This window comes from Solea solea, chromosome 6 (assembly GCF_958295425.1).
Source record: "Solea solea chromosome 6, fSolSol10.1, whole genome shotgun sequence".
NCBI lineage: Eukaryota > Metazoa > Chordata > Actinopteri > Pleuronectiformes > Soleidae > Solea > Solea solea.
The window spans coordinates 13,361,962-13,477,187 of NC_081139.1; the positions used below are offsets into that span (position 1 = coordinate 13,361,962).

Below are 115,226 nucleotides of genomic sequence, written 5' to 3' on the forward strand. Positions count from 1 at the left end.
AACAAAACATTAGGAAGTAATGAGCTATGTAAATCCCCTGACTCTGTAATCATCTGTTTTTCACATCAAGGTTCATCAGTTTCAAACACGCCCTGATCTAAAACCTTAACCCTGTCTTAAAACTACTTAAAACTAACTTCTCTATCCAAGGCCATAGAAAAAGTGGGACCTAAGGTACAGAGTAGGTATGCCACTGATCTCAAAACTATTGCTTTGGATTGTATTATGATTTTGAGTCATGCATCAGATTTTTTCCCGCCCACAGCACTATTTGACTGGTCACATTTGACAAGTACAAGCCTTAAACACTGAATACTGACGTGGGAGCAGCAGATGTTCATGAAGTCGTATTGCAAGTTCAAAATCACATTATGAATTTTAATCTTCAGCCAACTTTAAGTTTAATTACTCACATATTCCTATAACCGTGCCTGGTGTTCAATATTAATGGCCATAACTAATGATAAGACACTAACAAGGAGCCTTCCATGGTTCCTTCCCAAGATACCCTGGCACCTTGGTATCTTGGGAGGGAACCTTTCGGATCTGAGCTGTCTTCAATAAAGGTTTTCAACTTAACTCATCACTGACTCCAGACGTTACATCAATGGTCATCTCACCCGATAATCAAAAACCTCGGTAACACATTATATATTTATATATCAAAAACATTTCCAGTCATCTAGTTAGATGACAATATTTTATTTATTTATTCTTTTAAATGTAGTTGTATGAGATACTGACACAGATATAGATACTGACACTGGGACTGCTTAATTTGGTACTATTCCTCATGGAAATGCAAAACGCCACAGGATGGAAACATGGCTAAAGTCAGCACTGACTGTGCTGTGTCTATGGCGCGAATGCACACTCTGCATGCCAAAGGGGGATACATGACAAAACTAACCTTTTCTATTTCCCAGGCAGTCAAATAGAACAGTCTGACCCTGGGAACAATAAACCTGTCGCTGATGAACTGAGGGGTTGGGATGTTTCATAACTAGTAACTCTGGGATGTTAGGCCCAAGACCATGCAGTGCCTTGGAGACCAATATAATCTAGTCGTTTACACACTCTAAGCCAGTGCAGTGATTTAAGGACAGGCGTGATATGGTCAGGACTTTGGTTGTGCCCTACTTTGATAGAAATCCTTTAAATCTTGGCATAGTCACAGGATTGTGATAAATCTATAGCAAAATAAGACATGTGACAAAGGACGTGCGTCAGAGAGTAAAGGTTGACTCCCTAGGGTTTGACACACCTGTTAAGAACATACAAACCTGTCACTCTTCCACCAACAGTCAAGGTTATACTTATAGCGTGTTTCCACCGGCTCGACTCGACTCACCTCCACACGCCTATAGGATAGTACCTGGTACCAGGTACTTTTTTAAGTACCTGCTCTGGCGAGGTTCCAAGCGAGCTGAGGCGATACTATGCGCGACGTTGCCAGACTGCCGATCATTGATTGGTAAGAATGCCGTCACAGGAAGAAACGTCCGACACAAGAATCAAACCAAACAATGCCGAACTGTACGTCAGATAAAAAGACTTAACAATCCTAAAAAGACTTAACAAGCAGTAGCCATGGCGAGGTGAGTCGAGCTGGTGGAAACACTCCAAAAGTATCACCTTAAATGTTGGTGGAAGAGTGACAGGTTTGTATGTACTTAACAGGTGTGTCAAACCCTAGGGAGTCAACATTTACTCTCTTTGTCACATGTCTTATTTTGTTATAGATTAAAATAAGACATGTGATTATGCCAACAAACCCACACCTCAGTGAACCAAACTAGGAATAACATGTTGGAAATGGAGTGACACGGTGCTCTGGGCGAATATAATCCAGTATAAGGCCTAAGGGAATCAGACTTTTAACCGGAAGTAAGGTCCTCGAATCCCCAATGGACACTCTATACTGACCCCAGCAACAGGGTCTCACATCCAGTGCTGGGTCTCATGGCCAGATAAATGGGAGGGTTGTATCACGAAATGCATCCAGCATAAAAATCTCTGACAAATACAGATCATCTGCTGTGGCAACCCTTAGAGAGGGAGAAAAAATTAAATAAAGCGTATATGGCTGGTCTGGCATGTTATATTATTGTTATTATTATTATTATTATTATTTATTTTTAACAGTCAACCTGCCCTCCTCTCGCAACGTAACAAAGCAAGTACCACACATACCACTACAGATGCCAGTGTTTAAAGTTTAAAGTTGGGTGTTGTCTAGCCCTGCCCCATGGTCCAGCCATTCTTCCTTTTAACGTCATCATGTCAGTCATGATGATTGTTAGGTGGGGTGCCGTTGTGTTGTCTGTGTTGTCTGTGTTGTCTGTGTTGTCTGTCAATACGTTTCTTGGGGTAATAATAGATGACACAATCAGCATGAAAATAACACATGTACAAACCAAACTGTGAAGACATATCTCAGTATTCAACAAAGCAAAGTAGGTCCTGGAAGTGGACTAACCAGTACCAGCTAATGCGTGGCCACGAGCTACAGTATGTGCATCTTGTTCCCCAAAATATTAATAAAGACACATGGTGCAATATCTTAGTTGTTCCTAGGACCAAGCTCTCATGGAGAGAGATCTACAAAGTTGTATCTGGAATCTGCGGGTGACATTCTCCAGACATTCTCCCGATGTGTGGATCGCACCCTGTTGAGCCGCATTTTGTAATAACGGTGCATTTTGTAATAAACGTCCAAAATGTAATAACTTTTTCATTTCATTTTGTAATAAAGCCGCATTTTGTAATAAACTGTCCCAACGCATTTTGTAATACATTTTGCCGCATTATGTAATAAGTTATTACATTTTGAGAAGATTATTACAAAATGCACCGTTATTACAAAATGCGGCTCAACACACCCCCCAGTGCTCGAATCATCACTGGCATCTCAGCTGCCTTTGATTCCCAAATATTTTCTAGATCCTCTCTCAAGCTTTCTTGTTAAATTTAATGTCACATGGGATTGCTACATCAATCACCACTCGCTCTTTCTACCAGCGTGGATCCACTGGATCTGAAAGTCCCACAGAATCTTTTTCACCCAGCCTAGCATGTATCTTCCAGTCTGACCTTGGGACTTCCAGGCTTCCTCTTTTGCAGGGGCACCTATGCCTGTACCTGTCTGCCTCTATTGATGATGTACTGAGTGCATACTCTTGTGCAACCATGGATCAGTGTCTCTGTTCTGTCTTTCAGGCCAGCTGTTTCTGGCCTCTGGCAGGATTTCTTGGATGCCATGATGTAGGGGCTTGTCCTTTCATAAAAGTGCATCCTCTTCCTCTGTATTAACACAGGTATTCACTGAGCTGTTAATCTTTGGGGAATCTTTGCGGCCCCTTCCCGGTGTACACTTGGATCTTGGGGAGTTTCATTTTGGACAGTGATTCTGACACTCACTAGTCCTCAGCCTCCTTCATTATTTCATTAAAAATACAAAGCAAAACACACATTTAAGTCTGAATAAAATGAAGCACTTGTCAAGGTCAAGGTCCAGGGTCATGAGATAATGCTGTGAATGTTTTTTTTTGTGTGTGCTCACTTCATCTAAACCACACACCTGTTATCACTGAATGCAATGCTGCAGTTTCATTTTGGTGGTAGTGCACCAAGAATAGAAACTGAAAAATAAACTGATGTAAATTCTTCAGGTGCTAGCTGTTAACCCAACAATGTAAAACCTGCATTGTAATTATCCTGCTATTTCAGTAATGTAGTACATTAACTAATGAAGAACACACCATGTTCTTTCGGGTTTCAGGGCTGTGGCTCACACATTGTTTCTTCCATTTACATCATTATAAATCCGGTTTGACCTGTTTCCACATGATAACATTTGCAACATTTGAGCATGATGCAACATTTAGCTTGAAATAAAAAATACTTTGGAAGTCCCTGAACAGGGAAATGCACATGATTATAGAGGGGCAGGGGCTTAAAGTCAGAAAAGGGCAGTATGTGCGTGTGCCGGTAGATTAATGTAGATTAATTAATGTAAAATTATTAAACAAAATACTTAAAAAGCAAACTACCAGTTGTGTATCCTGTGTAGCTGTGAGTGTTATGTCATTGCCATTTCTTTTTTGTCAACAAATAAGTTTATTCACATTATCATAATACTGAGGTTTGGAAGACGTGCAATTCAGCTGCAATACTAAAAGGCAATAAAACACTGGTTTATTATTATTGTTGAATATAAAGACTTTAACATTGAACATTGAAAAAAATACAAAAATAAATAATGGAAAAAATGTGAAAATCATTGTCCCTGCTTCCTCCCTTACAGTAGCAACCTTCTGGGGACCATGTCCCTGTAGATGTGTATTCATCCTCTGTTGTGATATATGGGGATGTCTGTTTCAATAGCGAGCAGGAGATCAGAGAGCCTCTCTTTATTACTACTGTGACTACTGTGACTGTTAGTAGGAACAGCAAAGTCACAATAAACTCAATATCTGGAAGAAGCTGAAGTTTTGTTGGCGAGATAAACAGCCGACATAGACAGCTGTCATATTAGATTAACTCTCATTAACAAGCAGTTATCGCTCCACTGTCACGTCTCATCTACGGGGTGGAGTTCTCGAGGAGGCAGCGGCTTCTCTCTCTCTCTCTCTCTACAAGGAAATGCGTGCGCTAGATAACCACAGCATTTTTTGACATCCCTACGCACAACAGGAATTTATTTATTCATTAAAAAAAAACACAAAAGGGCACTTTTTTAATACAAGGCAAAAAGGGCAGGGGCTCATGCACCACTTGGGCCTTATGTGTGCACGTGCCTGCCCCTGAAGTTAGTAAAAATCTATATTAAAATCTAAAATACTAATCTGTAATAAGAAATACATAATTGAACATAGACCAGGATTATTAAATAAAAAAATTAAAAAATACATAAATAAATAAAACAAATATGTAAATACTGTCACAGTCAAAAAACTTATCTGATTTGGTTTGATAAAAATTGATTGACAGTGACTGGAGGATGACAGTGTCAGTGTATTCAGTAGATACTGTATGTTTTCTAAGCTTTTCAAACCAGTGAGAGGAGCAGAGAGAGAAAGGAAAAACAGAAAACATTTGAAGGTTAAAATGACTAAAACCTTGAGTGTGTTTTGGAACATTCCCTCACTCTGGCGCTGAAGAAAGCTATACCTTTATATGCTTCTGCACATCTTTCTCCTATTATGTGAGTGATGTACGCTCATGTTAAACACCCGATGCCATGACATTATCACAAGTTAGTTGATATGAAGAGAGAATAAGTCATTTGCCCGAGTCTGTTTACAGTTTAAAATGCAGTCCCACAAGGCTTGACATGCAGTCATGGTCCCAGTGGGTGTTACCATGACAATGTCGCCAGGATAACATCATGATAGCACACAGCTCCTGCCATAAGTACAAATACAGAGGAGTAATTATTTTCTCCTTTCATGAAATACTCCTCCACAAAGGAATGAAACGACTTTGCTATGTCACTGCCATGCCACACATATCACTGTGGACCAGTATGAAGGTTTGACTGGTTATGACCTGTGATCTATGAACATGTAATGTTTGTAGTGATCCAAGCTGTATGTTTTGATATCAAATCATGCCCTCTGCTGTTCAGGCAAGAAGGTGACTGTTTACCGTATATGGAAATGGAAATGTCTTGTGTCTCCGGGTGAGAGAGATGTAAAACTATTGAGAGTCCACCAAGTTGTCTTTGTGTTTTTTGTTCTGCAGGCGGAACAGGTTCCACAGAGTACAGAGAGTCTGCAAAAGAGTTTAATGAGGTGGAGCACATCATGAGGTTCTATAGTTGAACATAGCCATGAAGAATGGCTGTCAGGCTACATTCGGGACGGATGGGATAAGTTCACATTCACATTCATGATGATCGGAATGCTCTCCCTGGGATGGGGAATGTACCTGCAACACCGGGATCTGAGAAAGACCAACAGTGAGAGGACCAGGGAATGGAGCGATATGAAGGTGGAAAGCAATAACAAAGAAAGTCATGGTTGGGCTGCGCTCCGACGTCTCCACAATCCTCGAGCACATGAAAAGAATGGAGAAGAAAAGCGAGGCCAATCCTACGGATGAAATAGATGACTAAAGTGAAAAAAAAAAAAAAAAAATATGATGCATTGCCCTCTATTGATTGGATTATTTGTGACTTTTGGGAAGTTGAATATGCCAGGCAACAGTCGAGAATGTCACGCACGACGGAACATCATGTACACATGAATAAACACACATGGAGTCTGAGTTGACTGTCTAGAGCTAGACTATATCTCTGAGTGCTATCGGATGCTGAAACATGTTTTCTTTGTCAAAATGTCATAAAAAAAAAAAGAGGAAACGAAATGTATGATGATAATGGGGGCGGGACTAGTTAAGCTTTGCTTCTCCCGCATTCCCTTTCGGTAATGTATATTGTGTGAACTGCACTGTTATGTGATGAGTGATCTAAATGTCATGACCGAAATAAATAAATAAAATAATAAATAAAGAAAAGAAAAGGGCATTTCTGTGAAAAGTACAGACACTTTCGCGAAAAGGGCAGGGTGCAGCTGTGTTTCTTGTCAGTTACAGAAAAAGTCATACATGTTCATGAATTATATTTGCGCAAACACAACCTATTTGTACTTTACTTTGTTATTTGTATTTCTAGCAACTTGTACTTTTACTCCACTACATTTTCTCTATCTTTGTTACTTGTTACTGGGAGAGAAATGTATTATTTGGCCTTCTTTCAAATAGCAACTCACATTCCTAAAAGCACAAACGGGCAGAGCCAGGAATTGAACCCACAGCCCTCCTGTTGAAAGACATTTTGCCCTACATTTTATAACAGAAAATTACTTTTGATACTTAAGTACAGTCAGTGTCAAGACTTTTACTTTATAAAAAGTGACTTCAGCTTCTACCAAAATCATTTTCTGGAACAATACTTGTACCTTTAATCAAGTATCCCTTTTAGATACTTTACACAAGACTGCAAGCACATGTGCTGTAACATACATTTTCCATTACAATAGTCTTACTGAACCACATTGAGTATAACAGCGTTGGTGGCACCATAGCTCCTTCACTCCATTGCCATTCCTCTCTGGTGGTACATACAGTTTTAGCTTTTTTTCTTACTTAGCAACCTGTCTGGTTGAGACACTTACTGATTGGATGTTTTCATGGGCATTGATGTCTTCCATACATAATGGCCCCAGGGGTCCATAACCTGCAGCTCCTCAGACCCTCTGTAGGGGCTCCCTGTAGCTTTGAGAAAGAAATTATTTTTTTTTATATTTCAAATGAAACTCATTAAGGTGATGAATTCAATTGTTTGAATAAATAATCAAGTAAAATATGCAAGGGTAGAATACGTTTTTGCGGCTCCAGATAAACTTGATCTGATGAGCTTAACCACAAATATCATCTGATTTTGTATGAAAATGAGCCCTCTGCAGCATTGCAATGTTTGGCAGTAATGACACCCCTGATACACTTTTATGTACAGTGCATGGAGGATATTTTAAAACAAATCTTTAATTACTGATTAAGGGGCATTATTGTCTTATTGAGGCATTCACTCAGGCTCCTTCTCTTACATTTTCTAAATATTTCCACTATATATCACATTTAATGTCAGACTCACCTGAGCTATACGGGCTACATGGAAACGTTCACCATGTATTGTGTTCTTACCTGTCAGTATCTCATCCGTGAGATTCAGCGCTGCATCTGTGTTCTTGACGATGTGACCAGTGGTTTATCTAATGTAGTTTACCTTGACTTTTGCTTCACTATTGCTGCTGTACACAGTATTTAAGAGCAACCATTTCCTCCTAATTGAAGGGCAAGGGTTTGTTTGCTATAAAGCCACATTGAGTAAATGCTTTATTTATTTTTTTTTACAGAGATTTACATCTTCAGTGGGAACCGATGGGCTGGGAGCTGAAAGCCACAGATAAGGTTGAAGTTAAAGCAACCTGTCAAAAAGATACAGACTTAATTGATTTCAATACAATATAATACAGAAAATATAGAATAGTCCTTTAACCAGTCAGGGCTCTATGATGCCCGTGTCCCCATGTGAAGCAGAACACTGTTAAAAAAAACAAAAAGTTTATTTGCACAGTATCTGCAATACCTTTATTAGTTTTTTTTTTTGTTTTTTTTAAATGCAGGTTTAAGTTAATTTGATACCGAGAACAGAGAACTACCCTCTTCAAAATGAAAACAAGTGTAAAAGACAGACAGCGGCTCAGAGCACATCAGAATTTAGCTCGATGATAAAAATACTGCCACGTTCTGTCCATAACAAACTCCTGCAGAAGATCACAGTCACAGCAGACAGCAGAGTTTACATGGAATGTCCTCGGGAAGGAAAAACTTCAGGTCACACTATGGAAAAGATGACTTCTTATGTGATGTCCTTCTGTCGGGGAGGCCTGTGAATGTTCCTGATCACACATTTCACCATCCACTCAATACCTTCGTTCACTCCGTCCCTGCACGACACGAAAGGATGAGTTAGTCATGTTGTAGAATTTCAAAAGCCTTCTTTCTGAACAGTTTTCATGAAAAAAAGAACAACCTAGAGACAGATGTGACAGAGCACATGAAACAGTGAGGCCTCTAGTTCTCCCGTGGTGTGTTGATGATTCAAGGACATTTGTGTTTCCTTTTTAATAAATAATGGCAGTGTACAGCAGTGTTTTCTGTGTTGTTTGTTTCCTCTTCCTTGAACTGTATTGGTCTGTACACATGGCATAGTAATTTTCCATTACAGAGCTTAACTGCAATTATGTCAGTGCATAACACTAAGCTATATAGTTTACACAGTAATTTGGCACAATTTATCACTTATCACAAATAACACCAGCATTATCTTGAACAATACGATATGACACAGCCTTACTGAGGAGGCAGTGTGTAGTGTGCCTCAGATATGTAAACGTATGTGTCCACAATGTGTCTCAGTGTGGTCGGAGCTTTTAGATCTGAAGATGTATTCAGGACACATTTGCATCCGTCCACACTTGATCACAGGTTTAACAGATTATTTTCCTTTGACTACATAAACAATACTGTACAAACATTGTTGTTTTGTAACAGTGTCCAGGTCTCCAAAAGCTCAACTCTATAGTATTTGCATCATGTTCAGAAGAGTCATAGGCAGTGTGCAGAGACAATAATACAGTTGTGTTCATGCTGAAAACCGGTGCAGGTTGCTCCCACAGTGAGAATTAACACAGACAAATCCTAACCACAACCATAATGAATAATAAAGCATTGGTCTGATTAAAGGCTAAGTAAATCACATCTCTGTCACGTGCACTTTATCATCTCACGGAGCAGCAGTCTTACCCTGTGAGGGCAGTACAAGGCTGCACTAAACAGTCCCTCTTGCCAATCTTTGGGGCACAGTCGCTGAAGGCTGTTTTAATGTCCGGCACTGACATACAGTCCTGAGAAGAGAAGAGACACTCGACTTAACTGAAGGCTACAACAGTAAAAATACAGTCACACACAACCACAGCCAAATAAAAAACAGTTTCTCAAATCAGACTAATGGTTTTCTTTGCCTAATAAATGGAGTAGCCTGTGTTTTGGACAGCTGGATAGATACAACTATGAATCTGACCACTAACCTTGATTTTTGATATAAAGACAAGCAGCTGGACCAACAGTCCAATATAACGAGCTGTCCAGACTCATAATAGACATCGTGAAAGTGTTAGTTTTATTTAATATATGGATATACTGTTTATAAAGTCAACTGATGCTGTATAGCCACTGTATCAGTGTGCAAGTTTATCAAGAGAAACAAACACTTGCGGAGACAAAACACTGTGGCATAATAAAATGTAAGATAAGGGTAAATAAAGACTGAGTTGTCTGGTTAAAGATGGCGAGGAATTGAAAATGATTGTCTTAGTAATCAAAAAAGATCTTAAGAGTACCGGAACATCCTGCTTGTTGGCCAGCACCAGGAGAGGAACACCTTCTAATGCATCATTGCTGATCATTTTCTCTGTAAGGGAAGAGAGTTCATTCATCAACTAGCAAAAGCCTTCTATTGTCACATTTGTCTACTTGTTATTGTTTTATTTATGTATTACAAAGCATTTTATGTTATTAGTTTCACTGAACGCCTGCTCTACAGCACTGGTCTGTTGAAGTTTTAAAGGTAAAAGCTGACTTACGGTAAAACTGTCAAATAAAGTGTAAGTAAGGTCCATAACTAATCCTATATACACAAAAGTTGCAGGGATAATGTATAAAACTGTGGAAAAACAAAGCATTAAAAAAAAAAACATAATATCCAGAGATCGACAAAATTTAGTAAAGCCCATAATGAATATCTTAACACATTCTAAGTGGTTATTGTACACACAGGATTACAGAGTGTTACTCACCAAAGGCCTCCTTTGATTCCGACAGGCGTTTTTCATCAGTTGAATCGATAACATAGATGACTCCATGGGACTCTGCATAGTACTATAAATACAAATGCGGAAGACAAACGGGACGTGAGAGGAGAATGTACAGCTGAATGTTGGATACATTTTTCTAAACATGCTTGTTAAAATATGTGTTGACAGATGAGAACTTTAATAGATGTGTTTTGTTCACCAGTCATCAGATTCGAATAGAATAAGAGTAGAATAGAATAAAAGTAGAGTATTTAAAATGCTTTCTAAATGCAACAGCTTCTCAAAGCAAAAACATGGTAAAAAGTGAAGTATATCCTCAGCCTCAGAAAGTGCCTTACAGCTTATTAAATTCTTAACCTTCAATCAATCAAACTTTATTTACATATATAGCACATTTCATACAAGGCAATGCAACTCAAAGTGCTTCTGAGGATAAAAACATATATGATATATAGTAATACGATATGTGAGCCATTAGGTAAATTGGACACACTAAATTGACCATAAGTGTGAGAGTGAGAGTGAATGGTTGTTCGTCTCCATATGTGGTGGTCTGGCGAACTGTCCAGGGTGTACCCCGCCTATCGCCCTATGGATATATGGATATAGATGGATATATGAGCCGCAAGAGTTGCACACTATGCAGTTGCAGCAGGCGCAACCACAAGGTGTGGAAGCTGTACAGCTGAAATGTTTTAATGCTCTAAACGCTTTTCCCATGACACCACCCAACAACTATTTCAGCTGACAAATGACTGGTATTATGTGAAAAACAGCAATGGAGAAGTGAAGAAGTGGGGAAAAGAAGAGAGGAAAGGAAGTGAGGAAAGGCTATCATGGAACTCAAACAGCAGCAGGGGAAAACACTGGAGACTGAAATACTAGGGTGATCTAAACAAAAAGCAAAAGAAGTTAAAAGAGAAATTAAGTAACATTATATTTTATAATGTAATGAAATGGATAAGTAAACCCAGTAGTGAAAATAGGCAAGTAAATATGAGGTAAGAACGTTAAAGGACACTAAAGGGTAAAATAACATTGTGTCAAACCCTAAAATTAAATAAAAGAGTACAAATAAATAATAAACCTCATGTAAAATCCAGGTTTAGAAGGTGGGTCCTAAGTCTATGAACATTCTCTGCTGCCCTCATGTCTTCAGGGAGGCTGTTCCAGAGACGAGGACCATAATAACAGAAAGAGGCCTTACTGAAAGTTTTGGTTCTAACTTTGGTTATAATTAAAAGACTGCTACCTGAATACTTGAGGGTTCTCTGTGTTTTCAAACAAGATATTTTAAAGCATGAATTTATGTATAAAAGTATAAAATATTTTGTCAGATTTCCCTTGAGAAAAGTGGTACTCACTTTGTCCCACAGAGACTGGAGCTCCTCCTGACCTCCCAGATCCCAGAACATTAGACGAGCCTTACCCACATCGATTGTGCCAACTGCGGAATAAAAAATGCAGGTCAATCAATTACCTGCTGTAAATTGTGAGATACAAAGCATCAGGTGATCACAGTGCAAGAGTGAGTTGGACTTAAAAAAAGAGCTGGCTACAAGAGTAACAGTTGCGGTTGCATCTGTATCTGGATCACCATTAAAATCTAATAATTTCTTTATTGGGCCATAACCCACATCCCCAGAAAATTTCAATATATGATAGATAAAAGATAATTACAGAATTATGCTGTTCAAAGGTAGAAAAACAGACAAATACGACCAGAAATGTTATCTTCATGGTGTAGGTTTTAGGCATTGAAAGCAAAGCATCATGTAAGACAAAGAGAAAATGAATAATAATGAATAACTTATGAATAATGGGGGGAAAAAAGTAACTCTTCTGCTCTCATTTCAGAAGAGAGCAGCATATTTCAGTTTTGCTTGTTTATAAAAACAGTGATGCACCCAGGGTTGTCACACTAATCCATCACACTCACTGTCACTTACTGTTCAGGCCAACTGTAGTCGTGATCTTTGATAAACTCATTCCCTTGTAGTTCTTACTGAACTTCGTTTTGGTTTGTTCCAAAAAGGTCTGCAGTGAGAGAAAGATGACAGTCAGCTTTATGCAGACTTGGCATTATGAATTACAGTACTCACTAGGGGTGGGGAATCACATCAATACGATATACATGATACCAACAATATCACAATTACAACGATTCTATGATTATCAGTACATTGCAAGACAATCATATATCCATGCATCATGATGTCTGTCTAACTGGAAAAAAACAAAACATCCATGAAAATTTGAAAAAGGCAGGATTTCTCCATTTATTCAAAACATAGAGAACAAAGTGCATAAAGTCTATGTATTGAACGTAGGGTATCTCTTAACGTAGCTTTCTTCACCATTATCCCGCTGTAAACGCCCTCTTCAACCAGGAAACTTTCGCACAATTTTCCCTCATTCATTTGAGTAGCGCTGCCATAGCTTAAAGCTGTAGTGTGCAACTTTCAATATGAATGCATTGTCAAACATTGTCAAATTAGTTCACACAATGCTGATTAAGACTATCAGCTTCACATGTCCACATCTGTGTGCCTCGATGAAGCCGTCTTTAGAGGGATGTTTTTCATCATGACTGATAGAGGGAAGGGGACATGACAGTTAAGGAGTAAACCCCAGTTCTCTAAACCATCAGTAAGGTAATGACATACTCAAACAGATGATAAGAGAGAACTGATGGAATATGGATCAGGAGGCTCTGCAGGCTCACCTGAGGTATGAGATAACTTTAGGGGTTAGTTGGAGTATTGTGGAGGTGCAGGGAGACAAAGGGGACATGTCAGACTTGTGTCAGGACCACAGGTTTGGAAACTTTTCACAGACCCCCCTGGCAGCCACGGACCACTATAATAAACAGAGAATGACTGATAACAAAAAAAACAAAAAACAGTGCAACTCACCGTTTTACCGGCATTGTCCAGTCCCAGGATTAAAATGCAGTATTCGTCCTTTTGGAACATGTATTTATACAATCCAGATAACAATGTATACATGATTGAACAATTGTAAACAACACCGGTTAGTCTTGTCTATGTTAGCTCGATCAACTAGCCTAGCCTGCAAAAGAGGCTAAACATAGCAGGTTACGTCGGTGTGGCTTCATTATACTGGAGCTAAACGAATACGTCTCACATAAAAAGAGATTAACGGACACAGATACAGAAAATAATCCAGTAAAGTCGACGTTTGAAGCTTTCTCCGTACAAACGCCACACCGATGCTACGTGTTGTCTTTAACCAGGAAGTGAAACAGCAGGAATTGTGGGTAATAGAGTATAAAGCAGGTTCAATAAACCGGTTATGTGAACAGAGCCACGCGAGATGAAAACTACATTTCCCAAAAAACATCTTGATGTTATCTTTAAAAGTACTTATCCCAAAGTTTGTGGTTCTCAGGTGTAATGAGGTTAGACGACCATCACTGTACAATCACACCTTGTGTATTGTACATCCCACGGCGTTATTATGGTTTTTGACGCAATACTCATTTCTATTTATTAGATTTTTACTTTATTTGATAAAGCTTGCTGTACAACACTCATTGCCACCACCACCATCATTATGATTATGTCATTACCTCATCATAGCGACGATCATTAGTGATCACATTAATTGGCAATGTGAACATCTTTGAACAATACATCAAATCAATAGCACATTATGAATATATTAACGTAAACACTATAACAATATTTGACATTCAACTTCAAAATACAATTTTCCCGAAATTAGAAATAATCTGGTTTCGTCAGCAATTTGCCAGGTTGCTGATAGTACAACCAGCTAACATTGAGAACAATATTATTGCTGACATATTGAGTCACTGTTAATGATACATGTCATTTATGTATATAAAATTCAGTTCATTGCTAACTACCCTCTTACAGTGAATCCAATGTATCAGTGTGCTATACCCTACTGCTCCAACTTATTTGGCTTACGACATAGCATTCCATACATAAAACACCCATTTCAATAATTTTTAAACACAACATTGTCTCCTGGACACATTTCTACTCCAGCCCCCAAAGCTAAGTGGAATTGTGAAATATTTTATTTTTAAATGTAATAACCCATGTTTTGATTGATTGATTGATTGACATTGTTTGTCCACATGGAGGACCAGTAATGAGACAGACAGGAACAGTAGAGTTGGGGCTGTTCCCAATGGGATTTCTCCTTGTACTAGCAAAGGCAATTCCAATGATCACTCACATCAGTCATTGTCTCCAATGGGTCTTTCACTTTGGGGCTTTGTGACTTGGTTTACAACACAAAGAACCTGCGTCATTGAATATGTAAACAGATAGGAATAGTTTTCCCATGGTATCTACACAAAGGGATGCATAGAAAAAGCACCTGCGTCCTTATTAACATCTAGATACTGCTGCATCTTTTATGACAGAGATCATACAGAACCACTAACCACATACCACTAGACACACAAAAGTTTGGTTTTCTCAATTGTAGCTTTGAAATGCCCCATGTTCAAACATGTTGCCCTATCCCATATGAGTATTTGACTGAGTTTGTGTATAAAACCCCCCACTCATGGAAAGTGGAATGGGCCACATCACGCTGGTGGTGGATATGGATCCAATGACCACAGGCCTAGTGTTTGAACATATAGAGTGGTAATATCACTTAATTTAAGCTTTGTTTCAGTATGTGTAAGCCATAGTATATGTTCATAGTTACGATTTAATCAACCTTGTTGTTTTAATTTCATTTAAGATGACTAAATGCCACATGATTAGCCAGTAGAGGTCAGTAAAAGACAGTAAACAGTATGTTGATGTAGGTGGCCTGAATCCGACATGCTTGTGCCTTGTTAGACTCAGAAGTTGCTTTTCCTTCAGGTAATTATACATATTGCTTTATATTCCTTATTGCTATATGTTGTTTCAGATTGCCACACATGTTCATTGTGGCACCTGGATATAGTTCAAAATAGTGGACTTCAGCCTTGTAATGCCACCATTTGTACACATGAGGCCCGGTGTACTTGCAATGTAAAAATAGATTCAAATTTATTTATACATCCTTGTCTCCTACAGATTCTAACCAAGGACAGGGAAATCTAGCTGCAGCACACCGGTTCGCACATACAGTGGTTCCTTAACGGTTTGATTCAAGTTGTTTGTCACAGTTACACAAGTCTACAGTAATAGAGGTGATGTATGAAAAAGCAGACTGAAAACACTGTGAACATTCACCTGTCACTCCACAAACATAAGAGGTAGAACTGAGTGGCTGTTACAACGCTGACTACAACTAAAGTCTTTGATGGCATCATTTGCTCTTTGCTGTTGTGATCTGTCTCCATGTGGCACCTTGTGATGTATGTCATCCTCTGCACACATGTGTACAATGTCTTTGGTTCATGTGAGGTTTCATATAATCCATCAGCTTTGCGTGTGCAAAAGTCACTGTCAGGATACGCGACAGTGATGTAATGGAAGCAACTGTCCTGTTTCGCTGTGGTAGTGCCGCTGGTGCTGGTGATATGCTCCTGTGTGTGTTGAGTACTTTGAGAAGGAGAAGGCGAGGCTGTGGGGGGAGTTCCTGCAGAAGTTGTCCCCTGATTTGTCCAGTCTAGAAAAGAAAAACCAAATTCACTCTGAGCATTTTTGAATTGACAGTCCACCATTTGTAAACATGTGGTCCAGTATACTTGCAACGTGAGAATAGATTCAAATTTAAGGTCATAAACAAATCCACTTACTCACAAAAAATAAAATAGGATGTTTTTGTGTGAGACCAAGCATAATATTCTCCTTCAGTACAGGGCATGTTGGGCGATCACAGTCAGTACGTGACAGCCACTGCTTTGAAATATATTTCAGGAATTACTTAGTAAATAGTTTTAGAGGAAGAATTATCGATCATCTGGTCAGAGGATCTAACCTTCACTTAGTTGATGTTTTAGATACGATATCAGTGGATATTTGCCCTGTTTACAGAACTGTCCAGAGAAGTCGTCCATGTCCAGTGTCCACACAGCAGCTCCACCCAGCTGCCTGCTCTTCAGATACTCCACCTGTAAGACAAACTCGACTGTTCATGATATTTGTGGTAGTAGTTTAATTCATCCAGTATTACTTTGCACCTGTATAATCTAGATTAAAAAACATTTGAATTGAAAGTATGCATTTGCTCCTTAAAACCAAAGGGTTTCAAACCACTAGATTCATTATAAAGCTCCAGCAGTTTTACTATTATTTTTCCATCTGTGGTATATTTAATTTTTTTCCCTAACTCTATGAAGTGGTCTTCAGTACCTACTATATTATTCAGAAATGTTAGGATTAATGCCTTCGTCAAGAAAGTGGGGTTTTCAACTGTGTCCATTTGTTGAATTGTTTGCTACAAGGTTTAAAGAAAAACTATGGAACAGATTTTCATGAAACTCCACAGAGGTATGGGTTCAGGCTAGTGAAAAATCTATTCAATTTTGGTGTGAATCCAGATAAATAATGAGCATATCCAGAATAGGCTTGAATGAATTTAAGGAGATTATTGGTGAGAGGCATGAACTCTTAGTGCCAATCTAGTTTGGTAATTGTATTCCTGTGTGCATGTGTTTGCAAGAAGGATGTATTAAGAAGGACTTTACCCAAACCTAATATAGTTTAACAACAGATATATACTGTATATATACTGTACCTTAGCATCATAGCTGGTCTGGTTGTCAAAGCCCACCCACTGACTGCCTTTGACAGCGTACAGAACTTTCTGAGTGTCGATCCACTGAACTGAGGCACCTTTCAGGAAAGAGCAGGTCTGAAAAGGAAAAAGAGTAGCGATAGGTGTCAGGGGGGTCAAAGTCAAATGACCTGGAGGCCATTGAGTGTCTAGTTTGGTCAAGAAGGGGCCAGTTCAAAAAGTTCAAAAAAATCAGTAGCGGGTGGGCAATATGATCTTAAAGTTATAATATTTCATGATGATATCACAAGTAAGACATTCATGTTGACATCTAAAATAATTTCAAAGTAAAAGTGTTCTGATATGGATGTATACTTCACAATGAAAACATATTAATGATTCAAAACAAATTTAGTAATTTTAAAAAACAGAGAAAAAAATATAACATGGACAACTATAATTAAAACACCAAACAAGCTCATGTGTATTTAATTTAATTTAATTTAATGTTAAATGCAATACATTTAATATTGTGATAATTATAATCTAATGTCTTGTTATATATATTATTATATTTTTTTTTAAAACAAGAACTGAATTTGATGTCTCTCCTAAAGTTAGTATGCAGCCATGGAAATGTTCTTTTGTTACCTCGTAGTAAGACCAGATGCCCCTCCACTGGGTGTAGGGCCCCGGGTCACCAGGGCCACTGTACGGAGCACCCAGGTCTGTTGCACTGGTGGAGAGTTTGAAAGAACGGGAGCGGGTGGAAAAACCCAGCAACAGCTTCCCTGCTGGGGCTCCTCGCTCCAACCAGTACTGTATCACATAATCCTGACAGCAAAGTCAGAAGAGAAATTTCAAAAACCCCCAAAGCGGCCTAACTGTCACCAACAACCACACCACTGAGTTCACATCGTTTACCTCCATTTTATTGTAGAAGAAGAACAATATCTATTTGAAGTGAAATTGTTCACTAATGTTTAGTTATATTCACTGACTTCTTGCCACAGCATAATAACTGGACACCAAGTAAATGTTGCCTGAAGTTTAAACAATTTTTGGAAAGGTTAAGGGTGATTTAAATACATAGGTTGGCAAAATACGTAGAAAAATCATAAATTCCAGTTTTTATTTATTTTAATATAGACTAAACATTTAAATAAAAATACATTTTGTCTTTTCTTTTTTTCTTTTGGTATCTTTTATTTCATTGACATTGACTATACTGATGTGATCATTGTGGCGATCAGGAGATGAGGAGGATTTCAACAAATTAGATAAGAAGTATTTTATAAACAAATCACTGGCTCAAGCTTTAATATTTGAGAGTAATAAATGTAAATGTTCATTTTGTTTTATAACATTTTCAGCAGTACAGACAAAGGCTCTAGTATATTTTTAAATTTTCATTTCACTGAAACAGAGTTCTGACTAGAAGATGATATGTAGCTTTAAATAAAAATCAAAAATCAAACAGTTGAGTGTGTTTTGTAAACGTTTGCCCTCTAGAGGAGGGTAAACCAATGTCTTTGGATATTCTATCCATATTAGTAATCTATAATGATATTTAGGTAACAGTTGTGGTTACTGTCTTCATTATCACTATATATGCTAAATAATTAAGTTATTTTAAGCTGACACAGTTAAAAAAAACCATCCTATGCATAAAGAGCAAAAAAGCAAAAAACAAAACAAAAATGCATTTACTATGTTAGCATTGTTGTTAGAGTAGAGTGGACAGTGGTGGGCTGTTGTTCCCTCTTGATCATCATGCAGGTCAAGCATTTTTACACTGATGAAATCCAAATACCTGCATGCACACACACACACACACACACACAAATAGAAGACAGAGAGGACAAGTATAAGACAACACAATTCTAACAAAAAAATAAAGTGAATGAAAAAAACAACAACATTCATCTTACTTTGCCATTTCAGTGATTTCATATGCTGCATCAATAACATCTGGAAGTGCTGCTGCAGCCACAGAGAGAGTGAGCCGTGGGTGACTGCCTCCATTGCTCTCAGCTTCATAGGCCTCTGAAAGTTCCTAGAAATCAGTGGAAGCTCATTTCAGTCAGTGATCTGAAATGTGCCTTATCTTTTTATTTCACAGTACTGCAGATCTATTTCAGGTTTGTCATCGTTTCGTTCAATAACTTACAGAGAGAGCGATAGAAATAATTTGACTCAAATGTTGTATTATCTCTGTCTGCAAAAAAATGGAATTAAAAATCAGATTATGGATGAGGTGATGAGTTTTTCTTCTGAGACTGAGGAGAACATGATTAAGATCAGCCGTGCTGGAAGATGTTAAGTTAATGAAAAAAGAGAAATGTAAAGATTAAAAGAGGGAGTAATGGAATATTACAGATTCCAGCTGTCATAAAACAAGAAGATCCGACAGGTGAGGCACTTGACCCTTTAACAGTTATGAATGGTAAATGATCTGTATTTATATAACACTTTTCTAGTCTTGCTGACCACTCAAAGCTGCTCTACACTACAGTTTTGCCATGCACCCATTCACTCACACTTTCATACAGCACATCTATGTGTTTCTTGCCTAAGGACACATTGGCATGTAGACGAGCGGAGCCGGGAATCGAACCCACAACCTTCGAGTTGAAAGACGACTAAAATTACGCCCATTATAACCTAAATATAGCTTCTCATCAATTTGTCACTGATCATTTCCACTGTGCATCTCTTATTATTGGATATCAGTTGTTTACACTTGTTGCACGCTATAGTGGTGAACTATCTTTTTTCTTTTTTTTGGACCTGCTGTTACTTGAAGAGCCCAAAAAACTAATGAACTGGAGGACATGGCTTCTCAGTGGGAAAGATGACGAGACTTTCATAGCAGATTATGAACAGGTTTTACAATGGCTGGCAGTGTAAGTTGGTAATACAGTATGTCACATTTCGAAACATACAAACACTGAACAAAATACTATGATCCTTGAAAACATGCCCTTTGGTGGTAATGGGGGAATTTTAACCAGTATGTTGAAAAGGTGTCTTATTCTTCCATCCGAACACTGACGTCAGCTTGATCGGCTGTCGTCTTTGCTCTGAGACAGTATTCTATTCCACAGTGAAAGACTTGAAAAGAAACTGACCAGGGGCATGGATTTAAACTGACGACACATTCCCAGATTCATAGAATTTAACTTCTCTTCCATTTATTTACTTTAAATCACCAGTGTGTAACCTCTGTCGTGATGAAAAAAGACACCACTCTGTGTCTCCACAGACAAAACACTAAACATCAAGGTTTCTGAGACTTGCATGACATAACCAGTGCAGTGATGTGACTGTCTTAACTTTAATCTATGAGAAGTAGAACTGGTGAACATTATGGATACATTAAAATGTTGAATGACAGACAAATAGTATTCAAGGTTATGGGGTATTAGTTTTGGCTCACACTAAAGATGTCAAATTTTACTCAAGTGACAACAGCAAAACAAAATCAAGGGTCAATATGGTACATAGACTTTTTGATTATGGGATCATAATCAAGGTCACATAAATCCTGTGTTTCGTGATAAATGTGTCAAATTGAAAGAGGTAAAAGGGTCGAAAATAGAAAACATTATCCCAGAGCTATGAGTCATAGTAGGGGAAAAAAATACAGGGAGATTTTCGTCCCACCTTGCAGAGCAGGGTGAACCTGTGCTTGTCCTCTGCAGGACTTCCAGGAGCACCGAGATACACCCAGGCCAGGTCCAAGCCGTCAAATCCATGAGTCCTCAGAAATGTGATGGTAGATTGGATGAAGGTCTGACGGTTGGCAGATTTGGACACCATGGTAGAGAATCTGCAGCAGGTAATAACAACAGTGAGTGTGGATAGTGTGTGCCATGGTAAACTGAGGTTAGGCTGTTGTGTGAAGTATCATGTTCATTTGTGGTCCAACCAAATGGAAATCTTCAAATCTACTTTTTTTTATTCTTTATTTATTTTTTGGGGAATCATTTATTGACTAGTGAAGTGTTGCCTAGGAACACTACCTCACATCAAAAGTGATGGGACACATGTCATATGTCATATATTCCTGTAACAAAGGAAATTAAAACAAGCAATGTTTGGATAAATATGTTTGGGCAAATGTTTGGGCAAATAACCAGTTTCTACAACCACAATTTACTTGAGACAATAAATGAATAAGTGCTTTTCTACAGAGGTCAACTCACTGTGATCTGTCGTCCTCAAACTCGGTGACTGACAACAAGGTCTTCAGTCTTGGGTTTCTGTTCAGATGCACACAGAAAATGGCTGGCCTTTGAACATCTGAGTTCATGTGAGTTGACATCACTTCCATGCACCACTTGTTACCTGTTCTTAAGCTCATTGAATGATTCGTAGAGGTTATCGTTCCACTCATATTCGGTGATCTCGTTGGTATGGTCGAGGGTCGCAGAGGCATAAACCAGGTGGGTGCACAGGAAAGGATCCACATTTTCAGGCAGGAATCTTCCCACGTCAGGTCTGTACCGTGACCAGTTGGTGAAATAACACACCAGTTTGGTTGTGGTTGCTGCAATATTAACAGAGAATAAATAAATAAATAAATGAATAGTACACTACTTGAGTCTAGTTAAACATTAAATCATTTTAAATGTGCTGCATACCAGTCTGAATGAAGAGTTGCAGAGCCACTGTAAGATGTACAATGTACACGTGATTACAGGAGAAAGCGCTGCACATGATGATAAGAGAATGATCAGGACAGCATATAGAAGGTCTTACCAAGTGCGCTTGCTATTCCAGCATTCATCTCAGCTATGTGTGCTCTTCACAGAGTCTCCCATGATGTGACAGAGGTTACAAGCAGAATGCTTCCACACTGTAATGCCACTATAGTCTTACATCTCATGTTACTAGGAGTCACGTGGTATAGTATTTAAATGCAAAATGCCTTCACCTAACTTTCCCCTTCCCTCTGGGATTCATGGTAGGTATTTTGTATAAGCAGGGTTTGATGGTAGACCATTACAGGACAACCATCGGCACTGATTTAAAAAGAAAAAAAAAGATCAAAGTTATTCTCACAGAAAGGACAGGATCTAGACACTGATAGTCTTTAGTGTGACCCACTTGCACATCATTGCCTCAGGCATTTTTGACATTAAAACCCATTTTTGAAACTCATCAGTGTAATGGTGATATGTTGTTGTTGACTGCACTTGACAGATTCAGACTGCAGGACAAAAGACATGTTATACTGGAGTGTCTGCCTTTTACCTCCATATCAATGTCTGAGGATAATTCATGTTAACAGCTGCAGTCAAGCTTTAACACTTAATGGAAAATGGAAAACACTTGACATTACAAAAAGTAAGTAACAACAAGGTAATAGTAAAGTAATAATTTGTAACGTCATCTTATTTCGATAGTAATCTCCTAATAACTTGGTAATAACAATAGAAAGTATATGTGGGATTTAACTTTTCAACAATTTTGTGTGACTTTATTTTATTACTTTGAAATAATATGTTATAGCTGTAATATTATCTCCTTATTGTCACACTGTTACCATTATTATTACCATAATATCACCTCAATTTTACACAATTATTAACATACTTTTACAATGTTGATTTGAAGATACAGGCTGATGGTCTTACTGCTGGGCATTGCTGCCTGACGCACCTCCACCGGTGTCCTAGTGCAAGTGTGCACCCCCTCCCCCAGTGCCAGTTTACACTACTCCTATACAACCCAAACAGCACTGCCATGTTCAACTTACCCAGGCTCCGTTCATGCCAGCTCCAGGTAGTGACTAGTGCCGATGGTTCCATGCAGCGCTGCCACCTTCCACTGACCCAGGCTCCGTTCATGCAAGCTCCGGGTAGTGGCCAGTGCTGATACAACATAATAGGGTAATCAGCTGGGGCCCTATAAGGGTTATGTCACCCCCAACTCCTATCCTTCCTCCTTAGCCACAGCCAAAAGCTGCCCTTCTCTGCCAGTTCTTTGATGGCTTTCCTACGCCCTGCCCCTGTGCCTCCCATGTCACGGAGCAGGCGAACAGCCGAGCACCCGACAAAGCCCCTGCATCCTACTTCGACGGGGCATGTGAGGGCTTTCCAGCCAGCCTCTCTGCAATCTTCTGCCAGGTCTGCATACCTGGACCGCTTCCACTCGTTGGCAGCCTCCATCCATGGAAATGCACCTTGGGACCTGATGTGAGACCTAAGCAACAGTAGCTTAGTTTGGCCTGTGGTCTGTACAGTTGAACAATGAGGTGTGACAGGCCTGTGATAAATGGAGGCAATCAATAGAATGATTGTTAGAAGTTGTTCTGATAAGAACCTGCAAAGATTGAAACATGTTTGGGTAATTATTTACTCAGTGCAGTGGTATAGCACTCTGCTCACTAAAGGCGAGGTTGTAATTTTGGGTAAATTTGGGTTAGTGGACATTAATGAATAAATTCATTCAATTTATCATATAATTGAAAATGAAAATGGCAGGGGATGCTGTGTTTATATGGTATGTGTCACTTTAAAGCCCCATAATGTCCAGAACTATATGTATATGAATTGGCAGCTAATGTAGTTTCTTAATTTTTCCAAATAAATTACAAAATAAAAGTGGAGTCAAGACTACACAACATTAACCAAGACAAAACTACTGTTATGTGAATGTTATGAAACAACTGAGGGTGGCACTGCTCTACTTTGTACAGTAGATAACTACTTTGATAATTTATTTGCTATTATTGGACAGCTGCCCTGACTGTGGACTATCAAGATGTTCCATTGCTGCCCATCCATTTTTATGCTGACATGGTTGTGGTGCGGTGTAGTTGGTGCCGTTGCTGTAGTTGATGTAGTCACAAAAAAGGGGGAAAACACATTTAAGATTACCCAGTGGAACATCTATGACAATTTGAAAACAGGGTAAATTGCAATCAATAGTGAGTTTGTGACATTACAGCATTCTCGAGAGATAACCTAACAGTTCACACAATGAACATACACTGAAGAGAAGAGAAGAGAAGAGAAGATGTACTGTTGGAGATTTAACAATAATATAATTACAATAATAAAAGCAGCTAGAGGTAAACTCATTCAAATGATACAGGAAATTATTCAAACAATAAAATATTCAGCAATGAGTGGTGACTTCATTAAGCTTTGACTGGTTATACTAAAAAATACAAAATCAATGCAAACATGGAGCTTACAGTTGGCTGTGCTAAGACATCTTAACAATTTTCAATTACTAAATGATGTAGCATTTCTATGAAGAAGAGCTCATCAGTATGGGCTACATAAACACATACAAAACCTCATATACCTCACTACATTGCATTACTTACATTAGTCCACAATGAACAATTTGCAAGAACCCCCTTTAGATCAAGATCATTAATTACATATATAACACCATAAATACACAAACCTGTTTATCTAGTCCCCGTGCTTCTTACTTGCTATGGTTTCAAGGAAACTGAAAATGAACAACTCGAGTATTGTGTGAAAGCAGTTGGTGGTCCACTGAGGCAAAACTTCTGCACAGCAAAGGTTTGAAGATCATTTTACCGCTCTCAATTTTAGGACAAGGTTATAAATATGATATTAGGATGGGTAGTTTTGATGATAGGGAAAGTATGCACTTGCTTTGTCTGAAACATCAGGAGCCACACTGAGGTGTTGGTCCTGACACACCCCTATCACTTCCTGAAACATAGATACAAATTACTATATGAGGCACAAATGAAAGCCTGAGTGAGAACAGGCACAAAAGCTCCCATTGTTACTGATATTGCTGTATTATATAAGGTGGAAGGCTTCATAGTAAATCCATTTACACCATACATTTCTGCACAGCCTATACAATGGTGCATTTATTTCCACTTTCAAGGCCTAATCTATGCCATTTCCACTATGCAGTGGTTCTTAAAATACATTGTTCTGCTGTGATGGTGCAAAAATTCACTTCCATTTTGAACTGTGCTTAATATTATTTAGAAAAAAGTGACAAATAAATAAATAATTGATCAAATCACATCAAATTATATTTATAAATAAATATATATTTTATAAAGCACCAACCACATTATCTCAAGGCACTTTAGAAAGTAAGGCAGAAACCTTACAATATTACAGAGAGAAAAGCAAAACCCAACAGTTTTTGCTGACAGGACCAGACTCAAAGATCTGCCTCTACCAACTGGGGTGGAAGGAAACATTGGGGCCAGAAAAGAGGGCAGAGAAACAGCTGTATCATGTATTTTTTTACGTCATTTATACCAGCAGTAGCATGAACTGTTGAAATAAAATTATACGGTAGATGCAATGACCACTATTGAATGACTCATAATGTTATCTTTGTATCTTGTTTTATTGTTTTATTACTTTTTATCCTTTGCAGTTTGTCTTCCAATTCTTTCATGTGCACTTCATTTCTTTCACATGGCGTGGTCTCTCTTCCTACTTGTATTTTATTCCGTATTTGTTTTAGTTTTGACATTTCATGACTTTGGCTTTTACCTTCACTTATTTTGAGTGGTCATGTCAGATCATGTCACTGAATGAACAACATTTGTTCACAAAAGAAGTGTAATAATCAGATCTGACATCTTTGACCACATGATGACCACAGACTGTTTTAGGTAGAGGATCCTTTTGGGTGCAATGCAAAAAGTAGAAAGAGCTCAGTTTGGGAAGAGGCCAATGGCAGTGATTGCGGTTGTTTGGGATGGAGACAGTTTCACTACAAAAAAAGGAACATTTTGGAGCAGTGCTTTAAACAAAATATAAGAAATGTATGTTAAGTAGTTAATTTTTTGGACCGCAAACTTAAAAACTGTGAACATAAACCAGCTGAATTGTATGAACTCAGCAAACTTGCACAACACTGCATCCTATTAGTAAAAGTGTCTTTATACAAAATATAGACACACAGAATAACAACAAAGCATTTTGACTTGCTATATTACTTTTATTTTGGTGGAACACAGAGTATTTTGAATTCAATTTCAATTTTGAATGGAATTTGTCCACTTAAGGCCACACGCAGCACTTGCAGTTGATATCGAAGACAGTGCCACCTCCACAGCTCTTCTTATAGGTTTTGCCACCTACACATTCGTAGAAGCTGGCCCGATCATCTGGGTTGGCATAAATGCCATCAGCCTTGTTTTCGCAGAACTCTTGTCCAGGTACGGGGGGTTTGGTTGTGGTATTAACACCAGGTTTCTTGGTTGTGGTATTAACACCAGGTTTCTTGGTTGTGGTATTAATGCCAGGTTTCTTGGTTGTGGTTATGGGAGGTGGAGGCATATCTGTGTAAGGTGAAAAAAACAGAGGAGATCAGAAAGTTTACCACTGTGTTTCACAACCCCTGGCTGTTAAACCTTGAGAATCAGGGATCACTTTTGCGCCGTAAATGTTAAGAGGCAAAAATTACCACTGTTGACGAGTTTGCGTAGATGGTACAAGAGAGGATAGCTTCCTTGTCCACAGAACTCTCCGGTAAAGTCATCCAGATCCAATGCCCACACAAATGCACCACCAAACTGCATGCTCTTCATGTACTGGACCTGAGAATAGTGAGCATTTTAATTAGTTAATTGTTATTCTATTTTAAATATCGCGATACAGTATACGCGATAAAGTTTGCCCCTCTTTATGGTTGTAACTACCTTGATCTCAAAGCTCTCCTTGTTGTCAAATCCCACCCAGTCATTGTTCTTGCTGGCAAAGGGAACCTTCTGGTCATCAATCCACTGAACTGTAGTGCCCTTCAGGAAGCTGCAGATCTGCAGTTACAGATGATGATAATGACATTGGATTGCTCCACGTACCATCTCTTCTATTTGCATTGCTCTGTGTTTCTTGTTGTTCACACTTTACCTCATAGTAGGACCAGAATCCAGCTTCACGTGTGAATGGACCAGCTGCTGCACCACCACTAGCTGGGGCTCCAATGCCAGTGCTTGATGAGGTCAGGCGGAAGGTACGACCATAAGTAGCAAATCCCATTCTCAGTTTATCCACTGGGGTGCCATTGTCTCTCCAGTACTTCATGGCAAAGTCCTGAAATAGAAATGAAGGGATGAAGGATTTAGACAAAAGGGCTTATTTTCAGTGTATGTGTTACTACAGACACTGTCTTGCCTCCAAGTCCATTAACATCATCAGTCATAGAAGATTTGTTACCGATGTGTGGACTGGCTTTGACATCACCCGGAACCATGTGCAACAGACATTTTGCTCAATTTAGAGACTCAGAAATCAAGTGTTATTTATAAGCACTTATTAGAAGTACTGATTCAAATCTTCAGCGCTATTGCAACCATCTGCAATTATATTAGTTTTGTTTGTGACTAAGTCATTTGTGGAATGCCAAGCATATATGACTGCACAGGTCTCTTACCGTGTTGAAGTAAATGAGGTCACCATTGTCTTGTGAGCCACGGTACAGGGGGCTGTTGTGCCCAGTGGTTCGCTCCCAAGTTCCATGGAAGTCATATGTCATCACATTAATGAAGTCCAAGTGCCTTAAATGTAAATTAAATCCCGATTAAGACTATCCAAAACAAAGACCAGTTTAAATATATCAATAAAAAAAAAAAACAGCAACAGTACTTGGCAATCTCAGCAATCTCATATCCAGCATCGATGGTTCCCTTTCCAGCAGACACTGCAGCAGTCAGCATGAGAGGAGCTCTACCGGTGGCCTTGCCCTCAGCTGCATAGGCTTCAACAAGTTCCTGGAAATCAAGACAAATTGTAAGACACTTTCTATATATATGTATATATGCCTGTTCCGTTTAGCTAAAGAGCTACCTTGCAGAGCAGACTGAATCTATTCTTGTCCTGTGGGGGACTCCCTCGAGAACCAGGATACTCCCAGTCCAGATCCAGACCATCAAATCCATGTCTCCTCAGGAATTTGATAGAAGACTGGATAAAGGTCTGACGATTGGCTGGAGTAGAGACCATGATGGAGAACCTAGGAAAATTTGTTGAATGTAAACAAAAATTTTAACTTAATTGTACTCCAAAAGTTTGATTTACGTATATGTCAGAATAAGGAGTTTATTTTTGGTCCCGTAGATCATGCAAACTCAAAAATGCCTCCATTCTGATGAAAGATAAGCTACAAGTTCAAATATTCAGTAAACAAAAGTACACACCTAGATGAGCCAAAGTTCCATCCACCAACAGCCAGCAATGTCTTCAGGGCAGGATTTCTGTAAAGACAGATGTTGATCGATGACAATATTTAAGCAATGTAAACATGGCTAAACCACGAAAAATAATTCACATTTCATTATTTTATAAATTGGACAAAGATCTAAACTGTGTTAAGGTAAGTTCTTACTTGCTCTTGAGGCCATTGAAGGCCTTGTACAGGGTTTCATCGTTCCATTCATAGGTGACCAACTCGTTGTTGTTGTTGATTATCGAGAAAGCATAAATCAAATGGGTGCAAAGGAAGGGATCTACGTTCTGGGGTGTGTATTTCCCAGTCCCTGGTCTATATTGGGACCAGTTGGTAAAGTAGCACGCCATCTGAGAGGCAGTTGCTGGAGATCGGTAAAAGAAATGTGTGGTCAGTTATTCATAAACATGTAAAGACACTTGGTCAGTATCAGTACAACCTTCTTGTATGTTTTTTGTAAGTCTAACTTACCCAGCTGGCACATCACCAGGCACAAGCCTTAAAAATAAAGACAAACATTTGATATTTATGTCATTGAATGTACAAAAATATATTATCATTAAGAATATTTATGAACTGCTTGATGTTTCAGGTCTCTGGGGCATTATGGTGATGTTTACCTGCTAGGATAGTAAGCTTGGTCATCTTGTTTTCGAAGTTCACCACTGTACGACCTCTTTTCTAAGACACTAACAAACAAACACAAGGACAAAAAAAAAAAAGAAGTAAATTAACATACAGTGAAGAGTGCAAACCTTTGGCATGGCTATATCACAATTATTGTTAATGCAATATTATGATGGAATATCACATGAAGGTAACACCTAACACCCAACACTTCTGAACAGAACAAGGCATGAAGCACTGGCTGTATATTTATCTAACTTAAAGCAGGTTAAAAATGTCACATAAATGCTAAACAGTGCTTTACAGTCTTCATTAATTAATTCTCTACTGCTTTATCCTTCATATGCAGGCTTACCTTGGGCTTCGAGAAGACACAGGTGTCGAAGATTTCCAACTTCTTATATACATCATGGTATCACCAACTGTTAAGGGGGAGGTGGAGTCCTCAAAGGGCTTTGAAGGGTACGATAAGATAAGTACCGTCATACATCAAATGATAAGTGGTAAAAATATTGCAGGCTATAGCAACAGTAGAACAAACTCAAAGATATGGACGTCATAATGGGTTAATGACATGACTCATACTACTCTGTGCATCACCAACTCTTTATAAATCAGTCTTTGTTTTCACGATTTAATCACCTGTCAGTCAGTGTTATTGATGATTACCAATGCAACACAGCTCAACAACGTCAACAATTCAGACCCCAGTCAAACTTCAAACATTCAAAGGGATCTGATCAGTATAGGTCTGACTGGTCCTACTGCATCCTGAATGCGTCCTCAGATCCAATCACAGAAATCCCATTCAATGGTGGTTTAAGGACACATTTGTTCACATTCTGGAGCTGTATGAACATAATCTGTCCTCAAAGGAATGGTAAAAACACAATTTTGTACTGGCAAATAGTCACAATGTTGTGTTTGAATAAAGTGTGTAGAAACCCAGATCAATGCCATGTGTAAACAGCTGTGGCCATGATCAGATCACTGAGAATATATGTTAATCTGAACGTATATCTGAACGGGGGCATTGAGGAGCGACATGAGGTGATATCTATGTATTGAAGCTTATAGAACTACTTCTGCACTTCACAATACACAAAACTTGTCAGTGCATAACTGTGGTGATTTTTGTTGTTGATGTCATTTGAGCTTTTGCTTTCTTTGTTTGGTCTTTGGTCGCTCAAATAGCAATACTATCAGACCTGACAGGGGGAGTGTTTGAGTGTATAAAGTGTCACCACAGGGGCAAGAAGCACTGATTTTGCCAAACTGCTGAATGACTAGGTTTTTGACAAGTAGTATTCACTTCTGAAATTTGACATGGGCACTTCTTTGTGCTTTTAGTCATTCTCCAACCAGGTTTGTAGCTGTCTGGCTTTACTAGCGCAATGTTGCAGTTTCCTGCTCTCATCTTGACATAAAATTAAGAACTTTCTCTGTGCAGTGCAGACGGGTGACATGAGATCTTAACACTATTATACAGGTAAACCCGGAAAAAAAGGAAATAACACCATTCCCATTGACAGTGGCTACCAGAGTATGTGACTGAAGTGGAAGTGAGGAATTTTGACCGCAGTGCATGGAAAATGATACAAATAACCCCCAAATTGTCTTCTTGGGAATAAATCTGTCTCCTGTGAAAAGTGGTAAACAGGTTTTCGGCGAGTGGGTTTAACAAACATGTTTATATTTAGATGTCATGCACCACGGTTTAAAATTTGGAATAATATTTCTGACTTTCTATTTTGTTGTGTTAAGTACAGAACCGGAGACAAATGGTCAGTGGGCAGAGTGAGAGAAGGGGAAACAGCTGACTTGCCTCACTGTCCAGTTTTATCTCCAATTGAATTTCGTAAATATAATACAAACAATTATGATGTGCATGCTATATGATGGAACAGTTGATGAATAGCATTGCTATTGCTATTCTCGCATAGTGGTGCCATGGCTACCATTCACGCTTTTATTAGTGAAATAATTGATTATTGCAGTGCACTGTAAGGCAGTCTTCCCTTTCAAATGCGTGCAATGCAGCTTTTCTTGATTTTTTTTTTTTAGCAATAAATGGCCCTGCTCCAACTTATTTGACAAAGATTTTCATACTCGAAGAGCATAACAGGGCGTTGTGGTCATTGAGTCAAAACGGTTGAGGTAAAACTCTGGGGTGATCGTTCCTTTGCTGTTGCTGCTCCCAAAAACTGGAATAAGTTACCTGTTTTAATGCACCATCACTGGCACTTTTCAGATCTAAACTCAAAACTTATTTAGTTAGAATGGCTTCTAATACAATGTAATGCTGTGTGACATCATTATTTTGCTCTTAATGTATACATTCTGTTATTTCATGTTATATTCCTGCTATTTCATTAGTTGTATTATTTATTATGTTATGTAAAACACTTTGGGTATCTTGTGGGTGTTGCATATGGCCATATAAATAAATATTGAGTGATTGATTATCATATTTCTGTTGCTATGGACACAATGATAAGGATTTGAAACTATCACAGATCATTTACAATTAGCTTCAAATAATGAGATCATAAAACACAAAACACTGACTCTCAGTGGAAACAAACAGTGGTCTGTGTGAAGTCCTGTGTTTTACTGAGTCATCTGTCTCTTCACTGCTGTCATAAATGCTTGTTATTTGAGGTCATTAACACTAAAACTAGGTTATCATAAGCTGTGGTACAGATGACCTATGGTTCCATGTTGCAAGGTTTTTTTTTCATCTGCATTGATGGCATCAAACCTAGAAATGTCACTGTCACAATACCCTCTGTCCAGCAAATTAAAAAATGCATATTTAATTGCCCTAAACTCTAAGATATTTTGGAGTTAAAAGAGAATAGGAAACTCATGGTTGATGTACATCAGTGTTTGAAGTGGACACTGCTGGTTCTGTGCTTTTGGTGGAGAAAGACTCAAGCTTGTGTTGCAAAGGAAGGAAAGGATCTTTATTGTCATTATACAACCACAATTGCAAAATGACTAAGCGCGCTGCAACAAGGGGACAACCAATGTGCCTAACATTCTTACATTCATATACGCTTTTGATGGCGGGAGGAAATCAGAGAGAAACCCACACAGACCCAGACCGGAAATCAAACCTCAAGAGTTGACTGGCACCATGTTGACATTATAGAAATAAGGCGTCACCTGCCATCAGGCTGTGATGTCCACTCATATGTGCCATGCTTCATCATCTATTTTCCTCTAAACGGGTAGATCATTTACAAAATTGACAACATATTTGATTGAAGAAGACCTTAAACTAGCTAACGAGACCACTACTACTAGCCACTACTAGTAACTACTAGGGAAGATGTACTGAAAATGTTTTGAGTTGCCCCTGGTGGTTATTATATATATTCTTACTTCCTGGATAACTTCATCTGGCAAATTGGAGGACTATGTCCAAAGCTTCATTCTGTGATAGGAAGGTTGACGGAACTGGCCCTGCTGGATACGAAGTTCTGATCCACAGGGACCAGAACCCAGTCTGTGTCTGATGGCATGACGAGCGGTGCAGCTAGCAACTAATGATACATGCCTAACAACAAAGTAGTTAGTCATAATATTAGTGCCGATTAGATAACAAGCTATATTTCATAGTGATTACAGTGATATGAAGTTGACTCCATGTAATAAATAAAACCCCACACAAAAGGTTTCTTATGCTTCAGCTCAGAGCACCCTAGTGTTTTGTGAAGCTGATACTTGATGTGACTGGGAGTAAGAAACATATTTTATTAAATTAAAGTGTGTTGTTCTTGCTGTTGGTCACTTTGTTGAGAGGTGTGCAATTTGAAGAATTATACATGACATTGTAAAGGTTCGACCCTAGTGTGCAGTGAAGTTGCAGACCAACCATGGAAAACATCATGTCTGATAACACAGGGTAATGTTAATAAATTATTAATCTAGTTATTGATAAAATTGTTATATAACTCACTTTCTCATGTTGGGTGTGACAGTGCATCATTAGTTTGTATTTTTCAGACGTGTTTCATAACGAGCACCTAAAAGTACTCGAAGTCCAATTGCTGAAAACACCCCGTCTTATCGCTGAGTGCTGTAAAAGCAGTTCCACCCTAAGACATATTTTAACACCAGCATTATTGACAAACTGCTGACTCAATGTCCAACACAGATTTTCTATCCATGAACTCCAAATGCTGCTTTTAATTTTACTCTACTCAACAATCATGATACTTAGTATAGCCACACAACTAAACTGCATTCTCAATCACAATTTGGAAGGAAGGAAACAAAATGACATTGTTTACATATTGGATTGAATTTTCTGAAACAAAATCATGGTAGATGTCTATCTAGATGTGCATGCCGGCATGTTTTAACACTTTGAGGTGCATTTGGCAGAAATGAGGATGATGATAACAATGTCCTGGTTATTAATGTGGTTAGGTTAGGCACTAATCTGTAGTTATCTGTCATTTAATTGGTGGCTTAAGTGACTCACCACACAGTTTCCATAGTAACGGGTGAACAAGTCTGCTCTAGACCAGGCTAACTGTCGAGCTTTGGGTAGCTTTGTTTCAAATAATGTCTAAAAGGTGGAAACAGAAAGATTGTACCATCAGATGAATTATGTGCTCACACTTCTCAGTCAAAGTCAAACATTAAATGCAACAAGTGGCAACAGAAATTTAAAAGAATTAATTAAAAAGTACATTGTTATATATGTAGCCTACTCTCTCTGTCTCTGATTGGCTGGTAAAAAAACAAAAACAAAAAAACCAACCGCTTAAATATGTCAGGCCAATTTAAGTTGTACAGAGTGAGACCAAAACCTGCATGAAGAGTCAGACAGAGGGAGACAAAGAGTGTGTGAGGGACACACAGTCATAATCAACCCATAATATCACTGAAATAATAATTACATGTCTCTCACAAAGAATCATGCTCAGGTTTATCTGCATCAATGTTATCTGTACTGTAACAGAACAGTGATGTTTGCTGAAAAATATTCATATAAAGGTTTCTTTTTCCTGCAGTTTCATAATGTACCATAGGGGGAGCAGTTTTGCACTTAAAATTGATGGTTGTTTTTACTTATTAAAAACTATTTTCAGAAGCTGTCAGCGTGGGACAATACATGCTACAGAGGATATAGGTCTAAAACGAAGACTTTATTGGTCAGCATCACAGCACCTCGAATGGCCTTGTGTATGAATTGTGCTATATAAATAAAATTGCCTTGCCTTTTATTTAGCAAAATCCTAATTCTGTAATGTTCCCTGTTTGTTTAATTGTATCTGCTGAACCACATACTCCTTTTTGCTGAGCTGTGAGAAGCAGGGGATTATGAAAAAAGAAACTTGGAGTACACACTAACCGACTGGTTTCAGCAGATGTTTTTATGGCGACTGAAAGACCGTGGATCACACATTTAAGGAATGTGACTGATGAGGGATCACAGACTTCATGATTTGTCAGACCAGCTGAAGCCAATTGAATGCATCAGACTCTCGCAAGGGTGACCATGGCTACGAGAGCGACAGTTTAAAGGGTGTACAAACATCACCGTTGTTGTTTTGCTATTTCCGCTACTTTCTGTTGTCTTCATCTTCTGACGCTATTTCCTGTGTCCCACCTTCTCTTTTTCATTGGCTGATTGACTTTGAGTGGGGTCGGGTCGGGTCTGTTACCCTCACATACTTGCCAATTTGAGTCTTTACCCCTCACAGAGACAGATTTCTGTGCCAACTAAACAATGCTGACTGGTGTAGACCCTGCCAACTGTGAATTGTGGGTAAGATTGGAAAATCTTGTAGTGTGTCTCCAGCTCTAGTGGAAGACTTGAGGCTTATTGGGAGATGGTGCTAGTTAGAGTCTGACTTTCTTGGTTGTGTTTGTCGTTCTTTAGCGACTTTGATGGAGTACAATCTGGACGTCTCTATAATGAAAACAGTTGCATTGATTATTTAACTCATGAGATTATCCAGGTTTATGTATGGTAAATACCTACTTAAATAACTAACTTGCCACAAATAAGCACTTAACCTGTTGATTCTTATTATTCTATGGTTTATTTATGCGTTGAAATATGAGTGTGATTTAATTTTTGTTCATAAGATAATTTGGAATAAATAACAAGTGCAATAATAAGAGAAAACCATGGACAACAGACATGTGTGTCATCATGTTGTTACTGAAAGCATTGAAGGTGCTACAACACATGTACAACAGCAACATTCAGTGTTTCAAAGTGTTACTGCATTCCTAATTCAGAACATTGGAGAGTGTGGGCTGCCACTCACAGAAAGGTGTTCAAACATGGAAACACGGACCTGCACCAGCTGTTTCTTTTGTTTTCAAAATCAGAAAACTTTGTCTGTTGTGACAGCACATTTTCTTTGACGTGTCCCACATATAAACATTGTAAATAAAGCCAATAATTGACTGCAGTTCTTAAACACACAGTGTGTATGTTTAAGTGTAAAACCACCATAAAAAAGACGTAGTCTAAGTGTTATTTAACCCCTTAATGCCTGAATATATTCCCAATTCTAACTGCTGCCTAGAAGATGCTAAAATAAGTGGAGAGTGTTCATTTTGATATAGCACATACAAGAGATCGACAATTCAGTATGATGCAAATTCGCAACGAGCAAGGCACTCCACCCATATTCTTAAACAGCCATTATTGCCGGATGTCGACAAAACAACAACAAACACAATTTCAGTCACATGTAGTTTATTCTAATATACCACCCGTAGAAGCAACCAATAAATTGGTACATATTATTTTACCTATTTAAATGTGGATCATTTCCAAACATTGGCACCCAAAATCTATGTGTTCTGTGAGCCAATACTTCCCTTTTACATCAACCAGATTAATTTACACCCTGACTGCTACATGGCAGCAAAGTGCTTCCATATACGATCCTATAAACCACCACGGCTGAATTCATACTGGAAACTGTTTGAGGCAATTCGCAACAATCATCCAAAAGGGGTCAAAGTCAGTTATCGCTGAATGTACGCATTTCCTGAAGCAGGCAGTTGGTGCATGCCCGTTGCTGCCTCTCTTTAAATATACATGTTTGATTATGTACTACACATACTGACGTTCCACAGTCTGTCTGATATATTTAATGAACGTGTGGCCGTAAATGTGCAGTTAAAATGCACAGGGTGAGGCAGAAAGTACCGTGCCACACTGATAGGGGGCAGTGCTGAGCCCCATAGGCACAATGGGTAACAGGTGCACTTCACTGAGCGCTCTTCTTCTATGCAAAGGGCGTTTTTTACAGAGTGACAGAGATATTCTTGGTGAGCGATTGACTTTCAATATATATATATATATATATATATATATACATATATACATATATATATATATATATACATATATACATATATACATATATATATATACATATACATATATATACATATATACATATATATACATACATATATATATATATATATACATATATATATATATATATATATACATATAAAGGTAAGACCATACACATTTTTCAATTTTAAATAAAAAGAGAAAGCATTGAAAAGCATAATTAAAAAAAAGTTTTGATTTATTTTTGACAGAAATTGATTTTTAATGTGTCATATTAAAAATGAGAATAGAAATATAATTAATAATTTATCTATTAAGATGTAACGTATTTGGTTAGGTTTTACATGCCAGCATTTTATGACTCAGCATCATATATATCTCATACATATGACACCTTTAAAACACAACAGCACATTCTAAAACAGGGCAGCAGTTTCCCAAATTAGTTTTACTTGAGTGTCAAATGTAGTATCTTAGATTTGGGAATATACAGTTCCGTAATAACAGAAAACAATGTACTGTGGTTGTGATGACCAAAGCTAAGAAACAAATGTGTAAAAAACGTGTAAAAACAAAAACTCACAAAACAAGTAATGAGGTATTATTTTTCATTGAGTCATTAAAGACGGCTGTTTATTTTGTTTATAGAAGCAGATGAATCAACTCCAAAGAAAAAATAAAGAGACAGTTTTTTAATTGGCTGACATTCTGTTTCAGTTAATCGCACCTAACTGTCATCCCAGCTGCCAAAAACTTTTTTTTATTCAAACATAATTTGCTGTATGTTTCCGTATAAATTGCAATTGCCATTTCTATGGCTTAGGGCCAGTTGCAGCACTTGCAGGAGTCATAGTAGATGAGGCCGGCCTGGCAGCGTTGCAAATAGGTATTTCCTAGGTAGCATTGGAAAAAGGTGTTCGCATCAGCAGGGTTCACATAAAGACCATCAGGGCGACCCTGGCAGAAGCTACTGACAGGGTCTTTGGTGGTAGTGGGACCTGGAGTGGTGGTGGGCTTTGGAGGAAAACCTGCAGGTTCAGAGGTGAAAAAAGAAATGTTACACACAAAACCTGTCATTTAAATGAACATCATTTGACCATATACTGTGCTGAAAGTTCACAGGAATTTATTCTGTGCCAGCTTGAAATAATAAAAGGCAATACTACTAAAAAGAAATGTGCTGAGGACGTGTATGAAGGATGAGTTACCCATGGACATTCTGAGGTGGTTGACCAGAGGATAAGCTCCAGCTGAACAGAATGATCCACCAAAGTCATCCATATCCAGAGTCCACACATGAGCACCTCCTAGTTTACGCTCAGTCATCCACTGGACCTACATGATGATTGAATTAGTAGCAATGACCTAAAAACCTACATTTACTGATGCAGATTATTCCAAAGGAAAACCTGTTACATATATATACATACAAATTAATGTATTTCTCGCTTTCATTATAAAAAATGACAATGACCTTCATGATAAAAACTGATTACCTTGGAAGAATAGCTGAGCTGATCATCATACCCCACCCACTCACTGCGAGAGGTGGCATATGGAACCTTCTGTTCAGGGATCCTAGTTACAGTAGCACCAGGGATGAATGTACAGATCTAGCCAAAACACACACACAAATACTTGAATGATATGTAGGATCACATGATGTCATAATTTCTGGTCCTTCACTTCATTCATTTTTAGTTATAATTTTATACAGTTCAATTGTTCAAGAATGTATTTTTCTTGTTCCAATGGATCACTTATTGAACATAGAATGCAGAAAAGTAAAAGTACAAAAGACAAGCCGCACTAAAGGTTCTTCTGCATTTTAGGGAGAGAAACACCAGCAGCAGTAAACATCTTTTGACTTGTCACATTTTAATTGCCGACATACTAAGTGGTTTACCGCCTCAGTAACAGCTGAGACTTTACAAGAATATTCAACATCACTGAACAGAGTATTATATGAATAATACCTCATAGAATGCCCAAAAGCCAGCAGTTTGAGTGTATAAGCCAGCATTTCCAGGGCCGCTAGCTGGGGCTCCCAGGCCATTTGCAGTGCTGCGGAGCAGATAAGTGCGGCCGTAGGTGGGGAAACCCAACAGCAGCTTCTCAGCAGGTGCGCCCAGAGTCAACCAGTGGGTCACAGAAGAGTCCTATAGCAAAAAGTGACAATCCTGATAAAGAAAACATTTTTACTACTTTTTCAATTTAATTGTGAACTGACAACTACCTTTGTAGCACTCAACTCATTTATGAGTCAAATAGTTTAAATAGAAGCAAGACTATATATCATCACCATGGTCATTGGTATGTAAAGAGACAGGTTCATGTTAATAATAACAACTTGATCTCAACTTACATATAATTCTTTATGTTGAACATGCAATGTTGTCATAAAGGTTCAGAGACCTGTAAACTAAATGTGCCACAATGCTGGCCACAAAATCTCTAGCTCTAGACCTCTAGAAAATCTCTAGCTCTAGACCATAAGAAAAATTGGACTATGAACATGACAGGAACTACACAGTCTGGGTCATATAAACTGATGCAAGTGTTTGTGGTCTGTGTGTGTGTGTGTGTGTGTGTGTCTTACAATATTGTGATGAATGCGTGAGCCGGAGTCCACAGTGCTGCGATACAGTGGACTGTTGTGTCCAGTTACTCCGTCCCAGGATCCGTGGAAGTCATAGGTCATGACATTGATGAAGTCAAGGTGGCTGTTGATTCAGAGAGGTTTTCTTTTGACATCAGCAGTAATACCTTATTTAACCATTGATGGACACACCATAAACATATGGATACTACAACTCTGTCCAACTATGAGTAATGAGGGTAACACAGATAGAGAATAAATCTGTGCCTTTTCGCTGAGTGCGACTCTCATGTTAATGTCTTGTCATACATCCCATATACTGTCACATATACAAGATAATAATAATAATAATAATAATAATACGTCATATTTTTATAGCGCTTTTCTTGACACTCAAAGACGCTGTAAAGATAAACCTGTTTATTTGAAATTATTTATAACAATAGAATGCCTGCGTTTCACATCTATGGCCAGTAATGCACATTTTTGTGCACCTTACTTTGAAAATGAGCGCAAAGAAATCACTTACGGCGAAATCTTGTCGACCTCATAGGCTGCAAAAATGGTGGGACGCAAGGCAGCAACGTTGGCTGACAGCAACAGCCTCGTCTTCCTGTTTTCTTTGGCCTCATCATCAAAGGCCTTGGACAGTTCCTATAGGCACAGAGAACAAAACACATCAGACCGTCCACATTGGTTTACGTCATTTGTTGAGAAACAATTTGATTCACTGCACAGAGGAGCTGCAATTTCCATATCCACTAAAGAGAATAGCTCTTCTGATGAATCACAGAGTCTGTTGGCTCTGTGAATCATTAAATAAATGCTATTATCACCAATCAACAAAGCAGTGGTTTTTAGTTCAGTGGAAGGCATGATACCTACTGTAGCATTGTAGTTATACTGATTGAAATGATCTGAAAAATTGAGGCCATTCTCACCGTAACCAGCAGCGTGAACCTCTCCTTGTCCTCCCGTGGGCTGCCATTATGTCCTGGATATTCCCAGGCCAGGTTTAACCCATCAAAGTTGTGGTTACGCAGGTAAGAGATTGCTGACTTGATGAAGGCTGCCCGATTCTCAGGCTTGGCGACCATGGGGATGAATCTGGCGGGATGAAGAAAATAATAAATTGTGTTATCCTTCTTGGTAACTTAGAGGAAGGATTTACACCAGTGAGCTAAATAAGTGAAAAGTGCATTGAGGATGTGTGTGGCATTACAGAGAGTGTGAACTTACGGACTTAACACGTTGGCTCTACCTCCGACTGTCAGCAGAGTCTTCAGTTCTGGATTACTACAAATCAAACAAATCAAGTTTCTGATTAAACGTGTGCAAATGTCAAAAGAATGTTTCACTTTCCGGATCTTATGTATAGTTATTGTTGTCTACTCCAGTTGGAAAAGCTGGGACAGGCACACATAAACTTGTCATCATGATATCAAAACTGACTGAACAGTGCAATGACAATAGAAACACAACACCATCTTGTTTTCACTGTTTTTCTTTTCGCCACCAGGAAAAAGGAAGACAGTCTGATTTGTGGAACAAAACAACCACATTTATCTGTATCTAAAACAGTGCAGAGAAAAGTGTCGATCCAGTAGCTAACCTTAACATGCACAGTTGCTTGTTATGTCACAGCACGGAAACAAATAAGACCAGATATATTAAGCCTTTTGTCCAGGTGTGAATAATAAACAGGAGGAAAAAATTACGTCCTGTGTTTTTCCGACACATCCATCCACTGAAACTCCTCTCCTATAATGTAGCTGACTTCAACCTTGGCATGAGGTCTTACATTAGAACACAAGATGGGAAAATCAAGATGTTGGCGCAGACATCCTAAGGTCACATTTTTAAGAATAGTCTCTGTATGTAGACATGCATGTGAATTTACTTTATACTACAGTGAAGTTGTTGGTCAAATGTTTGACAGATGTTCTTCACTTCCCTCCATCCATCCATTCATTGTCAGCCACTTATCCAAGACGAGTAGCAGCGGCGCTGAAGATTTCCCTTTCCCTGGCCACAATGTCCTAACCCAGTGAAGAGATATAATCATATAATCTCTCCACCTAGTCCCCAGTGGCATCCTTACCAGGCGCCCAAACCACCTGAGTCACCCTTCTAAGAGACCCATTTTGGCTGCTTCTACCCACAATCTTGTTCCTTCGGTCATGACCCATCGCTGGAGCCAATCCCAGCTGACATAGGGTCGAAGGTGGGGTAGAGTACAATTTGCCAGTCCATCTCAGGTCCACACAGAGACAAACAACCATTCCCTCTCACACTCACACCTATGGTCAGTTTAGAGTGTATCTCTATTATAAAGACATTATGGCTGATGAAGAATGCTTCTATTTGTGTTAAACTCGCTCTTGAAGACATAGCCTAAGAGTGTCTGGTGGCTGCCTGTCACAGTATACATGGTTTTCAATGACCTCACTGCAGGGTTTGTATCCGATATGTTTGTTAAATGTGAGCAAGTTAAACCACCCAGATCAGGTGATGCCAATCCTCCTCCTGGAGTCATAATAAAGTCTGACTGATGATTTGAAAAAAAAAAAAAAAAAAAAAAATATATATATATATATATATATATATATATATATATACACATACACACACACATTTATATATATATATATATATACATACAATATATAACAATGTACAATATGGATTAATAAACCAATGACTGTAGATATTGATTTCAATTACAACTTGATAAAGTAATGTATAGAGACAGTGAAGAATGTAGGCCCTGTATGGTTGAATATAAAGAAGGCACAGCAAAATGTTACTAAAATAAAATAAATACTGTCACTAAATACGGTTATCTTAACAAAACCATGCCAGTTGTATGTTGGCTGCCAGTGTAAACTCACATTAGTTTGAGGCTGTTGAGTCTCCCAATCTGCTGCTCATCATTCCACTCCAGGGGGTGGATCTGGTTGAAGTTGTTGATGGTGACCAGAGCATAAATGACATGGGTGCACAGAAAGGGGTCGATGTTGTCTGGGGTGAACTTGGAAGCGTGTGGCCTGTACTGGGCCCAGTTGGTCATATGGCACACCAGCTTATAGGAGGAAGCTGAAGGAAGGTAAAGACACAGCAGCAATGACACTTTGACTCTAACTGTGTTTGTTCTCCAATATTTAATGACACAAAACTAATGCTTACCCATATGCAGAACAAGCAATACACCCAGTGCTGGAAAAAAGAGAAAACATTTTCATTAGAGATTTAAAAAAAAAAACAGTCCTCAAGAGTGCAGCTAGGACAGGGGTGTCAAACTCGAATCCATCACGGGCCAATTTTAATAAATTTTGAGTCGTCACGGGCCAAAACAAAAATTTATTAAAAATTTTAATTTGGCTTGTTTTTGTCTTTCCTTTAGAAATCTGTAATTTTGCTTTTCTGTAGGAAAAAAGACTATAGTTTTGTATTAACAGACGGGAGGTGGAACAACTGGTCCTCTGGTGTGGACCAGGTGTGGTCAGAACAACCTGGAGCTGAACACGCTCAAAACTGTGGAGATGACAGTGGACTTCAGGAGTAACTCCCCTGCTCTGCCCCCCCTCACCATCCTCAATAACACTGTGTCTGCTGTGGAAACCTTCAGGTTTCTAGGATCCACCATCTCCCATGACCTAAAGTGGGCACCAAACATCGACTCCATAGTCAAAAAGGCCCAGCAGAGGCTTTACTTCCTGCGACAGCTCAGGAAGTACAACCTGCCCCAGGAGCTGCTGATCCAGTTCTACACAGCAATAGTCCAGTCTGTTCTCTGCACCTCCATCATCGTTTGGTTTGCATCAGCCACCAAACAGGACAGAAACAGACTGAATCGCACCATCAGGACTGCAGAGAGAATCATTGGTGTCAAACTGCCCACCATCCAGGACTTGAACACATCCAGAGTCAAGAAACGGGCAGGTAGTATCTCTGCAGATCCATCACATCCCGGAAATAACCTGTTTGATCTTCTTCCCTCTGGCAGGCGTTACAGAACACTGTACACCAAAACTGCTAGACACAAGAACAGTTTCTTCCCCCAGGCCGTCACATTACTGAACTCTTGACCAGTTTATTTGTTTACTTATCTATTCACTATCTGCACTTTATCGTTTATATATATATATATATATTTAAAAATAAACCGGACCTCTGGTCACCTTTTTTATTCACTCTTGTCAAATGTATGTTAAGTTATGTTGATGTCTATGTTTCATGTACAGCGTGTGTTTGAAAAACCGGAGTCGAATTCCTTGTATGTGTTACATACTTGGCCAATAAAGCTGATTCTGATTCTGATTCTGATTCTGATTAAAATTATTTCTGAAATAAATAGATTTTATAGATATAAGTTTATTATTTAAAAATTAAAAATATTGTTCTACTTTGATGCTTGCTCAAACATTACCTCAAGTTTATCTGTTTAAAATATTGTCTAAAAATAAATTACCAAAAAATTAAGGTAGATTGTACTCTTTGATTACTGACACCGCCTCATACCACAAAAGAAATACCCTTTTTTTGCTTAAAGCACAAACATATTTCGCCTTTCCATTTTTCATGAAACAGTTTTCTGCATCTGCATCAATCTTTTACCTCCTGAACATTTAAGGATCATTTGATATTTCTCAATCTGCTTAATCTCACTTGTAGTAGTAATTAAACACTAATGTAAACGTTGCAATCTAACGGCGGGATGCCGTCATTTCGCGGATAATAACATAATTGCCATGCATTTTGAAAATGTAGTTTATAGTCAATGCACTATTTAAAGCAACATAGATTCATTATAAGGCAACTGTTTTTTAAGATCAATTAAGCACTCGCAGCCACATAAAATGACGTGGTTGGCCACATACCGGCAGGCCAACTCCAGTGGTCATTCGTTATGGCCTCGCGGGCCAAATTTAATTACACCGCGGGCCAGATCTTGACACCCCTGAGCTAGTAGATAAAAAAGCAAAACATACTATGTTAAGTATGTTATGTTATAAATCACACAATTGGGATTAGGGGCCACAAATCCATTGATGCAAATCCATCAAAATGAAATGAAAACTGGGGGGCAGTGACCACAGGTTCAGTTCCACGCATGGTCCTTTGCCGCATGTCTGCCCCCTTTTCATGCTTCACTGTCCTTCCAATAAAGGCAAAAAATAATACTGAACTGCCCAAACATGATACTTATACACAATTGTTTATGATGCACTTAAGACTGTATTACAAATGTACACCTAAGTGTTTGCATGCACTGTATTTGCATTAAGAAACATAACCAGACTGTTGAGTTCAGTTCCCATGAATAACAAAATATTACTTAGTCTGGACACAATAAGCAAGAGCATTAAGAAACAGCAAACTTAGAATTTTACTAGGCTGATAATTTAATTTCTGAGAGTTTCTGTACCACGAACCAAATGACTGACTGAATGAATGAATAAGTGGTATTCACCTGTAAGGAGTCTCGCCATTGTGCCCTCTGTCAGCTCAACCAGTTTTTACCTGCAGGGATGAAACATTAATGATTATAAAACAGGTTGTTTTTATCTTAAGCCTTTTAGAACAATGATTTAGTCTGATGTACTGCAACAATTCACTGATTATATCAAAGTACAATGCAGGTAAAATGCTAGAATATGACACAAACGTGGACAGGGTGATGATCTCATTACCTTTCTCCAGGAAGAGCAGCAGCAGAGTACAGCGCTTTGTCGAGACATGTCGGATTTATATTTTTCGCCATTTGATTAATAACTGGTAGCAAAGTGCGGCAGATAAGAGCTGAGCACGGTAGGAATCTGACTGACATGCCAAATAACCCCATTTCCCATCAGGAAAAGCCTTGAAAGAAAAAAAAAAGCTTAGTGCTTTGATATCAGTGCACTTCTGCATAAATTATTAACAGACAATGACAGTAAACTAGTAAACTGGTGACAAATATGGAAAAAAAAATCAGCTCATGGCTTCCTGTTGGGAATGTTGATGCCGCCCGACTCATCCTTATTCTGCATTAAAAAAACTTAAACTTAAACTTGTACCTTGTAGTGTCTTTATTGCATTGTTTTTACTAAAACAAAAAACATAAAAAACCCTCATAGGGCTTGACCATGGATAATACATCCATAAGCTTAACAAAGAGACAGTCAAGCTAAGACATAACATAACTTTTTCTGTAGTGCAGCAAATAATGTCAAATCTTTCAATAAAAATAAGAATATAAAAGAATATCAAATATGAAAGCAAATCTGACTTTGGATCGATTAGAAGATAACTCGAAAACAATTTCAAATATTCTTAGTCCTCAGAGCATTAACCCTGATGATTATGGCAAATATGTGAGTCTCCCTTTAGCACTACTGTTTATACTTCTGTACAAAAAAAACCTCAAACTCTGATGAACTTATTTTTTTATTAGATGCACATAAACTTTACTCTCACACCATTCTCAAGGCAAAAGGTCAATGTCGGCAATGGATCGACGACGATTGTTGTGGAGGATTCTGAACTACAATTCCAATGTGTTTATTTTAAATCATATTTTCAAGTATAGCAATGCATTTCAGTCCAGGCCGTATGAAACAACTCGCTGATACCACCTTTGGTGAGTGAAAGCAGCGACTCTGCCAGTTAACCACATCATTAGCCAGAACACTGAGACATGGTGGGATACTGTGTACTTGACAGAATTCATCAGATCTGAAAGCTTTTCTAACTTTTGGACTAGAGAGTGCAGATGTGTGATTCACGGCATAGAAGAGTGAAAGTCAGTAATGGTGATTTAAGTGGGTTTGTTGTCACCAGTCATTCAGCCCTGAAGCTGACGGCTAAACCAGAGTCTGAAATGTCTCATGCATTCAGAAAATGAGGACAAAGATTAGTGAAGCACTTAGAAAAGCCACGAGAACAGCGACCACTAACTGGACTGTGGACTCTTCAGGGCGCATGTACACTGAAGTTATGACATTGGTAAAGACATTGGTAAAACAAATAAAAATAGATGTCTCCAGCTGTACAGCTAACAGAGTGACGTTCAGAGTGGACACATTTGTGATTTCAGATAAAACTGAAAATTATACATACTTAAGTTGATTTACTACACAAATGTGCTACCCCCCACTAATGCAGGTTAAATCATTGACTACAAGAAACATTTTGTTGTGTATCCTAAAGCACATAATGGTCATTTACTGAGAAAATAAAGCACATCATCATACAATCAAGAAGTCTTATTCAACCACTTGCAAAGTGAGTTACACACAAATATTTTGGTTGTCCAGACCATTCAAATATTTAATAAAATGCAACAAAATATACAATAAAGTTCATTCGGAGCTGCTGGCATTGGTAAAAGGCTGCAGATCCTTCCAAGTTAATTAAAAGCTTATCGTTTGTCTGAGTTGTTTGAAGATTTAGTATTTTTTTATTTATTTTTTTACACACACACCTTCAGTCTCTTTATTGAACCGTTGATATTTTTGATTTAGACTTCAGACTCGGGGCAAGTCTTGGATGAGGTCTGAATCCAAAAGCATTACTTTATACTTTAACCTTCTAATGGCAACACTTACAGACAGTCTTGAGCAAATTAAGTAAGGCAACAACAACAAAAGACAAACATAATAAGCACATTGCACTTGGAAAAAAAAGCATGATCTGGACTAAATAATACTTCAACAAGGAACAGACAGCATGTGTCTGCTGGAGGGCACATCCTTTCTGTAAACTGTCATAAAAAAAATACATGAGAGCTAATAAAAGATGACGGGTTAACGACGAAGGTGAAATATAACACTAAAAACTGTACAACCAACTCTTTGATCTTGTCCTGTGATTCATCCCTGCTTCCATGAACATTCCATATCAGCAAAAAAGCAGCTGCCATAAGCATAACAATAAAAGAGACACTTCTACAGTACACTGCTGTGAGAACTATTTCAGAATGCAGGCACAACAAATGTTTACACAAAATGAAAAAATCTCAGTCATCCAATTTCACTTCCCCCAAAATCAAACACGGATAATAAAAAATAAACATTCATTTGGACCAGTAACATAGATTTGTAGTGTGCTATAATTACAGCTGAGGCATAAACACTAACAAGCATTATCAGAGCTCTTCGCCGGCTTTCAGTCCGTGTTCACACTATGAGCAAAAAGACCTGCAAGCGGCAGATTTTATGTCCGAAATAATTGCATGTGTGATGTCAAACCGTCACTCTTTTAAAAACTGTGTGACCTTTTCACATCAAGGGAGAATCATCTTTATTATTTTTGCAGTGGTTTTATTCAAGAGAATTCTGTAAGAAGGCTCTATAGTGTGTGTGTGTGTGTGTCACAAGGGAGTTAACAGAACAGAACAGAACTCAACGTCATTTTAGGAAACAAATTGTTTTTCTCAACACAATAAGCTAAAGCTAAGTTTTCATGTGCGACATATAATCAGAGTGTGTGTCTGTGTGCGTGTGTGTGTGTGAAATAATTGCTCTTGGTGTGAACCTCATCAAACTGACACTGTCATTTACACTTGGGCCCTGTTCACACCTGGTATTAACATCCCTGCTGAGAGATCAGATCACCCGTGGACAGCTTGGCATTAAAATGTATCTTGAATGCATTTCCTGTGACCACAGATTTTGCTTCCCCTGCAAGATGGTATTCAAATACACGCCGACATCATGCCTGTTGTGTTTTCATGGAGCGACTGCACGGATGTGTCTGTTGTTATGTGTTAGTGTGTGTCTGTGAGTCTGCACCACGGCCCAGGAGCAAGAAAGAAAAAGAGAGAAGGGCATTATGTTGTTGACCAAAAGCAACAAGTAACAAAGAGAAGTGTTACACATGCTCCTGTAACGTGAAACAATATATAAAAAGGGAATCAGATGGCAGACTTCACTCCATTCACGCAACGATCCTCTGTCGGCCTATACGTGTAACTCTGTGGCGCAACGGTAGAGCGTCTGACTCCAGATCAGAAGGTTGTGTATTCGAATCCGCAGGGTCAGGGTCAAAATTCTTGGGCAACATATGTGTCTATCACAAACTCTGTGGGGTGAAGTAATTAGATCAGTGTTAATAATGCACCAGTGGCAACAAATAAATTGCCGTGTTGGGTTCTGACTAGAGTAAAAAAATACTTTCAGTTCACTGTGAGACTGCAGGGGCTCAGAGGTTCATAAATGTGGTCCCAAAACCACCCCGACAGGTCGTTTTTGTGATCAGATCTGAGGATGCATTCAGGATAGATTGGGTATGCATTGACCTTAGTACTTTGCTCTGTGTGCAATTTCATCAAATCACCAAGGACGGATGTTAATACCAGGTCTCAAATGTGTGAAATTTGTGAAGTCTGCGTCCCACCAGCTCCAGTCTGAGCTTCGCAACTATGAGATGTGTCGTCCACAAATGTAATGGTCCCATAAGGCAGGTTTTTTTTTTGTTTTTTGTTTTATTAACACTGGTTCACAAAAGCACTCCAGTCAGGCAGTCAGGGTTGCCCTTTCTTCCCCTAAAAAAAGGTCATCTTTTTATTATAAAAAAAAAAACTGAATCCCTCCCAGTCTTTAAATTCCTGCAAAGCTACAACCTTCCCCAACCACGTGAAGAACCCAACCCAAAACACAGGTCGAGAAAATGGAGAAACTTTACTTTGAAGCCTTTAAAAGTAAAATGTCCAAAGAGTGGCTGAGATCACAGCACCGACAAATATGTGAGAGTAAGGAACAGCAAGCCAGTGAAGAGGTGCAGAGGGTAACTGGAAAGTGTGGAGGCGGCCTTGTTCTGGACCATCATACCAGTTCCTAAGAGAAAGTGAGAGCGAGAGTGTGATTCATATTTGGAGCATTGTAAAAAAAAAAATCAAACTAATCCTAAACAGAAAACAGAGGCTGATCCTGAACAAACAGAAAGAGGCAGAAACACATCACTACACAGAAGTGCATGCACATGGTCACTGCTAAACAGGAGAGGTGGAAACAGAGATGCATTTCCTCGTTCACTGGGAAAAATCCTCCTCACAGAGAGCCTCATACTGTGAAGATCAGAAGGGGAAAAAATAAAAAATTGGAGATTGTAATCTGCAGCTGCTCCAGCTGCTAATCTGCCCGTCACTGTAAAATTACACATACAGTATACTCTCTAATACAGATGATCTAACTGTATTATGTGACATCACTGCATGTCATGTCAAATATAGGATATAATGTATGTCAAATATAACATGTGATATAATTGATTTCTTAATGCTGATAAAGTTTCCTTATTTCAATTAAAAGAGGGAGAAATAAAGATAAAGCTATGAACTTAAATGTACAGTACTGTGCAAAAGAGGGTTCTTGTTCTAACATTGCTATTATAACAACCAGGCACTGAGTGAAGTGTGAGAGCTTTCCGGTCGCATGTTTCACATTCACATTTACCTTTGGGCCAAGTTTTACTGCACAGTTTTACTCCTTTTGTCTCTTGATACATACAGAGAATACTATTTACATTGTTCCTCTGTCTTAAGACGCCTTCAGTGCTCTGTGCTGGGGTGTGCTTGACACAAGATAACCTACAATACACATGTGCTGCAAAGACTACAATACAAGCAGAGTAAGTGTTGGCGAGAATGGGAAGTTTACCTGAAAGAACAAGACTCGTCACAAACACCGAACTTTCTCAAAACCTCACATTCAAACCTGATTTTCTCCTTTGGAACAACCTGAAATATCTAACCATATCAGGCCTTGTAAAACTCAATACTGCAGCTGTCAAAGATACTAGTGGCATGTTTATGATCAGTATAATAAATAAGAGTGCCAATATCGCTCTGATAAAACGGCCTCGGATCAAACATAAGTCTCTAAGATTAATTCTTTCTTTAGATAAACCATAATCTCAGATAAATATTTATAGAGGCATTGTCAGCCTTAATAATAATTAATAAATGATTAACTATTATTACTAGAATTTGCAGTATAGACTTTATGCCCTCATGTATGTGTTCCCTCCAGTGTATTTATGTTCTTCTGTTAAAAAACAGAGCAACACAATCTGTATGAAGGAATTTGTAAACGTAAACTATCACATTTCAGTATCTGTAGCTATTGGCGAAAATCAAAAGCTTTAGTGCGTCTCCTTTGTGTGTCGCGGGTGTGGAAGGGGACGCAGAGAACACCCATGTTGACAGTCTGTCCACAGGACTGACGAGCAGCTATGACGCAATTTATGCCTACAAGCACATACACATAACCTGACTGCACGTGTCTTTACAGTGGGAGAAAATGCAACAGAAACAGTGTTTTGAAGACACTGAATCACCAAGTCCATGTCGGATTTACAGTTGGATTTTTTTTTTTATTTGTTTATTTATTTTTAATAATAGTACATTTTCTAGCATTCTATGCAACCAAAACAGTCATTTCTCCATATATTTAAAATATTAAACACCCAGTGGATTTAAAAATGTCAGAGTCATATTTTAAATGTATGTTATGCCTTTAATTACAGTTAAAATAGGGACATAAAATGTTTGAAAGATGGCAGAGATGAACAAAGACGTGACACAAAGGCCCCAAACATTGCTGTTGAGTGTAACCATGATGTCTGTATCTCTGCTTTCAGACTACCAGGTTAAATTGAATTTTTTCCAGGGCTGTGAGAACACAGAAATGCAAACTTCAATTTTCAAAATCAGATTTGTGTCACTTTAGTAAGTAGGAACAAAGGTACATCCTATTTAATCCATCTTCCATTTCAACAGCAAGTGGTATGGCATGTATGGCATTTTTCCTTTGATGACACATGCAAAACGGTACTTGTGGTCACGTGTGCTGTTTGAGACAACAGTCGTGTTCAAATGCAAGTTCAAACCGTCAAACATGACGTATAATCAATCAGTTTTTATCAATAAGGCTGTCATACGCTATGTTCATTATCATATTGCTTTTCCTATTATCAATGGTTATTTCACTGTGTGCAAAGGTCTCTTAAACAAGCAGGAAAAGCTCCGGTGTGTGTATTGTTGTTCCTCACCTGTGTCCCGGGACACAATGATCTCATGCGCTGGCCCGTCTCCGCCCTCTCCCCAAGATCGAATCTCCAACACGACGTAACCGTTGTCTTTCGGCAGAGGCAGATTCACTGACGTCTTTGCCTTGTCCAGAACTTTCAACGCTGCTTGGCCTTCATGTTTGTACAAGACCTGACAAACGTACAAAGTCATATTATGGAAATGATTTTTAGTAGTTTATCTAATGCAGTGTCATTGTATGCAGGTTCTAGACACAGGGATGTGTGAGTGACTGTGCAGAGGCCGAGCTTCTCCGCTGCATGGATGAGCAAAGAGTGTGAGGACAGAGCAGGGTCATAATTACTGTACATCATTACTTTCTATTGTGATTTTTGTCAGCATGAAAACATTACCAGGGGAATGCTTCCAAGGGTTTCATGTGATAATGATTGGCGTGTTCTCAAGCTGCACAGGTGCCTCTAGTTATAAAATGTATATGTAAATGTATGAAGCGCTGGAGTTTAAGGCCTTAAAGTCAAAACTTTGATGAACTTTTCCTTTAGAAAAAGAACCACGTGCAACACAAACTTACTTTGTAGCCCAGAACAGCAGACTCGTTGTGCATGGCCTTCACATGGTCCCACCGCACTATTACAGATGAGCTATCTGTCTTCCATGAAACATTGCCTGGAGGACGATTAGGAGCTGGACAAAGACATGTTTTGAAAATTACTTAAAAGTCAATGACAGAGAGAAAAAAAAAAGTAGCTCAGAGAAAATCTCACAACAAGGCAAAAGGTGACATATATAAAATGTACAGTTAATATAATATAATGTTCCAACAAGTAAAGAGTACTTGTATATTATAGGCCTGATATTGCTACTTCCAAATCACAAGGTCCCCATTTGATTTGAAATTTATTTAGCAATACTTCAAAGTTTCCATACCAAATTTGCTTAGTTATGGAGCTTTTCTCAGATCTCAAAACTGTATAAAATTTGGACCCAACATGGAGCATCATTAACAATATTAGCGTTTACAAATGTACCCACTTTTGTTCATAAGACCACACAGTGCAACTTCTACATTACAGTCGTTGGTAACTCAAACTTTGTCACATTTAAAGTTTACAGCCGAGAAGTGCACAAAAGGACACAAAGTATACTGTCAAAATACACTATTGCGGTCACATGACACCATTGTGGTCAAGTCTGGCTAGGTTTTTGCACAGGATCCAGGAAATTAGTTGAAAATCTTTTTAACCCAGCCTGAATAGAAAATACTAACTACTCTAACTACTCTACTCTACTCTTAAATGACAGTGAATAAATCGCCTTCAAGGATCCTGTAATAATATAATTGAGTGTATGGATAAACTGGCTGTATTTTGACATGTGTCTATGATAATGCAGCTCTTGGCAGAAAAGTGATACAGAGATTATGTCTAAACCTACTGTTGAACACATTTGGAGCCACAGGCTGAGGGAGCAGTAAGTACCTCCTTGAGCACTGAGGAGAACCAGACTCCTGCAGCTGAGAGGGAAAATACATCTCTGCCAGAAGGAGAGGTGGAGAGCGAGACGAGACGGCTCATTTACCCCAGCTGGATTACAAGGACACTTTTAGTCTGAGGGGAAAACACCCATGTTGGAGTCTTGGGCTATGAAGTGGAATAATGACGGAACTACTCAGAATCCTGTTGAATGTCTACTTGGAGGGTGGGCGGGGGCCACGATTCAGAGCGACCTTTTCTCAGTTCAAGTAGTGCATACATAGATTTCAACAAACACAAAAGGAAACTCAGGAAGCTGCGTGGTGTTCATTATCAGCCCCAGGCACAAATGTGTCAACAACAGCAATTACCTTGTGGATTTCAGCCATTGTCGATCGTCTTGGGTAAGTCAAACTAACACAAGATGTAACCATTCAGCATATCCAGAATATTGCATAAGTCTGATAATATTTATTGCTTAAGTCACAAGTCTGATCCCCTGGACGAACAACCATTCACTGTCACTCACACCTACAGTAAATCCCCACAAAAGGGCCCTCAGTCGAAGCCAGGATTCAAATTGGCAACCTTATTGCCGTGAAGCTATAATCCTAGCAGAGAGAATTAACTTGAACCACACAAAGAGTGAGATTTTTAATTGTATTCTTATCAGTAGTAGTTATATTTAGATATTGAGATAATGTTTAATTTGGTGCTATACACAAACATTATTTGAGAGATGTATTTTTTAATTTCTTTTATGATGACAGACATGTTCAGATGTTGTCTTCCCTCTAATGTTCTGTAAAAAGAGCTCAAGTTAAGAACAAAAGATCATTTTGTATGGAAGCTACTGCCTTACGTGGCTTCCTAGTGGTGACGGTGGTGCGTGGCGAGGGTGGCCCTGTGCCAGCACTGTTGTAGGCCAGAACTGCAACGTGGTATCGCGTGCTGGGTCGAAGTCCAGACACCCTGGCTGTCGTTTCCAGTCCTGCTGTCCTCACCCGGTCTGCTGCCGCCTCCCGTTCATGCTGCCGCCAATACCGGATCTGAAACACATTTACAGATGCAACCTGAAACACTGCGTACACCTATGCGACCCTCACATACATCAATGTCTTTGTACACACGGCAGATGATGCTAATAATTTTGTTTGCAATGTGGGGATAGCCTTCTCCTCAGACATCATCCATCTTCATCGCTGGTTTGATTATTACTTCTGCACTTCTGCAACCACAGAGCAGTTCAGAGAGGAAGCAACTGCTATGTATACAGTTCCCTTTGGTGGAGAGATCGCTCCTCCAGCACCGGCAACAACTGCCTACACTGAAAATAAATCTACAGATGGAAAGTCCAAAAGGGAGCTTGATAATGAGCAATGAGATGTTAAGATGAAGGGAATGCCTGGGTCATCTGTCTGCACATGTGCATTCATCTGTGCTCATCTGATGAGGATCCCAAACTGTAAACTGTATCCCAAACCCTAACCCTTATTTTCCCCCAAAAAAACCTGACTTACTGTGGCTTTAAAGACATTTCAGATACATTTAGTATCAGCATTTAATCCCAGAGATGAAAACAAAATAATATATCTGAAATATACATATTACAAAAAATGGAAAAATAAATAACATCTCTCCAGACAGATGAGACTGAGCTGGGCACGACATATGTTTGACTGTTGATTACACACTGCCATGTTGGACAAAGATCCACATGTGCTCTCATGTCGTCCCTTCACCTCATATCCTCTAAGGATGCCATTGGTGCTGAGCTGCTGGACCGGCTCCCAGGAAACCTGGATGTCGAAGGCAGTCAGTGTTGTGGCATTAATGCTGGACGGTCCCACTGTTGGCTCTGTGGGGAAACAAGAGGTCAGAATATGCAACATACGATATACACTGTGTTTGAACTTCAATAACAAAAAGGTACATTCTTAGAAGCATGTATTTTTTACTGTGTGAATTTCTGTGAGTGCTGACTGATAATGTTATAAGCACTAGTGGCGACCACTGGTGGTCACAGACACTACTGCAGGTAGGGACGTACGTTGTTTACTGTCTTAAACAGTGCACTACTGAGTATTACATTATTTTAGTTCAATAAAACAGTAATATATTATATCACTTATAACATTATACATAATAAAATCATATTCCTGAAAACAAGCATCATGCTGCCTTATGAGATTGAGTGCAATATAGTTTAGATGTTCTGAAATTGCCTTCAGGGCCTGTAAAGCATGAGATTGAGTGCAATATAGTTTAGATGTTCTGAAATTGCCTTCAGGGCCTGTAAAGCATGGTCATTTTATTTGTATAGCTCATATTAAGCAGTGAGGTCATCGACAGTTTATAGGTGAAAACAAGGTTTGATGAATGAAAGTAAACATTCATTGTCACGCCATGGTGAAGAACGGCATTGTTTTCCTTCCCAGTATACTGATATTGCACCCACAAGTGTGGTTAAATTAGTGTAATGCTACTGACCCGAGGGTTATAAGTCACAGGATCACTGAAATGAAATAGAACCAGAGGACTTTATAGAAAAACAATGAGTTTATAACAGGAAAGAGATAACAGCGGGGAAAGTTATGATAAAAGGAGATTGCAACAGTTCCAAAACAATTGCAACTGCAAAACCGAACAGATACATTCATACAAGGATATTGCAAGATACACAGCAGGGTAAGGTTTATGCACAGCTGGACATTCTCCTGCTGTTGTGAGCATGTTAGACAATCGCCTGCTGCAAAAAGTGTCAAAACCCAATTTTTCAGTGAGTATGTTTTCGTGCGATTTAAAAAATCTTTTCTGTGGATTTTGCTGTAAATGCCTAACAGTCCCACTAGTTGAAACTGTAATAGTGTAACATGAGTTAAATTGCTGTGTACAGAGTTGCAGCAGTAGTGTCAGAGCAGTTGAAACGTGAACCCTGATCAAAATAGGTGGTGGTGGTGCAGTGCGACTCCGTGGCTCACCTTCCTCTGCAGAGTGCACCACAGCGATCTGACTGAACGGACCCTCTCCTCTGCGGTTAAAAGCTTTGATCTTCACCTCAAATGGACTGTACGGCGTCAGGCTTTCATTGTAGTAGACATGACGAGAGGACTCGACATGAAGAATGCGCACCACTGTCCACGATGATGTGTCTTTCTTCCTGAATGCCAGGGTGTAGCCAAAATTGTCCCCGTTTTGGTATTCTCTAGCCATGGGCTGTGGAGTTTCAGGAAAGAGATGACATGTGAAAATCTTACAAGTCTGATCCAGTGTTCTTATAAATACGAGAGAAGCAGTGCAATAGAATAAGGCAAGTTGTCCAGCTCATCCTGAAAACTAGTCCTTAAACTGGGGGCAGCCACTTCGAATGCTTAATCGTGTCTAGTTATTGTGCACCTCGATCTCTGAACATCTGGTTGGAAGATCTCATTACTCTGGCAGGAGTCTGGAGATAACCAGATCACATAAATAAAGTAGAGACCAGCCCATTTGAAACCTTAAAACAAGCCAAATTTAAAGTCAAACATGGATTTACTGCTGCATTTTGGATTGATGTAGACAACAGATAGACAACTGTAGTATGAGCAGAATGATGTATATTCAAGCATACACTTCTGCTACTTCAAGGGTGACATTTGGACCCTTCTCTTTCAAGACCACTAAGTTTATGAAAGTAAAAATCGTACAATTTGGTTTCAATTGGATCGCGTGATACCATTTTAGGAGGAAAACACCTGCTGTGAATATGCCATGCCTTCACATGTGGAAATATAGAGCGACGGGTCATCAACTCACCGTCCAGGTAACAATGAGCTCGTTGCGGTCTCCTCCACCTCCTGATAGTCCACTGGGGGCCACTGTGGGAGCTGTTGACCGAACACACAAGCACAAGATGACATATAAAATAAATACAGATAATCGTCTGATTTTTCCTTTCTGCACTTCAAAGTATTTTAACATGTTGGCATGGGATATGTAATATGTAATACATCTGTTATTTTTAATCTACTGTGGTTCAAGTGGATTAGTAGACTCTTTTGTCAAAGACTGAAACACTAAATCTGTATTTAATCAATATTTTGAACCTTCTTACAGCATTCCCTATTTAATGTAAAAATAAATGCTACAGTCCTTTTTCTAAAGGATCTAAGAACTTGTATATCTCACAAGAGGCAGCCTGTGGCTCCTCACCTGCTTGCTGAGTGCGAATGGTCTGTGAGGGCATGCTGGGCTCTCCACTTCCCAGGATGTTGCTGGCAATGACATGAAATTCATAATCCATCCAGGGAATCAGTCCCATCACACGAGCTGACTCTGCATTCCCCTCAATGTTCACTGGGTCTGGTGAACACAAATAACAGAACGTCGAGTAGATTATTTAATCTGACCATATTTCAACCTAGTATGCTCTTTTTAAAAACAATATATTCATTCAATTTAATTCAATTCATTCAGCTATGACGCGTGGACGCACCCGTCCTCATCTTCTTCCACTGTGATGATAGTGATGACCGGCCCATTATGATGTATTTGCCAATGGGACTGTGATTATCGTAGCCACGACTCCACCTGAGCTCCACCGATGTCTCGGCAACGTTCCTCACAAGTAAACCCCCTGGAGGTCCTGGGGGTCCTGGAAACAACGTAATAAAGAGACTCACATTCACTGCTGACATGAACACTGTATTTTATGTTTGTCAGCTGTTTACAATTTACTTGATTTTAAAACATAGTGACAAGAGTGTGACGTGTTCTGATGTTATTAGATAGAGAAAAAAAAACGTCCTTTTTCTGTTATATGGGGAGGAACAAATTCATGTTATTTAGTACCCACTACGGACCAAGTACCAGATCACAGCCGTTAATTCAAGTGCTTCTGGTGTGATATTCTACCTGAATAAATGTTTGTCAGACCCTGCTGCTGAAGCGTGTGTTGATTCATTTGTCTATTATGCTCTAAAAATTCATCTTTCAGCAACTACTATTATTCTTGGTTGGCTGATGCCAAATAGGGCTGAACAATTAATCGGAATTGTATTGAAATCACAATACAACCCACTGCAATTTTCAAGGTGCAATATTTTTTAAAGCCAATATGTGTGTCAAAATATAATTTTAGATCAATTATTATCTTGATCTATACACATCTTATTCCACGGACTGAAGAGAACATCTTTGTTTCTCACAGATCAGCAGAAACAGAAGCATACCTTGTGCATCTATAAGGTGACACCTTAACAGAACACAGTTGTATATGACACTCTTTGATGAGAACGTGTTGGTATTTCATTGAAATAAATTGTAACTAATAAATTGTGTTCATGTCTATAAATATTTGGGAAATGGCAAATGGGTTCATCTTCTGCTTTCCCATTAACTTCCATATCCCCTGTAGTTTACAGGTATGAGATTTCCTTTCTATTGTTCTGCAATTGTAAATGCTCTTGAGACAAAGAAATATCTTACCTCGAACCACAAGTCGAGCCATAGTCGATGCACTGTCCACCACAGTCTGAGCTGTGCATGTGTATATTCCTGCCTGACTCAGCTGAGCATTCACAATCAGCAGGTCACCGATGTTTTCCTTCTGAAATGATAAAGAATGGAGAGAACCAACTAAAACACTATGAATCAAGAACTACACCATTGCCTTGTCATTTAATAAACATTGACACATAAAAGAGCATAAACATGACAGTTACTCTCAGAGCTTGTTGCTAAATAAATGTTTTATTTGTCATTCTGACATAAAGTTATCATATCTTATGTATGCTGTAGCCAAGTTTGTCTTAAAACAGCAAAATGCTGGGACTAAAGACTTAAACGCCGCAGAGGGTGGTCTCAGAAAGCCTGGATGAAAACTACTACATCATCCTTTACAGGACTCACCCCATCCACACGGTGGTATGGTCCTGCAGAACCCTCCACGTCCAGCAGAACCCCGTTAAGGGCCCAGGTGAAGGTCAGATCCATGGTGGGGTCATGGGAGGCGTGACACTGCAGCGTCACATTCTCCCCCTGATTAATGTCGGCATTGGAAGGAGCCAGTGTGATCTTAGTGGCATCTGCAATAAGATGATGAAAAACATGTTTAAAGAAGATCACCATTGTTTAGTGATGACTTTGTGTAAGTAGATGTTACAAAGTACCTCATATCTAAACATCCCTATACACAATGTGCTATATCTCTATATACTTGAAACATTGTTACAAGTATTTCAAGAAAAAAAAAGTGTTTTTATGTAATGAATGAACAAATGAGAAACATGTGAATTGTTGAGCTTTAGACACAGTGAACTACTTCCCTATTTCTTACAGTAAGAAATGGTCTACAAAATTGTAGAATAAAAGTAAAATCTCATATGCCAGCACAATTGACTTTCTGGTGGTATGAGAATGACAGCTGTCTCATAGATTTCAACAGCCAATGAAAGTTTGCTTTACATTCTTTAGTGGTCAAGGTTTTCTTTAACCATAAAATCTGCTTCAGTGTACATTATTATTTGCCAAAGAATGTATTTGGAATTATCAGAAATTATCATTTGGACTCCTGGTGGGTTATTTAAAAAATAAAGTGTTTAATATTCAGTTTTGAAAAAAAAAAAAAACTTTCAAAGTATATTTTTAAAAATTTGCTCTGCAAATGGATGATTCAAAGTTCAAGTGTTGTTTGAAATGAACAATTATACATTTACATCCTTCAAATGTTTTATATTAAAGTTTTGTTGGGTCACAGATTTTCTGATTTCAAACTGGGCTGTGACTGTGTTGTGTTGTGTTGTGTTTATACACACCCCTGACAGACAGGTGTCCAGTGCTGTTGGCTTTGCCCAGGTAGTTTTCAGCAAAGCAGGTGTACTTCCCCTCATCTGCTCTGCTGATGTTGTGTATCCACAGGATTCCATCTGAAGTTACAGTGACTCTGCAAAAACAGACACACAGGGAGTGATGATCAGTTGAAGTGGATTATAACATCATCAAACACGTGCTCAGCCATGGACAAAACATAATACACAATACACAGTGATTAAATGAAATCAATGTGCACTACACATCGCCAGTGCTTTGTAGCATAACAGTGATAAAGTACTGATGCAAAGCATTGTACAGCAACTGTGGCTGCTTCTTGCAGCACATTCAGTCAGTTCCACTCCACAGTGGAAGATAACGCTTACTTATTCAGCTTCCCACCCACAGATTTCACAGCTGATTTCAGCCACAGACTCACTGCTCATATATTTAGCTGCTCAGACGATCATTTGAGCTCAAACTATGACTTTAAAATGGTGCAAAGCGGGGGTTACAGGACGGAGCTGGGCACAATGGAGATGTCAAGCACTACAACTCATTTGCGGGAGGAACACATCAGTAGGTGGTGTCAGGATGAGTTCCAGTATTCACAAATCAGTTCCTCTGTCCTGTTTCAAGCGTCAATGTGGGGGAAACAGGCTGAGGTCTGACCGTCACCTATCTTGGGTTAATTATTTTTTTATAAAACATTTCCACATGTTAATCCACTGCACCAACAACAAAGAAACACATTGACACAGTGTGTCCACTACCTGCTGCTGTTGGTGAGCAGCTCCGTGCCACGGCTCCAGAACAGGCTTGGCTTCGGAGCAGCTCGAGGGCGACACTCAATCATCACCTGCCCTCCTCTGGCTGCTGGAATCAGCCTTCGCACTGGATTCGATCTGAAATCTGGGGCCTGAACTGGAGGAGCAGGAAATATGATGAAGACACAGACACAGATTAAGGGAGATGGAGGAAGGAAGAATGTATCAAGAATATATTACTTATATACAAAGACAAGTCACCAACTAACACTTTGGAAACAAGCAAAAAATTATGTTTTTTCCAGAATCAGCCCTTACCGATTAAAATATATTTGCATTTCAAGCAATTTCAGTAACATAATGGTAAATTTCAGTTTCCCTATTGAATGAGGTACTGACTCAGTCCACATCTTATGGCGCTTTTCCACTATACAGTTGTGCCGTGCCGAGCCCACACAGATACAGCTGTCTGTGCTGTGTGTGAAATTTAAGAACACAAAATCAGCAATTCTACATCACAGCACACAGACGTTGCTGTTCACTTTTGTCTCTACCAGTGAGTTCAAAAGTGTCACTTTTTGACTTTTGTGTTTGAAATCCTTTATTCATATTTATGTAAGAAATAAATGAAGCAGCAATATAGAAGCGTCTGTGTCTGCAGCTAAAAACACTGATTTTATCTGTGACATTGCATCAGGAGAGTTATTCCGTTTCCTTAAAAAAACCTCACTAGAAGCTATATTCTCTAAGAGTAATCCTGCAGCTTAGCTCAGCTGTATGCAAAACACTGTCAGTACCTTAAAAACCCAGTATCTAACAAAGACAGCTACAACCTCCTACCTTGGACTCTGAGCTCAGCAGAGGAGTAGATGGTGCCATGTTTGTTTTCAGCCACACACTGGTACATTCCTGAATCTTCCAGAGCCAAGTTATTGATCTTAAGACGAGCTCCGTTCACCGCCACCCGGTCCTGAAGGAGAGTAGATAAATACACGTACTGCATGTGAAAACACAGTGAAGGGAGAACGAGCCCTGATCACATTTACTCTATGGTCAGCAGAGTAAACATGATATGCTAGTCATTTTCAAATTTATTTCATTGTCTTCCATCCTGGATTCAGCTATATGAGCAAATATAGGTACTCAGTCCTTCATAGCACGAAAACATTTTATTATTGTTTCATAAAAAGTTTGGAGAATGTTTTTTCCTGGATTTAATTTATTACCTAGTTTAAAAGAAATGGATTTGCTATGGGTTTGCTATCCCATTGCTCATTTAAAAAGACAATAAGAACTTTTTATTTGTGTTAGTTATACATATTAGTGGAGCTAGAGTCATAAATCCTAAATAATGGGTTATCAGCATTTGACTGGATGTAAATATATATGTTATGCGCCTTCTGCGTGCTTACCTGTGTGCTGACAGGCTGTCCGTTGCGGAGCCATCTTACGGAGGGTCGTGGTTTACCAGCTGCAACACAACTCCAGTGAAGCTCTGAGCTGATCTCCACCTCTGAGTCGCTCATCACCTGCAACCACTCCGGCTGAGCTAGAGAAAACCATTGACAGACAATGAGCTTAAATTAATATGAATTTATTGAAGCTGCCTTCAGACAGGTCTTGACAAAAAACAGTTTCATCCGCAGGTTGTTCAAATATTAACAGTTTCAGATCATGGCTCTCTGTTTGATCTCCTCTCATCAGATGAGGAGACTCTGCCCACATTGGCATATGTTGTTTTCCGACTATTATATTATTTCTTTTTTCCTTGCATCGAGGATGTCCAGAAGAGTTCTCTCACTCAGATGACTTGATTTACATTACACTGAGTGGTCATTATCACATTCCTCACCTTGTACAGTGATGCGTCCCTGGTATGTGTCACTTCCTTCTGAGTTGTAGGCTTCACACTCGTAAATACCCTCATCATCAAAGGAGAGGTCTTGGAGGATGAGGGTGGGACCTTCTGCCGAAGCGCCTGCCTTGGACGGCATTAGTCCATCCACCTTCCTCCATCGCAGTTTTGGGACCGGACTGTCAGAAAACAAAAATGGAGAGAAGTTGGAGGTGGACAATTGGAAGTGATAACAGTTATGAGATAGTCAATGATAGTTAAATTGGTAGCTTACTTTCCATAGGCGAAGCATTCTAACTGGGCGGTGTGTCCTGCAAGGGCATAAGTCTCCCCTGGGAAACGCACTTTAATGCTCGGTGCTGACTTCCTTGGATTGGCTGGACAAACAAAAGCAACAGTGAATATACTGTACTTTCACTTACTACAGCTATTTTCAGATCTAAAAACTGAAATAGTACCACAAACATTTGAAAGATGTAGAGTTATTGAAATGGCAGTCCTTCCAGAAGGTTCAAACAGCTCTGTAAACAACTTCTGAAGCTGTTATGGTGTGTTCATAATCATCACACAATGAAAAAGGTGCATTTTTTGCTTAATCTACTCAAGCTGAAATGGTTGAACCCAGGCAAAGACTGTGTATTAATAACATTGGTCAGTTGATTCAGCTAAACAGAGCCAGCTTTCCTGTAGATCTTCATGTGAAGCTATATGGGACATTTATTATTATATATAGATAATATCAGTGATGCAGCTTGTCTTCCTACCATCAGGCAGCACATTGAGCTGATTGGCTTTGCTGAAGGTGCTCTTGGTGCTGATGTCCATGCTGATGGTGGTGAAGCAGAAGAAGTTCCCCGTGTCGTTCAGCTCCGCTTTAGCCAAATACAGGTTCCCCGTGACCTGCGACACAAACCAGCGGCTGTCGGTTTTCTTGATGAAGTTGGGAAAGTCGTTGATGAACCAGCGGTATGACAGGGCTAGAGAGAGGAAAGTAGAAATCATGGTCAATGGTAGTCCAGTGAGAATTGTACTTTTCTTTTAATGTTATTTGTACATTTTTATTTCATAAGCACTTTCCAAAACCTGTTTAACAGCCTCATAGTTATTCTGCCCGTTCACAATTTCAGTGCCGTTTAATTTTTCTAAAATCTACCAGGTGTTTTAAAACACTAAAAAACTAATTTAATATACTCAGGTTTTCCAAAAGCAGCATAAAACCCAGAAGCAGAGTGGGTACCTGGGTAATGTGGAGGTGGCTGGCAGGCCAGGAAAGTCCCCATACCCTCATATGCCGTCTGTGGACTCCTGCTGTCTGGAGGGTAGTCATGAAGGTCTGTAGAGAGATGAAAAAGGTAGGACAACAGAAACACTGAGTTAGGAACAACAATACAAAGTTGGCAGTCGCCAAAGGAGTAGTAATTCTGAATGTTTGATGCCTCAGTAACCACTCAAACAGATCTAAACATTTAAAGTTTTTCAGTTCCTCACAGCCAAATTTGAGGTTGGCTGCTCTGCTGATGACGACTCCACAGCGGTTGATGGCCAGACACTGGTATGAGCCAGTGTCTCTTACAGACTCTGGGCTGCTGATGACCAGGTTTCCAGCCACCAGTGTGTAACGAAGGTCCAAACCCAGTGCGACATCTGTGCCGTTTACGAGCCATCTACAGGAGAAAGAGCAGGACAAAATGGATTTGTTGGAAATGGAATGGAAGTTCTGCTTCTTTTACTTAACTCTGCTACCAACTTGCATGATATTTCCGCTGGAATTCACCAGTTGCTTCACAATCACATCAGACATAGTAAGACAGCAAAGCAGTGAGCACAAACAACCTGGACCTACTATGTCATTTATTTCAGTTATTTCTTAATTATATGAATTCAAACAATTAGGTTCTTTATATGCTACTGTGATTTAACATTGGTCATAATGGTGGTACATGAAGAGCTCAGTATTTTCTCAGGTGGTACAAAGAATTAAAAAGTTCTTACTAAAACAGTCAATCGGCTGTTTTAAAGGTCAAATAAGACTGTACAGTTTCCTGCAGGACTTTATAGTAGCATTACAGCTCACAATCACATTCAAAAAAACTGCATTAAATGTGACTTAGAAGATGTCACATTAAGAAGGTTAAGAAGGTTTTAATAACATTTATGTCTGTGTGTATTTGTGTGTGTGTGCTTCACCCACCTGTAGGAAGCAGGTGGACTGGCTCTGGCCTGACAGCTGAGGGTAACCTTGCCTTCACTCAGGCCCTCTGGGTAAATTAAACTGCTTGGCTGTTGTTCAAACACTGGCCCGCTGTCATGACCCGACACACACACATCACCACCTGTAAATTATTTATTCACAACACACATAATTACATACCAAAGCTTGTGCCAAAGTAGTTATGCTCCTTATAAAAAACATTAACAATCTGGCTACAATTGTCTTGCTGTGAGCCAGGTCACACAGCAAGCACCCGGCACCTGGGTGAACGGAAGCAGAACTCTTATTATTAATAGTTTCCCCCCTAGGGATATTATAGCTTTTCATGTCAAAAAGTATCCACAATACTGCATTGAAGGCAAACTCAGAAAACATTAGAAAGAATGGCAGAAAGCTTACAGTTCCTGACAATTGTTGAGAGGAAAAGGAGGAGAGACTAAATCCTGTGAGCTTTAGGAGATAATGATAACAGGTGAGTGACCTGGATGTGAAGCTATCTGAACACAGGTGATGGTAATTAACAAATGGGAAACAGCAGGAAGTAAAAACTATCTACCTATCACATTTACAAAACAAAATGGGACGTACAAAGAACATAAGACAAAATAACAAAAACACAATCCAAGAAAAACAGAAATACATAAACCAAAACCATGTAATCAAATGAAAACTAAAAATCCAAATGAATGAAAGCACTAAAGGAATCCTTCTATAAATTCTGTAGGAAGTATGGATGGATTTTATTAATTCTTGAATGAGATGAGAGTATGACTAAATAAAGGAATAAATGAGTCTTCTTACTCTTATTATTTATACAGTTTACCTGTTGTTAACACAACTATCTAGTTAGCCAATCACATGGCAGCAACTCTATACCTTCTGGCTCAGAGATTAAGGTCAAGACACCCTGCTGAAGTGCAAACTGAGCATCTGAATGGGTAAGAAAGAGGGATTTATTTCATTATTGTTTGTGCCAGACAGGCTGGTCTGGGTAGAGAATCTCAGGCCAGAGAGCTGTGATTTAACAATGTTTCTGTAGTGCAATGATATATTTGGTTTTGTTTAATATATGCACACACTCTTGTTTGAATTGAAGTGAACAACAAGAGAGGGAGAGAGGGAGAGAGCGAGAGAGAGAGAGAGATGGAGAGCATGCACATTTGTGATATTCTCTGACATAATGAACAGTGTTTATTCTGCCGAGTGTATTGTTTGTCCAGGGGAACGGAGCACATGTGACAACACATTTCACCAGCGCAGTAATTCCAACATAAGCTACACCCAATCACCATTCATCACCCTGGAGCATTACTTCACCAGCACAGCCCGGTGGAGACAAAAGTACAAGCCCTCCGAGAGGAAAATTGAATTCCCTCTCCTCCGCTGTCTAAAGTCATTCATTTTTAATCAAATGCACCTCACCCATACACATTTACACAAATATAGTACAGAACATTTATTTGTGTGCTTGTTTGTGGTTACGATGTAGACAAAGATAGGGACAGACAATGTTTTGTCAGCACTGGAGGAAGAACATCATTTTCAGTGAAGACACTGGTGTGTGTGTGTGTGTGTGTTTATGTGAAACTTACCTGCAGCATCCTTCAAATGCACTAAGCTGAGGACCAGTAGACACAGCATGTTCTCCATTATCTGGATCATGCTGGACAACAACTGGATCACTGACTGACTGAGAGCAGATGATCAGACGGATTCACTGTGTCTCACAGGAGGAAGAAGAGGCCTCCACTTCGGACCTGTGTAAAAAAAACACAAGAGAATAGTCAAGTAAAGGTTTAATTTTGTTTTGCTCTGAAGAGGAAATGCCCTAATTATTAAATAATAATAGTAAACAGACAGCAGAAGACAAACTAAAGCACAACCTCTTGTCATTTACTGGTCGGTAGCATTCATTTCTGATGGAGAGACTGAAGCTCTTTGACCATCACTGAGTCAGATTTACTGTCCTCCCAGCATCAACCTGTTTTCTCTGTCTGTGTCTAAAATTAAGCAGAAACACAAAGTGGAATAACAGTAACAGAAATAGAATCTCTCACTTTTAGAAGAGTCTGCTCCAAGGCTATCAGTTAGATCTTGCTTTACTGCCGAGCAATGATTGACATTTTTGTTGTCTGTTTTTGTGGTGTTTTTTAAAAAATTTCGATTGGGATAATATTAAAGTTGAAATTGAGGTTAGAGAAGTGGGGAGGGGGTGTCCTATTTACCAGTGACACCAAGAAACTGGTGACTTTTTTCAGATTAAAATTAAATTTAAATTTAGTATACCAATTTAAAAACCTAGACCAGTACAACGTTACACAGAAAATACACACATACTGACTGATTCTGCAGCACATAAGGCCTCACTCTGGTCAGTGTGTATATCGTGGTGTGTTACAGAGCTCACGGTGGTCAGGAGTTATTTGATCCTTGTCCCTTTACAGATCCACATGAAAGAATTCACTTCAAAATGTATTTTATGTCCATAAAGCTCTCACTGGTCTTCCTCCTCAGTGCATCACTGATCGCTTCATGCTGCATTCTGCTCCTAGGTCATTAGGTCAAACTTGCAGTGACCCACTCTCATTTAAAAGCCAAAGGGGAAAATGCTTTAAGCTGTGGAACATTCTATATTAGGACTTCTCCCCTGATGATATTGTTAAATTTCATTTAAAATCTTACTTGTTTTAATCTTAATTTTAATCCTAAATCAGTGTGATTGATGTTTTAATGTGTTATGTACTTTGTTCTATGCCTTGTCTTGTTTACCTTGTCTAATCCCTGCTATGGTAAATCCCTCACATTCTAATCCTGTTGTTTTAATGTGAGACGTGAATAGTAATTTAGTTTTTAAGTAGCACATCATATTTTCAGTAATTCCCAAAATTGTGATGTGAAATCAAAGGCTTTAGAATCTCACAGTTTGTCAAAACAGTTGTTTTGCTGTTTAGCAATAACCAACCAACTATAAATTCCCCATAAACCTGAATATGCATGAATACTTAATGTGTTGTGAGTCTGTTTGTCTCTCTATTTTCTGCTCTGAAGTTGATGTATGAAAACAGAAGAAGAACAAGGACACACACCCTTAATGTGTCCTTCAAACTCTCTCTCTCTCACACACACACACACACACACACACACCTTCATGTTCAATAAAAGAGGACAACTGCCCAAGGCCATCAGGACACTTTTAGGACTGTGTGGACATCTGCTGATGGGACACACATAGACACCCATGGACCACACACACACACACACACAAAGTGGCTAAACTAAGGGTGGATAAAATGTGAAGATCAACCCCAGACCAACAAAGAGGAATGAGATATATCATATTAATTGTGGCAATAAAGTACAACACATTTGATTGTAAAACAAACTGAGAGAGGATGAAGATGCTGATGATGATGCTGATGCTGCTTTTCTGCACGTAAATGTAACTCCTTGTAAACTGAGTTACTATGAAAAGTCTGCTCGACTATAATTATTATAAGGACGCACAGAGCCACTTTCTGGTTTTCTACAGCAACAGTGTGAAGGTTTTCCATGGCTTTTACATCCTGGGTCTGTTTTAGACAACATTACATTATCAAATTTCTCATGTGCATCAAAATGCTATAATTTGATGCACTGACAGGTATCAAACTGTAATAGAAATGCAGTCTCTCACAAAGCCACATCACTGCAGCCAGGCCAAACAATAGAAATTACGTTACATTATACTCCTCCCTGAATATCTCATTTATCATTTAATTTCCTTACATGGCTGGAATTTCCTAGGTGAAGATCTAAATAGACTGACTGGTGCTGGACTCACACAGTGAAGTGTAGTGTCTGACTACACTTCTCACCTATAATGTGATATATGCCTGCTTAGGTCAATGATATCTGAAGAATGTGTTTGCTGCTTTATCTCACACCTTTTCAGACTGGAAACTAGAGTGTGTGCAGTGTCTTGCACAAGGATATATCAGCCTGGAGAGTAAAGGAGCCAGGGATCTTGCTCTGCCTCCTGAGCCACAGCTGCTCCAATGAAAGGAGAGATGACCGACAAGGTAGAGGAAAATCTTTTGGTTGTTTTTCATCGTCCACTGGCAAACCGGTCCAGTGAGATGATTTGTGTGTAATAAATTCCGATAAATTATGAAAGTGTAACGGGACATCACAAATGATGAACAGTTAAGAAAATGACAGAGAATCTACCATTAAATATCAAAATAAGATCTGCAGTGTGGAGATTCCCCCGGTTACCCACCATGCCCAACGTATCCTTGTTATTATCTTTCCTATAAGAGACTGGAAGCACTGGTTTGGGTTTGGTACCAGCTGCCAGTTCATATAAGGCAGATGGTCGGTCAGCAAGATGTTCACTCCTGCCTTATGCATGCACAGTAGAGACTGTGTGTGTGTGTGTGTGTGTGTGTGTGTGTGTGTGTCCAATTTCCAAACTTAAATAAAATTAGATTTTTTTTTAAAGTAAAAAATCTCCTATATCTGTAATCTGTAAACGGATCCATCCATACCTATACCTGACTGAACTTTTTTTTTTTACCATAAATCATTTTGTCTGACCTCTGTGTTTGAAAATAACACTTAACACTGTACCAATTATCCCTGAAACACATAAGAGACTTAATGAACTTGCCCCACTTCAAAATGACCACAATTAAAAACAGGCTATCACAAAGAGAAACACCATAATTACCATAGTGGATTTCTATGTACCCTCTTTGTTTGCAGGTATATATGTAAAAAGGAAAATGCTGCACACCTTCTCTCCTCTGCAAACCCGCGTAGCTCTGTGATGTGACTTTGAGTGCCTGATGAGCAGCTTTCGAAAGTTATCAAAATTGCAGAGGCAGCAAACTTACCGAGGTCTTTAAAATAACATTCAGTTAGGACAGAAATCTTCATATCATCCTCCTTGACACTTCTGTTCTTCCAACAATCACAGCTGCTACTTGTTCCCCTGACATCTATAGCATCAACACTTGTTTCTAAGAATTGCGGGAGAAACGTTCCTGTCATTTGAACTCTGAGCAACACACAAAGAGCATCTGCGACAAACTGGCAGCTAATTATCAGTCCAGACTAACTTCCCCTACATCCCAATTTACACCGCACAGGCATTAACCGACTGACCACCTGCAGGGAGGAGCACCATTACGGCGACATGAAATGGGCAGAAATAAAAATGAGGGATTGTACGGAGACAAACTGAACTCTTCATGAGGTGGAGGAAGCGGGGAGTCCTGAGCCAGACGTCTAACCCCTGGGAAAGATAAAGCTCTCCAGCCTGCATGCTGCACCCTCAGCAGCTATTAGTTTGTCATCCTAACAAGGAGACTCAGAGAGCAGGGTGACTTCATCAGCTCACAGAGAAACATATCTCTCTTTCTCTCTCCCTTTTTCTCTCTCCCTATGTGTGTGTGTGTGAGAGAGAGATCATTTGGGAACAATAGCAGGTCTATGAGTCCCTCTTGCCACTTGTACTGTAGCCCTGGTAGACAGAGAACCATTTACTGAAGTGCGGTCGACACTTACGACACTGGCACACACAAACACGGAGCGCACTCTTGCAGTGACACGCTACTGACCATCACTAGCTCTGCACCTCTCACAGGAGCCACTATAATCACTTCACATGACTTTAGTGCAGAATTAGGCCAGACACAAGTGAATGAGAACAGCCCACAGAGATTTAAGGGATGTGAGACAAAGATGATTAGAATCTTGCATCCATTAAAGGTGTTTTATGTCCCTCTAAAGATCAAGTCACTACCGTCTGGTAATCTGAATGTAGCCTTTTTGTCATTTCTGATTTTTAAATCTGATCTTTGTCACTTTGTCCTAAATCAGATTACTCATCACTGTGTTTCCCACGTGGGCTGGATGGCCCAGAGCCGCAAGAATTGCCCACATCCTCGGCCACAAGTTGGCACCTTGGGGTAAAAATACTCTGTGCTAGTTTACATGTGGAGGAGGAAGAGACACGGAGGATGGAGGCGACGTTCTCATTCCCATCTATCAGCAGCTCTAATCCCAGTTCTCCTCCCTTCTCCTCACTTGTAGATGTAGATGAGAACACTGAAGCTGTAGCTGTTAATACTGTGCTTCCAGTGAAAGGTGCGAATAGAGTTCACACCAGTGATGAACTGCTCCAGAGTTCACCTCTTTCAAGAGGACCAGGGTTTGGCTGTTTGGTCTTGGACTATGTTCACACAAACCCAAACAAACCGTACTAAGAGGGTAAATGTACCAGGCAACAAGGCCCTTAAACTACCTGGCAATATTTTTTAATTTGGACTGCACTGACCTTTTTAAACTTTAGTTACATACCTTACATATACCCCCTTTGAATATTCCTCTGCACTCTATTTCACAATAAAAGCCTTGTTGTCAACTGAGCTTTTACTTTAAAATTCGCTGTATTTGACATATTCGGCAGATATAGACATTGCAAATGAAATGAAAAAATCATTCTCACAGTCTGATTTGCTGTGAACATGTGTGGCTCATAGCAGCTGAGAGCACTATTCACTATTCTCTAACACGAGCAGTGTGGACCTCTAATGAGTCAACGTGTGTCTGACTGAAAAGTAAGTCATTGCACGAGGCAGACGCACTCCACACACATCCAGCCTTGCTGTTATTTATCTAAACAAACACAGGAGTTAAGACAGCACCTGAAATAAAGGAACTATCTCTTTTGACCACACAATGATACATTATGATATACACGATAAACAAAACTACTATGTTTCTATGACAAAGAGCAATATCCAAACTGCAGTTATTAAGATACATTTGTGACAAAACAGCAAAATAATAACAGCACTGCAGAATTTCATTCACTGGCTTAAAATTCTGTCTTGTGAAAATGATAAGATGCAAATATTATCAGATGTGCCAGTTATGGATCATATTATTGCAATCCGTCAAATTGACCCGAAAACTATTTTGGACCATATCATGTACAGCTCCAATTATGACGTAATTTCAGATTCATATTCTCATGCCATTCCACCAAAATAATGTGAACTCTGTTGGAGGCCATTTTAATTCCGCTTTCAAACATAAGCTTATCAGCACCCGCTGATGGTAACGGCATAGTGGGGGAATAAACTGTGCCGTCCAAAAAACCTAAAAAACACAATTTCAAATTCCGCCTTGCAGAGATCATCTATTGGTTTGATGTGTCAGAGGAGAAGAAAGAATTCTCCTACTTCCTGTCAGATCCATATCTCCAGATCCATCTGCCAGTGTGCAGCAGCTTAGAGGCTTCACAGTCATGACAAACTGGCAAGACTCATATCTGAGTGTGACCTCATGATCTTTCCCTATTAGAGCACAAAGAACTGTTGAGAACATGAATCCTGAGAGCGAGACGCGTCTGAGTGAAAGCTTTACTGTTTCTGGTGCATTCATCTGGTGGATCAATCACAGCATTGATAAGGAGACACGAGGCAGCTGTGGAGAAGCCTGAGTGAATGTGGGGTAGTGGGGGGACTTACACGGTTAAAAAGCAGATAAATAGGATACATTTAGACACCACTTGAAAAGAGACTGTGGTTTTTAAGCCTGTTGTCCTGAAATTCTAACTAATCATGACTTGGTATTTTGAAACTGAATGGTTTATGATTAATTAGTGGCCGACCACAATACACTCTATCTATTGCGCACCATGGAGGGTGTCAGTGAGACACAGCCAGATGGAGTTGGTTGTTGTCACCGGCTCCTTCTGTCCCTCCATGTCTTGCACATCATGTTGGGTGTCAAAAAATAAACATACGGGAAAAAGAATGCAGTTCAGTCAAGTGAAATAAATAAATAAATAAATGCAGCAGCTGCTGCCGAGAGTCAGTGAGAAATAAAGTCTGCTATCGCTCAATCACTCTGCCTGTATCAGTTCAGACTGTAATATGTCATCACTGTAGCCAGGTTAGTATAACCTGTATGAAACAGAGAAGGCAACTAAACTGGGACTCTTTAATAATGTCTCATTTCTGAATTAAACATTATTAGAGCTGCAACAAACACACATTATTTTCTCCATTAATCGGGTACTTTTTCGGTCCATAAAATGTCAGACAAAGTTGAAAAACGTTGTAACTTTTAAATATAAACATTCAAACTATTGTCAGCTGAGTGCATCAGCTTCACATGACTGTTTCTCAGTCAAGCAGTGTTTAGATCTGCCGCACTGCACACAGGAAGGGATTCCTTTTTTTGGACAAAGAAGCGGCCATGAAAAGATTCAGAAGGTAATTCTACTGCTAAAACTGAAGTAGTTTGACAGGGTAAATGTCTCTTGTCCCTGTGATGACGCTGTATACACACAAGTGCTCCCTCATTCACATTTTCAGATGAAGACGCAACATACACATAATGTTACATCATTTCTGTCCAAGAAACAAGCAGAATAATATCACAGACAGCAACAATCTGGTGATTTTCACTATAAAATAATCTGTTGATTACTTTTTTCAATTAGATGATTACTTGTTGGTGTGTCATAAATGTCATAAATAAACAAATTAAAATACTAGCCCATTTTAACACTCCGTTGTCATAAGTTGAAGATGTCGTGTATGTGACTTAGTCAGAAAGTAGTTAAAAGCGTACAACTGAAGGTTACACCACCACAAATATTGCGTTACCGCTTACGTTTACTGTCAGGTTAGGGAACAACTGTGTGCATTTCATAGTTTGTCCACCAGAGAGCACTGACATGCTCATGTCTGGTCAAGTCCTACTATACATTCTCATGAACAAAATGTGGTTTTGAGGGTTATTATTCCATCTCTGCACATGTAGTGTGAGATAATCAAATATTACAGCATCAGCCAACACATTATGTGACCACAGAACAAAACCTAACAATAATAATAACCCAATCCTTAATCTCTCTGAACAAGACAGACCCATTTATGATCTCATTATAGCCTAATACATTAGTATGAGTGGGATTTATTGTTATAGCCGACATGAGACTTGTGATCAGATGTTGTGGGGAATATGATATAATAATCGCACATGGTAATAAAAAGCACCCGCAACAAGTTGAGGGTGATGATTTTTTTTTTCATCCGATACTGAAACCAATATCACAAATTTGAGTATCTATCGATCAGTCAGATACAGTCATTTTAGACCTTTTCAGCTACGAAGCTGTTAACAAGCTATTTCAAAGACATAATTATCCAACTGTGTAACAAATATTCTTCTCCCCTAAATAAAAATGAAACAACATGACTCAGCTAAAATGCTGCTGCTGATGATGTTTCGTACATGTTTACAGTCTGTGCATATAGCACGTAGGATTTTTAGATTCTATCAGATTTTACATTTGATCCATTGATTGGAACCAGTATTGAGTATCGTATACATACACTTATAAATTACAAATATACATATGTATGTATATATATATATATATATATATATATATATATATATATATATAGATGTCAAATAGATACGTGTTCTCAACATGTATCACTCCTGAAAATATAATAAAATAATCCCATGTAAGAGGCAACAAAAAAAACTTAATCTCATGCACTCATTATCAGCTACTATTTAGAATTTTGACTTTCTCCAATTCAACACAATGAGCCTTAACATAAGCAGGATTTTTCTGTCACAACACATAACATGTGTTGGGTTTTACATAATTATTATGTATAAAAATATAATTTGCTGAGTGCATGGTACATACTTCACTGCAGTGAAAGATCATCAGTCATCTACAGCAGAGTTCCTACTGCACAGGAGCACTGAATGATGATTTACTTTATATATAAATGAAGTTATGTTTCCTATAACGTTTAGCTATGACTGTGGCTCTGCAACGTGTTATTGCGTCAAATAATAATAATAATAATAATGATAATACGCTGGCGTTGTTATTCTTGCTGAGCCGTCAGCGGCTTTTCAGCAAGAACTGGAGAAAAACCCGCATCATTATCATCATCATCATCATCTGCTGCTGCTGCTGCTCTTTGTGCTGAGAGAAGCAGAAGCAGAAGCAGCAGCAGCTGAGGTGTGGGTTTGTTTACCTGATCGTATCCTCCCAGGGCTGTGGCGATGCGGAGCCAAAGATGATGCGCAGGAGGCAGAGGTGAAGCTGCGAGACAAACCGCTTCCAGATGAAATAGACTTTCTCCTCCCTCTCTCTCTCCCTTCACCTCTACGGTATCAAAATGTGGTCGAAGCGAAGCTGCTCAGGGACTGACCAGTCTCTCTCTCTCTCTCTCTCTCTCTCTCTCTCTCTCTCTCTCTCTCTCTCTCTCTCTCTCTCCTCCGCATCCCTTATTTCTTCTGATCGCCTTCTGGTCGCCTTTCATCAGCGTCGGAGAAAAGTAGTAGTGCACTTCCGGTCTCTCGGTTACAAAGTAAGAGTCACCCAAACATAATTTGTGGTCGACATCCTCTGAAACGAAACAGTTTAAGTATTTGATTTTAATTAATATTACTATTATTTTAGTATTGTGGGAGAAAATTCAATCTGTAATTACTCACCTATTCTTATAACCACTTATGTGTTGATGATCAAAGTTTTGATAAATGTTATATTGCATATTTAACTAAATAAATAAATAATAAAAAACTGGGAGTAGAGATAATTGTGCATAAGTCACAAAATATACCGTTTTTATTTCATTTTTTTCAATTAAATGATTGTGATGTATTTCACAAATTTAATCCGATTTAATCTGGACAGCATACACCATCTCAAGTCTTACTAGCTATATGTATCAGAATCTGCGATGATATCTCACTGTTCATATGTCAGGCATTGTCTCAGTTCTCCTCGGATCTGAGCTGTCTACAATAAAGTATTTCAACTTAACTCATCACTGACTCCAGAGATAATCAAAAATCTCAACAAGTAACAAGTATTAAGCCATAATCAAGTTTGTCCAAATGTTTTTGGGAACCTGAATCCAAACCAATAAAAATGCATTTGTAAAGCATTTTAAAACAATCACAGTGGACCAAAGTGCTGTATAGAATAATGAATAAAAGAAACAATAAATAAAAGGCACAGAAGCCTAATGAGGTGACAAGATACATAAAATGCAACTAAATTGAACTAAAATGCAAATGTTTCTAGTGAAAAAGAATTACAAGAAAAAAGTAGAAACTTGTATTGCTAGGTAGCAGGAGGTGATAAGTTCCTCTTTCTGCTTGTGTAGCATGCTGCGATGGATTATGAGCCAGTGGTCCCCTGGGCACAGACTGCAAAAGGGGCCCTCTGTACAAATCAACTGCAGTAAAATAAAGGTTGCACGAAACATGTAAGATGTAAGAATATCAAAGAATATCACATATTCTCCTCCTCCCACGAGCAGATAATGATAATAACAGTGTGACTGTTGAGGGCCCTGTCAATACATCAGGGGTTGATAATGTAGCCTAAGGGACCCTGAAAAGACATCACTGAATAACCAGTGTTATTTGGATGAGGGGCACCTTTCAGACATCAGGGATGAATAACATGACCCGTGGTATTTGATTGAAGGGCTCTATTAAGATACATCACAACCAGTGCTATTTGGCTTCAGGGCCCTATTAAGATATAGCTATAAGACATAGCAGCAAACATATTGGGATTGTGGTGCACAGAGGCTTGGGATTCAGGGTCGCTTGAGCTCTTGGACCCCTGCTAGGCCCGTTCAGTAATCCATCCTTGGAATGGTGTGTGTTGTTGCTGCGGGGCGTGACTGCTGTGTCTTACTCGCATGTCTCCCCCAAACCACCAATATGTTTATGATTTAACACGGACAAAGAGAGAGAGAGATAATCTGCCCTTCATTTGATAAAATTATAACCTACATGGGGTTTTCCTTGTAGCTTCCACTTTCTCCACATACAGCTGCTAAAATAGTTTTAAATAACATTTATTTTTGTATTCAGGTTCAGTCGATACTAATAGCTACTGGGAAAGGTGTCAGTTTGGAGTCATATTAGTGTTAGAAAGTCAATATCATTATCAACAGATCTTCTCTGTCTATTTTTGCAGGCAAAACTCAAAATGGAGATGTCTCAGAGTGAACACTGTAATCTGATAACATGGGCGCCAAAATTAAAAACATGACAGAAGACAGCAGCAACACAGACACATTTTTAGATGATATTTATTGAATGAATCATATTTGAGAACCTGAAATTAGGAAAAGCACCCAAAGGAGACTGTCAGGGAATATTGTATCATGCTTTCATATTTTATGTGCATTTTTTTAAAACATAAAACACATCTATCAGCACTTTCTTTAAATACACAAGCAATAAACAAGCCTATAGTCACTGATATCTTTTAGAATGAATATGTTTGGCCGCTGAATTATGATGCTTGTTTCCATGTGTATTCCCACATTTAGACACGGGGGTAAAAATCAACAGTCAAGGAAAAAAACTTTTATTTTGAAGACAAAAGTATCATCTTTCCGGTGATTACGTCACTCACCACCGGCAGCTTGACACAGCGTCTCCTCGGTCAGATGGAGCGGCGGTAGTTTCCATTTCCTTTTGTTGTGGGCGCTGTGCTGCCGGGAAGAGATGCTCAGAGGTGGCAGGTGTTCCTTCCCTCCCTCCCTTCTCCCTCCCTCCTTCTTCCCTCCCCTCCTCCCTCCTCACCCCTGCTCTCGGGGGAACAGTGAAAGACCCCTCCAATTAAACACTGCACTGCACTGACAGTTTGGGATGAAATCACACCTTATTCTACTTAATTGTGCTGAGGACTTGCCTATGTCTGTCTTTTTTTTTCTTTTTTTTTTAATTATAACTCCTTATTCTTTATAATAAGCAATATAACAACAGAGGAAATTCCTTGTGTTTTATTACATTTATTGTCTGACATTTTTGAACTCTCCTTCTTTCTTTTTTTTTAGGTTTCTTTGCAGCATAGGCAGTTGTTGCCATAGCTGGATTATCATTCTTTCCATAAGGGGTGGACAAATATTGATAGTATCGATACTAGCTCGCCGGAATCAATACTGTAGTTTCATTTTTCTTTCCACTAAGGGCTCTGTGATTGGTCAAAGCCTCTCATCATGGGTCAGATTTCTTCAGAGGAGGTTGCAGAAGTGTCGTTCTCTCCCCCAGATCACTTGATTTACATGACGCTGAAAGGTTTTCACGGAATCATTGATCAGTAATGTGGAAAAAAAGAAAATGCCTGCCTACTGTACTTTTAATAATACACAGCTTTCTTTGTGAAGTTACATTAAAACCAAGAATGTTTGGAAACCATGGGACGCCGGACAGCTCAGTTGTTAGCACCGTCCCATGGACCGAGGCCCTCTTTAGAGTGTGATTCCTTTGCCGCGTGTCTGCCGCCCTCTTTCGCTCGACAACGGTGTCTCTGTGTGTTTATTGATAGTTTTTCTAAGAATCTGAAAATCCTCACATCATTAATGAGTCTCACTAGTCACCGTTATACTACACTAAGAAGTAAACCTAAACTAGACACTCAGTTTCCTGCAGTATCGAGGATCGCAAGGCTGATATTTATTGAAAAACAATCCAACAATCGCCGCCACAATCTATTTGTTTTTTTCCCCCTTACGTTTTCAAAAATTGAAATCCGTCCGGTCACTGTTTGAGTTGTGCTCCTCACAGACAGCCAGACAAACGCAGCCAAAGAACAAAACGTCCCGGTGGAGGTAATAAATAGTTTCTGTGCTGTGACAGTTATGTATTATGGTGTGAGTAATGAGCACTGATTCAATTTTCTCATTTTCATATTTCAGCCCCAGGTCATTAGAGAAGAAAAGGCAACAGACTAAGTGTCATCAGACAGACGGGGTCAGCTTGTTACACCACACACAACAACAGACGGCATGCAGAGCCCACACAGTCACGTCCCGGCTAATTGGCGACTTCTCAGGTCACATTGTTAAGAAGAATGATATGTTCTTTAATTAGCCAACAGCAATTGCGGCTCTGGTTTTGGTTTGTTTCCTGAATCCAGTGCTTCTGCCTGTTGTGAACACAGTTCAGTGTCAGATTCAGAGAATGATAATCTCGCCCACCAGTCAACCCTGTAAACTGCCGGTCAGTGCATGTCAGTGTTTCGGATTAGGCTGGATTACAATCAGGAAGAGATTATTTTGTAGTATCAGGTGTTCATTTTGTCTGGGAAGGTTTGGTGCACAGGTCTTTTTTCACCCAAAACAGTTTGAATGATCACAGTAGGATAAGAACTGGACTGTAGACTGTAATAGTACATGTAATTTGGGATTAAAAGTTTAGTCTGTCTGAAGAACAAACCCTGCCCTGCCCTGCATGTGTTACTATATACAGCCTGTTCATATTTGCATCTCAATAACATAGTAGCGACCTAATTAACTCACAAAAGCCTCTGAATAATATTTCCATGTATCATCTCCACATTTTGGGGAGTCTTGACATATTCTAGCCTCTTATTAGCATCATGTCTCTAGGTGTGTTCTCCCTTTAGTTTAAATGTATGTTTTGTTTTGTTTTTTTGGAATGCACTGACTTATTCTCTTTATTTTACACTGCACTGTTACTTTTATTATTTATTTCTCAACAAAAAAAAATGCTTATTTCATTGTTAACACCTCTGTACTACTCTGATAGTCACTACTATGAAAGACTGCGTTCTGTGCTTTTCTCTGAAACATTTGAAACCAGTTGTTCCAGAGTCACACTGCTTATTTTTATTTTTTATTATTTTATCAGGGCACAGGCAAATGAGTTAAATGAGGCACAAGATGACATCAATACACACTGAATGCTTGCCATTTTTCAAAATGAATTTCTCTGCCCACTTCTTTAACGCTTGTATTAGATAAGTGCCACATTTGCCTTCTGTGCCTCTTAGCGCTCATGTCTCACTGACTGTCCGGGTCTCAACTTCCACAACACCTTGAGAATCAGAGACTGCGAAGTCACAGATTGTTTGTCTTGGTGCAACTTTTATTCAGCCAGCTCTTATATATATAAATAAACCAGTCATTATATATCATTTCTGAACAATAATAATAATAATAACAATAATAATACTACTACTAATAATAATAATAGTAATAATATAAATAATAATAATAATAATAATAATTAATAAATAAATAAAAATAAACAAACAAAGGTTAAAACAGAGTGGATGTACACAAAACATTCCATGTCACACTCTGACACACAAGCCTCGCTGCTCCCTCACCATCGACCTCCAAGTATTTATTAACTTTTGTGGCCATTGTGAAATGTAAGATAAACAGATTAAATTGAAAATGTGAAATATTTAATTCAACATTACTATGTGCTTAATATCCTAACAAACTTTGTCTCATATGAACTTGGTTTGGTTGATTATCTGTCTTATGAATGGGTCATTAGAATTGTCATGTTTTCATCTTTTTGCACACCGCCCCTTTTTCTATTTTCTGTTTGGCAAAATATGCTCCGGCGCATGGACGAGCCGAGGCGAAGATCAGAGCACTGGGCCTCTAGGGGATCGGCTCTACTTACATTACTACATTAAAAACTGTATAACACAGTAAAAAATAAATAATAATAAATAAATAAATACTGCTCCATCCTAAAATACATTAAAGTAATGACAATCAGTTTTGTCATTACCAAGTTATTACCTGGATATTACATGATTACCATCATCATTACCAAACCAAAATGATTCTTCCATACTATTTCCATATACTGTTACCAGAACACATGAATGTGCTGTAAATAAAATGTGAGAAAAGTATCATTCTGCCTCTCTCACTGCGTCTGCTTTGGGTATTTAGTGACCCCTCCGTGAGACACAGTAGCTCCATCCAATCAAGCCTGTGTGTGTTTTACTCGATACACCCCGACCCCGACCCCCCGCCCCGCCACCGCCACTCCACTCCCCCGTCTGCCCTCTGTGCACCCCACCATCCTATTCATTTTCATTTGGGCTCAGCATGCACACATGTCAGCCCAACAGTGTCCACAAATCATCCACCAACTGTCACATGTCATCCTCACCAGGCTGGTTGTGCTCTGTGAGTGTGTGTGTGTGTGTGTGTGTGCGTGTCACATTTATCAAAAGAGGTTTACAAAGAGTGATGTGCAGCAAGAGCAAATGAATTCAGTATGTCATCTAATGAAATACCATCGTGACAAATGTATCAAGTGTCCATGACGCAATGAACTTTCCAGACTGCGGTGTCTTTGTGTGACACTCACTCATTTACTCGAACCTACTTTGTTTATTTATTAATTTCAAATTAGTCGCAAAATTAAACTCCATATTACTAGTTTTTCCTGAGTGGAAAAAGCTGTTCTGCTCTGTTCAGTATCAGTGGATGTTTTCAGACAAGGAGACCTTGCAGAACTCAACCAAGTCTCGAGGATGATCGCATGATGTTATTTCTGCAAACCACTGACATTAACGCATTTACATCGCTGAGCTAAAATGACGTTACTTACAGAATTTACATGTGCAAATCAAAGTGACTGTCAAGTCAACTTTATTTCTAGAGCACATTTAAAAACAAAGGCACAGCAACATAAAAGGTGTAAAACATAAGTATATACAATAATAAAATGCTAAAAACTACATAGAAGCATCCGGGTTGACTATTTTTATCCTGAGGTGAAGGCCAAGGAGAAGAAGTGGATCTGAAAAGCAATTTAAAATGTTCAATTTTTTTTTACGGGCAGCTACAGAAAAGGTCAGATCGCCCCAGGTTTTTAGTCAGTTCTGAGAGTTAAGATGGTGCCAAACCATTAAGAGCTTTTAAAAAACCAACAATGAAAATGTAAAATCAATCCTAAAACGATTGTGAGATGGGGTGATAATAAATATTCTTACCCACTTTTTTGGTGACCAAGTGCTTTTTGCTAAATTAACTGATTCTATGATGTTTACCTCAAAAACATGGGAACTGATTTAACATTCAAACTCTACAGATGCCTTGGTTTGGACTACACTAAAATGCTAATGGTTTTCTGACAGAACACAACAGGCATCAGTGTATAAATGACTATCAACAAATGAAAATGCTGTATTGTGCTTTTCAACAGGCCGAAACAATAGTGACAGAGGCTGATGGGAAGTGAAAACAGTCATCATTAGTGTGTAAATACAAAAAACAAACTGTTCCCTGGTGACATTAGTTTTTACACTGACACGGATGGAAACTCTGTTATTGCTCGAGAAATCATTTACAGGAAAACTGAACGTCTTGCAGTGCATCATGGATATAAATGTGCGATGTTTCCGCTTGCCTATACCTATTAGGGACTGTTTGGCTTTATAACTATATAGCCTGTCTATGCTGTCAGCCTGATGAAATGGAGGTTTTATGGTGGTGCGCTGTCTGACCTATGTTTCATTTTCGGTCTCTAACACATTCTCGGAGCAGACATCCTGTCCTGACTGTCTATGACTCAGGATGCAGCGTCTGGGCTTGAATTCATGAAAAGGACTGAGGTATGAAAGGAACACATCGATCCACCAGCACAAAGTAGCAGAAATTGTAAATGGACTGTTTTCCCTCAAGCATCTTTTGTCTCCCCATCCACACAGACACACATGCAGCTGCGCGCACAATCGTGAGGGGCAATTTTTTACAAGTTCAAGAACATCAACGTCATTTGGACTGAAGGACAGAGACACTTTGTGTCGTTTATTAGTTTCCCCTGAGTCATCAGCATCGCTATGACACGTGACACGTAAACATCCCTTTTGTATCAATGGTGCAAATAATTAAATAAACTTTACCACATCATAAACATCTTAACTTGAACATTAAACAATTTAAAAATAGCTACTAGCTACTGAATTACAACCTTTATAATTTGCTAGTTGTGTGTGATTTCAATTCATTGTTTTGCCTACTGTATATCAATATTTAAAGTTTTTACAGGTTATATTAGTAAATGCTGATTATTTATCAGGACAAATTGGGTGTTCACCTCAGGAACAAACGTTCCATATGTGTCATGTCAACATTTGTAAAGTGACAGTTCTCGAATGTTTGAGAAAATAATTATTACCTATAAGTGAAGAGGTTTGTGGTGGCATGTAACATAGTGATCATGTCTTGGTCCTGACCTCGCTACATCATCACACTCATTGTTTCGTACTATTGGTTCAGAAGAGTGAGCTTCCACATTGATCTTATTATTTAACCCACATGAGTTATCACCATCTTTGGCACCTCTATTGATTAACGAGTCCCCCACTGTTTACGCTTTACAGTATATTAACCACCCATGTGGTGAGTGGCAGACTGGCTCAACTCTGCTCTCCCTTAAGGCTGCATCCATCTGTTGTGCAGAGCAACAGAATCAATACTGCTGATGTTAATGACGGCTAAAAGCCTTAAGGGGAAACCTGAGAGGCTTTGCTAGCCCACGGCTGTGCAGCGACCTCGGTGGGCTGTCGGTCCTTGCAGACGGACAGATCCAGCTGACCCACGATCAGTGTCAGCTGAGATTTACTTTTCACGTCATCCCTGTTTTTACATTTGAAGCTCTTATGTGATTTTAATGATTGTGTTTCGGTCAAAGTAATAAGCCTTTTACTTTAAGAGGCATATTCATTATCCACAATGATTTTCTTTTGGAATGAAATTAAATTGAATCTTCCTTAAAACTTCATTAGGCATGAAATGTTAGAAAGAAGCTCACGTTTTAGGATTGTGGCTCTTGTGCTTTTATTATCTGGCTTAATTTTAGATTGTTTCTTTGTTTATATAGATTTTTTTTGGGGTAGCTTCCAGAGCTACATTGCAATCTTTCCAATAAAGTAATTCACCGGTATGCAGTAGAACAGCTAGGAGTGTCCACTTTCACTCCTCGACAAAACTATGATTGGTTATAATCTTCCTTGTTGGGCCAGATTTAGCCCAGAGGAGGTGCAGAAATATTTTTTTTCCCTCTCAGATCACTTGATTTAACTTTTACGTTGAAAGGTTGTCATAGAATTAATGAGCAATAAGGCCAACAAATTCTGCCGACACTGTAGCTTTTACTGTCCAACTCAACTTTAATGGAGGAAATGAGAACGATGAAGAGAAAGTTCAAATTGACCACTATATTTTTGGGACAGTATAATTATTTTCAGCATTGTTTTAATCCCTCTCTTCTGAATTTTAGTGTGCTTTTTTTTATTAAGAAAAACTTTCATTTAACGAGCAGTCAATGGGGGTGTGAGTTAAAGATGATACTGTAGACTCTCATCCTCAAGGAAACACAATAAACGAGACATAAACATTATCTTTGACACAGAGAACCGTGCAGCTCACAACATGTCAATATTATGATTACAGTTTTGTGTCGCATTTTAAACACATTTCTCACCACATGCACTGTGCATCCGTGATGCCACAAACTTTTAAACCTTTTTAAACCTTTAAATACACTTAGTTACCTCTTAAAACACCCACTAAGCTGCCACAACCATATTTTGTGATTCCTTCCTGTAGCAGTTTGCTCTTAAAGGCATGTTGTTATACTTCTTGACACGTTCCTCCAAGCAGCTTTCACAACTGGGTTCCACCACCAGCAGGGACGTGTTTCTCATTACCACATGATTATGTCTATTCATTTGCACTCTCCTGCACATGCACAATACAGTCTACACTTTACCAGTGGTCATAAACTTAACAGTGTACATTTTAAATGAATGGGATTTAAGATATTGCAGTTTGTCTTTACAAATTGAACTTTGAAACTAAAAAAATCTTTTTTGGGCCCTTGAAGGTGGAACCTCAGAGACTATTTTTGTTTTATATTTGTTCCCCACAGGTGCAGGTCACACAGTATCTGGAGAAGACAACATCTTGTAGATTCTCTCCAGGTAAATATTACAGTGTTATTATGAACTGGAATGCTGTGTAGAACATGTGTTCAGTCATCATTTAATCACACAGCTTTCTCGGGACTGATGCTTACAATTCACAATTATTGAGACCTGAGATTTGTCACTATAGGCCTGATTGGCATGCAGGATCATTTCAGACAAGGATCTTAAGCAGAAATGAACTCGGAACAATGGCCACACAATTGGTTAGGGACATATTGGGCATGGAGTTTGCTGTGCATGTATGATGAATGCAGCAGGAGACTGTCTGTTTCGGTCCACAGCAGGAGAATCACTGGAGCATCCACGTGAGGGGGTGGTGCATGAGTTGAGCACGTGAAGAACACAGGACACTCACCCACTTGCTCGCTGTGAATTATCCAGGGCTTTTCCTGCTGTGTTCTCACCTGGGCTCAGTCAGACAATAATTGGAAACTGAGCTGGGGAGGAGATTCTGGCATGTGCAGACATTTGTGTTGTATTTTTAAACAATCTCTGCAGATTCATTCTGAAGTGATTGGTTCTAGACGGTCTAAATTTTCTACAGGGTCCATTGAATAGCACTAAAGATCGTAGACATAAGACAAAACAAGATATATTTTTTTATTTTAATTATAGAATGGAGACCTTGTATATAACCTATGAATGTAAGGAACTCAATGTAAAGCAGAACTATATTAATTCAGAACACTGCACTGCGCTGTCTCCAACACTGAGCCAATCCCAAAATGTGCTGTTTAAAAAAATATATTATTCTTTCCCTTTTTTCTACACAGTGGGTAGAATTTTTAGTTTCCAGTAGTGGAAATCTCAACAGAATCCAGAACCCTCAGATTTGAATGTGTTATGTTGAGCCAGATATCAACTAAAAAAGTTATTGTACTGATGTTTTTAAAAAAAACCAACAACATTTAGTTCCAACTGCGGGAAACACAGTTTGATTATCTCTTTCTGCAGCGTTTAAATAAGGTTATACTCAGCAGTGCAAACAGTGCAAAGCACTTAACAAACAGTGTTTTCACACCCTCCCTTCGATCCAACTGTCTCAGCTCCCTGCTGCCGTGCACAGTGTAAACAAAGCACGGAAACAGGCACATGGCGATGGCATCTTCATAAAATACATTTTGCTCCCTGGTCCCTGGAGAAGTTTCAGCACTTCATCATCATCCTAACAGACTGTCAGCCTCATTGTTTCTCTGCTGCTTAGTGACACATTTTGGTAAATACAAGGGTGTTTATGACGGAGGATGCAAAAAAATGAATATGAATACATTTAAATATACGTTGTCATTTCAAAAGAAAACAGAAAAATACTGCAGGCGGCCTCCCAGGGCCATGTGTCAGTACTTCATATAAGCACACTCCTGAACCATCCCAACAACATGAAATCACTCACAGTAGAGGATAAACCGTTTCTCAGGATCACTCACTGTCTGACAGTGCAGCCACACATGCACACACCCGTTACTTTGCCCTCCTTTGATTTGCCAGATGGTTTCTGAGCCCTTGTTCCTCATCTGAACCCCTGACAGGAAAGAGATATTCTGCCCATTCAAAATTAAATTTTCTCAGATAACAATGCAATCCACTTTGGCTCTCAGTTTCTGCCTTCCATTCCCCAAAGTAGTTTTTTGGCATTGCTTTACAATTAGGTTAAGTGGCATCGGTGTTTGGAAGGATAAGTGGTGAGTCCTTTGTGTTTAGAGACGACTACAGTGGAGGCTGCCTTTAAAATCAGACATCCAAAATATGCCCAGCCTGCAAATGGAAAGTAAGTATTGTCTGATATCAAACTAATTCTTCTTCTCTATGTGTGATATTTGGATGTGGAGGAGGCAGAATGGTTTAGGTACAGTCCGGTTTCAATGAATGCACACAAGGCATCACATTTCATTTGTATAGGGCAAATCCCAAAGAATTTAGACAATGGGCAAGCACTTGGCATCAGTAGAGAGAGAAAACACCCTTTTAACAAGAAGAAATCTCTGGCAGAACCAAGCTCAAAGATGTGTGACCATCTGCTGTGGCCAAATGGGGGTAAAAGAAAAAGGGAGGTGAGGTAGAGCCAAAAAAACAGGTTGTGGTATATCAGTTGCATTAAGTTCTAAATTGGTTGTGATATTTTTATAGTATTACAATGTCATTTATATAAGCAGTAGCATGAATTGTTCCAAAAAAATATACTGATTCATCAAAGCATGATAATGATTATAATAACAATATTCCTACTGCTAATAACAATAGCCTTGCAACTGGATCTGGATCCTGCAGCACAGGTGTCACGGGACCTGCAGAACAGGGACAGAGAAGAGAGAGAGAGAGAGGAAAGCAGAAACTAGGGGAGATAACTATATAATTCTGTTGATTGCATTTAATACAAGATCAACTTTTTCAGAAGGAAAATCATGTTGAGTGTGAGATTGAATAGTTGTCCAGGGTAAACCCCGCCTATCATCCTATTTCAGCTGAGACCGGCACAGCGCCCCCTTCCCACGACCCTCATGTGCAGGATAAAGCGATAGAAAATTAATGGATGGATAGACACAAGTCTAAAACTGTGCTTGTACAAGATTTGGGTTTGGTCCTGAGGTTGTAATGTAAGACAGAAGAAGAAGACACGCTGTCTGTCCACTGACTGGGTGCATATTGATTTCCTATGAGGAGTAACTGAGATGTAACCCTTGGTCATACTGTGTCTATGTGCAAATGGCCTGCAGGGTAAAATCACTGATTAATACTGTGATGTGGCCCTGTCAATCAAGTATGCTGATTCAATTATGACAGGGTTTCTGCCACAAAACTAACATGCAGCAGACACCCCACCGCTACAACAACAACATTCTAAACCCATCACAAGTAAGGCTAAATAGGTCTCTGGGGACGAGCCCCATTAAATCCTGTTATCTGGATATAGAGAGGATAAGGGGCAGAGGCATTGATTTGTCTAAGTGTGTGCACATCTTGAAATGTCACACACAGAGATGGATAGAGTGTAGTTCATTATCTATTGAGCTGAAAGTCAATGATTTATAAATACTAATTCAACCTCTTGTCACATCTGGACTGCTTTAAAGCAGTGAAGGTCATGTTTCCAGAAGAAGCACCTGCAGTTGAAATGCGAAACTGATGACTTTGACTGACTCTTATGTCATTGTGGCAGCTTTAATGTTCGAATAAAAAACAATTACATCCAAACCAGTCAAGTGAGTTCACAAAAATGTAGATTAAGCCCATCAGCTCAACACACGTTTCTCTCTGTGGTTCTCAATATATCATTTTTAGCGCTTGTGTCACCTGGACATTCCAGAAAGCAATTAAATAAATGTCAAGACAGATGAAGGTAACAGCAACAGTGTGTTAGCGAAGCAAGACGGTTGCAAACAGAGACAGAGGGGAAAACACAGGCTATATGGAGCAGGTGAGTTAACGCGACACAGGTGACAACAATTAAGGCGGGGCTTGTAATCAGAGAAGACACAACAGGATACACAGGGAAGGGGAAAAACAAGCACCATAGAGAAATCTGAATCTAAAACCACAAAGCAAGTCCAAACAACAAAGAATAACATGGAAAACAGGAAATAACAGTGACCATGAGTAACAATAATGACTTTTACCTCAGTATTTCAGTGTACAATCTGTATAACAGACATTGACCAAATGTCTTCCAGGTTCTTCCTGAAGCCAAATAGGAAGCTTCCTGAGGCCATATCATAAATTATGTTATGATAAGAGTGGACAGTATGATTGACAGCTGGTATCATCCAATAGAAGTTGATGTCTACAAACATAGGAGTTCTAACTCTTAGGGGTGACGTCACAATCTAGTGCCACTTGGTAATAGGGAATAAATAATCGACATAAATTGAAATCTACTGTTTTATTGTTATTGTTGTGTTAACTTTCCTTCGTACTCGCACCATTCATAGTAGCTTTTTATACTCTTTAAGATAGCTTTGTTAGATTAGATTAGATTATTGATAATCATGGTCACCTTGTGATTTTTCACTCTTCCAACACTCTCTTTAATATACACCCGCACACTCCATCTCCATCCACACTATACCTGGTTTCACGCTGTCAGATTGTGACAGAATGAAAGTACAGTAACTCAGCTCCCAAATGAACCTCGGGCTCCTGAGAGCTTCACATGCTGAGCTCTGGGGAGGATGAAAGAGAGAGAGAGAGAGTGTACAGGCGGCAAATCATATGTTCCTGCGTGAAGAGAGGAGGAGAGAAGTCATTTGAGGATGGAGAGTCTGAGATGTGATGAAAGAGAAAGGCTCATCAAGGTGATGTTGGAAGCTGGGTGCTGTGGGTGTTCTTTTCAGTAGAAAGAGAGACAATTCTTTGAACTCTGAGCAGCTTAAAAAAGTAATGACAGCAGGTAACGAATATGGTATTGTCAACATAAGATCGTGTTTGAACGGCTCAGATGGTGAGAGCTTGAGTGTGTGGAAAAGGTTATGCATCAATATACTAAAAGACCAGTTTTATTAAATGTTTGGTGAATGATGAACTGAACAGATCAGTTTTGGTCAGGAGGGTCATGCCAAAAAGTGATAAGTAATCAACTGAATGTCAATGACCCCACCAAGACTCTCAACACATAAACATCACTGATTTAAGGACCAGGTAAGTGACTGAGTGTGAGAAGAAGCAAAGGCTTGAAGAAGTGTCTGCCATACAGCTGCAGGATCACATCAAAAACAGTTGATTTTTGAGTGTCATCCTCAGGTTGTTAAAGACTCATGTTTACGATGAAGGTTCCTCTTACCAGATAAGTAAGGACAGATGTAATGACCCAAGGTAAGCTCTCATCTCTGTTTTTTACGGTGAACATAACAGTCACTGGACCAGCCTAGTTGCCACACTGGGGTGCAATCAGTCTTCAAACACACATTCCAAAGGATGCAGCCCCTGATTTTGGTCCATGATAATCAAAATTGAATCTCTGTTATGATGATTAACCATATACAACAAAGACTTTTGACATCTATAAACAAACATACTGATCACATACTGTAAATGTGGTGCAGTTGTGGTGTCAGACAAATACCAGCAGTTGATCACAGTGCTGCCCACTCATATGTGCTGTACTTTGTCATCTATTTCCCCTTTAAATGGGAACATCATTTACAAAATAGATCAAGTGCAACATGAAGTGACTGAGACCATTAACTCCTCAGGAAAATGTTAGCTGAAGTTATAAATCAAATGAGAAAATAGACTTTCATTCAAACTGACTTCTTTTTAGCAGCCATTTTTAATATACAGTCTCTGTTTTGGATGCCTAAATGCACCATTTAACAATTGATTGATGCAAAGTGAAATGCTGAATATTTTAACATTTGTCCAGAATCGAACCAGAGTGACTTCTTTCCTCTGCCGAGAAGGTTCTTTTTTGGCTGTGTTTGTCAGTCCATTAAATGGCACTCCCTTTTTGTCCCATTGTTCCATTTGAAGTCATCGTGAAATCCTGTATACATTTAGGAGGTCAATACAGAACATATTTCAGGAAATAAAGAAGTAAATGAATACTTAGTGCCATAATCAATCACACCCTGTGTCAGGCATGGCTGAATTTATCCACTCGTTTGCAGAATCCCAGTTTCTAACTGGCAGCGAAACCTGTTGACCTCTGACCCCTGCAGAAAATACCTCCCCAGGGAGGGTGCACCAACAAGGGTCCTACTTTTTCATTGAAACAGAGCTCACTTCAGTCTTTGTGCTTACTTGGCTCAGAGAGTGCAAACCTTTTGAATTTAACTTGCTGACCAAACAGACAACTCTTTTTTGACCTCTCCCACCACAGCGAATCATCTGCCTCCATCTTGCACTATCCCTTGTGTCCTTTTCTTTTACTCAAATGGTGCTTTTCCACAACACAGTCCCGGGACGGCTCGGCACGGCATGACACAGCACTTTTTTTTTCCAATAGTACCTGGAACCTGGTACTTTTTTTAGTACCTGCTCTGGCGGTCAAGTGAGCTGAGCCGATACTATGCACGACATTGGTCAGACAGCCAGCCACTGATCAGTCAGAGTGCCGTCACTGGAAGAAGCATGAGCAAGACGTCCGACACAAGAATCAAACCAAACAGTGCAAAGCCGGCGATCAGCAGCGGCGATCAGCAGCAGCGATCAGCAGCGGCGAGCCGCATCACAAACCTGACTGTGTCAGACGGAGTCTGTGCTCCGGTCATGCACAAATGTTTTTAATGAACTGATTCTAATGATTCATTACACTGAAAATAACTGCTTTACAAGTCACCAGTCACTAGTTTGTGTGTTGCGTGTAAAACTAAGTCATGGCAGTTTCATGCAGCCGTGCAGTGATGACTCCACCCACATTGAGGAGGTACTATAGTAATGGAAAACAAACTAAACGTGGCGAGTTGAGCCGGGACCATGTAGTGGAAAAGCACCACAACTGTCCTCATTTTCTCTTTCCCAACTGCCGTGAATCTCCTCTGTGGTCTCCCTGTTTGCCTGAGCTCCTTCTTCATCATCCTTTTTGATACGAATAAAATCTGAATTAGCAAATTCATGAAAGAGAAGTTGGGCCATGTGGCTATAATGGTACATACTCATGACAGTGAGTGAATGATTGTTCATCCCTGTCCCTGTGATGGACTGGCAGCATGTCCAGTGTGTAACGTATATCGCCCCATGCTGGGATTGGCACCAACAGCCCAGCAGCCCTCATGTGGAGGATAAAGAGAAGCAGATAAAATTGCACCAATTGCCAAGTTAAGTATCTGACATCACGTTTGCCCTAGAAAAAAAAACTCAAGGGTTTGAGTTTTTTAGATGATAATAAAATGCACTACACAGCAGCGTGAACAAAGTCCTGGATGTTAATTAACTCACCCCCTCTGTCCTCCCAATACATCCAAACCATACCTGAAGTGACAGCAACAGTTATGAAGTGTACCATGTGAATGATTAATTTAAGATCATTCAAAAAGGCTCCCTCCAATTAATAAAAGATGTGCTTGTTTTAACCCTCACCTCCTGCTGTGCCCGTTCCCCTCCAGCTCCTCCGTCCTATACCAAGCTAGACAGACTGCACACACTGAAATTCCCAGCTGGGACTCGTGTTTGGGCTGGGCGTCTGCTCACTGAGGCGCTGTTAGCCATGCAGCACTAAGGAGCTCAACAAGGAGTGGAGGGAATGGAGAGGATGTGGGGAGGAGGAGCAGACGACGTATACGGAGGTTGGTTTTACACCACCTTTGTCTCTTTGATTTTTTCATGAGGACAATAGTGTAGATTGATGGGTGGAAATGGCAAAGCACAATAAAGTGTACGAGTGTCTAAATAAACTAGTATGTGTGTTTATGGAGCTGAAGTCACCCAGTGCAACAGAGTGTGTCGAGGGGGTTTTAGTAGTGTAAAGAAAAACTATAAAGTAGTGTGACTCAGATAAATCAGCACACAAAGTTGTGATACACAAACTAAAAAGCAGGTGATTAATCAGCAATGATTACAATTCTCTAATTGGCTTCTAATGCCATACAAGTGACTCTATGCAACCTATGGACAATTCACAGTTCAAGACAATTTTGTCCCCTGAAATTGTGAATCTCATCACACAAGAACAAGTTTAAAAAAATAAAAAAAATAATAATAATTAATAAACTTGTGATCCATCAATGATAAAATTGGCAGATGACAAAATATTATTTCCTCCTCACTTTCAATATGAACAAATGAAGAGTTTTTCCTTTTTGTTTTAAATTATGACAGTGAATGTTTTTACCTGGTGTTTACATTTATATTTTATAATTTTATAGTATAAAAAAAAAACATGTAATAGAAGTTGGATTATTATATTAGTGTTGAATCTCTGACATCACAATAACCAACATTAATGTCCCAGTTTCCTGCTGTCAAAGGAAATGGAGATAATGTTTGGGGTTGCTGTCATTGTTGTGTGACGCATCACCCTGTATTACACTCACCCTCTCACTCTCTCTCTCGGGGGATTCACAGTGACTCCTTAATGAGCCGCATGTATACACAAGAGCCAGATGCCAGTGGGAAGCCATTAGCTCATATCGCAGACACACACACACCCCTCCTCCTCTCATACAGTGTGTCAGATCCAGTAGATTGGTTTTCTGAAATGGCAAATCCAGGGCGTTTTTTTTATATATTCATTTATTCTTGATGAAGTCATCTCAGCTGACCTTCTGATGCCCGGGTTAATCTTAAAACCTGCTGCATCTTTAACAAGCTGCTGCTCAGTGACTTTAGTCATGTTTTCTTCTGCTCAAGTTATTGATCTAAGTTCCCAAAAAATGTCATAGTTTACTTTTATTTATTTATTTCATTTTAGATAATTAAAATATGATAAAAAAAATTAAAAGATAAAAATCTAAAATGAAACTGGTAGTTATATTGAAAAGGACTAGTTTTCAGTATTAATAACCTCCTTTTACCAGTCCATCACTGGTGATGGACTGGTAAAAGGAGGTTATTAAAAGTTATTAAAAGTTTATTAAAGCTCTTTAGTGATTCTGTCGTTGTTGATGTTATTATTCCGTCTCTGTTTGGTCTTTGTGAGCAGACACATTATTTGTATGCTGTGTCAGGCAATACTATCAGACCTGACTGAGGGAACATTTGTGTGTATACACAGAGCTGATAGCCTTAATCAGCATCGCATGAACTCATTTGATAATGGCCTTAATATAACTAACACTTTTGATTGAGAATATATTTTACCCCTTATACAGCCAGTCACAGTGTGTATACATTAAGTGTATATATACAGTATGCTCAATTTTTTCAGTGTGGAAAAAAAAAAAAACATGAACGTGTTAACACCACTAAAGACCACGTCCTATCCAGGTAACATGTGACAAAGGGGAAAAGAGAGAGAGAGAGATGGGAAGTGATGCCTCCATACAAAAGTGTGGATGGCTCGTGATACATCGGGTGTCAGCAGGTGCAGAGCACGGTGAGAGGGGTTAAGTGAAAAGGATGCTCATGGTGACAGAGAGATGAAGTGGTTCACACTTAAGATGCATCACAGCCTCCTGATGAAATGAATATTTCCACATGACTCACCTCGAACACATCTTCATCAGCGTAGGTTTAAATCAATATATGCTGTGTAAACATTGCTGTTGAAATATTGGTGTATTAGAAAGGTTGGTCCTGAAGGTGAGTGCGACACAGGCAGAGGGAATACGAGCGGCTTTCACAGGATACATGGGAAGAGGAAAATATGACCGTAGTGATGAGGGACAAGCTTTTAAAAAGTTTAAACATGACGGCAATTAGGGCAATGCTCCATTTTAGCTAAATGTATATAGGATGAATGTAGACTTTGCAATCCATCGTTAGGTTTTTTAAAAAAAAGAAAAAAAAGAATGCAGAGTTCTAAAATCAACAGAGAGATGAATAATAAAGACATCAATACCACTATACAAAATACCCTACAATAAAAATACATTAATGAAATAAGACTTAGAGAACAACAAGAAAATAAGAATTGTTTTCGAGCTGGGAGCTTTGATCAGTTTGTGTTATTTTTATCACTTCTCACTCAAATCATCTGGATTAAGGAGATGTTTATCTCAAACAGATTGCTCGAAGCCCAGTTTATAACTTGATAACTGTGATGTTGAAGGGCATTAGCATTCCTGGACGTCATGGCTACACATTAAAATACCGTGTGTCATTTGTGTAGAGAGCAGTTAATGAGTAATTTAACAAGGTGACAGGGTTTATGAAGGAACGACTGGAGCCGATGTTACAATGCAGACATATTTAAAGTGGCAGCAAAGCCATTGATAGCATGTGTTTCAATGGTGTCTTTACTGCTTTAAAGGACATTTTGTTATTTATCAATTTTCCAGACGATAATCTTTCAGCAGGACGTAAATCAAGTGATCTGAGAGCAGTACAGTGCAGTTTGGCTCATCACACTAAACCCTGATATGGTTTGTTTCTGCTGTGGGGTGTGAAGAATATCGCTCTCTTTTTTTCTAGAGTGTTATCTCACTGCTCTCTTTCTTTCTGTGTATTTTTATTATGTATGTGAAAGCACTTTGTAAATTGCTGTTTTTAAAGGTGCTATACAAATAAAGCCTTACTTACTTACTTACCTGCGTCAGATGTGTGAATAGTGAGACATCATGTGAGCACATTAAAAATAAACAGCTCTCCGTCGTAATACATGGTTGTGGTGTCTAAGAGATAATTAGAAAAGCCATTTATTTTGAAGGATGTGTTGTGTTGCAGTGATGCCACTGTTATTTTGAGGGTGTTATATTGTAGCATGTTAATTCCTTTGCATAAGCTAAAAAGTGAAAATGCTCTGTCCGTCAAAGGACTGCACTGTGTTTAGCTCCACCATTTTAGGTGTGGAACCAATGTGCTACCCAGCAGAATGGTGCCAAAAAGCAGCACGGTACGATCATGTGGCACAGTGAAAACTGTGTTACATACTGAGAAACAAAACAAATTACATTTACAATATTGCAGACAAATCTTGCCATGTTAAGCCATTTAAATGTGCGAGTATAAATCAGGCTTCTATCCATGCAAATATTTAAATCCGCAGACCTGCTCGAAACCGTTCATGTGAAGAAGTGTTGTTCTCTCTCTTTTAAATCACTTTAAAATGATTTAATTTATGCAAGAAAAGTTGCTATGGAATCATAAAATCCTGCCTCCTTTACCTTTAGAGGAAAATGTGCAGAGCTAAAATGCCAAGTGAGATAAAAACATACTGTACAGTACAGTATGTGTGATCAGGTCTGGCCTGTCTCACCTCCTTCCCCCCGCGCTTTGAACAGATGTCTTAAGCGACATGCATAATTTAATCCTGACAGATTGAGCCTGTGGTGTATAGGCTTAGTGCCTTTCAAGCCACCACATCACCTTAAATAGCTCACCCCACTGGCAAATGAACATTAATGGCATGACACACTGAGTTGTATTATTCTCCCCCGAAGACTAATGAACAACATATGACAAATAACACAGATTGATGGCTAAAAGGCAGGCCGATGCATTCATACAGGAAGGAGCTTGAGTCCCGCTAATCAGATCTCCCCACACTGGATGAAGTGTCCTGTTGGACGAGGATGGACGGAGACGCAGTGGACTTCAAAGCAAATGAATGACGCGACGCGATTTATTGACTGATCGGAATGAAACGCAGACGAATGATCTGCTGTGTGGGCTGAGATTAATGCAAACATGTCGTGAATTTGAAAAAAAATGATGATATGATGATATGATGGCAGCAAGACAGGAGAAACAAATGGAAGGAAGCATCTATGTTTTTCTTCAGGAACTAAGATCAACGGAGATGATACTGGTTTGAAGAGGAAGGAGAAGATCTGGAATGAAGGTGTAAAACATGATATATGTTGTTGCCACACTGCTGTTTTTGCAGGATTTTTCTATAATCCATCAACAGTGTTGCTTCCAGGAGAGCAAGATATGACTGACATAGACATCAGATTGTAGGTCCACTTCTTCCTTACCATTTGAAAAACATTATGTTGTTTTAGATGTTTCCTTGTTGAATCACGGAAACATCTAAAACATGCAGGGCAGTGGGTCCCAAGGACCAGGATTAAAAAACACTGCTCACTGCCTCCATCTCCCCCTACACTATATTTCTCTCCCTCTCTCACAACACCAAATGCAGAGTTAAATAAAAAAATCAAACAGTCTAAAGCAGGAGGGGAAGGAGTCGGTAAAGTAAAAAAGTAAAGTGGCAGAAACACAGGGAGCAGGAAAAGAGACCAGAACATGGCAAAATCAAACACAAACAAACAAATGAACCACCAAACGCACAGAGACTAAATACACAAGGGAGGCAGGGACGCTAACCAAACACAGGTGAAACTAATAAGACACAGTTGAATCACAAGACAATCAAGAGAAAAGACAAGAAGTAAAACCTGCACACACAAGGAGAAACTGCAAAATAAAAAAAAAACACAAAAATCTAAAAACACAAACTGTCCAAAATGTCTACATACAGTATATGACGTTCACCCATTCATCCAGAGTCTTGTCTTTGTTTCTAGTGTCCAGAGATTATATTTAGATATTATAAAAAGATCTTCATATGATCCACTGTGGCGACCAGTGAAGGGAAAAAGAAGAATATCTATTAAAAAAATCTCTGACTTCTAAAATTGACTGTGTGTTTTTAGTTATTTGAATGCAGATTAAATATTTTAATAAATAGATGTTGTGAACGTCACTAAGCTCTTCTTGGTATCTTTTATTTATCTTCATAATTGAGTGTTAAATGATTTAGTAATACAGACAGATGTACTGTACATGCCTCATATGGATAAGGAAAGAACTGGCACTGATTCTCTGGTGCTGGACACAGTTAGTTCATTTAGGCTAACTTTGAATTTTGAATAATTGAATGATTATTGATTTTGTTCTTTGTAATTTAGTTTTGGTTTAATAGCTTTTCTGCATGCATTTCTACAGAACACGTCTGCAAGTCATTTGTGAGAGTGTATGTTAGGCATCACAATCTGTGCTGCCCACAGAACGGGTTTAGGCCTCATAATAAATCAATCGTCTCTGCAGAATTCCCACATCGTTTGTCTTTTTACAGACTGTCTGGCTGAGTTGTTTGGCTTGCAGACCGTCACCCGCAGAGAAGATGTGATTTTCATTTCCCCACGGAAAGTCCATTCATTCCAATGACAATAGATGGTGTAAGCCAATTCATTGGCAATATGGTCCTCAGTGCAGGAAAATGTCTGCCAAGCGGATGCATTTACTAAATTATCAGGTCGAGACATAAATAATACTTTCCAGCTTGCGGGAAGGAGAGCTGGAGATGTTTTTTGGCAATGACCTGTCCTTGTCCAGCGGCAGAGTCTCAAATGTGATTTTGTCTTAAAGAGATTCATATCTGGAGAAAAACAAAGCACTTGACCACAGCACTTACCAGATTGAATTGGCGAGTGCGCGCACAAAACTGCGCGTCGATGAAGAAGAAAACAAAACTTTCGTGTGAAGTAATTCGCTTATCAAAAAGAAAAACATGATTAAGTCGGTGACTCTCAGTTGTCCTAGTTTGAATATATGAATATTATATCACACAGCTCACATCCAGACAGACTAAGAACCTTGAAGTACAATAATAGAGTTTGACTTTATGCTATTGGAGCAAGTCAACATGTCAGGATGGAGATTCTCAAGGTCCATCTGACAGCGTGGCATCTCCTGAATGTAGTCATCTTGAATCTAGAATGTTCCGAAATCTTGGTTAGGTAAATACATCATACAGAATATTGTATGACATTGAAATAAATATTATATATATATGATAAAGCTCCTCCTGACAATCACTCAAAGATGTTAAAATATGTATAATTATTATTATAATTGCTATAGACAGGTTAACCCATTGTCAGTTGGGATGGGCACCATTGATCAGTGGAAAATGGTTCTGGAGAGCCCGATTCAAACGACAGTAAAGTTATATACTACACTCACAGCTCCAAACTTCATCATTATATAAAATGTCCCCCATCAGTTGTTATTCTAATTTAAATTAAAACTGCCCTACTGTGTTTTTTCCATTTATTGTTTTTATTTTTCCACTGATGGGAGCATTGACTCCCTTTTCTCTCTCTGAGAGTTGGGTTACGGCATTTTTCCCATCATGTCGATGTCATTGTCTCGCCGTTTGAGGACAAGAAATACACAAATAAACTGTTAATGTTCACAATTTGAGCCAAGTGCTGTACAACAATACTAAGCTGACACCTTGATGAAATCAGGCAGATGTAACGAAAGGTTTTGAGTAATGACTTTGACGGCAAATATAATATCTCCGACATTTAATTTGAACTTAATGAATTTATGACGCCTTAATTTATGACAGATGCCCTTTCTCTCAATTACCTGCTCCGTTCACAAAGTCATTTTCTTCACCTTTGACTAGAATCATTGTGTCTGGGAGTCGTTATTTTATTTTGAGTAATAATTATCCAACACTTCCACAGCTGCATTGGTCCCCTCCACTCTGCCAGTCCATGTATTGGTTTGCTAATGGCTTTTTACCCACTGATGTACGAGATGGAGGGAATATTCAACCACGCACAGTTGAAACATTAATATTTACCAGCCTTGAGGGGATCGTGGCGAAATGGATCAGGCCATCTTCAATAAAACATGTCACCACCAAAGTGGCCACTCCCTTGTGCTTGCTCTCTCTCTCTTTCGGCGTCAGAGCCAGGACTAGATTTACTACTAGAGTGCGTTAGATTAATCTTTGAGCTGGTTTTGTGCTTGTTGTCCATGTAAAACGAGCTGAGTAGCCGTGACAGTTTAATGGGAATGGTGTAATCCACTTTATCCCAGGATACAGGGGATAAATCAATAGACTGTAAAGTTCTGCTTTGGTTACTCCGTGGCCTCAAACATGACTGTAAAAAATGATCAGAGGTGTAAAAGCTTTTAGACAAAATACCTGCATGAGACATCAAAATCTTACCATGCAGGCTTTCAGACATTATGTGGAAGAGTTAGACGATTTATGGAGGGATGAAAGTGTTCGCCATTATCTAAATGTAATGCACAGAGGCTTCTGGTGCAGCAGAGCATAGAAACGATGTCATTGATTGTTACTGGAGAATACTTGGCCAGATCATGTATAATGTAACACTATATTACTATGTCTGGGCTGATTGACATAATCGTTCAATAAACCTTATCTATATTACTGTAACCCTGACTGGAAGGCTGCTCGAGCTTTGCAATAGGAGGGGACTAAACAAGTGTTCTTTAGTCCAAAATTGTTGTTTATTTCCCTCCTTTTTACTGTTGGCCAAATGGAGGAACAACAAAACTGCAGCAAGCAAACAAATAAAGACTTTGTGAGGTTTAAAAAAGGAAAGAAAAAAAGGAAAACACTAAAGGTCCATTTGTAGACAAATGGACATGAGCATGGCTACAGTTTGACAGTTCGCATACAATAAAACACAAAAGACGGCAAACTCCTGGTAAGAAATGAAGAGAACTGCAGGCATACATGCGCATCTGTGGATATGTAATGTGAACGGTACGTGCTGGCCCTAACAGCGACATTAAGTAGCATTTTAAAACAATATTTTTCTTCTGTTCAGTTGGCCCGGAGCTTAACAACCTCTTCCATATCTACACAAGAATGCAAATATTCCTAACTGAGTTAAATAAAATCAAATTCAACCAGATAGCAAACCAAACTGAGCCCCTGTGAAGTGGAATGGAATCGATTTGGGAAATTTGCGGGGGAAAAGAGATGAACAGAATGACCAGCAGTCAGGAAGTAGAGAAAAGAAGATAGCTTTACTATAAAGAAGGCGTCGCTAGCAGAAGTTGCAACATCTCATCATACACGCATACATGGTGAATATATTTATGCAATTTTTCTGTTGAGTAGATGTCCCTTACAAAAGCTGTAATTTTAGCTCACTGAAGCAAGAGTTTTACTGCTCTGATACACATGGTGAAAAGGAAATGCAAACGTGAGAATCCATCGGGAAAAAAAGCCATACAGCACGTGTCATAAAAAAATAAATAAAGCAGTTGCAAAATATTGTGTGTGCGCCGGTGGATTTTCTAGACTTTGCAGCATTTAGAAATAAAACCCAGCGAAGCAGTAAATCTGCACACGGTGACACTTTTGTTTTTTTTTCTCCGTGAAAGACAATGCAGACGGTAGAAAGAGACACAGCTCTGTATGCACCTGAAATCGATGTATACAAAAAACTTGGGTGGGGGGGTTTGGGGGAGAGTGCTGCGCCTCTGCAAATATGCAAAGTTGTCCGTTCTTCTTTGTTATACAGCCAGTTTGCAACATTTCCCGCTGTGATGCACCTGTGGGGGGTCAGACCTATGTTTGTACCTATATGTTCCAGTCATTGCTCAGTGCTTTTTTTTTCTTCTCTCTTTCCCTCTGTGTCAGCACTGCACTCCTGTGGTGCTCAAATTAACGCCCCACTGTGATCACCAAGGTTAGAGTGAACACACTGCATGACAATGGCATCGGAGGAAACACCCGACTGAATAAAACACGTGACATTGCTTTAAAACGCTCGGCAGAAGGATTGTAAAGGAGGAAATAATGGGAATCTGACATGTCTTTTTTTTGGAAGGGCTAAGCAAAAATGGCCACCTCTCATTAGGGCATACACTGTTTTTTAACTTTCGGCGCTTCTCATTTACTTGAAGTCTGCAGACTGTTGAATCTTTTCCAAAGACACTTATAAAATACTTCCTAATGAGGAAAGAATTCTTCCCCAATAACTGAAAATCATTTGACAGCAAGTCGTGTATTAAATGTATGTGTATGTATTAAATGGTGCATTCAGGCAACATCAACATGAAATTATATGACATACTGTATAAAGAAGCCACTGCAGGATGCACAGTTTATAATGAGAGCTGACAGCAAAATTCCAGCCCACTAACTGGTTTCATTTCCACTGTTTTCCACCTGCAGTGAGCAGTGACGCTAAGTCCAAGTTCTAGTTTGTGTTCAGGGATTAGCAGCGGTGCTGCTGATCATGATTGGATTGTTATCACATCACAACGACAATGACTGCACCAAACACAGGCCGGCACTTTGTCAAATTGGGATTCAGGGAGAAGATCACTACAGGACAAAGATGAACCATAATTAATAACAATTAAGCACGTGGTTGCATAAAGGACAAAAGCCTGGTTCCATTTCTAACCAAACAAAGCCTTCGGAGGTTCACCAAAGTAGCAAAAGGCCTCGGGTTTTCCATTATTAAGGCCCTGCTGTGAAATTGGACATGGAAGCAACTGCAGGGTGGAAAGCAGACATGAAAAAAACAAACATTTGTTTACAATATAGTGGACAGATAAATGGGCGGACACTCTCTCATGTACAAAATGTATAGTCTGAAAACATTTTAAGCTGCACACAGACTTTTATGGACAGTGGCCGACTGATGTCATATGGACCAGAATGGACATGGAAACAAGAATCTTAGCGTCTGAGGTGACCTCTGAAAAGAGACACAGCTATGCAACAGTGGAATTATGGGCATTAAAGACATTATGGGAAGAATCAATGGACACAGTCTTGGAAATAACAGTGTAAAAGAAGAAGGTTTGTTCCAATACTTCCAACAGTAAATGCACGTGTTTAGGCCTATTAGCAGTTTCTCTGCAACAAATGCTACAAATGGGATATTGCAGGACGTATTTACATCGTAGAGAATCTAACATATTCCTCTTTCACAATATAGAATTCAAACCATTATCAAGCAAATGACTGGCGTGTCACGGCCAGTACCATATATTACAATATCAAAGCAAAGGGCAACAAAGAGTGAGAGGTGATTCTCGTAGAGTGCAAACGTTAGTCAAAGCTACATTACAGCGGTGCACGACACACTGAAGATACACCTGTCCTATTTGCTTGGTGGACGCAAATGTGTGAATCTTTGATTTCTGTTCAAATAAAGCATTTTTTTTCTCGGGGGGGGCGACTATGAAATATTTACAGAGATACAAGACAAGAGACCTACATGTACAGAGTATATGCAAAATAAATAAATAATAATAGTGTTAATTTCCTGCGTGGTAGTAATGCTATGTTACACAAATCTGAGAAAACAACACAGAGTAACAGTAGTACAACATGAGTACAAGAAGAGCAGCACAATGAACATGTCGACACGATGACAGGTATTTTACTCGTTTTTTGTTTACAGAAAAAGCCAGCTGCTACAAAAATATCGTGTACATACGTTTCAGCTGGACGCCCCTTGCGATAAGCGACGACAGATTCTGGAGACATCTCGACTTTGGCTAATTCTGGTGTGTGAAAACTAGAATAAACTTGTCAGACACGCGTATATAACAATAATCAAATGAACGGCTAATATATTAATACGATCAACATAATATCATGAATAGAAATATAAAATACATATTTAAAATGCAATGTAAAACACAGCTGCAATTATGTATCTATGTGTTTAGCACTGGAGGGTCTAATTGCCCTGTTGACCTGCAAATAACTTCAATTAGACAGATTGTAGTACAAAAGAAAAACATGAGTGAATCATTGAAAATCAGTCCATTGACGACATGAACAACGTGATAGTGGGCGTGTGGAATACTGAGCTTGTTGACTTCTTAAAACTTAACTCTGTTACTCAAACTATATTACTTTTTCTTACATCTTCTGCGAGTACGTAAAATTCAGCCTATGCATTTCATTTCAAAACTGGCTGTAAATTGAATGTATATATTTCCATGCTGTAAATATTGTCATTTTTTTCTCCTATTTGGTTCTAAATGCAGTATTTTTTCCATTGTAATGCTTGGTCATTTTTTTTTATTAAAAAAGAGGGGAAGGAATGAGGTGCAGTCTCCTCGGTAAAGGCGGTTTTGGATTTAAAAAAAAAGGCGGGTCACCAACACAAAATCGTGAACGAGGTGTACAGAATAAAAAAAACAAAACAAAAAACAGAAATAACTGGTTAGTGCATACAGTTGGCCTTTCAACTTGTGTGTGTACACTGGCTGTTTAGGTCAAGTAAACACAGACTGTAATTACAATCCAGTCATTCAGTTTGTGTAAATAACAATGCAATATTTTAGTGTGAACACACGTTAAGGATTCCATCCTCTCATGCTGCATTCATGTCCCACAGGAGAGAACGACAATGAGCTTTTAAACGTGATGGCATATTGTGTTGATTGTTTGGGGTCTGAACCCAATTAATGTCAACAATGATAAGTGATAATATGCTGCCCGTAGAGTGATATGAATGACAATTTTAAACTAATTACAATTAATCATCAGATCACTAATAACTTTGCAATAAAACATACTGAACACAGGCTGCTTTCTTTTTCATGTTGTTAATAAATGAGAGACCGATATAATAATAACAATAATAATAATAATAATAACAATAATAATAATAATAATGATAATAATTTAAGGTTCACAGCTCCAGCTGTCAACATGTTACTGTCCTATTGGACATGTGTGCAGCCTTAGCCTACATGCTAACTAGGAGATTTCCCTGGGTTGTGGTCTACTGGTGTTCACCAACAACTGGTGTTCCTTGCTCCTGCTCGAGATACTGCAAAATATCATTTGTCATCCTTTAAACATGGGAACGATTCAAAACACATGACAGCAACGTCTGTTGTTTGTGGCAAAAATGGTCGTCGGCCATCACGGCAGCCATTTTACGTCTGCACTTTAACATATGGTTAGAGGTAAGAACATCATGTCTACCATATGAGACAAGGCAAAGTGAATGAAAGCATATGAGTTTAGGCTGGAAGTGGTAAAAAAAAAACAAAAAACTCAAATGTACTTTTACTTACCAGATTAAACCCAAAGTGGTTTTGAGGAGGTGATAGTGCATAGTTTTTCGGGGCACTAAAATGTGTGCCAAGACTGTATACAGCATCCAGTAAGATTCAATAACTTGTCTACCAGCTGTGGAATAACTCAAATCTCTCACTGCATAAATATCAATATGATAAACATATCTGCCAGCATCCAGTTGAGATTGATGGTAACAAGCTGATATGTTGCAATAGGGGGCGAGTGTGTGTGTCTGTGTGTGTGAGTATTCAGAGGTATGAGGGGTGTATCCGAAAGGAAAGCAGTGAAAATGTTCAGAGCAGGAACAAACCAAAGAAAAATCTCTAGACAAACACTTGTTGATGCCTCCACATACTGGAAGCTGCCCCGAAGGCACACGTCAAGTTTGTGTGGGTAAAGGGCCGGCAGAGGGCAGAGGAAAACAAGCACTGTCCACTTTTCCCAAACATCACCCATTTTCTCAAGAGCTGGAAACATAAAGTAAAGGCCTGTGGTCGTATTCCACTCCCTTGTTTCTTCATGTTCATGATCAGTGGGAAGGTCCACATAGTCTCCAGACAAGGCCCTGCTCCAATTCTTCTGCATTTATTGTGTTTCATAGACTAATATATTCATGTGTGGGAGTGTTTGTGTCTGGTGTGTGGTGCTGTGGTTTCTCATAACTCCATCAAATCAAGCAGGGGCCACTAAGTCCCCCCCCATGTGCTGCTAGGGGGCTACGCCAGCGAGTAGATAGCATTGACTGGTGAAGTGGCCTCAGAGCTCTCATTGCCCTCCGTCTCATCCTTGTCCTTCTTCACCGTGTACTGACCAATGAAAGAGCCGTCCTCGTTGAACTGGCCGTCGCCGCCTTCACCGTAGTCCACCAGGCTGTCGTCGCTCTCCTTCACGTTGCCGTCCAGCGAAGTCTGGCTGCCCTGCAGAGGCTTGTTGTCCTCGTCGCTGCTGCAAAGGTAAACAAGTGGCAGAGCTGCAGGTTAGCGAGGGAGCGGCGTGTTATCGAGCGTTTGGAATCCTGTTATTGGCACATGTTAAAAAGGGGAAAGTGAAAGGTTAGGGTACCATGTTAAAAAAGAGATTTTTCAGCTTTTTTTGTTGACAGTGGCTGAATGTTTAGTTCACTCTGGTCAGACTGGAATTAATATTTATATACTGTTTGTTTAAATAATAAAATAATCTGACATCATTAGGTATTCTGCATTCATTCCTCTTACACATATAGCTAGTTTTTGACTGGATGTAGGGAGAATGTCATGCACAGGGGCGAAGAGCTAAACTCTTGTGGGCTTTTCCCGTTTCAGACCAAGACAGCAGCACGACAGCAGGGAATGCATTTGAAAGATGCAACGATGAGACATTCTTTTCTTCTCCACTCATGAATCAAACATCGTATTCTTTAGATGCCCACGGTAGGAAAATAATATGTACAATATGTTGCTTCTGAGAATTATCATGCCGCATGCTAAAACTCTATATGGGAACCACACACACACAGATGCACAGATACAGATTCAAAATGGGACTTCTTCATAATTAAAGAGTAGAACTGACCAAGTCAGATGCAGGATGATCGAAGCCCGACATGATTCAAATCCAGCAAACGTAGGGGGCCATTGAGAGGAACTGTCTAAAAACGTCTGTGGTCGTTCAAATGCAGCGTCTTCTGGACACTCAGTGCAAGCTCAACAAGTATGCTCAGAAATGAAAGTGACGCCGACATGGTGTGACGTTTGTAGAGACACGTCTGTTTTTCTAGTCGCGTCCCGAATACACGCGCTGTATCTGAATGGCCCCTTACTCTCACAACACTGACGTCTGGTATCGGAACACAACAACTCAAGGTTGCAACAACAGGCGGTGAAGAGTGGACGCTTTACAAACACATCCCGACGTGTGAGAATGTGAAGAGATTAATGACGACTGTAATGTGACGTGGATAATGCAGGGGACAGGCCGGCAACTTGAAACTGATTATTAAAGTAAATAATGACTAAAGTGCTGAATTTTAGCTCTGTACATCCATTGTAGCCGTTTTTTATCTCCAGTGTTTTAATAGTAGAACACAACTCACTGAAGGAAAACCACAGGCAGGCATAATAAGAAATGAGGTAATCACCCTTTCTTTAACAGGTTTAAACTATGTTTATTCACAAGTTATATATGTGCAGAACTTACCTACAGAGGAAATTTAGGAGTGTAGACAAAACAGCAGAAATGTCTATGCCACAGGGAGCGCAGCATCGACGTACAATGATGTAAAGATAAGTGTTTTCCTTAACATAATAAACAGTGGGTACATCTATTCAGGTGTGGGTATCCTCAGTAACTCAGATGCAGAGGTCAATAATGTGTAAAACACATTAGCTGGCAGACAGAAGCATGAGTACCAGGATTAATCAGAAGGACACATTATTATGCGCCACTACAAGCCTACAACTCTTCCAAATGACATAAATCAGCCCAACAGTCTTTTCCCAGAACACTTGCAAGCTTGCTGCCATTTGTTGGCCATACGGCACCAGAAGCTTCACTGAGCCAGACGGCTGTAAGAGAGAGATTTCTTTCTTTAGTGACTTCAGAATACCTCATGAATCAAAGTGGGCAGAGTCAGGAATGATTCAATTATCTGATTAGGCGACTGTTATTCTGCGTAAAAGAGGAAGGAAGAGATTTAGAGGATGGGAATGAGTTTGAGCTAGGCATAAAATCATCCATCTGCATACAATCTAAATAGAACAGATACACATGACAAGAGTCAGAAAGTTAAGCCTGTGCTTTTGTTTTACTTATATCTATAGATATATTTATTTAATCCGTGCTGGGTTGGTTTTTATTTAGTAATTGGTTAAAACACTCTTAAGTACATTGGATGATTTAGATTTATTAGGATGTCACCAAAGCAGGGACACATTAAAACACTTTACATTTTAAACCAGAATAAAGTATAGTTAGTGATTGTTACTTAGAGTGGAATCAATAAGAATACATCTTTTCATACCTTTCGAGAGACCTTTTGACCAATGAGGGAAAGAAATCAAAGAAGAGACAAAACACACAGACATAATGTTGATGGGTAGAACAGAAACACATAGATAAGAAAACATGCTCAAAAAAAACTTGTGTAAAACAATGTGGATGTCAAAAAATGATATTGCTAACGTGTCTTACACAGTCTTAACGATATCTGACCTTTTATCAGTTCTAACAACTATGTTGAACACAGCTAAACCGGCATAAGGAACTTTGATGGAGCAGGAAAGTTGAGCAGTCACACAATCAGACTTGTAATACCAGCTTGTTACTCTAAAGGGCCATTTGCACAGCAGCCATTTTGACACATTTGAGCAGGAAAAGCACAGGAGGTACTTAACACAGTCACGTTGTGACTGAGGGACCGAAATGGAACTCGGCATCATTAAATGGATAATTTTACGCCTGTGATTTTTCCACTGTGACCTGTCAAAATGGCACAGTAAACAGCGTAAGTCACAATTTCATTTCACTGCTGCTGTACTCGTACAATGCATGTGGCAAATACATCTTTGAATCTTCTTCGCAAACAGTGGATGCTTAGTCTGAAAAGAGTTGCAAACCACTTTGCTTCACGTTAAAACTGAAGGTTTGAGCTCATGTGAAATGTGATGACGTCTGCAGAGAATTGCGTACGCGTTCTGGTCACATGCACATGCTCAAGGTGTCTGTGTCAGTATGTTGGTTCCATGCATACATATCTGATCGCACATTCTATTCAGTCCTCATATATAAGTCCTAGCTCATAGCACGCTCAGTGCCCTTTCAAATGTTTGGCTGTGCATATGTACGCACGAGGGTGTGTGTATACCCTAGTGGAAATGGCTGGAAACGACATTTATGTCACTTGGACCATAGCTGAACTCAGCAGACCTATTGTCATGGAAACAAAGCTGTGATAGGAGATTAATACGTACATCATGGGTAAAACAATATTCATGTTGCACAGCAGCCGTTCTGACATTTATTCACCTTTTCTTTCAGTTTACAAGTTGTATGAATGTCTGATGTTGCTGTCCTTCCTGACCCATCTGATTTGAGTTTAATCATTAACTCAGTTGTACAAAGTTGAGAATAAGTCATAAGTTATTTGAATTTACACTGTAAAACTCCATATGAATTCTTACTATACCAAGTTAATGGTGTTTAGTTTCGCCCCTAAACATTCAAGGATCCTGGAGTTACAGTAAATAAAAAATAAATGGTCTGACTTGTCTGTTGCTTCTTTTGACCTCCAGATGTCCTTCAATTGTTTTGTTGTCTCCACCAGTTCCTTCAGGGTGTCAAACTGTTCCTGCACCTCTACCCTCACTACAATCCTGATTGATTTCCTTTGCCATGCAGCCCTGTGCGCCTGGTGGCAGATGCTTTTTAAATGTCAGCCAACGAAGACAAAAACAAGGCAATTAACCTCGAGAAGGGTAAAAAACACGCCAACTTTATCGAAAAAAGGCGCAAGACCTCCCACACCACACACTCACACGGCTTCCTTGAGTTGTGGTGTCTCCTTGTACGGCTATTAAAGCTGAACCTTAAAAAGCTTGATCTGCATATGGGAGCAGACAAATTCCTCACCATCATGCCACATTTGGATCAATGCACTCAAGTAACGAGGTGTTTTTGTTAAAGTGGTGCATGCTGAAATTTACAGCAACATCTTACCACATTTATAGGCCTGTGACAGACTGGAAACATGTCAAAGGTTTACCCTTCCCCTCAGCCAATAGCAGCTGGGACTGGTCAGAGCCAATGGAGACCTTCCAAAGATTAAGTGGTGGAGATAAATGGATGAATTAAACTAACAACATTTAACTGCGGTGGTAAAACTGTCATGCACTGTTATTCAGTGCATTCATTTTCAAAGTCACTTTTATCAACTAGATTTTCAGTAATATTCTTGAACTCTGTTGTGATTTTTGTACATTTTACAAACCCATATAATGCAATTTAGGTTTGAACAGCTACTGCACGTATACATTCACCTGGAGTTGTTTTTCCAGTTGCCTGGTAATGTTAATAGGTCCACTGGAAAAACACCTTATATTAACAAGATGAAATGTGGTATGTCGCCTCCTAGTGTAGCAGAGGACATAAGTCAAATTACATGGCAAAACTGAGCTACAACTGTACTGACTGACCAAATACTGCAGATTAATATATTTTAACAATAGCATTTCACTGACAGCGGCTTTAATGTTCGATGATCGCTCATTCAAGTGTTCCTTTACTGTAATTTTTTTGCATTATTTAGATGTCACGTGACCACCGTGGAGCCAGGAGCCTTGGCTGTGCTGTCAGATGAAGTGATTATTAGTTTTAAAGACTGACAGTTTGACATCCCTAGGAAACTTGGGCCTGGCCCTCAGCTGCTTCACATTCACCTCTTTGTTAATTACAATTCACAGCATCACCTATAACATTGTACAAATGATGCGTTATAAGCTAAAGCAGGCCCACTCTACTGATATATTTGACATTGTGAATGAAAACAGTCCATTCTGACCAAACAGCCAACAATGCAGGCTGATTGTCCTGTTTGATCTCCCCAAACCAAGCTGCACTTCATATAGCCCCCCCCCCCATTGCTTTAATGCTCAGGGGAAACGTCTGCTCCACCTGACATGCTCAGGCTTAGAGAGATGCCGTGCCGAAACCAAAATACCTGTTTTCGTTTTCGTTTTCGTTTTCATTTTCGTTCCTGTCAGGGACAGATGACCCATTTCAGCGTGAGGAAGAGAGAGGGATGAGACGTGAGGATAAAGTGGAGAAGGGAGTGCAGAGGGAGACAGGAAGGACGAGGACAGAGACGCTTCACGTGGTACATGCATGTTAATCCTGGCATGCACACAGACAGACAGACAGACAGACAGACAGACAGACAGAGAGACAGAGAGACAGAGAGCTGGAGAGAAGATGGCTGGGTGCATTAGCACCAGGGTCAGAATCAGAGTAAAGCGATGACCTTGACTGTAAGAGATGGGTTGTGTGTGTGTTGATGTCACACTTGTTATTGATTAACAAACAAAGCAGGATCTCACACAGTGGTGCAGCATGAATCACAGTATTAAGCACAAGCATTACTCATGTGATGATAAATACCAATAACACTGAAATGACCCAATCTGTTAAATTGTGATGCTTTCAGAGACTCTTTTTTATATACTTGTAGCTGCAGCATTTTACTCAAATGTACACTATGTATGTATGAGTTATGATTTATATAAATATTCTGCACACTATAATGGGTTAAATCCTAGCTCTAAGTGCATGTGTGCTGGTATGTGGGCATTCACACTCTACTGCTGTCAGTGGGACACGAGGTCAGTGATGTTATTAAGAGTGTCTACATTTACACATCAGAGTTAAACTCACACACACACACACACAGTTAGAAAAGGTACAGTTAAAGAGATATCTGATTTAAAAGCAGGTTAATTGCAACATGAGTTAAGTCAAAGTGTGACAAAATAGTGAAAGTGGCCATAGAGCTCAGTGGGACCTGGAAGGAACAGAAGACACATCACTTACCAACACATTTTCTTTCGACAGTGTACACAGTACATCCTCACAGTACACAAATTCAGTGTAGTTCACTTATTGTCATGATAGTCTGATGAAATACAACAAGTGAACACAACAAAGTATGCTTCTTAAGAACTAAAGAGTGTTAGGAAGGGAAAATTAATATCTCTTTCAGGCCTGGTATTAACATCCGTCCTAAGTGATCTGAATACAAGTTAACAGCTCTAAGTTCAGGTGTGAATGCACCTAAATGTGTCCTCAATGTGTCTTCAGATCCACTGAAAAACCACATGGTGGTTTGTGTGGACCCATTTTTTTTTGACAACGGAATGGAACAGAAATCCCTCCTCAGAAAAAAAATGCCTTACTGCAGTTTCAAAGTGAACTTTAAGTACATTTACACTTTCTCAGTGTTATTCGTGGCCACTCTAATGATTAAATAGAGTTGATCATTTGCAATCAGATCTAATAGATAGATATTAATAGCAGGTCTGGACAGGGCCTATGCCTCATATACAGTACGTGGTACATTAAACATCTATCTTGTTTTCCATGACTTTGTCTGTGATCCAATTGTTCTCTTTTTCAGTTCAGCCAATCTCACACTACAGGTATTTTTGTATCTGTCTTTTCAGACCAATCTACTGTCATAAATGCTACCTGCTAAGTAAGGACAACTCTAAGTACTGGGAGGAAATTAAAGCATTAAATGAAGTGTGTCATAGACAAAACATTACTTTTAAAAAGCTTTGGTCAATGAACTGGGCTTTTTTAAGTGTATTAACAAAGCCTATGCTGCATTTGTGTTAAAAAACATTAATCTTGAGTCATTACCAATGAGAAGCACACTTGAAAGACTTATAGGTCAAGTTGAACTTCTCCATACTGATAAAGCGTCTCCTTTCATTTGAATATCTAAGACAAATACCATCCACCTTGCTTGCATGACTTGCTGCTGAAAACTCTTGAACACCACTATCACTAACCACTAACCACAGGCAGTGACCAGTGATCTGTTTATGTATACTTACTGGTAATCAAACGATCCATCCTGGTCTTTGTGATCCACTGGGTCTAAGGGCAGATCTTTTTTGTCACGCACTGAAGAGACAAGAACAACAGTTACTTTTGTTTAGCCTTTTGCTGTAAATCCTAACTTTGACATAAAGAAATCCACACGATAAAAAGAGTTCCTTCCTGGAGTTAGGTTCAAACATATTGGTTAGTTGCATTTATCTGTTTTCAGCCTTCATGTTTTAAACTGTTATGGAGCACTTTGTCCTCAGTGCATACTGACTCGCTAATATTACATAATACATTATGGTAAAAGTATAGCACTAGATTAGTGTGTAAGAAAGAACCTGCTAAATGAAACAAGATGATTGGTGAAGACTATAAATTCAATCACTGTCAATTGAAAAATGTGAGTTTTTCCTATTAACTGCAGTATGCATTTAGAACACAGCACACTTCATTGGTTCAGATTTTAACATTGAGCCTTTTTAAGGTGCGTCAGTGCTTCAATCAGTACAGAGAATTAGTTTAAATCCCAGTGTATGTCTCATTAGTATTTTTTAATATTGATTTTACTTAATTCATCACTGGGTGTTAGTTCTTGAGCTTTATAGCATCACAGTTCAGCACCTACCAAGATATTTTGCGAAACCAGTCACAAAGGCGCCACCTAAATATCATAGAAACTGTAAAAGATGAACACCACTCTGATTGAGCATCTAATAATCCCAGGGCGTAGACTAGGACCAAAGCGCCCAACATAATATGATCCCAAAAACTGACTAAAACCTGGATATCAAACATAATATGCAAATGATATAAAAAAAAACTGCCACACACACAAAAGAAAGGAAGAATTTTAAACATGTTGCAGTTTATTTTAAGACTATTAAGAATATTTTAGGAATTATCCACTAGTTACTACACTAATACAAGGAGCTACTACACGGTGCTCTCACAGGGATCAAGGGCCAAAAATCTGGACTTACCTGGGTATTTGCCCCCACGACTCCTCTTTATGAAGCAGACGATGAGGAGGATGAGTATGATGAGGGCGATGGCGCACATCAAGCCAATAAACCACCCTTGAGTGGCGATGTCCACCTGATCTATGTAGGCTGAGGACATACACAAGGTGGGGCAAAGAGAGGAAGCAGAAACAGTGAGTGACTCTGTGGACCACGGTGAGTCTGGACAGATCTGTTCACATCGCACAGCATTCAGCGGAACTTTAACAACTCACAAGCACCGTTCTATTATATCCCGCGAATCTCATATCCAAGATGAATTAAGACAAAAAAATCCCATTCACGACAACAACGTGTGTTGGTTTTCTTTTCCATTACACTGATTTTTAATCTGACCAATGTGGGAGAAAGAAGTGTTGCGACAAAAAAAATTATGTATTCTGTGGAAAAAACAGAATAATGTAAACCATTTTCTTGTCATTTGACCATGCAGCCACTTGTCAGAAGAGAATATGACAGTTGTGTAGAAAATTCACCTCAATAATAAATTACATGATAAAGATTAAAAAAGTTTTGTATTGGTAGAACATGCATATCATGGGAACTCATCAAGCTTTAACTTGGCCAAGCCTAGTTCACACTACACAATTTTCAGCCCAATAACCAACTCACTGAAGAGTCGTGTCTAATCATCCTTAACTGGCTTATCATCAGCAGTCGCTGAAGACACAGCATTAAAAAAGACTTCCTAATGATCCCGCAATGCATCACAAACCCTGATCTCATTTCCAGCTAAATGGAAATTTGATCCAAGTCTGCAACGACTCAAGGAACACCAACCAATAGGAGATCAGGATGGGGTGATGGCAGCTGAAACCCAGAGAGGAAACACAACATCGGAAATCACAGAAAACATTGCTCGAGTAAAATGTTCAGTAGTCGACTCGTGTACAAGAAAACCAACTCGATCAAGCATGATGTAGTGCACCATCGCCTGTGCTTTTTGTGACAGTTCTTCGTGGTGTTGTCCCTCATGTCGTGTGAACTAAACACCCAGCGACTCTGCAAAGACTACAGATCACATGACAGCACATCGTGTGGTGTGGGATACACAGTGATCCTCCAACTCTGAAAGTGGTGTAGTGTGAACTTGACTTTACTGTGGACTGTACTAATACCAGACTTACAGCCAGAGCAGCTCCCCTGGCCAGAAACCTGGTTGCATCTCGCCTAGTGTGGTCTCACCTGGTTTGGTCTTAAAGGTGACATATTTGCTGCTGATGCTGTTGAGTTCATGGGAGTAAACTCTCAGCTGGTATTTGGCACCTGCGATCAGATCCGCCACTTTAACAGGGGGCTGTTGGTTCACTGATACAACTTTCACCGTCTTGTCGCCTTGGAAACACAAGAAATGGGCCAATCACACACCTGGGGGTGTGGCCGTAATTCCACAACAATACCTGTGCCTGCACCTCCAAGTGACAGTGTCACAACGTTTTGCCGGGAGTAATGGCAGAGGTGAATTGAGACTGGTAACAATGCAGTGCCCACCCCATGATAAAGTTATTCACCTGTCCATAGTGCAAATGCATAGGGGTCTTATAATTTAATATTTCGAACCATTATTCTTCATGGATTAGATGTCATTTTTTGACACTGCCTTCACTTGACTTACTCAGGTTCGTTCTCCTTGTTTATGGCTTTGGGACTAAATTTAGTGTGACAGGTAAATTCTCTAGAGCAGTGTTTCCTAAACTCTTTATGGGGACCTGCTATTTGAAGAAGACCTTTCACGACCCAATTCACAAAATAAATTGTGACAAGGAAACATTTTTGTGACATCTCTGACTTAATTTTATGCATGTGTGAAGGAATCCTTTTTAAAAGGTTGACAGAAATTCTGTAAGAGGGACCCAAAATGAATTTCCTGTGACCCATCCGTGGGTTCTAACCCAATCTCTGGGAATGACTGCTCTAGAGAAATCTAACCTAAACTGCAGCCAAAGAAGAAGAGAAGGGTCCATTGCAAGCAGTCCTTAAGGCATAACCATGACATATGGTAATTGAAGGTTGTCAGCCGTAAATTCAGCTCTTCATCACGTCTGGACCAAGTCGAATTGAATTTGACCACCGCAGAATTCTCTCTGCTCTTATGTAACATAAGGGGCTATGGTGGCAAAGCATTGTTTGTCTCAGTTGATCACAGGCCTACACAGCAACAACAACCTCTGTCTTTCAAACAAAAAGAAGAGTTGGTCATGTCAAGGCCAAGCTATGAGCATGACTCTGAGGTGGCAGTGAGAAACAATGGCAGCAAGAGGTGGTGACATCATGTGCCATGCTATTCACCATTGACCAACATCGATGTCATCCAACAGCCCTCATTCCAAAGCCATGCTATTTACCGACAGTCCTTAAACCAGAAGAACACAGACAAAAAAAACGCACATGCCAGTTTTTTTCACAAAATTAGACAGTAAAGTGCTATGAGAATGGTCACGGCTGATATTTATTCTTTTAAGTATAGATGTTGATTATAAAGTTGGGTTAGTGTTCCCATGGTGTCCCAGGGGAATCGGTGCACTATGACTTAAGAAAACACATGCAAATAAAAAATAATGCAGCCAAAGAAAGAAGAAAGAAAACAGCTTCATTTTCAGTTGAAACAACACATATGACTGAACCCCCACGCAAGAATTCCTAAAACAGTTATTTACAACAGAACCAATTACACAAACACTGCAAGACATCCCACCAAACAGACAAATGTACTTCAAGTACAATTGGGATTAAACATTCCTCACTGCCTCAGGGCAACCATACAGCAGTGTCCTTAAAGGGGCAGTATGGACGATGTTTCATGCGTTAAACGTTTTATAATGGCAATAAAAAAACTGATCGTAAAATGACTTAAAAAAATGAGACCTTCTGCAAACTCTAAAGGACAGTGACAGGTAAACATCGGTGGCTGACTTCTGCCCACTGTTACTAAAGCAGTGAGTAGCGAGTCATTTGTTGTAGTTTTGTAGGAATGGAGCTAATCTGCTAATATCAACAAACAAGCGGCTCACACCACAACGAATGCTAAATGTCAGGCCATACAAGTGACTGACAATTAGTGAGACGAGAGTACTTCTTTAGTTACATCATCCGTGTGCATCTTGTCCGTGAGTAAAAATACTACAGTTTCCTGTCAAAAAAGATTCACTCGCGACTCTCATCAACACTGACAAGGGCAACGTTGCAACACACATTGCCCCAACAAGGACTATGGACGGTCAATCAACCACCCTGTAGCCAACCGCTAGTTTGCAGACATTCTTCAATTACAGTCGGTAAGACAGAGGGAGAATGATGGGAAGATACTGGGAGGTGGGGGGGGGGGGGGGTTGGGGGCTCTCTGCCACTACTTAGAGTCAAAGCTTTCAGGCCTGACCTTGGAACAGGGGGGACGGGTGGGCGGGGGGGTTCTAGAGGCAGAGACCATT

At 39.3% G+C, this 115,226-nt stretch overlaps 6 protein-coding genes across 27 annotated transcripts in view; all 6 read right to left on the minus strand.

Annotated features, from left to right (window-relative positions):
* Window positions 1-7,881: 7,881 nt before the first annotated feature.
* Window positions 7,882-13,702, minus strand: arfrp1 (ADP-ribosylation factor related protein 1). Its single transcript, XM_058630904.1, has 7 exons — window positions 13,358-13,702; window positions 12,392-12,479; window positions 11,807-11,889; window positions 10,425-10,506; window positions 9,969-10,039; window positions 9,373-9,473; window positions 7,882-8,513 (listed from the first exon to the last, which is right to left on the minus strand). The coding sequence occupies exons 1-7, from the start codon at window positions 13,448-13,450 to the stop codon at window positions 8,426-8,428; spliced, it is 606 nt and encodes a 201-aa protein (XP_058486887.1). The 5' UTR covers window positions 13,451-13,702; the 3' UTR covers window positions 7,882-8,425.
* A 283-nt stretch (window positions 13,703-13,985) lies between these two features.
* Window positions 13,986-22,057, minus strand: LOC131461331 (chitinase-3-like protein 1). The gene is made up of 11 exons (XM_058632496.1): window positions 21,867-22,057; window positions 21,749-21,775; window positions 21,453-21,654; window positions 21,311-21,367; window positions 20,769-20,934; window positions 19,034-19,158; window positions 18,813-18,915; window positions 17,754-17,936; window positions 17,124-17,240; window positions 16,365-16,497; window positions 13,986-16,052 (listed from the first exon to the last, which is right to left on the minus strand). The coding sequence occupies exons 1-11, from the start codon at window positions 21,892-21,894 to the stop codon at window positions 15,670-15,672; spliced, it is 1,524 nt and encodes a 507-aa protein (XP_058488479.1). The 5' UTR covers window positions 21,895-22,057; the 3' UTR covers window positions 13,986-15,669.
* A 3,991-nt stretch (window positions 22,058-26,048) lies between these two features.
* Window positions 26,049-29,012, minus strand: LOC131461332 (acidic mammalian chitinase-like). The gene is made up of 11 exons (XM_058632497.1): window positions 28,919-29,012; window positions 28,770-28,796; window positions 28,458-28,662; window positions 28,270-28,326; window positions 27,920-28,085; window positions 27,719-27,843; window positions 27,507-27,630; window positions 26,984-27,166; window positions 26,773-26,889; window positions 26,538-26,670; window positions 26,049-26,412 (listed from the first exon to the last, which is right to left on the minus strand). The coding sequence occupies exons 1-11, from the start codon at window positions 28,941-28,943 to the stop codon at window positions 26,132-26,134; spliced, it is 1,443 nt and encodes a 480-aa protein (XP_058488480.1). The 5' UTR covers window positions 28,944-29,012; the 3' UTR covers window positions 26,049-26,131.
* A 7,859-nt stretch (window positions 29,013-36,871) lies between these two features.
* Window positions 36,872-44,618, minus strand: LOC131460729 (acidic mammalian chitinase-like). Its single transcript, XM_058631469.1, has 12 exons — window positions 44,563-44,618; window positions 44,343-44,392; window positions 42,056-42,085; window positions 41,761-41,965; window positions 40,109-40,165; window positions 39,811-39,976; window positions 39,399-39,523; window positions 38,870-38,993; window positions 38,247-38,429; window positions 37,767-37,883; window positions 37,479-37,605; window positions 36,872-37,298 (listed from the first exon to the last, which is right to left on the minus strand). Exons 2-12 carry the CDS (start codon window positions 44,359-44,361, stop codon window positions 37,090-37,092), a joined length of 1,362 nt encoding a protein of 453 aa, XP_058487452.1. The 5' UTR covers window positions 44,362-44,392; window positions 44,563-44,618; the 3' UTR covers window positions 36,872-37,089.
* A 2,628-nt stretch (window positions 44,619-47,246) lies between these two features.
* Window positions 47,247-74,283, minus strand: cntn2 (contactin 2). Its single transcript, XM_058631468.1, has 23 exons — window positions 74,060-74,283; window positions 65,588-65,752; window positions 63,975-64,116; window positions 63,272-63,447; window positions 63,021-63,116; window positions 62,548-62,760; window positions 62,058-62,160; window positions 61,781-61,962; window positions 61,341-61,477; window positions 60,769-60,898; window positions 59,935-60,085; window positions 59,167-59,294; window positions 58,262-58,437; window positions 57,839-57,959; window positions 56,847-57,005; window positions 56,564-56,713; window positions 56,168-56,238; window positions 55,354-55,588; window positions 54,115-54,230; window positions 53,235-53,421; window positions 51,472-51,584; window positions 50,903-51,071; window positions 47,247-48,687 (listed from the first exon to the last, which is right to left on the minus strand). The coding sequence occupies exons 2-23, from the start codon at window positions 65,655-65,657 to the stop codon at window positions 48,578-48,580; spliced, it is 3,135 nt and encodes a 1,044-aa protein (XP_058487451.1). The 5' UTR covers window positions 65,658-65,752; window positions 74,060-74,283; the 3' UTR covers window positions 47,247-48,577.
* A 24,863-nt stretch (window positions 74,284-99,146) lies between these two features.
* nfasca (neurofascin homolog (chicken) a) overlaps window positions 99,147-115,226 on the minus strand; it is a 92,858-nt gene continuing 76,778 nt past the window's right edge. For 10 of the 22 annotated variants that reach the window (XM_058632738.1, XM_058632739.1, XM_058632744.1 and 7 more), the window contains 5 exons: window positions 112,984-113,133; window positions 111,760-111,888; window positions 111,405-111,440; window positions 110,788-110,857; window positions 99,147-104,149 (listed from right to left, as the gene is read on the minus strand). In XM_058632738.1, coding sequence (XP_058488721.1) covers window positions 103,921-104,149; window positions 110,788-110,857; window positions 111,405-111,440; window positions 111,760-111,888; window positions 112,984-113,133 — 614 coding nt within the window. In that variant the 3' untranslated portion in view covers window positions 99,147-103,920. Of the gene's footprint in view, window positions 104,150-106,202; window positions 106,215-108,896; window positions 109,734-110,787; window positions 110,858-111,404; window positions 111,457-111,759; window positions 111,889-112,983; window positions 113,134-115,226 lie in introns of those variants that run through there. The other 12 variants (XM_058632751.1, XM_058632750.1, XM_058632756.1 and 9 more) reach the window with 8 other exon arrangements.

Bases quoted from the DNA above. Each gene is read 5' to 3' on its own strand.
- arfrp1 (XM_058630904.1), bottom strand. From the start codon at position 13,450: ATGTATACATTGTTATCTGGATTGTATAAATACATGTTCCAAAAGGAC. The intron at 12,480-13,357 runs GTGAGTTGCACT...CTCTCACTGCAG, and splicing joins TGGACAATGCCGGTAAAACG to ACCTTTTTGGAACAAACCAA. The intron at 10,040-10,424 runs GTGAGTAACACT...CTTCCCTTACAG, and splicing joins GGAATCAAAGGAGGCCTTTG to AGAAAATGATCAGCAATGAT.
- LOC131461331 (XM_058632496.1), bottom strand. From the start codon at position 21,894: ATGAATGCTGGAATAGCAAGCGCACTTG. The intron at 21,655-21,748 runs GTATGCAGCACA...TTAATATTGCAG, and splicing joins GCAACTCTTCATTCAGACTG to CAACCACAACCAAACTGGTG. The intron at 18,916-19,033 runs GTAAGATGAATG...GTGTGCATGCAG, and splicing joins GAAATCACTGAAATGGCAAA to GTATTTGGATTTCATCAGTG.
- LOC131461332 (XM_058632497.1), bottom strand. From the start codon at position 28,943: ATGACCAAGCTTACTATCCTAGCAG. The intron at 28,663-28,769 runs GTAAGTTAGACT...ACCGATCTCCAG, and splicing joins CCTGGTGATGTGCCAGCTGG to CAACTGCCTCTCAGATGGCG. The intron at 26,671-26,772 runs GTAGTTACAACC...CACTATTCTCAG, and splicing joins AGGAGAGCTTTGAGATCAAG to GTCCAGTACATGAAGAGCAT.
- LOC131460729 (XM_058631469.1), bottom strand. The intron at 41,966-42,055 runs GTAAGCATTAGT...ACCTTCCTTCAG, and splicing joins ATTGCTTGTTCTGCATATGG to CTTCCTCCTATAAGCTGGTG. The intron at 40,166-41,760 runs GTGAGTTTACAC...TTTGATTTGTAG, and splicing joins CTCAACAGCCTCAAACTAAT to TAATCCAGAACTGAAGACTC.
- cntn2 (XM_058631468.1), bottom strand. From the start codon at position 65,657: ATGATCCAGATAATGGAGAACATGCTGTGTCTACTGGTCCTCAGCTTA. The intron at 62,761-63,020 runs GTACCCACTCTG...TCCTCTCTCTAG, and splicing joins GCCACCTCCACATTACCCAG to CCCTGTCATACCGCTGGTTC. The intron at 57,006-57,838 runs GTAAGATATTTC...CGTTGTTTCCAG, and splicing joins GGCTCGACTTGTGGTTCGAG to GACCCCCAGGACCTCCAGGG.